Source organism: Euprymna scolopes, chromosome 24 (assembly GCF_053919585.1).
Source record: "Euprymna scolopes isolate OS-2025 chromosome 24, ASM5391958v1, whole genome shotgun sequence".
Classification (NCBI taxonomy): Eukaryota; Metazoa; Mollusca; class Cephalopoda; order Sepiida; family Sepiolidae; genus Euprymna; species Euprymna scolopes.
Window position 1 is genome coordinate 49,810,152 of NC_136505.1, and position 144,179 is coordinate 49,954,330.

At 34.2% G+C, this 144,179-nt stretch overlaps 1 protein-coding gene across 6 annotated transcripts; it reads left to right on the forward strand.

The window, feature by feature from the left end:
* Positions 1 to 52,078: 52,078 nt before the first annotated feature.
* Positions 52,079 to 116,446, forward strand: LOC145246700 (uncharacterized). Of its 6 annotated transcripts, none has more exons than XM_080108425.1 (4): positions 52,079 to 52,223; positions 86,883 to 86,908; positions 108,585 to 109,067; positions 115,305 to 116,446. In XM_080108425.1, exons 1-4 carry the CDS (start codon positions 52,111 to 52,113, stop codon positions 115,913 to 115,915), a joined length of 1,233 nt encoding a protein of 410 aa, XP_079964551.1. In that variant the 5' UTR covers positions 52,079 to 52,110; the 3' UTR covers positions 115,916 to 116,446. The 6 variants fall into 6 exon arrangements, with proteins under 6 accessions (XP_079964551.1, XP_079964554.1, XP_079964556.1 ...); XM_080108428.1 differs by lacking the exon at positions 52,079 to 52,223 and adding an exon at positions 66,050 to 66,506; XM_080108426.1 differs by lacking the exon at positions 52,079 to 52,223 and adding an exon at positions 81,453 to 82,643.
* The last annotated feature ends 27,733 nt before the right edge of the window (positions 116,447 to 144,179 follow it).

Consider the following 144,179-nt stretch of genomic DNA (forward strand, 5'->3'; position numbering starts at 1 on the left):
AGTCTTTCGTACTGTTTTCTCATCACATTTCAATCTGCGGCCTATTTCTCGATTGGATAAACCGGAAAGGTGGAGATTAATGAGCTCCTGATGATCACTAAGAGAAAGTCGTGGCATATGGACTAAATGTTACGTTGTATACCCTGGAATAACAACAATTACGATTAGTGATGATTTGTTTCCTGTTGGTATATATTTTAAACTGATTTAGGGGCGATAATTTAAGCTGGTTTTAAGCGAATTTGTTGCCGCGGACTTTCTTTTTGCCTCCTCAATTTGAAGTTATTTTTTTTAATTGACGGTAACCCTAGAATATTTCAATTAAAAATCAAATATGAACAGGTAAAATTATAGAGGAATAAAAGGCGAATCAAATGAGGTATAGGTTGTTTAAACAGTTACATTAAATTTAGCTTTAATTTGCAATTTTTGAAAAGTTACAAGTGCGGACTTTCTTTTTGCCGACAATATAAATATATATATATATATATATATATATATATATATATATATATATAGTCTTTGAAGTTTTTAACCCTTAAAACTATACAAAAAATGTTTTTTATCATTCGTTAGAAAACCATCTAGTCAGTAAGTTATTTAATCACCTGCAATCACTGCATCAACTCGCTCTCGAATTCACTATAGTACCAATAATTTATTTTTCAAGGGATCATCAGTTGTTTACCATGAAACACTGTCTCGGGATTTTAAAAACAAAACAGCATATTACATCATGGCTCCCCAGCAGTGTTGATCAAACACCACCACCCTTAGTCTTAGGAAGAAGACATGTTACAAACATTTGATCCAATTTCCTATTCTCAATTGCAGTTACTAACCTTTTCATACTATAAAAATGAATTTCTTACCTGTGTGATTCATCAATTTCCACATTTAAAATGGATATATTTTTTAATTTATCAGTCTTGTATTTATAAGATTACGGATTAATCCATTTAACAACTTATCACCCCCACTATGATTAGTATTTAGTATATTTACATTCTTATTTTAAATTAGATATATAAAGGTTAAAAATATTTTTACATATATACATTTTTTTTTAATATATATATATATATATATATATATATATATATATATACATACATACATACATATATATATACATATGATGATTGCAACGTCTTGTCAGACGAGTGCCACTCCCTCAGACATTTAAAATCCATGAGCCCAAATACCTGAGGGAGTATCTATACAAAGATGATGTTACAGAGTCTTAGCTTTGTACGACAGCTAAGTTTCTCTCGGTTCAAAATGTTGAGATCCAGCAACAAGCAAGAGCAAGATAGCCAGCAACAAATTAAACTGCAGACCAGCTTAATGCAGGTACTGGTCTTCCGCTTTATGATTTTTTAAATCAGAGATTTGCTTCTCCTAGAAAGGTTGCCTTCACCACGGCTTACGGGAGCCCTCTCCACCCCAAATACACACACACACACACACACACACACACACACACACACACACACACACACACACACACACACACACACACACACACACACATATATATATACTGCAAACATAAAGTCCAAATAAAGATGAGTATCAATATTTATAAGATCTGAAGCAGATAAAGAAAGCTCAATATCGAGATAGAGCAATAAAATAAATGAAAATTCTGAGTTAAATCATGTAGAATTACAACAGAATTTATTGTTTGACAAAGGAGTAAAGATAATTATTAAAGCTTTTTCCTTAATCCATAGATTTTTAATGAATGATTCATCTACTCAGAGGAAATTTTTCTAGCAAAATAGACGTGGGTAATTGTAAATTTTGCTTATTGAAAATTAAAATTGAAATGATGGTGTAAAATAGAATAGATTTTTTTTTTCTAGTAATAGAATTGTATGTTTTTTTTTTGTTTTGTTTTTTTAAATTTTATCCTTTTAACTAAGTTTAACATCGATTTTTCAAATTTACCAAGATGTCGATTCTGTTTAGAGTGAGAAGTAGTTTTTAGTCCATAGAAGTTAACTGCTGCCCTTTCAATCTTCTTCAGCTCTCTATTGGAATTGATTAGAAGACCTTTAGCTAGGGGTTCAGGATGGAGCCGTTGATCAGTATGAGTTACTATATTTACGTTGTTATTGATTGAGTTCAATTCATAATGGTAGGCTATCCATCATATATTTTAAAGGTTGGTTGGTTGTTTTTGTTTTACGGAATATCAAACCTTTTCCGGTTATTTAATGCCGAATCCAAAGATTTTGAAGAATTTTTTTTTTAATAGAATATATTTGTTGTTTTCACGTCAGTTTCTATTTAACCCATAGTTGGGACCCTAACAGGTACTAGCACTCCGGGTCAGAGTGGACCTGGGAGCAATGATAATTAAAGGGTGGCTCCACACTCCCCAAAGCCCACAAGCTGGGGCCTCACCACTGGATATAGTTTAAGGTCATATCCAGGACCCCCATTGAGGGACTTTTACTCTTTGCAGGGGGGCAGTCGGCGTATTTTAATGCCCCACCGACAGAGACATATTTTTAAGGAATTTATTCAAAGATTGTATAAATTTATGGATATATGCCTGTTTGAAAGGTATAGGGATATATATATATATATATATAGTACATTATGAAAATATATATGGCAATTAAGTTACACAGAATATTCCGCGTTTCATTCCTGTGAGAATTCGTCAGGCTTATGGCTAACGAATTCTCACGCATAAGCCTGACGTCAGCGCATAAGCCTGACGATTTCTCACGAGGATGAAACGCGGAATATTCTGTGTAGTTTAATTGCCAAATATATTTTTATAACTTACTACTTAGCTCTACGCATGTATCGAGCACTGTTGAAGGAAATACTGAAAATTTACGCACAAAATTATATCTTTGTATATTATTTTATGTGATTAAATAAAATATATATATATATATATATATATATATATATATATATATAAAGTCGTGCTTCTGTTTTTTGTTTGCTTGTTTTTATTTCCTTTCATTAATATGTACTTGTTATTTAACAAGACTGTTTCTCAAAATAATTTTAACACTAAAAACGGACGTTCACATACTTTCATTTTAGCAAAATTTCTATATATACTGTTTATTTGTATATATATATATATATATATATATATATATATATATATATATATATATATGTATATATATATATATGTATATATATATATATATATATATATATATATATATATATATATATATATATATATATATATATACAGTGATGATCATATTTATTGGCACGGTAAAATAAAAGTTAAATTTTGTCTAATAAATTCTAAAAAAGGGATTAAATTAAAGAAAATAACAAAGTATATTATGTATTTTTAACTGGCCTTTCCGATGCAGCAATCGGATTTTAGAAAAAATAAATAACAAAGGAACAACAAACATAATTGCAAAAAACCCTTGTTCAAAATTATTGGCACGATTTATTTAATAATCAATTGTATAGCCTTTGGCCTTGATTACCTTCCTCAGTCGCTTTTCATAGTTTACAACCAAGTTGTTGCACTCTTCAGTAGTAATTTTAGCCCACTCTTCCTGACAATAATCCTCCAATTGAATAAGATTCTTAGGCCTCCTTTGCATTACCCTCAATTTTAATGTTCTCCATAAATTTTCAATTGGATTAAGGTCTGGGCTTTGTGATGGCCACTCCAAAACATTAATATGATTGTCCTCAAGCCATTTCTTAGTCAGTTTAGCCGAATGCTTTGGGTCATTATCTTGCATGAACCACCAACGACGATCAAGTGAGAGCTCTTTAGCAGAGTCTTTCAGGTTTTCATCCAATATTTTAACATAATCTTCCTTTTTTATGCTACCTGTGACCTTAACAAGTCGCCCTGGTCCAGAGGCAGCAAAGGACCCCCAAAACATCAAACTGCCTCCACCGTGCTTCACTGTGGGTATGGTGTTCTTAGGCAGGAAAGCTTCGCCAGATTTTCTGTAAATATAAGACACTTTATTATGGCCAAATAACTCTATTTTCGTTTCGTCAGTCCATAGAACACGTTTCCAGAATGCAATATCTTTATCAATATGACGTTTTGCAAAGGCTAGCCTTGCTTTCAGGTGCATAGGCTTCAATAAGGGAGTCTTTCTCGGACGACATGCTTTTAAACCAGCTCTCTTCAAAACTCTACCAACTGTATGTCGAGATACATTCACTCCAGAGGTGCTCTGTTCATCAACAATCTCCCCAACAGAGATCCTTGGGTTTTGTTTTACTTGTCGAACAATTTTCCGTTCATCTCTTGGGGAAAGAATCCTTTTTCTCCCTCTTCCCTCTAAACTCATAACGTGACCTTGCGATTTGAACTTGTTTATTATGGCTCTAACAGTGGATTTGGGAAGGTTTAGCTTCTTTGAAATCTTATCATAGCCCTCCCCATTGGTATGGCATGCTACAACAAGCTTCCTGACGTCTTCGCTGTGTTCCTTAGTTTTAACCATGGCGATTGAAAATTATAATTTAGTCACTTATAATAGTTTAAATAAATCGCTATCTAAAAATTATCTGAAAAAAATTATTCACTGAATTAGCGTTAAACAAGCATAATATGGCTATAAAAAAGTTCAGAAAGCACGTAAACCGGAAATTGATTGATATTATACTGATACTAAAAGAAAAACAAAGCCGTGCCAATAATTTTGAACAAGGGTTTTTTGCAATTATGTTTGTTGTTCCTTTGTTATTTATTTTTTCTAAAATCCGATTGCTGCATCGGAAAGGCCAGTTAAAAATACATAATATACTTTGTTATTTTCTTTAATTTAATCCCTTTTTTAGAATTTATTAGACAAAATTTAACTTTTATTTTACCGTGCCAATAAATATGATCATCACTCTATATATGTATAAACTATTTATTCATATATATATACTATGTATTTATACATAATATTTATTTATCTATATATACTATTTATTTATCTATATATACTATTTATTTATATATATACTAATATACTATTTATTTATATATATACTATTTATTCATATATATACTATTTAGTTGTCTACATATACTATTTATTTGTATATATGTACTATTTATTCGTATATATATACTATTTATTTATATACTATTTATTTATATATAAACTATTTATTTACATATATACGATTTATTTATATATATACTATTTATTTATCTATATATACTATTTATTTATATGCATATATACTTTTTATTTGTATATATACTATTAATTTATATATATATATATATATATATATACTACTTATACTATTTATTTATCTATATATATACTATTTATTTATCTCTATATACTATTTATTTATCTATATACACTATTTATTTATATATACCATTTATTTATATATATATACTACTTATTTATATATACTAGAAGAAACATCGTTACCGGGCTAGTAATTCCAAGAAGGAACAGTTTTGCACTATTTTCATGTCTTCCTACGAAAATTAATGTGTGGGGGGATCAAAAATCATTAAATTATTTTTATTCTAAAACGAGAATATTTTAGTAGATTTGATGGCTGTAGTTAACGTCACGGACTGAAAACCTGGGTGTGCCAAGTTCGAATCCAATTCGTTCCACAAAAACACTTACATCAAAATAACACCTGACCTCGTGTATAACCCGTTAGACAGAAGCTAAATAAATGCCCAGCAAGAAAGTAACAACTGAAAAATATCAAAATAAAATATGCCAAATTAAAAACATCAACATTTCTATGTTTCTTATACCGCCTATAGCTCTAAACACACACACACACACACACACACACACACACACACACACACACACACACACAAAGGACTTTCTAAAAATAATTCCTCCTGTTTTTATTATAGCTCAATGGATCAGAGAGAACTGCAAATTGCACTGTTATGATGACTGAACTTATGCATTCATGAACTGAAAGTTTCATCTCTCTATTACATATATTGACGGTGTAAGACTAAAAAAAATAACCCCTTTATCATTGACACGCGTCAGAAGCAGAGTTGCGTCATTAAATTCCTCCACGGAGAAAAACTGAACCGATCAACATTTTCCGGTGCCTGGTGGAGGTTTACGAAGCTGATGCAGTTGGTGTCAGCACAGTTAAGAGATGGGTTCATTGATTGCAGAGTGGCAACAGAGATGTGAGTGACTAAGAGCGCCTCGGACATTTGCGATCGAGGCATAAAAAAGGCGGCCAAAACTGCACGCAGAATGGTGGTGACTATGTAGAAAAATAAATTCTCTAACACTGCTTTTGACGCGTGTCAATAATCTAACAAAACTCTCATAGTTTCTTTCCTAGGACTGCTAGACTTTGGAATTCCCTTCCCGGTTTTTGTTTCCCTGACTGTACTGACATGCAGAAGTTCAAGTGTAATGTAATCAGACATCTTGCTACTCATCTCCCTATATTGTATCCCTACAAATTATGTCCCAGACAGTAGCCCCCTATATCAAAGTGGCACTGTGCCTTGCTTGGGGTAAAAATGCAATAAGAAAGGTATACATAGTTATCAATTTGCATCTAAATTAATTTATTAATCATTATGAATTTTGAAATACAGATGTAAGACGTAAGGGTTACAATCGTGGACTTATATTTCGTTTAATGCAGTTCAGTGAAAATTACGTAAAGGGAAGGTTAAATCTAAGTTTATAGCTCCAATTTTTGTGGAGTCTTTACAATGGGTATTATACGTCAAACAATACATATCCCACAGCATTCCGTTTCTTTGAAGTAAATTATATTTGATACAAACGGCTATATGTCTGCCGGTTTTCTCCATGTTTTCAAACTCTATCGCCTCCGAAACTAAAAGTCGCAGAGCGGCGCTAAGAGCTTCAAATGATTGGATTTTTTTTTTTACGGGCCGTTCTTTTAAGGGTCTTTAGCCGGTTAAAATTGTTTTTAAGAGATCAAAAATGGGTCAAAATTGAAAAAAAAAAAAAAAGTTAAATATTTTGTACATTCATCTTAATTTATTTAAAAATTTTAATAAGTTTATATGCGTATCACGTTGGTACAGTGGTAACGTCACCAGCTTTGAATGCTTCGGTTTCGATTCTAGCTGATAGCACCTATTTTTTTTTACTTTTGAAATAACGACTCTATGATAATATATACGAACTCTGGACAAATTAAAATATCATATTTAAGCGTATTTTACGCCCGGGTAAAGCCGCCTTCCCCGCTAGTACATGAAAAATATTTTAGGGAGTAGAATAGGGACACAATTTCCCATTTGAAAATTAAAGCATTTCAGAATTGTATTGAATTTGTTCCGTAGTCATTTGGTGCCTATTAGGTAAGGTTCTCTGAATTTATATTTCGTTTTGAAACTCCTTAATCTTAAGATATTTTTTTAGAATAAAAATAATGCAATGAATTTTGATCCACACACAAAGTTTTCAATCATTGTGTCCTGATTTGAATCTTCCTAGGAAGGCATAAAAACGGTGCAAAACAGTTCCATTCGGGAATTACACGCCCGGGAACGATGTTTCTTTTAGTATACAGAATGCAATATTTGTTTTAAAAAAGAAAAGATTTATGAAATTAATTAAAGAAAATTATAAAAGAAATAAAAAAGCAAATATGCATTCTGGGATAAAATTAAAAGTTATTTTACTTATATCGCACTTTGTATATAACATGTTTTAAAATCTATCTATATATCTATAAAGTTGATTTTTTTCTCGCTTTGACATTAATACTAAAAACCTACTTTTTCTATTTAAAATCATTAAAACAAACTTCATAATATACTCAGTCGTGGATATGCGAGCGACTACATTTAATTTAGGTTTACTAATTTTAATATTCCTCCTAAAAACGATCATTAATTTATTCATTATTCATTTTTTATGGTTTCTCATTAGATGGTTGCTTTGATTTTACTATTACGTTGAATTCTATATATGCATAGTTTCTATATTCTGCATAATTGCGTAGAAGTTAGGATGAAAACGTCCTAGTACACTAGTACACGGAAATATATTCTCTCTTTCTCTCTCTCTCTCTCTCTCTCTCTCTCTCTCTCTCTCTATATATATATATATATATATATATATATATATATATATATATATATATATATATATATATATATATATATCCAAGAACCCAAGTTTGCCCAGCTTGGCAAACTTGGGTTCTTGTACCGGAAAAATATCCAGTAAATAAAACGTTGCTTAGTAAATCGTTATTTTTTTTGTATTTCCATACACCAAGCATGGATATAAATATCACTAAAACATCCGCTGGGTCATAAGCTTCATTTCGGTACCTAACTTGCCTGGGTGGATTGCCTGCAGACTGAGACAAACCGCGTCTCTCTCTCACACACACACACACACACACACACACACACACACACACACACACACACACACACACACACACACACACGCACACACGCACACACGCGCACACACACACACACACACACACACACACACACACACACACACACACACACACACACACACACAGTACAGAAATTTATTATAGGATATACTATTTATTTATATATATACTATTTAGCTGTATATATATATATATTATTTATTTGTATATATGTACTATTTATTTATATATATATTAATTTATATATATACTATTTATTTTTAAATATACTATTTATTTACATATATACTATTTATTTATATATATATATATACTATTTATATATATATACTATTTATATATATATACTATTTATCTATATATATACTATTTATATATATATACTATTTATTTATATATGTATACCATTAAGTTATCTATGTATACTATTTATTTATATATACTATTTATTTATCTATATATACTATTTATTTATCTATATACACTATTTATTTATATATATATACTATTTATTTATATATATACTATTTATTTATATATATATACCATTAAGTTATCTATATATACTATTTATTTATATATACTATTTATTTATCTATATATACTATTTATTTATCTATATACACTATTTATTTATATATATACTATTTATTTATTTATATATATACTATTTATTTATATATATATATACCATTAAGTTATCTATATATACTATTTATTTATATATACTATTTATTTATCTATATATACTATTTATTTATCTATATACACTATTTATTTATATATATACTATTTATTTATATATATATATACTATTTATTTATCTATATATACTATTTCTTTATATACACTATTTCTTTATATATATACTATTTATTTATCTATACATACTATTTCTTTATATATACTATTTATTTATATATATACTATTTATTTATCTATACATACTATTTCTTTATATACACTTGTGCCCGATATTATTCATACCCCCCCTTGAAAATTGAGTTTATTAGGTGTACATTTGTAAGAATTTATTGTTTACGTCCATATTGATACATATTCTTAATAAACCTCTTCTGATCATTTTCGTCATTTTAAAATCTCGGGATACTTGTAATAAAAGAAATATACAGCTATTTATAAAATCTGCAATGTTCAAAAATAATCATACCCCCTTATTTTTTCAGTATTAATCGAGTTTCTGACTGTTTGTTTCCTGTTTGATTCTTATTTTGAATGCTTTTATACAACCTTTGATTAATTTCATTGCGTTTTTTTGCATTTTTTCAGAAAGTAAAATGATATCAACTGAAAACCAATAAAAGAATAAAAATTATTAGAATGGGGAAGAAAAAAGAGCTTAGTAATGATCTTAGGACTAAAATTGTGAATTCACATAAGGATGGTTTAGGTTACAAGTCAATTTCCAAGAAATTTGAGGTCCTTACAGCAACAGTACAGAGCATCATCAAAAAATTCCAGAGCCACCACACAACAAACAACTTGATTGGTAGAGGAAGGAAAAGGAAACTGTCTGCTAGAGCCACCCGGAATATTGTAAGAAGTGTTAATGCAAATCCAACCACCACTACTAAGGACATTTTAGAAAATCTGGAGTCTTCTGGCATAAAAATATCAAGGCAAACATTGCAAAGAACTCTGCATGAAAATGGTCTGAAAGGAAGAAGACCAAGAAGGACTCCATTGCACACCGGAAAACACCTTGCAGCACGTCTAAAGTTTGCTAGGACCCATGTGAATTCTCCAGAGTCCGTTTTCTCAAGTATTTTGTGGACTGACGAAACAAAAATTGAATTGTTTGGCCATATGGATGCTTCTTACGTTTGGAGGAAGAAAGGAGAAGCTTACAACCCAAAGTACACCATACCCACGGTGAAACATGGTGGTGGTAGCCTAATGTTTTGGGGCTCTTTTTCGGCTAGTGGTCCAGGTAGTTTTGTCAAGATAGATGGAACCATGAAGAAGGAGCAATATTTGGAGATACTCCAGAAAAACATTAGACAGGATGCGGAGAAGCTCCATTTAGGACCAAACTGGGTCCTTCAACAGGATAATAATCCAAAACATACTGCCAAAATAGTCAAGAAATGGTTTGAGGATAATCAAATTAATGTTTTGGAATGGCCTAGCCAGAGTCCCGACCTGAACCCTATCGAAAACCTCTGGCACATATTTAAAACTGAGGTTAAAAAGCGGAAACCTAGAAAATTGAGGGATTTAGAGAACTACTGCATTGAAGAATGGTCAAAAATCAGTGTTGATGCTTGTAAAAACCTTGTTGATAAATATCCAAAACGGTTACAGGCAGTTATTAAGAATAAAGGGCATGCTATTGACTATTAGTAAGAGAGGTATGAATAATTTTGAACTTGTGCCATTATTGTTTTTCTTTGTATAATGTTTCAAACTTGCATAATTTATTTATTTGTTGAGTTTAAATTAAATGCTTATGCTTGATTTATTGTTTGAAATCCCTTTAATATTGTCTACCTTCTGGTTTGAGCAATATTCTTATAGAAATCTCAAAGATCCGAGGGGTATGAATAATATCGGGCACAAGTGTATATATTTACTATTTATTTATATATATACTATTTATTTATTTATACATTATTTATTTATATATAATATTTATTTATCTATATATACTATTTATTTATCTATATATACTATTTATTCATATATATACTATTTATATATATATATACTATTTATATATATATACTGTTTATTTATATATATATATATATATATATATATATATATATATATACTATTTATTTGTATACATTATTTATTTATCTATATATACTATTTATTTAAAGGAAATCTACATTCAAGAAGTAACTGCATGTGCATATTGCATTAAAGAAAATCTATTTTTAATAATTAGCATGTTATTAATTGATTGTTGTCATAGAATTATTGTAATTGTTCTATTTAGAAATGTTGATTTATTTAATTTAATTTTGATTTAATTTATATTTAATTTATTTTTTTTTTCAATTATCAATAGCTGACACAAATTGCATTTAAAAACAGAAGAAATAACTCTCATAGCTTATTTAATCTATGAGAGTTATTTTCCGTTTAATTTTCATAGACGAAAATAGATATGTTTTATGCTTCCATAAATCCAACATGTTCTTCACTTTTAGGGAAATCATAAGAAGTAAGGATATTCGATGTATCTTAAATAGTATATGACTAAACACTCCCGCCCACCAATATCTTTCAACCTGGCAACACTGGGTATAAGCAGAAATATGTTGCTACGCAGTCATGAGCAGGTTTCAGCCAACTAGTTACAAGTAACTAAAGACCTTTGCAGGCGATACAGCTTATACGAAAGCAAGGTTTGCTTTTGTATAAGTTGTATCGCCTACAGAGGTCTCTAGTTACTGGTAACTAGCTGGTCGAAACATGCTCATGACTGCGTAGCAACATATTTCTGCTGATGTAAAATCAAATATAAAGTATACCTTGCCCTATTGAATACTCTTTTTGAACTTCATTGGTTATTTTGCCCCCGGAAAATATTAACTTCAGATTATATATCGTTGAGCACTTTCAGTTGAATTAAAAGTCGGTCAATTTAGCTCTTATGCGTAGATCATCGTATAACGATTAGATCACTGTCTGACTGACGTAAATGAACATTTAAAATTAAGATGTTTAAAATTCAACATTATTTCAAGCGGTTAATAGTAGCCGAATAGATTAGGTCTCCGCTAATCGAGCCAGAGATGTCTCGTGATACGGGGTTCGAATCGTTCGACTGGTATTAATCGTGACACCCTGCACTGAAGATTCCCGAAAGGATGAAACACTAGTGTCTGTAGGTATTTAATTATTATAGTAGAAAATAATTATATATATGTATATATATATATATATATATATATATATATATATATATATATATATATATATATATATATATATATATATAAAGGAAATGACGACGTAAAACTATATACTAATGTATCTATATAGATTTATTCATTTATTCGATAAGGGTGATACATCAGTTAGAAGTGTAGGGTAAATGAGAACTCTTTATACCATAGTATTTCGAAGCCTAATGCTTCTCGTCAGAAGAGGAGAGAAGATGCTAGGTTACATAATAGGGATGCGACGTCTAGCGATAGTTACATGACGAGCGAAATACTTGTTCTTATTTACAATGCCTCCCCACAGGACAGAGTTAGACACCAGGGTCGTTTTTTAATGCGGAGAAAAGGAACAAAAATAAAAATTGTCTCAGCCGTGAAGGATTTCTCCTCTACTGACAGAGAACAAGAAATTAAAGTGCAGCATCTGAAGCACAGATCCTACACTTTGATCTCATCCCGAAGGACAAGTAGTAGCGAAATAATTGTGCAATGAAAGATAAAATGTTGAGATTATTTAGGGGTGGTAGTTTAATATATGTGTACAATATGTGCGATTAAACTCTCAGGGGAATATAGGATACGTGAATTGAAAGAAGATACTTATTTAATCATATGTATTAATGAATAAAAGAATAAAATGAATAATTAAAAATACGAAAGTACGACTGAAGAGAAAATAAATAAATAAATAAATAAATAAATAAATAAGTGGATACCTGACCAACAACGAGAATTACGCCCTAAACAGAGGTATGAATTTGACTGTTTGTGACATGTAAAGATGAGAAAATAAAAGAAAACGTGTTTAAAAAAATGCTGAATTAAACTTTAATATATATATATATATATATATATATATATATATATATATATATATATATATATATATAAGTGAAAGTGTCTGTGTGTGTGTGTGTCTGTGTATCTGTTTGTCTGTGTGTGTACATTTCCCTACGCAATAATTCTGTCAATTTTTAGTCTACAGGCTCGAAATTTGATATATAGGGTACTGAGATTCGGGAAAATCGATTTGAACGGTTTTCGGCCAGAAATTTGGCGATTAAGGGGTCAAAGTTCAACGATTTGTCCTTGGAGAACTCTACCAAACTCCTCCGACAATTTTCGGTCTAAACACGTGAAATCTTTGATATAGGTTCCTTGGACATGGATCTAATTTAATAACTTGATTTAAGCCCACAACAATAAATACTAAGGGGTCATAATAGGGGTCAAAGTTAAAAAAAGTTGACCACTTTTTTTTTTGCTCAACATACACCTCCAAATACCAGGGCAACGCCGGGCACACATGCTAGTATATATATATAATGGTTGTATCGATTAGTTTCCTAGATGTAAATCCAATGAAACTTGCATGATTATTAAAGAGTGCTCAATACAGGACAGAGATGTTAAATAGTTTGTTTATCATACAAATGACACACGTACACAACCACACACACACATATAGTTTGTTTATTATACAAACATTATTAGTTGTAGGTCAGCTAATGGTCTACTTGTGTTGCATGTCTGATACCCTGCATAACCTCTTGTTCACCCCCCCTTACCCAACTGAAACTCTTTAAAAAGATGATGACAGTACAATAAAAAAAATAAGCTTAAACCAGGCCTAGGGACAAACAAATCCAACTTGCCTCCTACCTCGAGGCTTGCATTCACTAACATCCGTGGGCTTAGAACTAATTTAGCTGATGTTGAAGCATTTCTCCTAACAAATACCCCGGATATCTTAGCACTAAGCGAGACTAACCTACACTCCTCAATCCCTCTAACTACTTTAACATGACTGGCTATCTCCCACTCTGCCGTAAGGACTCTGACAGACATATGCACGGACTTGGAGTCTACATTCGTAACACCCTCCTCCTGACTAAAGAAACAAACCTAGAAACGAACGATCAAGCCTTTACGTGCTTTAGACTAAACATAAAACATAACATTAGCTACTTTTATTTTCTCTACCGCTCTCCCTCGACCCAGGACTGTATCATAATAAACAAATCTCTGACAGCATAGACACAGCACTCTCCCTCGACACTAGCGCACAAGTACATGTATTTGGTGGCTTTAATGTTCACCACAAAAACTGGCTTGGATTCTCTACTCACACAGATGCAGCGGGCAGCACAACACATAGCTTCGCTATATTTCACTCCCTATGGTTACGTTTCCAACCCGTTTCCCTGACGCATCACTTCTAGATCTGTTTCTGACCACAGTTCCCGAAGATTGTATAACAAATGCTGACAGCCCACTCGGAAACGCTGATCATGCAGTGATAATGGTCGAAATCGCCCTAAACTCTAGACCCAAAACAACGCTCAAAACAATGAGATATTATAAAAAGGCTGACTGGGAAGCCATCAGAGATCTTATCAGAGATGCCCATGGGGAAATATTTTTTCTCTTCCTGCTGAACAGTGCGCAAATGAGACCCCTGAATGGTTCAAAACAGCAATTGAAGCACATGTTCCCATGCGGAAATTTTATAGCAAGCCCCACTCTCCCCAATGGTTTACTTTTACTTGCGCAACTGCCATTGCTCAAAGGTAGCATGCATACCGCAGATTTAACCGACATAAGTCCAGTTCAAACAGACATAAGTATATAGAAGCTAGAAGTAACGTTAAGAAAGAAATAGCGACAGCTAAGAGAGAATTTACTGAAACCACTAAAAAATTCATCGAAGCACAAAAATTAGGAAATCGTGACTTCTGGAAAATCTACAACAGTGTAGTAAATAATAGGCAATCAACAATTCCTCCACTAATCAACAATCACGAGGTTGTTTGCTCAGCAACCGACAAGGCTAATATGCTTGCCAGCCGATTTGCTTCAAACTCCACACTAGACCCTCCCAACCACCCCCTGCCTGACTTTCCTTTGCGGACAGACGCCACGGTAGACGATCTAAAAATCACCCCTGCTCAGATACATGCTATCATAAAAAACCTTGACACTTCAAAAGCATGTGGACCGGATCTCATCCCAGCTGTGATATTAAAAAAGTGCCCAGCCGAAGTAGCCCCAGTTCTCTCCAAACTCTACAACAAATGCCTTAATGAATCTTGCTTTCCGGGCTGTTGGAAAAGTGCTTCTGTGGTACCAATATTCAAGAATTCTGGCGAAAGAACTGACCCATTAAATTATCGCCCCATTAGCCTCCTCCCACTTTTTGCCAAAATATTTGAGACCATAATTAACCATATACTAGTCCGGCACCTTACAGATGCTAAACTTTTGACTGACAAACAATATGGATTTAGACAAGCCCGTTCCACAGCAGACATCCTCACTGTAATCTCTGAACGCATATACCATTCACTGGACACACCGGGGGAGGGCAAAGCGGTAGCTCTAGATATATCTAAGGCTTTTGACAGGGTATGGCATGAGGGTCTCCTCAGGAAAATTAAATCATACGGTATCACTGGTAGAATACTTAACATAATTAAATCCTTCTTAGATAAGAGAAAAATCCAGGTTGTCCTTGACGGTCGTACATCTAAACAGTGTGATATAAATGCAAGAGTGCCTCAGGGGTCTATCCTTGGACCTCTATTGTTCCTAATATTTATTAATGACCTCCCAGACAAAACTGCCTCTGAGATGGGTATATATGCTGATGACACTACACTCTATAACAGTCATGACAGGAAAACAAATGAACACATATCTAAAGAAATGGCAAAAACATTAGAGGATGACCTCCAATCTGTAGTGGAATGGGGACATAAATGGATGGTCGCATTCAATGCTGCCAAGACTAAACTGGTTTCCTTCAATAATTACAAGAAACCTTCTCTGCCACCAATAGCAATGGCCAGTGACTCCCTGTCTGAGAGTACATCTTTCAAACTGCTTGGCCTAACGTTCACAGGAAACATGAGTTGGAACAATTATATTGAAAACATTGCCAGGGCCGCTGCGAAGAAGGTAGGCTCTCTCTACCGTGCTAGAAAACTACTGACACCTGAAAGTATCCTGTACCTCTATAAGGCAACCATTCGCCCATGTATGGAGTATTGCTGTCACATTTGGGCTGGTGCATCTGCCACTCGTCTCTCGCTCCTAGACAAGGTTCAAAAGAGAGTCACCAATCTGATAGGCCCTGAACTGTCATCTAAGCTTCAGCCTCTGTCCCATCGACGAAACGGTGCATCCCTCTGCCTGCTCTGCAAGTATTTTAATGGTGAATGCTCTGACGAACTGCAGACACTTGTGCCCCCACGACGTAGACACCCTCGACAAACCCGACAGGCAGCTAAATCCCCCCCCCCACAGTAGAGATCCCTAGATGTAGAAGATCTTTCTACTCCAGTAGTTTCTTCCCCAGAACCGCTAGACTCTGGAATTCCATTCCAGGTCCCTGCTTCCCCAACTGTACTGAGATGCAGAAGTTCAAGTGTAACGTGATCGACATCTTGCTGCCCAAATCCCAACATAGTGCCCCAGTAGTTGCTGCCCCTGATAGTAGTCCCCTACACTACAGTGGCAATGTGCCTTGTTTGGGGTGAAAATATAATAAAAAAATAAAAAATAAAAAAATATATGTGCATACATGTGTCAGTGGAATCTCAATTCAAGGATAACACCCCATCAGACTAAAAAAAATCGATATTGAAACTGGAGTTAAAATACATTTTTTTTTAATATTCGGGCGTAGTTTATGTTCTGGAAGAAAATGGGGTGTTTACTTTGTGAATGTGAGCAGTGAGGGGTTTTGGAGGGAGGTGTGATGAAGGTAGGGAGTAGGAGTGAGAGAGGAGAGGAAGTACGATTACGTGTGGTTAAGCTATCGCACGATATGTTAACATGGGGATGTGTTAATAATCTTTTAACTTGGTGGTTGTTTGTTGGCCTAAGCTTTCGCTTTCATCTTAAGTAATGTTATACTCTTATCATCGCTACTTCTTCATCTTAGGTTTTTATGGTTGTTTTTTTTTTCTGGTGGCGACTTCACCCTCACTCCAACTCCCTTTCTTCATCATACCTCCCGCAAAACCCCTACTGCTAATATCACAAAGTATACACCCCAATTTCTTCCAGAACGTAAACCCCACCCGAATATCTGATGAAAGCAAATGCAATTTTGACTCCCGTCTCAATATCAATTCTTTTTTGATCTGATGAAGTTTTATCCTTGAATTGTGATTTCACTGAAACATGTATGCACATATGTAACTAATAATGTTTGTATGATAAACAAACATATATATATATATATATATATATATATATATATATATATATATATATATATATATATATATATATATATATGGATACGGCCTCCGCTAAGCGAGCCAGAGATGTCTCGTGTCGCGGGGTTCGAATCGTTCGACTGGTAGTAATCGTGACACCCTGCACTGAAGAATCCCGAAAGGATGAAACACTAGTGTCTGTAGGTATTTAATTATTATAGTAAAAAAATAATTATGACAGACCCTTTAAGAAATTCGTTTCTTATCGTTGAGCACTTTCAGTTGAATTAAAAGTCGGTCAATTTAGCTCTTATGCGTAGATCATCGTATAACGATTTGATCACTGTCTGTCTGACGTAATGAACATTTAAATTAAAATGTTTAAAATTCAACGCTATTTTACACGGTTAATGGTAGCCGAATGGATACGGCCTCCGCTAATCGAGCCAGAGATGTCTCGTGTCGCGGGGTTCGAATCGTTCGACTGGTAGTAATCGTGACACCCTGCACTGAATAATCCCGAAAGGATGAAACACTAGTGTCTGTAGGTATTTAATTATTATAGTAAAAAAATAATTATATATATATATATATATATATATATATATATATATGTGTGTCTGTGTGTGCCTGGTTTTTACAGCAATGTGTGTTTTATTGTTAAAATTAAAAAAAATATTTTAACTTTGCTTAGCTTCCGAAAATATTATTCCTTGTCAAAGTAAAAAAAAAAATTCTCACATTGTCCAAGATGGAGCAACGACATGTCTGTAGACGAAAAAAAATCATTTATGTCTATTGGCGCGATTCACGCTTGTTAAAATAAGAGTATGTGTAAACATTTTAAAACATTGTTGTCGTCGGAAAATATGAAAGTTTAAAAAATCTTAAACAATGTCCATCTTGAATAATATGAGACAAAAAACAAAACAAAACGAAAAAAAACAAAAAAACAAAACAAAACAAAAACAAACACTTTGCTTTGACAAAGTTTATTTAAACTTTAGCAAAGTTTAAGTAGATTATTTATTAAAAATTGACATTATTTAAGATGTTGCAAATTATTGCTGGGTGGCCTTCTTAAATAATCTAATTCTGTTCAAGTTTCACCATTACTGATCATATCTAACCACATACCTAACATTTATCCCTTATCCTAGCGACCTCCGGGCCTTGGTAAGCAGTGACCCCCCCCCCAAGTAAAAAAAAATCTTTTCTTACCGCAACAGTTTACATATACATCTCTCTCTCTCTCTCTCTCTCTCTCTCTCTCTCTCTCTCTCTCTCTCTATATATATATATATATATATATATATATATATATATATATATATATATATATATATATATATATACTAGCAGAAGTACCCGTCGTTGACTGGGTTCAAAAACAGCCTACAGCAAATGGACTGTGATTGATGAAAGTATGATAGGTTATGAAAAGGAGGGGTTTGTAAAGAGATAGGTTTTGATACTCAAAAATTTTACCCTAAGCAAAATATGATGAAAGTAAAGATAATTTTCGCGAAAATATATTTTTTATATCAACTTTGTTTCCATTCGTAGCCAAGAGTGACCAACAAAATGATGTTTCCTTACAAAGAGAAAATGTTATATATATAATAATATAAATATACAAGAAATAAATGTTACCATATTCAATAAAAGTTACTTTTATGGTAGAAAAGTTCATTGGTTTGTATTTTTAAGTAGTTTGTAAATAAAATATTTTTTTTTAAATTGACGAATCGGTTAAAAAAAAAGCAAAATGGCAGCGACTTTGAAATGGCGAGCCCCGTTTTTAATTTGAAAGAGGGGCACCTGAGCATTCTGTGTTAACAGTTTAAGAGAGTTCCGTCAACGTAAGGAATATTTATAAACATATTTTAATGTTTTCCGTTATTTTGTGCTTGAGGAATGTTCGATTATGGCATGTGCAGTTTATATAAAAATTCATTTAAGTAGTTATCGCCTCAAATTTCGTTTTAATTTCGGTTCGCTGAAATTATTTAAAGTAAAGATCATTACAAACTATTTCAAAACTAAAAAAAGCATGAACTGAACTTTTATTGACTATGGTAACATTTATTTCTTGTATATTTATTTTTTCGGCTAGTCGTTTGTTGGCTTTTCTGCTAAACACTCTTACTAAATAATATCGATGAAATATCGAAAAACAAAGAAACAAAAACAGTTTTGAAAAATAATGAAGCTTTACTTACTTTAGTAAAATAATCTGAAACAGCAAAATGGAATATTAAAAAAGTAAAGAATCGATGTAAATATGAATAAGAAGAAAATGGCGCCCTTTTCAAGCAGAACAGCTTCGTTTCAGTTTTACAGTATTGAACGGTGTAGTATTGCGCCGTCGGATTCAGGGTTGTACTATTGTAATGTAAAGAACACGCAGAAAGAGTTGTAATCAACTGAATTCCTTCTAGTACACTGACAAAAAGAGCTTAAACAGATATATAAATAAAAATAAAAAGGTTATGTAAATGTTTTTTAAAAAGACACGTAATCACGTGAGCAGGATGTTTTCCGTCTTTTGACACGATAAACAAGTAACGTTCTTATTTTTTTATTATTATTTATCTATTTGTCTATTTTCGAAAGAGTGCCACGTGCAAGTGGAGATGGAAGAAACAGAGTTATGCAAAATTTGTGTCGAGAATTGTTTAAAGTTCCGACTTTTTTTTATACAGTGATCACCACTTATCAAGGCCCGGAAGCCACTCAGGGATAAGGGTTATTGCAAGTTCATTATGTTAGTGTGGAGATTTGATGAAGTGTTTACTTAAGGGGGCGGTTCATTAGGAATTTGTTAACGTTGGACTTGAAGACATTCAAGTTGTAGTCCGGTGGGAAGCAGGCAGACGGAACAGAGTTCCACAGGCGTGCAGTTCTAAGAAAGAAGCTTTGTTCATGGAATCCGCGTTTTGATTTAGGCACAGATATAGAGCGGGGAAAATTTTTCACAGTGGATTCAGCTAGACGGGTGTTTTTCGTGAAAGATTGGCGAGGGGGGACCAGAGATTGGAGTTCAGATGAGCACCTGCCATGGAAATAACGATAAAACAAGGATAGGCTCGCAACGTCTCTTCTGTGGGAGAGAGGTTGCAGGGTAGAGAAAAGGGCATCCCCACTAAGCCACGAAGTCTATTTTGTACTCTGTCAAGGCAGGATAGGTTGTTTTTAGCAGCTCCTGCCCAGATATGGCAACAGTATTCCATAAGAACGTGAATTTATGAGGTGAATTTATTCGGCACAAAAAATAAATAAAAGCTAACGTAAATTAAGATTGAAGTTAAGGTGCTATTGTGGACCCTCACCCCTTTTAAAAAACCTTGTTAAACTTTATGACATATTTACATTCTATGGAGGTTAGGCGCGAACGAACACCCCATAATTTTATTATACCATATTTCTTCAAACTGAAACATAATTATGAAAGTATACTTACGCAAATAGATATGAAAAGTCTTTGTTAAAGTTTGTGCCATATTTCCATGGAGTACAGGCGCGAACGCTGACCCCACAATTTTATTATACCATCCCTATTTAAGTAGAAGCATATTTATCAAAGTATTCTTATGTACATCTATATCAAAAACACTTGTAAACGTTTTTTTTTTATTTCATTTTTTATTTCCATATTTTGGGGGCCAGGCGCGAAAGCAGACCCCACAATTTTAATGAACCACCATTCTGTCAGATCAAACATACCCATTCCTGATCCTCGATACATCTTCTATCATTATATGTAATCAGTTTTTTAAAATAGTCAACCATATAGGAACCTATTCGTGACCACACACACACACACACACACACACACACACACACACACACACACACACACAAATATATATATATATATATATATATATATTAATATATTTTGTGTACAGAAAGTTGTTAGATGAGACAAGTCATTGGTACCGTCGGTTTCAAGCCCGATAATAAGGACCGTTTAAGATATCCTTATCAAGCTCTCTTCAGCCAATATTCGTCTATTTTATAACCGGAAGTGTGAAATATATATACCTCGCTAGTTCACGTTTGTTAATATTTTATTTATTTATCGGATGATGATTTCATTAACTTTAAACTTTGAATTATTTAAATTTAAATCTAATTTCGATTGAAAATTTATTTTATATATAAAAAATATTTTTCCTTTATATAAATCGATTTTAATTTGAAACCAATTTAATTTAAAAATCTAATTTTTCTTATGTATAAAAAAAAACTTAAAATTTATTTTGGTATCTGTTAAAAACTTAAAATTTCGTTTAATTATATCGAATTACGTTTAAAAATTTCTAAAATATGTTAAATTTTTTTTTTTTTTTTTAAATTTCGGATCTTTCGTTTAATTATATCGAATAACGTTTAAAAATTTCGAAATACATTTGAAAATTTCTTTAAAAAATTCCAAATCTTTCAAGGTTTGGGGAAGTGAGTATTTATCTGGCCAAAGTGATTTTTTCCTAGTATATTAACACTATTACATTTTTTCTATAGTTTTAAATTCGAAATAGATTGTAAATGAAATTTATAAAGTATAATTTTTTAAAATTTATATATAATACATTGAACATATATATATATATATATATATATATATATATATATATATATATATATATATCAGTGGCGGCTCGTGCCTAAGATTAGTGGTGGTGCTGTTTTAAAAAAATACCTATTGTTTTAATATTGTGTAAAAATAAAACAAAGGTTAGAAATATACACACTTTATACGTATGCACACGTATAAAAATACAATAACTTAAAGGAATCCTAAATAGATGTAAATATTTTAAATATTTTACTGATGACATTCATTTGAAAGTAAACTTCATTTTTCTATTTTTAATTCGTGAGAAAAGAGTAATAATTTTTTCCTTAACTTCTGAATGACTGCTGAAGAACTTTTTTTTTCAATTGAAAGCACTGCAAATGCATTTAGTCTTTCGCAATCCATGGTGCTCCTTAGAAAAGTTTTTATTCTTTTCAGAGTTGGAAAACAACGTTCTGCCTCTGATGTAGTCATGGGAATTGTCAAGATAATTTTATGAGTTTTGTGATTTCACTAAGAACATCGTTTAAATTGTTCTCCAAAATAAATTTCAGGAGATCAATTACTTTGCAATATTCATGGATATCTGACCCACTATAAAATATTTCTAGCTCAGTTTCAAGCTTTTTTTTGCCAATCATGGGATATGCTTCAGTTCTCAAGGATATCTCTTCTGTAGGTAGTTTTTTTCTTAAAACTAGCAAAGCTTTTCTTGTTAAACAATTTAGCAAGTATTAAATGTTTACTAGAAGAATATCGGTCCGTTATATTAACAGATATATAGTCACAAAGTTCTTTAGCTTCGGCCTTGAGTGTTTGGGAAGGATTTTCACAGTATTTGGAGTTTCTTATCTCTAAAATAGCAGTTTTGAAATTTGTTATGTATTCATTGACTTTATATATGCTAATTCCCCGAGATTGCATTTGATTATAAATAATTTCAACATGAGACATAATTTGGTGATATAGCTCTAACCCCAAAATGACATTTTCATCGTTCAAATATTTCAGAATTCCTGTCACTTCTGCAACGGTCTCATCTACATATGATGTTGACTGAGTTTCAGCGAGACAGTTTTTTAATGCTTGAACATTTTCATGAACTCTATTTATGATCCGAATGTTAAAGTTCCATCTTGTGGCGGATGGACGTGGAATGCTTACATCCAGATGCTTCTTGGTGGATGGACAGACGCTGTGGTAATCTAGAAACGAAAGTCAGAATAGCCAAAATGTTAAAGATTCTAGCATTTCGTGTAATGCTTACTGCATTCCTCATTATTAAATTAAGTTGATGCGCATAACAGTGAAATGTGCATTACTATAAACTGCTTTTATTTTCGACTGAACACCAGCTTTTTTGCCTTTCACCATCAAATGTCTGAGTTATCAGTTTTTGTCTATCCCCTTGAAGGATTATATCTAATTGTTGTAGAATACATTTTGCTATCCCATCAGCGGTTTGGTTTTCTGGAATAAAGAATCCCCAAAAGCGTTCAAATATTTTTTCATAGAAAACGTACCGTAAAACAATAATCATTTGTGTATGTTTAGACACATCTGTTGTATCGCCAGCCATGACAGCTACAAAGGAAGCTTTGCTAATTTCTGCCCTTATTTCATCACGGTATATTTGTAAAAGACAGTCAAGTATGTCATTTTGAATGGTCTTGAAAACACCTTTGAAGACATTACTGGTTTCTTAGTGATTCTTTTAATGTGGATCTAATTTAGATGCAAAATTTAATAATCCTCTAAATACACGTCGATTTACTGAATCATCTTTCTCATCATGTCCTCGTAACGGAGTTTCAAAGTTCCCACAAAAGAAAATACAATCTATTATTTTAGATAAAATTTCACAGTTCTTCTTAACATTCATGTTATGATGATTGATTGAAAGTCTGCAGGCCTCACTAAGTTTTTCTTTAATATTCACGGTCCCCAAAATTGATAGGGAAACTACATTGTCAACGCGCTTCTTTGACTTCTCATGCTTTTCAGTTCTATCTTTCATTTTACTAATAGTTCTGAAACCATCTTTTGCCCACGTTACATCATCCCCAAACAACAAACAAGGAAAGCAGAAAGCAGAATGCCTTATTTTAGTTCACAGCCGCAAAGCCAACTTTTCTGTTGGTACCATTCAGAATTAAAGCTACGAATATACACTTTGTTGTTGCTAATGCCTGGCTGAGATATTTGAATATCAGGCGTTGAACGGACTCTTTTCTTAATTTCAACTTTATCAGGGAGAGACAGCTGTGAAAACTCAATCTGTTGAAGATCACTTACCGTCACAGAAGTTATTTCTTGCGGATGCAAGGAGGCCATAGTTAAATTCTTTTTATATCAATTGTGTTGGAAAAGGTAAGTAATAGGTAGTATATTAGTAGAATATCAATTAGAGTAGAAGGATTACAATGTTTACATGATCCTCTGTTTGTGATTCAACTGAACCGGAAGTTCTAACTGAGTTGAATCGTACTTTTATAACTTTTAGATAACAGATTTTTATTAACGAAAAAAGTTTTACAATTTAAAAACGGTTTTATTTATAAAAAGCTTTTTGATAATTAAAAATAGGCGTATAACAAAATAAGCTTGCCGTTAAAATTTTTTTTTTTTAATACAAATATTTTTAACTTTGCCATTATAAACCGTCCAAAAAGGGATAATATGCAAAAACATCTTAATTAAAAATACTTTTTTAAATTGTGTACACTTTACAGAGTGATAAAAAAATATACAAATATATTTCTTTTAAACCTTACAGATAAAATAAAATTTTGCGAGCTTTTTCCGCAGGCAAACAAACGAAAAACATTTTTTTAAATACATTTTATTTACAATTTTTTAATAATTTATTTTTTCATAAAAACAAAAACTGGGAAATTTACTTGCCTGTACATGATGGTAAAGTTAGGAGTTTACAATTTAAAAATGGTTTTATTGGATAACAGTTTTATTCAAAATTTAAAAATGTGTTTATAACAAAACTTACTTTGTAAATAAAATATAGAATAAGAACGTTTACATGTTTGTACTATGAGCAAACAAAAAACATTGAAAGATACATAATTTTATTTACAAATCTTTTTACAACTTTTTATATAAAAACAAAAACAAACTATGCTATTAATTTATTTTTATTTCGGGCTACTAGTCTCATCTTTATTAGTTGTTTTTTTTTAATTAATATATATAATGCTCATCTCAAAAATGAATTCCAATTAAGGAATAATATATATATACCAATCGGTACGGACCTGACTATGAAAGATCAGATAATAAATAAACGTGGATTTATAAGATCAAGATTCCAACCTTGATCGCCTTTCGGGGCCCGTGGCGCAGTTGAGAGAGACATTGAATCTCTACAGTTCCAGATGAGCATTGTCTGAAGATAGCGGTTTCAATCCCACCCAAAGCGTGCCAGAGGTTAATTGGCCAAAAATATGGTGAGACGACAACAACTACGGATGTCACTGATGGCTGAGAATGCAGTTAGGAGATTCGAAGTTCCTATCCGTCGCAGTTACCACCTGACGCAGGCCAGATGAATTAGTTGGCCGAAACGTTGTGAATAAACAATCTAATAAAAGATGAAAAAAAAACTAATAAAGATGAGACTAGTAGTCCGAAATAAAAATAAATTAATATATATAATGCTCATCTCAAAAATGAATTCCAATTAAGGAATAATATATATACAAACTTTGCTATTTTCTATTGGCTTATTATAAAAACGGTTTTACTTACACGTTTTGTTATTCCACATTTTAATTAAAAAAATAATTGTTCAACTTTAAAACTTCTTACATTGTTCTCGTGGGAGGTAAATAAATGCTAAAGCTTATATATATATATATATATATATATATATATATATATATATATATATATATATAAAGTTAAAAACATTTCTAACTAAAATGTATTTAAAAAATTTTTCTTATTCTGCAAAGTTTAACGATTACACTATGAATAGATTCCAAACTACTTAAAAACACAAACAAAATAAGCCATATAGGTGAAAAAAAAAAACATTAGTCGCGTAGGTAGCTTTATAGCTAAAAGTCCGAACACTTTTAATAAAAAAAAAAGGTTTGGAATATTGTATACTTTTGTCTGCTTAAATCGCATTTAAAAGTGTTAAGATTTTTTTTTTAATGTGACGATTTTATTTACAACAACACATTACACTTTTTAATAATAATAAAAACAAAACATTTGTAAACAAGCCTCTTAAAAAATAATAATAATATCAGCTAAAAGACGCAAACACCGCATTTCACGAGCGTTTGGAACTGCAAATCGACAGCTGCAAATTAGCTTTTATCGGCCGTCTAGAGCGGGCATGCGCACAAGCGAACGTCATTAAGAATGTGTAACTGTGAATATCGCAGCTCCAAGCAAAATTTTACTTTTATGCTTGTATGAATATTGGGGCAGTTATCGAGTTTAGAAATGACTTGGGGTGCTGCAGTTCTACAGTTCCAGGCACGAGCCGCCACTGATTAATATATATATATATATATATATATATATATATATATATATATATATATATATATATATATATATATATATATCAATATACATATATATATTAATATATATATATTAATATATATATATCAATATATATATATATGGAAATATATATTAATATATATATAAATACATATATATATATATTAATATATATTAATATATATATTAATATACATATATATATTAATATATATTAATATATATATTAATATATATATAAATATATATATTAATATATATATATGACAAAATATATATTATTATATATATATATATATTAGTATATATATTAATATATATATTAATATATATATATATATATATTAATATATACATTAATATTGATATATATATATATCAATATATAATTATTTTTTTACTATAATAATTAAATATCTACAGACACTAGTGTTTCATCCTTTCAGGAATGTTCAGTGCAGGGTGTTAAGATTAACACCAGTCAAACGATTAAAACACGGTAACAAGGGACATCTCTGGTTCGATTAGCAAAGACCGTATCCATTCGGCTACCATTAACCGCGAGAAATAGCGTTGAATTTAAACATTTTAATTTCAAATGTTCTTTACGTCAGTCAGACAGTGATCTAATCGTTATAGGATGATCTATGCATAAGAGCTACATTGACTGACTTTAATTCAACTGAAAGTGCTCAACGATATATAATCTGAAGTTAATACGATAAGAAACGAATTTCTTTAAGGGGCTGTCATAATTATATATATATATATATATATATATATATATATATATATATATATATATATATATATATATATATACTAACATATACATATATATTAATATATATATTAATATACATATATATATTAATATACATATATATTAATATATATATATATATTAACATATATATATTAACATATATATATTAAAATGTATATATATTAATATATATATTGATATATATATTTATATATATTGATACATATATATATTAATATATATATATTAAAATATATATTAATATATAAATATATTAAAATATATATATTTATATATATATTAATATATATATTAATATATACATATATTAATATATATATATATTGATATATATATATTAATATATATATATATTAAAATATATATTAATATATATATATTAAAATATACATATTTATATATATATTAATATATATATTAATATATACATATATTAATATATATATTGATGTATATATTAATATATATATTAATATGTATATTAATATATATATTAATATATATATATATATTAATATATATATACATTAATATATATATTAATATATACATATATATTAATATATATATTAGAAATATATATATTAATATATATATATAAATATATATTAATATATATATATATATTAATATATATATTAATGTACATATATTTATATATATTAATATATATATATGAATATACATATATATTAAAATATATATTAATATATATATTAATATATATATTAAAATATATATAAATATATATATTAATATATATATATATATATATATTAATATATATATATATATTAATATATATATATCAATATATATATATTAATATATACATATATATACATTAATATATATATCAATATATATTTATTAATATATATATTAATATATATATATTAATATATATTAATATATATTAATATATATTAATATATATGTATTTATTAATATATATATATTAATATATATATTAATATATATATATTAATATATATATATTAATATATATATTAAGATATATACATATATTAATATATATATATTTATATATATATTAATATATATATTAATACATATATATATATTAATATGTATATTCATATATATATTCATATATATATTAATATATATATTATATATTTATATATATATAATATCTAATTCAATATATATATATTAATATATATTAATATATATATATTAATATAATTAATTCTTAATTTATATGTATATATATATATTAATTTATATATATATATTAATATATATATATTAATATATATATATATTAATATATATATATTAATATATATATATATTTTATATATATTAATATTTATATATTAATATATATATTAATATTTATATATATATTAATATATATATTAATATATATATATATATATATATATATATATATATATATATATATATATATATATATATATATATATATAATAGAAAAGTATCCGTCGTTGACTGGGTTCAAAAACAGCCTACAGACATGTGACTCTGATTTATGAAAGTACGATAGATTATGAAAAGGAAGGGTTGTAAAGAGATAGCTTCAAATTTCGGGGTATCGAAACCAAAGCAAAATATGATGAAAGTAAAAATAAAATAGATAAACCCTATAATTTATTTTACCATACCTGTTCACACTGAAACACTTATCACAATATTCTGTGGATCTATATTAAAAAACCTTGTTAAACTTTGTGACATATTTCCATTCTATGGAGGTCAGGCGCGAACGACCCCCCCCCATAATTTTATTATACCATATTCATTCAAATTGAAACATAATTATCAAAGTATACTTACGCAGATAGATATGAAAAGTCATTATTAAAGCTTGTGCCTATTTCCATTCTATGGAGGCCAGACGCGAACGCAGACCCCACAATTTTATTACACCATCCCTATTTAAGTTAAAACATACTCATCAAAGTATTATTATGCACATCTATATCAAAAACACTTGTACACGTTTTTTTTTATTTTTAAATTGTTTATTTCCATACTTTGTGGACTAGGCGCGTACGCAGACCCCACAATTTTAATGAATCATCATTATACCAGACCAAACATACCCATTGCTGTGTCTCGATACATCTCATATGATCAGTTTTCTATAATAGTCAACAATATAGGAGCCTATTCGTGACCAGTCACACACACACAATTAAATCGTCACACTTGATTTCTGCATTTATAACTTTAATTCAAGCCATTATATATAAAAAATAATTTTATAAAATCAACGGTAAGTTCTCTACAGTGCAATCTTAACTACAATGTATTGTGGACTAAGTCATAGCAGGGGGGTATGTGAAAATTCCAACCGGTCTAGAGTAAGCAATTAATTGATTTGATTTAAAAATGACGATTTCACTAATTTCGATGACAATAAAAATATGGAAGGATTAAACATTCGTTGATCCTCATTCAACCCTGATCAACAACGGGTCTCCCTGCCAGTATATATATATATATATATATATATATATATATATATATATATATATATATATATATATATATACTGGAAATGGTAATTAATAAAAACTGAAGAAAGCGCACAATACTGTTGTAGAGCAAATATGCGTTTTATTTTTTATTACCGTATCTTTCTGTTAAGTTACATTATTGTTTTCAGCTACCCGGCCGTTTTTTCGGCCGTCTGTAGCTTCCTCAGACTTTTACAGAAATGTTTGTTATTATAGGATCCCGTCCATCGCTTTATTGCAGATCACTTAAAATGCCCAAAATCAGGCGATTAAAAATTATCGAATTACAAAGTATAGTTGCTGGACTCGTAGAAGGATTGTCCATCAAAGATTTAGCCACGGGGCTGGAAAGGGATCCAAGAACCTTGGCCTCATTTTTGAATAACCCGAACACCAAACCCAGAAAAATAAGGGAACCAGGAGAAACCTTTCAGATCGTGATATTCGGAAAATTCGTAGGAAAGTCAACCAAAACACAAACAGCAGCATGGCCTCCGTTTTTGAAAAAGCTGTAGTCGCCCCAAGATCCATGCAGGCCAGGTACAATGTGTTGAATGAGACTGCAAGGAACATCAAACCTCTTCCAAAAACAACACACCTGTTCCATTGAGCCCGGATAGATGGACCAAAGTTTGAAACCCGAACGGAACTTCGACCCGTAACAGAGTTCATCGCTAACCAGGAGGTGGAGGCATTATGGCATTATTACCATACATCAACATGGGTACTAATTAGAGGTCACCATTTCGGTAGGCTCCCACTTCGGGGCGCCTCCGATAACAGGGAGAACTGGAGCGCTGAAATAGAAAGAAATACTGGTAAAAGAAGACATTGTCTTCTTATAAAAATGAGGACGTGTAACGCGACTTTGTTATGAATTCATTAGGTTTTATATATCCAATATGTGTTTTCCCGAAACTCGGGTTACAAAGAAAGACAGTGCATTTTGTAAACTCTGTATTAATGTTCAATGCTCCTATTGGCTACCTAATGGGAGCTGAGGAGTGAGTCGTGTGTTCTGTCTCTAGTCGCCGTGGAAGTAAGGACGTTTCCTTCACTCGAATGTCCCACGTAAACCGTTCTCGCTTTTCATTGGCTGGAACCTTTGATGACGTATAAGAAGAAAGGAAGGAAAAGAGAAAAGAGTAGGGAGAAAGAGAGAACTAAGGTGAGAATACAGCCTAGTCTCGTAGCAGTAGCAGCTCGCTACAGCATCATGTTTTGGGCGTGAATCATTGGGGATAAGTTGGTTGGACCATACCGAGTGCCAGAGAGTGTAAAGCTTGCCAGCAATGCGTACACGACCGTTTTGGATAATAATTTTTCGACATGACTAGATGACCTACCATTGTCACGTCGCTGTCAGATGATTCTTATACATGACAATGTAACATACCATTCTGCTTGAGCGACTGCAGCCTTCCTTGAACCTATGGAATTCGTTGCGAAACTCTCATGACTTGACCATCGTGTTCTCCATACTTTAACCCCATTGAATATCTCTGGTCGATATTAAAACGAAGAGTTTATGAGGGAGGAGAGCAATTTACTTCAAAAGATGCCTTGCGGGGGACAAGGGGTTATTTTAAGTTATTTAAAAAATGGTGAATGTGTCGAAAAATAATTAATTCATATGAGGCTAATACCTAGGATATGCTTTTGTTCATTATTATTTGACAGAAAAATATAGTAAAAATATAATAAAAAGTAAATTTCACAACATTTTAAGAGACCTGCAATGAAGCGATGGACAGTGGAAATTCCACGATAAAGAATAAAATATCATAACTTCGTGAATATCGCATGAATTGGAATAAAAGTTTTGGAAATAACTAACCTTAAAGCAGTCGTTTGATGATATAATTTTCATTTTGTGACGTATATTTAGTAAAATATTGATATTTTACTAATCTGCAACAAAGCTATTGACAAATATATATATATATATATATATTTGTATATTTATATGTATATATATATATATATTTATATGTATATATATACATATATATATATATATATATATATATTTATATATATACCTATATAAATATATGCACATCTATATATACAGGGTGACCCCCCAAAAAACAGAGGACATTCAATTGTTTTTCTGAGTATTTTACAGTCTACGGAGAAAAAAAGGCCAAAGACCCTAGTGTTTTGATGTGATGTTTGGAATATAATAAACTACTTATGACCAAAGTTTCATTTCATTCGGACAAAACACTAAGAAACGGGGCCTAATTAGAGTTGGGGCCCGTTTTTTGGGTCACCCTGTATATATATATATATATATATATATATATATATATATATATATATATATATATGTCAGGTCATGTCATATGCTACTGATACCATGTAACCCAGTACTACCTGCCTCATGGTCGGGTCACCGGCGACTAAACTGGCACCGCCACCAGACTTGTTTGGTGAGGAGGGTGGCTAGTCTCCCTGAAGAATTAAAAACAAGACCTTTTAAAGGGCGAATGAACTCTTTTTCGGGTCAACGGCAAACTAGCGCCGTGTTTGTTTGTGTGTGTGTGATGAGTGGAGAGGACTCCTGTAAGCCGTGGTGAAGGCAACCTCTCTAGGTGAAGCAAATCTCTGATTTAAAAAACCATAAAGCGGGAGACCAGTACCCGCATTAAGCTGGTCTGTAGTTTAACTTGTTGCTGGCTATCTTGCTCTTGCTTGTTGCTGAATCTCAACATTTTGAACAGAGAGAGAGACTTAGCTGTCGTATAAAGCTAAGATTCTATAACATCATCTGTGTATAGATACTCCCTCAGGCATTTGTCTATAAAAGTGGTCCTGTGGCGATGGAAAAATTGTGACGCGTGGAGGCTTGAAATGCTGGAAGCATGTAATAATTGATCTCAATGACCATCTTTAGTGTCATGCCTGCTTGAGCGTGTGAATTCACCGGTAGGACTAAAAAAAAAAGTCATTTTTGGGCTCATGGACTTTAAGTGTCTGAGGGAGTGGCAGTCGTCTGACAAGACGTTGCAATCATCATATATATGCATATGTATCTATCTATTTATATATATATATATATATATATCTTTCTCTCTCTCTCTCTGTATATATATATATATATATATATATATATATATATATATGTATCATGTAATAATTAGGGGAAGTTTACTAGGTAAATGAAAAAGTAAGCTTCATTTCAATAAAAGCATTAATGTTTTTATTATCCCAAATACATTTAAAAACAAAAAAAGCTCGGAACGTGGAAAGTAGGGCTTAATACCATAAATATAATTAAAAACTGTAAATCAGAAATTTACATGTACAAATTTTTTTTTTACAGTTTTTATACTTATGGCGTTTTTTTTTACAGTTTATATATATATATATATATATATATATATATATATATATATATATATATATATATATATATAAACTGAAGAAGTTTATATATATATATATATATATATATATATATATATATATATATATATATATATATATATAAACTTCTTTCTAGTTAAAAAAATAAAAACATTAAGAAAATTTGCGTGAGGGTTTTGAACCTACAGACCAGTTCATGCAAAAAAAAAAAAAAAAAAAAAAAAAAAACGAAAAAAAATACACGTAAATTAACAAGTCTTATAAAATTCTTTTCAGTTAATGAAAAATATTAAGAAAGTATTGCTTAGCGATGACATGGAATAAAATAGTTTTACCAATGATAGATAAATTGAAATAGCGGTTTCGATTATCTATTATCGGTGATTATCGAAAGTTGCTACACTCAATAGATGTCAGTTCTACTACATAATCACGTTACCTGAATAGATTTTTCAATAAAAACTTTAAAATAAATCTGCAGTGTTGTTTCCTTTAATGCGACACTTTTATCGTTCGCCCCTGTAAAAAAGTTGAACTATGAAACATCATATACACATCACCGAAACAAGTTGTTTCAACTCCGGGATATTATACAGATTGTTTGATGGACATTATATTTGATATTAGCACAGACATAAAAATATCCATTAAGGATCACTGATGAGACGTTCGCCAAAGTGGTAAAATAAAAACTGTTGGACATTCATGATTGAAACTCGGTGGGGAAGTCATGCATAGATTAGGGTTTATTCATATCGAATTCGGTTGGATTGCAGAAAAAAGTGTTAATTTTATCAACGATTCAATCCATGAATCGCATTTTGTTAAGTTGCTTGTGTGTTCTTTCTTTCTTTTTTTTTTTTTTTTTATTGCTATCGTATTCCGATTATTAGTCATCATTAGAAACCTGAATAATTCTTATTTTAATGAATAAAAAATATTTTTTATCTTCGATATAAAGTTAAAAAAACAATAACATTTGAACTAACTTTTTTTTTACTTACGAGTTGTCGATTATGAGTTTGGGGAGGAGAATCACTCTACCCCAGCTCGGGAATTGTCTGTGATTTGTTTTTATAGACATTATGTCTGAGATAACATCAAAGACAAAAATATTTGAGGGTTAAAGTGCGAAGCCCATTCCGGATCACTGATGAGACGTTCGCCTAAGTGTTTCCTCATATCACTGAAAAGCGATAATAAAAACTGTTGCACATTCATGATTGAAACTTGATGGGTAAATCACGCATAGATTACAGTTTATCCGGATCAAATATTGTTGGATTGCAGAAAGGATTCTGAATTTTATTAACGACCCATTCCGTGTGTACCATTACACACGTTTACATACGTGACCCACACGTTGTATGCAGTCCACTTCGCAAAGAACATAGGGCAAGTAGTAACTTTACTCCTTTTTTTGTAAAAAACGACAATTATTTCCTCATTCTCCCGTCACGCATGATTTCTCGTTACGGCCGTGACGTCACGCACGTTTCTAACGTGATCGTCTTTTTTCCTTTCCCTCCTCCTCACTGTGACGTCATTTCGCACACGGCCTGGTATTTGCATATAGCCGCCATACGCACTCTGTTTGACATGGATGACATTTTTTGGGCAGTGTTGTATTGTTGTTTCCCACACGTGGTTGGAAACTACGTTGATATAAAGTTTGTTTTTGCATTTGGGAGTGCTATATGATGAAATCATCCGTTCTTACTGTTCAGGCCTGTGTTTCATGTAATTATGAGAGTAGAGATCCTGTTATCTTTTACGAAGGGTATAAAGAAAAAGATAAACATTGGAGTGAGATTATTCATACATTTTATCAAGGGAAAGCTCTTACCGGAAGTCCTCGGACAAACCGGAAGTCCCAAATCGTAAGTCCACAGTAAAATGCATTTCGTATGTATATAACAGGCAGGGGGGCACTCTTTACTGAACATAGTTAAAAAAAAAAGAAAAAGAAATGGACTTTTGGAAGCTGAACAATATTTTAATTATAGACAATTATGAAAGTGTTTGTATTTGTGTAGAAGCCAAGCTTTAAGGACATGCAATAAAGAATGCCACATTACTTGAATATTTGTCGTTTTTATCTTTTTAATTGGCTTTTCCTATAAATAGATTACCATTAGAAAAATTCCCCAAATAACGAAGCAATTATCGCCATAATTAACTACAATGCTTCTTAAATGTCATTCATATAACTGGTATCAATCTCTTATCTCTTTTTAAAATAGAAATAGCTTCGGACAAGGCAGGAAACCACTTGATGTAATATGCTAAAATACTAGTTCAAGATTAAAAAAAACAAAAACAAAAAAAACAAACTAATCATTTTCCACCTCACCCCTAATTTGTCATAAATATCGCTCATTGAATGTGAAAACTTAAGGGTAGAATAAGTGAAAGGAGATTTACGAAGCTAACAAAAATGAAATCCAAGGTTCACTCTCCTCGAATAATATAAATCAAAGTTGTGTGCATGTTTCGCAGTATCACAGTTAAGCGATTGATTTAAGAGTCAAACTGATTGCAGATTTAGAGTCAGATGGTCTTATCGATATCAGAAGTTCTTGAATATTAAAAAAAAGACTCATTATAACTGAAGAGTACCGAAAAATAAGATTAGAAACAAATGTTCGACATTTTAGCGTTTCCTTTATAGTTTAATGTTTTCTATAATTAGCTGACCGAACAACATGCTTATAAATGCTGAAACTTTTCAGAACTAATAAGAAAAATAAATATATAATTAAGCATACAAAAATAAGACAAGATTGTTTTAAACTTTTAGTGTAAAGTCATTTTTAAAATAGAAAAAAATATAGTTCCAAAATAAATAACAAATAATAGCTTTTCATGGTAAAGAATTAATCCAGTCACGATCAGCAGAAACGTAGTAGTCTAAATGTTGCCATAGTTAATATACTGACTTTGTGCCATGTGCTAATTCATTGAAATTTGAGTTCAAGAGAAAGGTGCCATAGTTAATCTTTAATGTAAAGTCATTCCGTATAATTTATAAAGCTGTTCCAGTATCTGATTGGTTCGTTCCTATCACACATGATTATAAATAGAATCGTTCAAATCGTTCCAATGCAGTTGGTCATACCTTCTTATTATAGACGATAAGTCCCCATTGCTGCTTCAGTTGCTTGGGGACTTGGGTAGAAAGAACCAGTCAAGAATCCGTTCTTGAAAATCAGCCCGACAGGTGTGGGGCCAAGAACTGACCCAGTACCTGTCAGACTGAGGTACGTCGTCTGAGCATCACCCAAGAGGGCCACCCTTCCAGGTCTTGCCACTCGGCTTTCGGGTGGAATTAGTTCATTGCTTACTGCCTGAGGCACCTTAACCGGAGAATGCCGACAGGGATGCTCAAGCAATTTTTGCTAGGAAAGAGTGCCCCTCCTTTAAAGGAGATTGCTTGACACCCCATTTTCCCGACCTTGTGTCTCACAATGCTGTAGTGGGCAGCATTCAAATATCTACCTTCTTATCATAGAGGATGAGTCTCTTTGTTGCTTTGGTTGCCTGGAAACTGGAAAATACCAGTCAAGAATCCGTTTTTTGACAACCAGCCCGACAGGTGTTGGGTCAGGAACTGGCTCGGTGCCTGTTGGACTGAAGTACCTCGTCTGGGTATCAACCAGGAGGTACACCCTCCTAGGTCTTGTCTGACATCAAACTGTGCATTTATTGTCTCTATAGACACTAGACTGTCCTTATCCACGAAATTCTTTATTTGGCCAATCAGCTCTAAGGTTCTGACTTTCTTACTTTTCCCACACCTCTCATCATCTTCCTTAAATCTTTTATGCCGCTCAAAAACCGATGCTCGATTCATGCAAGGTGGTCTAAAAGCAGCCTGAAGCATCCCATATGTCTCTGTAGTATTTTCTCCAAGTTTAAAGCAGGATTTTATTGCAAATCGTTCTTCTAAATTGTCCTCACGTCCATATTACAATTTTGAAATTCACCAACTGTGACAGTCAGGCTTTAGTAAGGGGTATTCCAATTCCTGCTGTATCTGTTCATTTGAACCTAAAATCATAAAAAATTGCCCAGTCATCTAACAAGATGGACAGCAATAGCATACTGAATTTTTAAGAGTTTACGACTATTTAAAATACCTGAACCAAAAAAGTCTGGAAACCTATTCAAGGCACCTCGTATAGGTAATAGGGATAGGTGAGCGTGTCAATATACCGTTCATCTTCAGTTCCAATATTTAAGGCATCTTTCAAGGTTGGATTTTCATATTAGACGTTCTTTTGTTTGTTTAATTGCTTGCTCGTTTTTTTTTGTGTGCGTTATCTTTTTTGTTATCGTATTCCAGTTATGGGGGATCCTTAGAAACCTGAATAATTCTTATTTTATTGATTAAAAAATATTTGTAAATCATCTTATTGCGATATAAAATTAAAAAAAAAATCATTTGAACTGACTTTTTATTTACTTACGAGTCGTCCATTATCAAGGATCAAATGTGACTCAAGAATCAATATATTAGTACGTTTAACGTTCGTGTGTAACGGTTTCCAGATTATAAATTATTCGATCGGGAGATCCTATTTATTAAAAAGGAGGATAGACGGTGATAACATACTACAAACATTAAATTAGCGTAGCTATATACTCATGTAATATTCGTAACATGTTATCACTAGGGCTATGACAACAGCATATTCTTTTCACTGTTTTGACTCTCGAGTATATATCCGACACAGTTAGAAACAATTGATCTACCGAAAACCACAGCACTCTACATAAAAAAACATGTAAGTTATCAATGGACATATATCTGAAAATCAAAACAAGGAGAAGAATATGCTGTTGTCATAGCCCTAGTTATCACCTTCTATCCTCTTTTTTTGATAAATAGGATCTCCCGATCACCGAAGACGCAATGCAATAAATAAATAAATAAATAAATAAATAGACATAAATAAATAAATAAATAAACATAAATAAATAAACATAAATAAATAAAATGGTCGCTTTTGGGTCATAGGTGAAACTGAAATACACCTTCTTGGTCTTCTGGCTAGGACCCAGTATCTGTTTGGTCTAAAGATGTTTTAATGATAATGTGGGGGTTCCGTCCATACAATGAAAAATGTCACAGATTCCTGTCAGGATATTGGAGATAAACCATAATAACCAGATATATCAACACTATATTAACCAGATTACTTAGATAATTACTTTTTAGTTTAAACAAATAATATCGCAGGGCGGGGGTCCATTCGCACTGGACGTTCACAGAATGCACAACAGCAATTTATTACATATGAAAGATGCCGCTGTGGAATTTCCACAGGTCCTGCTAGTAACGGTTATTAAGTTTGCTAGGTGGACGATGTGACAACACTTTTAAGATTGGAAATAAAGGTTGAAACTGTTCAGAAATTGATTATTTAAGACGACAACTTAACAAGAATTTAACCTCAGAATTGAAAATGATCATGTTATAGTCAGCTGGGAAGCAGTCGCGTGGTATTGTGTTCCGCAGATGTTTAGTTCTTCGAAAGAAACTTTGCTCATGGAATTTTTGTTTATCTCTAGGTACACAGAAGAGTAAATGAAAATGATTCACAGCGGTTGTAGTCAGACAAAGTTTTACTGTGGATGATCTACAGAGGGCGACTAGAGATTGGAGCTCAGTCGAACATTTGCCATGAAACTAATGACAGATAAGAGTAAGACTAGCAACGCCTTTTCCGTAAAAAATAATGTAGGTAAAAGAAAAGGATATCTTCAAACAGATATCGAAGTTGATACTTTGTCAAGGCAGAAAAATGCTCTGCGTTACAGCATCTCACTAGTTAGCACAATAACCCTCATCTTAGGACACAGAAGAGGCAGGCCTGAGAAAGCCAGTGTTGTCCTCGACTCCGACATTAAAATGAGACAACAAACGACCGATTTACATGTATACAAACAATATATTTATTATGAACAATGGCAAAATGGAGAAAAACGTAAGAGTACGTGTGTGCGGGTCTACACGTGTGATAAGGGGTAATTCTGAAATCTTCATTAATATTGTTGGTGAAATTAATTCAATTAGTTCATTGCAGTCCTTACCTCGAATATTTGCACATATGTACAGGCGAAAAATTGTTCTGCGTGCGTGTATTTTTGGAGCGACGAAATATCGCGTGTGTTCATCGTCGTGTCTAGGTGAAAAGAGAAGGAGAGAGAGAAAGAGAGAGAGAGAGAGAGAGAGAGAGAGAGAGAGAGAGAGAGAGAGAGAGACAGGAAAAAGGTAAAAACGGAAGCAAAAGGTCAAAAGGAAGTGACCTTAATGTCGTGTCAAAATGTTAGATGTCAGATCGACATTGTTTTTGTGTGCTACATGTGCGTGGCTTTTTTTGTATGTGTCTGTGTGTTAGCGCCACCCGCAAACCTAATGTAGCAGTCATAATAGTTGCTATAAACATTAGGATTAGAATTAGGGTCTAGGTTTCCGCATTAAGAGTTATAAGTCTCTCATTACTCAGTATATAAAATGCAGAATAAACGCCACTGTGGAGTGCATGAATGGCTAGTGGCTAGCAAACTCTATGGAATTATAGCCCATTGACTTAGAATGAGGTTTCGGTTTCAATTTTCGATCATGACATCCGTTTTATTTTTATTCATTTTTTTCAGTTAATTATTTTCATTAATGTAATATTCCGCATTTTTAAAAGCAGCTAAGTTCTCTGATATTTCGAAATGAGACAAATTGCGCAATACATTTATTACATACTAGCAGGACCCGTTAACTGGCGTTGCCCGGTGGAAGCATGCCCCCTCCTCGTAAAAAATAAAATACGGTTGTTGTTGGTGGCCAATCCCCAACGTTCTAATGTTAAGAACAGATTTCAGAATAGACATCCCTAACGTCCTCATGTTAAGAACGTCGTATGGAATAGACACGACCAAGTGGGGTGGGTGGTAGAGTCGTGCGGAGAGAAGTACATTTTTTATTGCACGTGTGTAGAACAGTGAATTACAGTGCATAATGCATGTCATATATCTCGAAAACTGCTTGTCTCCGCCCAAGTTAAAAAAGATTGTCTTATTTAGTAGAATCTAAAACCTATAGAAGTCGTCAGTTTAAAGGAAATAATGTAGTTGGTACAAAGGTAAAAAAGTACCTAAGAAAACCGTTAGTGTCTGAGTAAAGTCGAAAATGATTCCTGGAAAGAGAACTAAACCAAAAACAACTATATTAAAAAAAAAACAACAACAATATATAACAAATAAGTATATCCGTAGGCAATGTATAAAGAGGAAATTTGTACTTTAGCGGCGTAAATTATTTGATAGACAAAGAAAGTAAAAAAAAACAAAAAAAACTGGCGTAAATGTAGTCAAATATAAACTGAATGAAAAGTAATGAAAATGATAATTTATCTGCAAGTAATTCAGGATTAGAGTGTAAAAATATGTGTTTTATATTTAAAAAAATAGTTTTCATAATTTCGAAAGTGAAAAATATTTTTTGTTTTTTGCCTAAGCACCCCAATGTAGCCTCGATGCCACTCTGATGTAGTGGGCTACTACAACTCTCTTTTATTAAGAGAATCGGCGGACGTTTATGAAATTGCCCCCTCTAAATTTCACAATTTACATTTTTTTCTATATCTTCACATTAATATCATTGAGTACAAACTTAACTTTCAGATTAATCAAATAAATGTGTAAACAAAAATTATGATTTATCGTCGGAAATCATTTTTCAATTGTGCAATATTTTTCTCCGTAATGGTCACAAAGTACGTGTTCAATTTAGTAGAATGTTATAATTGAAAACTGATCACCGATGATAAAAGTCATAAGAATTTTTTAAATCTGAAAGGTAAGTTTGTAATTGATGAGATTAACACGAATAAAGTGTAAAGAGATTCGTTCATATCATCTCATAAGTTTTAACGCTCAATCGATCGATATTTTTTATTAAATCAAATCATTAAAGGAAGAAAGCTAGGACGATGGTTTTTTTTAATGTAGAAGACAAATGTTTTACAAACGTTACCATACCATGTAGTGGTATGAAGAAACAAAATGAAATAGTTGTCGTAGCTTATTTTGTAAATATTTTCAGCGGCTGGCAATATTGTTGGTTCGTTGTTTCGAAAAAACCGTACCGTATCACTTACTGCTTAATCAAAGGAAAAGTTGCCGCCGCTTTTTGGTCAAATGTTTTCGTGTAATGTAAGTATCAGTGGTGTATTGCGTTTTTGTTAATACTTGGTTACAAAGAATAGTTTTTAATCGTTTACTAAGAGATCCTTTCATTTTAGCATCGCATAATTTAGGACGCTGAACACGTACGAGATAAAAAGAAAGCTGCGATGTATTTGTTTTAATGTAACAATATGGCTATAATGTTAATCCAAACAATGCAAAATGGCATAATTTACGACTCTGAAGCAACAGTATTTGCAGTAGATGTAAGCATTACCTGAGGTAGCTGCGCTAACTTACTTATACGAAAGTTACGACTATTTTGTTTGTGTAACTTTAAGGTAAATGGTATGGTTAATTTTTATAATCAGTAGTCTTTAAAGTAGAGGAAGAACGACGACAGGAAAGTATAAATGATTTAAAGTAATGCATGGCGATTAAGCGGCCATATTGATTAAGGGCTGACGTGTTTTTTTTTCTTTGTATGATTGTGTATAATCCAGCATAATAAAATTTCATGGTCGCAACGAATGAGAATAGGCAGAATGTTAGTGGGGAGAAATCATTATTTTTTTAATAGTGAAGTGTAATGGTCGTTGTATGTGTATGAGTGTTTAATCCAGTTAATAAGGGTGTCTGGTCAATATAGTTACAATGGTTTTGTTTACTCGGTCTTGACTGGGAGAGTGGGAGGACTTTTCAGGTAGAAGGGAAAATACGAACTACTTCGTCTATAGTGATGCCGCTCGTAGGAAGTGAAATAGGATTTTATTATAACGAATAAATGTGTCTGTAACGGTGTTGAAATGTTACATAAGATAGTGGGTAGACATAATAAAATTGTATGTGGCATCTGTTATTGCAAACCTACCGTAGTTTGATCCAGAGGGGAATTTCTGCAATCAAAATATTATATACAGGATAAAATAAGTGTTACTGGCAGACAGACAAAATCTTTATTTATATAAGATACTCAATGACATAAATGAATCTATGATGTGGTGCCTCGCTTTAGGCGAGACTATCTTGGAGTATCTTGTATATATCCAAGAAACACATCGGCATTTAATAAATATTGGGGTATACATGTTATTGCTTAAACGAAATAAAAAAATAAAAAGATGCGCCAATGCCGCCGTTTAGTCTCAGAAGACAATGGATACCCCCTGTAAGGATAGCTGCGCGTGTAATTGTGAGGCAAGGGTTGCGTAATCCTCAACCACACTTCTACCGAATCGGCGTTGTTTGAGTTCAGTGTCAAGGAAAAGTCTATGACAACTGGAAAAATGTCGAGATAATGGGAGAGAACATACAGCACCTGGAATTCCTAACTGGCCACCCATTTTAATATTGAGCAGGTTCAATGTTGCTTAACTTCGGTGATCTAATGGGAACCGATGTGCCGACGTGATTATGCATGCCTAATAAAATGAAAATACAATAAAACATTAAAATAATAGATGGATCACCGGATAGCAACGGCTGCCTAAAACGTAAACAGCGTTTATAGATGAAAAAAAAAAAGAAATACGAAATTTTATCGATTTTTTAATATAAGAAATAAGAATATAAAGATTACTTTCATGTTAAAAATGTTCATAGTATAAACATGTGTTTATGTAAAGAATTCGAGGTAATAGTAATCGTAATTAATATACGTAAGTATTTGGCAGCGTGGCATTGTGTGTGTGTGTTTGTTTAACTTGCAATGTGTGCGTTAACGAAGCTGCACTGTGAGTCATGAAGTTCCTTTTTCCTTTCGCCGCTCCCGGTCCTAGAGGGGCGCGTGAAGTTTGCAGAGAATATGTTCTTGGGTTCCTTTCGTTTAGCTTGTTGCTGGAGTCTCTCCTTAACTGATTTTCTTGACCAGGTCTTATACCAATTTCTAAATTCGTACTGGCTTACTACATTCACGTATAAGTGTTATTTTTTGTGTCTGAAAAGATTTTCATTGGTTGAAAATAAGTTTAAGTTCGCACGTCAATGCCAAAATTTCCTTGCTTTGGAGAGTGAAAATGAAAAGCGAAATGGAGAAGAAAAAGTGTCAGCAATTATAGCCATTTGCTTTTTAGCGTTCGTGCGAATCACTTCACGATTAAGTCACCACAAAGGATATCGTCTTAAGTAATTAATAAACCTTTTTTTTTAAATTATAATCCGCATTTTTTTCTTGGAGCAGAGAGAAAGAATGTGTTAGTAGAAAAGCTCCAAGATCAACGAAAAAACTTTTTTTTTCAAACTGAAACGTGACAGACAGACGAACCGATCGACGAACGCACTTTAAAACAAATAGCCATCATATTTTAGTGGATAAATCCTGCTTGAAATAATAACATAGTCAGAATTCCTCTCTGTTATATTTCATAAGGAAGGTCACTCGTACGTTAATGAGTATTTTTTGTTTTGTTTTTCGTTTTTATAAGTCAGCCATTTTTTATTAGTAAATACGCCCCACTCTAAACATAATTACTAAAAAGAAAAAAAAAATCATTTATTATCTCCCGAGGTATTTATTTATCAGACAGTTTTTAATCTTGGCTAGAAGATCCCCACCTCTCAAAGCAAAATGCCATCCCTTACATAAACAAAGAAACAAACAAAAACCTAAAAAAGAAAAAAAAAAAAAAAAAAAAAAAGAACACAATAAACAAACAAACAAAACCCCCAAACAAAGCAAAGAATAGAATACGGTCTAAGGTTTCCGATTTTTTAAAAGATGAGAATTGATAATTCGTGTTACTTTAGTTATTTAAACACCTGTTCTCATCTGAGTGTTATTTTCACAACGTTTCGGCCGATGTAATCTCCAACCTTCTCCAGGTGTATATTGTCGAAGTCTCGAATCTACATGGAATTTCGTACAGAATCCTTTATTTAATCAACGGGGACAGCCATGACCGGTTAGAAGTCCTAAATATTTCGCAATTTTATACTGAGTATCGCTCGAACTGAGGATTGAACCTTCAACGGATAAAGGGCCCGTAGCACAGTGGTTGGAAATACTTGGAAAAATCAGTTGTAAAAGTGATATTCTCCTGAAGGTTGAATTTTTTTTTTACACTAGCAAACCCCTTTAATACTTTACACTTTGACAGTATAGGAGCTTCAGAAGCCTCAGATATGAACGCAATTTATGATTTAGATTAATTCTATTTAGATATGTGATAAATCTTGTTAAATCCCTAGATTCAGACCGAAACTTTTTTTCCCCTTGGTTGAATTTCGATTTGACATATTTTTCTTGATTGTTCGATGATCCCGATTTAAATTCTTTAGAAATTATAAACGAAGAATTTTCCTTAGTCAATTTCTTAGATTACATAGTTAGTTCTTTTTTACGATCCATAATACTAAATTGTAGTTTTTGCAAATAATCCCTTGACACTATAAATTACTATCCATCCATCCAGCGCGGCCGTAGCCGAGATTGAACTCACTATACGAGTTTGTAGTGTAATTCGAATCTTGTCGGTAGCTGAATACTTGATGCTTCTCCAGGACTATCAAGGGTATTTTTTTTATTATCGTGACGCCATCACTAGACGGGGTGCCTACCACGGCTTAAGAGAGTCCTATCTACCATCGAGAGAAGGATAGACCGTACCAGTTTCTCAACCAGGTATTTTACCTCGCGATACATGCAGCGTCTCACCTTCCCAAATGGTTACCCATCTAGTACTGGCCAAGATAGTATTTAGCGCTTGGCCCCGGGCCTGGCATTATCTACTGCCAGGCCCTCATTTGGGGTCCAAAACACTTAGGCATAGAACCGGTAGGGAGAGTGGGGGTCGAGGGTCATTCTTATCTAGGTCTTTGAAAGACTTTATTAGCTTCCCTACACTAAGACACTATCACCATAATACTTCATTCTTACCATGGGGTTTATCTACTTAAATTCTCCCCAGCGTATGAGTCGGCTTTATCTACATTCTGGAAAAAATAAATATTTACATATAAACAAAACAAAATCTAGTACTGGCCAGGATCAACGTTGCTTAACTTTGGTGATCTGGTGAGAACCGGTGTGTCAACGTGATTGTGCCGTATAAATTACTATAATTACTGTAAAAATACTAAATATTAATCTGTAATTGAAATTATTTTCATGCTTACTCGCTATACATACTCGTAGAAATTATTTCATTGGATAACACACATGAATTTTACATAAAATATTTGATGATACTTCTTTTGCATCTCTAGACGCAGTCTATTTTTCTAGTTCAAGATATTTACTGACAGACTATGTTTTGAGCCTTCTCAAAACAGATCACTTAATCTGACCAATTACATGTTCTAAATTAAATGTAAACGATAAAGATAATATGAAATTACCAAACAAATAAACACACAATTAGCAATAAATCATTAGGAACAGAGTCATACGATGGGGGAATGTCGATTTCAGTGCCAATAAAACTTTGTGGATGTTCATATTTTGGGCGACAGAAAAATACAACTGCAAATGATTTAGGAGGTCTATCCAGTCATGGCTAACGGAACAAGAACATGCTACTCCCGTGAAGTAAATAAAGGGTTCCGTTCGAAATTCCATCCAGATTTCCGAGCTCGATAGAATCATTCGCACGTTCGACAAGATACACGTGAAGAAGGTCGGAGTTTACATCGGCCCAAACGTTGTGAAAATGACACTCAAGATGAGAACTGTACTCCGGACTATCCAAATAATACGAACATTGAATTTTTAACACTCTTCTGGGAATTGAAGGTTCAATCCTCAGTGCGGGCGATTAACTAGTATTAGGTTTATGTAAGAGGAAACAGTTTGGTTCGTATCGTCTGAATTGTTTGGTAAAATTCATTAGCGCCACTTTTACTTAACACTAATCACGAGCATTTTCTATGATGGGCGTCGATTCTTTTTGTGAAGAGGCCGCGACTTTCATAATCGCCCCCCCCACTCCAAAATCTAAAAAAATCAAAAATATTTTTAAATGAACAGATGCTTGAACCTCATTCCTCTTTTCGTGGGGTGGATGCACTTTTAAATGAAGATATAATTTCTATTTTAATTAGACAAACTTCTAAATGCTTTTCCTATATGTGTTATCTATTTGTCTATAAAAGTGAATATGTGTGTGTGTGTATGTGTGTGTGTGTGTGTCTGTGTGTCTGTATACATTTCCCTAACACATAACTCTGTCAATTTTAAGTCTACAGACTCGAGATTTGACATAAGGGGTATTGAGATTTGGGAAAATCTTCTTAATCAGTTTTCGGCCCGAAATTTGTGTGTCAAGGGGTCAAAGTTTAACGATTTGACCTTTGAAAACTCTACCAAACTCCTCAGCCAATTTTGGGTCTAAACATTTGAAATTTTAATTGTAAGTTACTTAAACATGGATCAAACTTTTTAATTCGATTTGAGACCCCCCCCCAAATAAATGTTAAAATTGGGTCAAAGTTAAAAAAAATTAACTTCTGCGGTCTCTACCAAATTACTCAGCCATTTTCTGGTCTAAACATTTGAAATTTTACATAAAGGGTATTCAGAGATAGGGCAAGCTTTTTAATCGATTTGGGTTGAAAATTTGAGCTGCCAAGGGGTCAAAGTTCAAAAGATTTGACCTTTGCGGTGTCTAGCAAACTACTCAGCCAATTTTGGGTCTATACATTTAAAATTTATACATAAAAAGTATTTAGACATGCGGCAAGCATTTTAATAAGTTTGGCTACCAAAAGGTCAAAGTTGACAGAGTTAACCTTTGCAGATTCTACCAAATTCTTCCGCCAATTTTGGGTCTAAACACTTAAAATTTTAGATGGCGGTAACTTGGATATTGATAAAACTTTTTATTTTGATTTTAGACCAAAATAATAAATGTTAAGGGGTCAAAATTGGGGTCCATTTATAAAAGAAATTACCTCTGCGGTCTCTACGAAATTACCCAGACAATTTTTGGTTTAACATTTGAAATCTTACATAAATGTATTCACACGTAAGGCAAGTTTTGAACAGTGCTTAGGGCCCGAGCAAAGCCGGGCTGAACTGCTAGTATCCAATAGTTTGATAAGCTCATTGTGAGATTTTCATCTATACGAGGTATGCTCAATAATTAATAAGAAAATGTCAGGAGAAACATAAAGTTGGTTGGTTGTTTTTGTTTTACGGCATATCAACCCTTTTCAGGTTATTTAATGCCGAATCCGGTGATTTTGAAGAAATTTTTTTAATAGAATATGTTTTTTGCAAGTCAGTTTCTATTTAACCCATAGTTGGGACCCTAACAAGTACTACCACTCCGGGTCAGAGTGGACCTGGGAGCAATGATAATTAAAGGGTGGCTCCACACTCCCCAGAGCCCGCAAGCTGGGGCCTCACCATCGGATAAAGTTTAAGGTCATATCCAGGACCCCCATTGAAGGACTTTTACCCTCTGCAGGGGGGGGGGCAGTCGGCGTATTCTAATGCCCCACCAACAGGGCCGGAAACATAAAGTATGATTTGATCAAACTGCTACTTTATAGCGAAGTACAAATACATATAGTCTACAAAATGATTTACTGATAACTTCCTCTCATTGTTGGTTTGAGCGCAGCGGTGTTCGTTTTGGGACTAGTCTGATCAGGTTTGCCGATCTGTGAACTCTTGACAAGATGCAGCGAAACAAGAAACAACGTTATGCCATCAATTTTTGTGTTCACCTTAAGAAAACCAAACAAGAAGCTTATGGAATGTTGAAGAAGGCCTCTGGGGATGAACAGATGAGTTAAACAAGTTTCTGTCAATGGTTTAAAATGGTTTAAAAGTTTTTCTGGAGGAAATGAACAGGTTGAGAATGAACTCAAATCTGGAGCCCCGCACAGTGCACGCGAGGAGGAAAAAACATTGAGGAAGTACGAAGATTAGTGATGCAAGACCATAAGATAATTGTGAGGATGATATCTGAAGCTGTTGGTATTAGTATTGGCTCAGTGCAGACAGTTCTGATCGATGATCTGGATCTCCACAAAGTCTGTGCCAAGTTTGTGCCAAAAATCCTCTCCGATGACCAGAAGTAGTTTCGTCTGGAATGTCACAATGACATTCTTGAAATGATAGAGGCTGATTCAAGTTTCCAGATTAAGGTCGTGACTTGCGACGAGAGTTGGGTCTTCATCTACGACACTGAGAGCAAACGTCAGAGTGCCCATTGGAAGCACCCATCCTCTCCCAGGGCCAAGAAGGCAAAGATGAGCAGGTCATAAGAGAAGGCAATGGTAATTTCTTTGATTTCCACGACCTTATTGAATGGGTTCCTCAGGGTCAAACTGTCAATAAGAAATATTACCTTACTGTTCTGAAATGGTTCAGGGAGAAAATGAGGAAGAAGAGGCAACAACAGTGGAGGAGTGGTCAGTGGTGGTTCCCCCAGGACAATGTCCCATGCCACAAGTCAACGCTGGTGACCACCTGGATGGCCGACAGGGGAATGAAAATGATACAAAACCTACCCTTCAGCCCTGACCTAGCCTCATACGACTTCTTCCTGTTCCCACGCATGAAAGACAGGCTCAGGGTAATCAGATTTCAGTCACCAGAAGAGCTGAAAGAGGCATCGGAAAATTACCTGAACGGGCTACTGAAGAAGGACTTTGAGGAGGTCTTCCAGGATTTGGAAGAGACGCATGAAGAAGTGGGTGGATGTGGGTGGCCATTATTTTGAAAGTGACACACTTTTGTAAGCTTATGAAAATAAATATTATCTCATTACTTATGGAACGTGCCTCGTAGTTTTAACTTGTGTCCGGAGCCAAAAAATACAAACATTAATAATTTTAGAAAAAGTCGATGAACAAGCAACCATATGCCTGCGCAACAGAAATTGAAAACAAATTTGTCTAGAGCATTTTAGATCTTTTAATAATTAACTGTGAACCACCTGAGACACAGCATGTAGATATTTATCAAATAGGCGCGAGAAGATTTACTATGAAATAAACAAGTGAACTACAGAATATTTACTTTGTTTTCCATAATTAACCAATAAAAATAAATTAAATTCAGAGAATGGGATTTATAACCTGCGATTCTGTGGCCCTTAATCTTACGTTGTAAATGAACAACTTCTAATAAATAAATAAATAAATACATCAGTATTTGCTTCATTTTTCATTGTTAAGAATTAAAAAAGAATCGTTTTTGATATCGGAAATTAGATTCAAATCTTTCCTATTTCGATACCGATTCTCTCAAAAGTTCCGAATTTTCCGATTCCCGATTCCGAGTAATCGTCCCTATATATATATATATATATATATATATATATATATATATATATATATATATATACTAGCAAGGGTGTCCGGCGTTGCCCGGGTGTCTGGAGATGTGTGTTGAGCAAAAAAAAAAAAAAAAATGGTAGTAGGAAGTTAGGCTCGAACCCGTACCGCGCATGAGGAAAAGAACGGGAAAAACCTGACGTCTTTGCTGTGACGACCACCGTCAAACCGGAAGTGGCGTAGGTTTAAATTAAGGCTAAACAATCGGAAAGAGGGGTATGGCTTTTGACAATATCGGCGAAAAAAAGCGACCCTCCCTTGTAGAAAAGTGTCCAGTTGAGCGTGAAGAAATTAATGTTATTTGTTTATTTAGCCAATTTTTCGGTATTTGTCGTCTGAAGGGTCGAGCGTCAAAACGATACTAATCTTGTGAAAATCCGTCGCCTCTGTGGAAAGTTTTAGGCAGACATGCAAACATACAGACATGCATTTATATATTGGTAGCTCAAATTTTTTACCTAAACCGATTAAAAAGCTTGCCCTATCTCTGAATGCCCTTTATGTAAAATTTCAAATGTTTAGACCAGAAATTGTCTGAGTAACTTGGTAGAGACCGCCGCGGTCAATATTTTTTAACTTTGACCTTTATTATGACCCCTTATCATTTATTGTTTTGAGCTGAAATAAGTTATTACGTTAGATCCATGTCCGAGGAACCTATATCTAAAATTTCAAGTGTTTAGACCGAAAATTGGCGGAGGAGTTTGGTTGAGTTCTCAAAGTTCAAATGGTTGAACTTTGACCCCTTAACAACCACATTTCTGGCCGAAAACGAATTAAAAGATTTTCCGAAATTTCAGTACCCTGTATATCAAATTTCGAGTCTGTAGACTTAAAATCGACAGAGTTATTGTGTCGGGAAATGTACACAACCAGACAAACAGACCGACACTAACTTTTATAGATATACTAGCATTTCAGCCCGGTTTTGCTCGGACCCTATGCGCATATGTATATATATATTAAAAAATGTCCAGATAACCTACATCTAAAATTTCAAGTGTTTAGACTATAAATTGGCAGAGGAGTTTGGTAGGGTCTGAAAAGGTCAACTCTTTATACTTTGACTTTTTGGCAGCCAAATATTCGGCCAAAAGCTTGCCCGATGTCTGAATACACTTTATGCAAAATTTCAAATGTTTAGACCAAAAATTGGCTGAGTAATTTGATAGCGAATGCAGAGGTCATTTTTTTTTTTTACTGTGACCCCAATTTTGACCACTAAAAATTTATTGTTTTGGGCTCAAATTAAATTAAAAAGTTTTATCCATGTACAAGTAACCTACATCTAAAATTTCAAGTGTTTAGAGCGAAAATGGCGGAGGAGTTTGGTAGAGTTTTCAAAGGTCAAATCGTTTAACTTTGACCCTTTAACAACCAAATTTCTGGGCCGAAGACCGATTAGAAAGATTTTCCCAAATCTCAATATCCTCCAAAATTAAATTTGTCATACTTTGGGGTTTCTTTTGTTTATGAAAGTAGGTGAAAGTACAGATGGTTTCATAAAAATGTAACCCCCTCCCCCCACCAAATTAATGAAATTATCTTTATTTTATGTTTCTGATGTAATTCTCTTTCTCAGCCCCCCCCCCGCAAAAAAATTGAATTTGTGATATTTTGCCACACCTCCTCTCAATCACTAAACTTGAAAAAATGTTAAGGGTGACCAAAAAGTGGGTGCTCATTTCACGTTAAATTCATATAGGAAAGTGATTCCCCTTCTAAAATGTTAAATTTTATGTTTTTTTTTCTTCAAAATTTCTTCTTTCAAATTATTTATAAAGACCGTTTAAATGAATTAGGAAAAAAAAAATAAAATAAATAAATAAAAATAAAATAAAATAAAATAGATAAATAAATAAATAGATCTTCATTCTTTTTTAGGGGATAAACGACGCTGGGTCACGTCGTAAAAATTTACCAAATATTCCCCATTAGTCATCTCTACACGAGACTGATATTAAACCAAATATAGGCCACATTACCCGCCATAGAACTTAGCAGCTGTGTTTCAAAACTCACAACGATCGGTTACTTTGTTTAGGAGTGGATCCTGCACATATAAATATATAAATATATAAACATTTCTAACTTTATAAATAAAAATACGTCATCATCCGCGGACACCTGTCAAATGGGGTAAGACACACACACACGCATATATATATATATATATATATAGAGAGAGAGAGAGAGAGAGAGAGAGAAAGAGAGAGAGAGAGAGAGAGAGGGCGAGGAAGAAAGAGAAAGGGGGAAGAGAGAGATGCCAAACACAAATATGTTTCTATTTATATGAAGATACCTGTGCGTAGAATATCAGTTTATACTTTAAATGCTGCGTCATTTACCAACACCGGTCCTACTACAGGAAGATGTAACACAAGGTCAGAAGACGGAGGAGAATAATCAAGTCAGAGTTCCCAAAAGAAGGTCCGAATTAGTGAGGTGATAACTTGTTCTATTGAAATTATAAACAACGCATATTTATGTTTAGATTCAAATTTGTTTTTAATGCAAATGTGCCCTGCCATTTTCTGATTAACCTATTCGCGTAAAATTGAAATCAAATATGGTCCACATTACTCACCGTAACCCCTAGCAGCTTTGTTTGTATTCAAAATCAGTTGTGCTCTACAAATTCAACGCAAAATTCTATTTTTCTAATATTGTTACTTTGGTCTCTCTTTCTTTCTCTCTCTCTCTCTCTCTCTCTCTCTCTCTCTCCCTGTCTCGCTCTCCTCCTCTCTCTATATCTGTCATTACACACACACATACACATACACATACACATATATACAGAGAGAGAGAGAGAGAGAGGAAGAGAGAGAGAAAGAGAGAGAGAAATAAATAATAACTCGACATGATGAAGAGATGAAAAAGGAACCAACCAAACTAAATGACTATGAACGTTTCGTTTTTATTTAAAGACTTCCTAATCCCGAGGAAATCTTAAAATAAAAACGAAACGTTTATAATCATATAATTTGGTTTGTTCCTTTTTCATCATTTCATTTATTTATTTGCTCAACATACGCCGGGCTCCCAGGCTATATATATATATATATATATATATATATATATATATATATATATATATATATATACTAGCCTGGGAGCCCGGCGTTGCCCGGGTGTTTGGAGGTGTATGCTGAGAAAATAAATAAATAAATAAATAAAAAGCGGTCAATTTTTTTAACTTTGACCCCTATTATGACCCCTTAACCTTTATTGTTTTGGGCTTAAATAAAGTTATTAAGTAAGATCCATGTCCAATGAACCTATATCTAAAATTTCAAGTGTTTAGACCGAAAATTGTCGGAGGAGTTTGGTAGAGTTCTCAAAGAGCAAATCGTTTAGCTGTGACCCCTTAACAGCCAAGTTTCTGGCCAAAAACCGATCACAAAGGTTTTCCCAAATCTCAGTACCCTGTATATCAAATTTCGAGTCTATAGACTTAAAATTGACAAAGTTATTGCGTAGGGAAATGTACACAGACACACGCACACAGACACACACAGGCACGTTCACTTTTATAGATAGATAGATATGTGTTTGTGTGTGTGTGTGTGTGTGTGTAATACCAAAAATCACTACCCACGTTGATATGATATTCACAGACTGAAATTTAAGTAAATTTTTACCATTTAAAATTCAATTTCTATTGTTCGCTGAGAGTAAGTAAAACATCTCACCTACAACACATTTTCTCGATTGATTTAGACAGTCGTTTACTCTAAAATGGAACTATCAAAACGATAGAACTACGGCGTATAGAAAACTAACTCCTTTTCTGTTTCATGCGAAATTATCTTCACTTTTTTACTGCTGTTATGTAATAGCCCACGAAATGACGCGAGAACAGAACGAGACAGACGCGAGAAGACACTAACGAATGAATGACTTTAAATCTAGATAAATGAAGTGGAGATATATTACTTTTGTCACACAACCTTAAGTCAGACTTAATATCGGACTAAGACCGATAGACGTAATTTGTATTGGCTTATGTTTACGTCAACTGTGAGTATCTTCATTCTTTCCATTATTTTTTGCTAATCATTGGATGCATAATTTTCTAAAAGGTATTAATAGTTATGATATGCTAACACTCCACTTCGAAAGAGGGATATTAACGTGTTTGCTAAAGAAGTGCTGTCATTCGGGTCTTCAGAACGTGCAAAAAAACATGAATTAGTTGTCCGTTAATGTCTAATTTTAATATTTTTTAAAACTTTTTTTTTACTTTTTTTACTTAATGGTGTAGATTTTGCAGGGAAGATTGAAATTTAGTCGTTCTCATACACAGCACCTGTTATTCCCAGGTGATCAGGCGTAGTGTTGCTTAACTTCGGTGATCTACAGGAATTTTATGGACAAGTGACACACTATTATACTTTTCTAGACCTCAACTCCCTCTATATGTATATTATACACACATATGTATATACATATAGATATACATATATACACATGCATATATATACACATATATATGTCCATATAGGTACATATATATGTATGTACATATACATGTGTATATATGCATATATATATAAACATATACTCTGTATATATACATACATATACATACATATACATATGTATATAGACACATATACATATGTATACATATGTATATAGACACATATACATTAGGGCAGGTCGATTTGCAACTTTTTTTCAGAAAATCATCATGGCACTGGTGATGATAGTTGGGGTTTGATGTGATAAGAACATATACCAAAAATTAGATTCCCATCTTGAACAGAAAATTGAGCATTTAATTTTTAAAATCGTGTAGAAAAATGCTGAAAAATCCTTCATTTTCATATCATTTTTCACAACACTGAAATTTCACTATTTTTATAAAATATTCAATTAAAATTTATATATTTATATGAAATGCATTGAAAGAAAAATAAATACATGAATTATAATTTTAATTATGAATCACAACTAGCAAAATATCTCAACTTTTACTGCATTTACAAAAATTGTAAAAACAAGCTAATTAGCAACTAAGTCTTTTAAATTTCACAATTCAAAAAAATATGTATAGATGTGTTACACAATATAACAACTTGATACAAGTTACAGAACCATGTATTTTAATTTTTTTATTAAATGCAATAATATAAACTTATAATAGAACTAAATTGTTCTGTATAATTTCCTTTTGAAGAAAATTAAGGTGTAATTGCTAGCACGATGACTTTGTAATAATGTGTCTATGTCTTGCTTCTTGTCCATATACAACTTTTTGAGAAAAATCAATCAAATTTGACCAGTGTGTAGCTGCAAAATTGACAGCAATAATCTTTTTCATTTTTTTTTTTTTTGAGTTGTTCAATATTTCTGGAAAAAACAACAAAACAAAATTATTTGAAAACACTTATTTTTTAAAATATTTTTGCAATGTAATATGAATAAAACTAACTATTGTTTGGGTAAATTAAGAAAACTAATAAAATGACACACAGATACACAGACACACACACACACAGACAGACAGACACTTTCACTTTATATATATACTAGTATGGGTGCCCGGCGTTGCCCGGGTATTTGGAGGTGTATGTTGAGCAAAAAAAAAAAAAAGCGGTAAATTTTTTTAACTTTGACCCCTATTATGGCCCCTTAAAATTTATTGTTTTGGACTCAAACTAAGTTATTAAGTTAGATCCATGTCCAAGAACCCTATATCTAAAATTTCAAGCGTTTAGTCGCAAAATTTTCGGAGGAGTTTGGTAGAGTTCTCAAAGGTCAAATCGTTGAACTTTGACCCGTTAATCGCTAAATTTCTGGTCGAAAACCAATCACATCGATTTTCCCAAATTTCAGTACCCTGTATATCAAATTTCGAGTCTGTAGACTAAAAATTGACAGAGTTATTGTGTAGGGAAATGTACACAGACAGACAGACAGACAGACAGATACTTTCACTTATATATATATATATATATAAATGTGCACATAAATATATATATATATATATATACATACTTCTACATATATACTTATAAATTATAAATAATTATCTTTACATACCTATAAACACTAGTGTTTCATGCTTATGCAATCATCAGTGCAAGAGATTACAATCAACGCTGGTCGAAGGATTGAAACTCTCTAACGAAGCCACCTTTGGCTTTATTACATTAATAAAGATTAGCGTTTAATACAGACAGTCAGAGTGATTAAGAAACAGGAAGTTACGATCTCGCACACAAAGCTAGCTGACTGACTTTTTTCAATTTCACCAGACAGTGTTCAACTTCCAAATTTAATTTATTTTTGAAAGGGGCGACAATAATTATAAATTATATATAATTATTTTTATATAGATACAGTGTATCTTCCTTTTTTCCTCGACTTCTTGCTACTGGACGCAAGCAGTATCGATTGGGGAGAGGTTTGGTTGAGGAACCCTTGTTTTACAATTACACGCGCATCAACACTTTCAGGTGTGATTTATTGTCTCTCAAAGTTGAACGGATATCATGATGCCAACTTTTCCAGATACTTATTTTTATTACTGGAATCCTTTTTAGATAAGAATTTATTTATTTATTTATCTTCTGGTTGTTTCACAACGTTTCGGACAACTATTACTCTGGCCTTCGTCAGGCAGTAACAGCGACAGTATAGGAATACTGAGTCTCTTAACCGTATTCTTAGTAATTACTGCCTTCCATAGTTGTTTGTCGTCTCACCACGTTTTTGCCAACTAAGCCTCTGGCCGGCTTTGGGTAGGATTGAAACCGCCATCTTCGGACAATGTTCGCCTGGAACCGTAGAGATTCAACGTCTCTATTTACTACACCACTGATGGAGGCCAGAGGAAAAGTTAGCCGAAACGTTTTGAAGCAACAAATAGAATGTGGGTATAATAGTCCGTAAATAACTACATCTATAATATAAATCTAACCTGTCTGTTTAACTGTATGTATGTATGTATGTATGTATGTTTGTATGTATGTGTGTATGTATGCATGTGTGTATGTATGTATGTGTATGTATGTGTGTATGTATGTATGTATGTATGTATGTATGTGTGTATGTATGTATGTATGTATGAATGTGTGTATTGTGTATGTATGTATGTATGTATATCTGCCTAAAACTTCCGATAGAAGCGATGGATTTTCACGAAATCGGCATTATTTTGACGCTTCGCCCTTCGGACGACAAATATGGAAAAATTGGCCAAAAACATTAATCACTTCACCCTCAATTGAGCAGTTTTCTACAGGGAGGGTCTGTTTTTTCGCTGGCATTATTTGCAAGTCATTCAACCCTCGCGTCCACGACGTCGCATAAAACGCATTATTTCGACTACCCATGACGTCACAACTGCGGTAGGCACATCGATGACCGTTTTTTTTTTTTTTTTTCACCTCTTTTTCCTCTGGCGCGTTACGGGTTCGAGTGTACTTACTACTACTATTTTTTATTTTATTTATTTTTTTTTTTTTTGCGCTCGCAATTTTCCCTCCTTTTTTTTTTTTTTTTTTGGCTCAACCAACACCTCCACTTTCTTTTCCGCTTTCGCGTCACGGGTTCAAGCCTACCTGCATGCCTACTACAACTTTTTTTTCTCAACACATACCTCAAAAACGCCGGGCATCCAAGCTAGTAAATAAAAAGAAAATATTTTCCAGGTACGTTTATTCTGCAGACTTGTTTTAATCAATCCTAGAAACGTGTCAGATTATGCCTTTATATTTGGTTTATTTACTGCCATCGATCCCTTTGTTCGGCTCCTGTCTCATCTGATAGATTGATTATTCATCGTAGCCAAATCAAAGAAAATCAAAACAAAATAATTAACCAATTTAATGGAATGTACACTGTTTCGAAAGATAATCAATTTCGGTTAGAATAACACATGTCCATAGTCATAAGCAGAAAAAAACCGTTACTATTGCGAAACCTTTTTTTCTATAAACGATTGTCATTCCAGAGTCTATTTAATCTTTCTATTTCAGCCATAGTGGAATTCTTATAACTTATAAAACTTCTAAGTTTACAAAAGTTTATAATCAAACCTTTTATAGTATCTATGTATTTAGTTAAACAATTCTCAGTGTCCAAATATTTTGGAGATGCTATGAAAACAAAATAGCATCAACAAAAGAATAAATAATCCTAATAATGTAACGTTACCCGACACGTTGTAGCCTCAGTCGCAAATTACACAAAGATTAGGAAAAAAACTTGAAGTCGTTTTTTTTTTCTCGTTGTAACAACGATATTTATTTCCTCATTCTCCCGCCACATGTGATTTCTCGTTACGGCTGTGATGTCACTCACGTCTCAAGCGTGCTATCGAACGCCATCCATGCCTCTAAAATGATCCTGAACGTCACCCACATCTCTAACGCGATCATATTTCTAAAGTGCTTTTTCTCTCTTTTTTTTTTAATAATCTTTTTCTTTACCGCTGACGTCATTTTGCATGCATTTTCATACGACCATTCATCGTCACATAAATACACTGCAGACTGTTATATGTATTTGTATGATCAACTAAAGATAAAAAAAACAGTTTAACGAAAAATAATTAAATCAGGGAAGATGCAAAAGAAAATTTAGTTTAGAGTGTTGCTGTAAAGTATTAATTTCAAACTTATAGGAATTAATATTTATTTGCTACATTTAAATATATATGGGAACAATATAAAATATTAAGAGAAAAATGCGTAAACCTCGCTGCTCTAAAAATAGCTACACACATGAAAGGTTTTGATAAGAAATAAACAAACAAAAAAAAAAAGACAGAATATCACCGATAGAATTGGAAATGACAGTTTAATTTGCGCAAATCTTGCTAGTACATACAGAAACATTATACAAAGCTAATGTATATGCTTTTTTGTTTTCCTACACTATCGGAGACAGTTTCGTAATGGATATTTAAATTCATATGCCAGGTTTGTCCTATCACACAACGACATTTTCGAGGAGATTAACAATGCATCATGTTGAAGACAGTGCTATTGCTAAACATCTGATTAATCGACAACCTGTTGCCGACTCCAATTTAGAAAAAAAAATTAGGAGACATGTTTATTCTTGAACACAATATAAATGACCATAAATTTGAAATAGAAACATTTTTTTTTTTTTTACACAGTGATCACCACTTATCAAGGCCCGGAAGCCACTCAGGGATAAGGGTTATTGCAAGTACATTAAGTTAGTGAGGAGATTATTATACATGTTAATAATCAAAACTAACAGAACGTTTAATTAATAATTAATTAATAAATATTAAATAATAAATAAAATATATTTTAATAATAATAATAATAATAATAATAATAATAATAATAATAATAATAATAATATCCTAAAATGCTTCCAAAATGACATGAATAACAACGTCGTATTTTATTAACCAATAAGAATATATATATGTGTGTGTGTGTATATATATATATATATATATATATATATATATATATATATATATATATATATATATATATATATATATATATATATATGACAAAACAACTCGCCTATAAATTTTTCAGAATCAGTTAGTTTAATTATCCCTAGATGATATATCCAAAGGAATTTACAAATACATGCATCAAATATATATATACACACACATGTATACATAAAGACGAGGGTAACTGAAAAGTTTGCCATGATAAAAGGAGAGCATATACAGCAGCTGTTATTGTTAAAGTGTCACTCATTTCTTACAGACCAGGCTCAATGTCCTTTAGCTACGTTTATCTTACGAGAAACGACGTTCCAATATGATTATATTGTATATTAGAGGTTTGTAAGTAATAGATGCACCGTAAGATGTTTGATGACAGATGAGAACGGTTTTTAACATGCGTTTATTACCATTGGATTGAAGATGAACCTGTTATTGGAAAACAATACTGTGGCAAAAAGATATTAAAACATGTTTTACATATTTCAGCATCACTGAAATTAAATGTTAACTTTTTGCATTAACACCCTTTGTATATTTTACATAATAATTATAATTAAATTATTTAAAAAATAGATGAATAAGGTTTTACTAAATATGTTGCACTGAAAATAATGTATGATCATTATATCACTAATTGCCACTGGTGCTGATTGAAGCAACTTCGACGCAGGCGATCGACTAGGTCCGTAAGCGTAAAATATCGTAAAACAATCTTGTAATACAAAATAAACAAATTTACTCAAATTTTTTTAGACGCTGTTAGGAACCAACACTGTGGCAATGTGTTCCAAAGATATGAGTTCTTTGGAAAGAACCTATTTTTGTCAAATCAGCATTAGGAGAAAAAACAAAAACAAAACAAAACAAAATGTCTTTGCAATTGTAATAGAAGACACGGTTTTTCTATGACTGTTTCGCAAAGATTTTTCAAAAACCATCATCATAGAAAAAAAAAACAAGAACAAATCTATCTGTATATTTATTTTCTATAAACACAGAAATAATGGACGCTATTCACACAACGTTTCGGCTTCGAAATTCTTCAGGTTATTTATAATTAATGGTTCCTACATTGTATTAAATACTACACTAGGTTTATTCAGGTGATATTGCTGTCCGACATATGTGCTGCTTTTCTGGATAGTCTTAAACTCCATCGTTTAAGACCTACGGTATTTCTATTCATAATAAATAAGAATTCTGCATTATTATAAAATATAATGCCTAGAGAGAGAGAGAGAGAGAGAGAGAGAGAGAGAGAGAGAGAGAGAGAGAGAGAGAGAGAAAGAAAAAAAGAATGAGAAAGAGGGGTACAGGCTTAGCAAATGAAGTCAAAGGTCGCTTCCTGGCTCGGTTCGAATCTCCCAACCGGTAGGAATTGTCATCCTACACTGATGATTGCGTAAACACAAAACACTAGTGCCAGTAGATATAAAAGAATGATAATTATTTAATTATATATATATATATATATATATATATATATATATATATATATATATATATATGTATGTATGTATGTATTAATTCTCAACATCACCCATAATCTCAAAGTTGTGTATACACCAGGGGATCACCACACTCTTCAGCATATCTAGGTACACTTTGGTGTTGACTTTAAAGCCGACTTGGAAGATGTGAGGTGGCATGATATGACCCTCACTTGAAACCAAACCGAAGACCATAACCGTGGCCGGAAACTTCGTTGAGCTGTACCCTCAAGCGTTGAACCGTCCAAATTTGCATTTTGAGGGTGCTGACAATGACCCTGTTGTTATAACTTGGATCGGTAGAGAGCATGAGTTGTATAGTGGCGCATCTCCGATCTCGCTTGTTGAACATTGTATCACTTTCAGATATGATAGAAGGCTTCTATCGCTCTTTGGATTTGTACACAACTAATCAACTAGTAGAGGGTCTGAAACAAAAAACGAAAATAGGGTTTCATTAAACGGTAATGGACTCACGTTGTCTTTTCTAGGGCGACAATTTTATCGTTTCGTCCTGTACTCTGTCTGCAAAATAGAGAATAACTCACCCTTATACCTGTCAGTGCAGACTTGGCACGGCAATAAATGTTCACCAGTGGTCGACTTTTGGGCTTGTGAATACCTGGATTTGATCATTTTCTGTGCCTGCATACAGTAGGGAGGATTTGTTGAGAAATTCTTACATCCAAGTGCTGGATGGTACGCCCCACCTTATCAACCTCGCACTAACTATAAAAGCGATAAACATTCATATTGTATTGAGTAGAAGCGACTCCATCTTTCCAAGAGCAGGGAAAGCGTTTCTAGTCCTAAATAACATTGGATCTTAAGCGGCAAAGAAACGACGCGAAACTGGTGAAGAATATTTTTGTGTGAAAACTCCTGACTTTTATCACTAATCCATATAAGCTTTACATAAACAGGGTATTTCTGAGGACCTGAAAGCGTTTCACTATTAAAAGCAACGATTTTATCCTTGTCATATTATTCAATTATGGTGTAAAGAATAACCATTAGTCGAAAGGATTTAAGTTTTGCTTTGAAGTTCAGCATGTAGTTTAATACTAGAGCAAATCAACAAAGCCTGGTGTACTAAGATTTTGATAATATTTTTCTGGTTTCGAGGGAGAATGAATCCCAACTAATTTAATGACCTACAAATATAGGTTTTCTCTATACGCAGGTGACAAAACTCGGTGCTTGTACAAAGAGAGCTGACAGATCGATTTTTTAAAATATGTACTTTTAAGCAAAAACATTACTTACTTATCGAAAATAATATTATATCCAAAAATTATGAAAATCCATCCAGTAAAAAGTTATGTAGAGTTAAAAAATAATTTTTATGGAAAGTTGGGGAAAACTGAATTTTTCGTAGATGTTTGAGAGTAGAACCGTGAATAGTGCAGAAACAGGGGACATAACTCAGAAAATATATTTTAGATTACACCGTAATGGCGGTTAACATGTTTAGGCGATAGCGATAAACTTTATCTTTTATTAAAAACACAACAGCAGTTGATCTACTCGATGAATTTTCGTAATTTTTGGATACATTACTATTTTCGACATGACTATTAAGTGATATTGTTTTTACTTAAAAGGACATATTTAAAAAAAATCGATACGTTGTCTCTCTCTTTGTACAAGCATCCAAAACTCTTACTTGATCATTCGACGAGAATACCCAAGAACGGTTATAAGCAATTAATTCCACTCTCCAAAGTAAATCTCAATGAAGGTGAAGTAAATTTAAATGTCGTACCCCCCCCCCTAAGCCTCCGTACAGGATGCGCATATGACAAAAATATCACCCACATAATGACGACCTATAAAACAACAGCTGCTCTTTAAATGCACCATCTTGGTATTTTGTATTTGTTCCCATCAAAGCTGAACTCAACAGACAGTAGCATAACCCAAAGCTCAAGAAATATATGCTCAGGAAATGGGAGTTTAACTAGGAGACTATGATAAAGACTATTGTCGCAAATCCCGATGAACAAACTAGATATATAATAAAACATAAGGTACTGAGTATTCAACGAAAACATAACTTCACAAATAAAATATGTTAACTGAAACGAGTCAGGAATGCAGAATGCAAAACATATCTCTTGCACTTTGCCTCATTCATGCTTGACGGAACTTACCACCGATTAGCTGTACAAAATACAGAATAAATGCCACTGTTGAGCGCATCACGGATTAATGGACGGCTTTCCGTGTGAGTTTATGTGCGAGCAAAATTATAAATGAAACGATATTTTTATACAAATACTTGGTAACATGAATGAGTTCTATCCTCTCAAGAAGTAATACAAAAATCAAAGTGGTCTCTTATGAGAGATATGATATAAATGTGAAAAAGTAAATTGGATGAAAACGATTCTGTATAGATCAACAATAATAATTATATATTGCATATATATATAATTGTAAAGTGTTTGGAAATATGGACGTATTTCGTTGTCTGTCTCTGAACGAATGTCTATTCCATATTATTGTTTTTCGAAATGTCGGCTGATGAATATAACGGAAGATGACTGGTTTCCAAAACGCCATTTTTATCAACGATGATAACAAAGGGCAAAGAGTTACTCCACTATAAACATCATTTTTTTCTAGATGGAATCTGTTCCATCTAGTAATAAGTAAGTAATAAAAAGCCATTTTTTTTTTACAGCAACCCACATTTTCTGTGTTTTGGATAGCAGTAGTATTTTGGACGGAGTGTTTTTACAAAAGATGCAGAAATTGTAACACTATCTTGAAATATAATTTCCCAGAATCTCTGAATAAAATATCCCAAATAACTATAGCGTGGCTTCATTACTAAATAGGTTTAACTCTTTCTCTCGACTTTTTGCCAGGTTTAAAAACAGGAAGCAAAGCGATTTTTTTTATGTAATGAAAATGAATACAACACACAGAAAATGATTGGCTGGTATAAGCCATAAATACGTACGGCATTGTAGTCTGAGAAAGACGTTGAAATATATGCCGAAAGCATATTACCAGCTCCGACTATGACAAACCGTTTCTTAAGGCGACTTAGTAGATTGAATGAATGGCTTAAGTAGCCAAGACCACTCAGCTCCTTCAGACAACATTATAATTTTCCGGGACATATTACTTTTTCGCCAGTTGTCAAAAAGTTTGCATTATTTCAAGAAAGTACTTTAAAAACCCAACAACCTTTTCCAAAAAGCACAAAACCTTTACAATTGGCAGAAAGCAGAGGCCCACAGTATTAATGCTGGAGTCCCCCAGGGGTCCATCCTGGACCCAACTCTCTTCCTGATCTACATCAATGATCTTCCAAAACACATACTTAAATCATTCGTTGACATCTATGCCGATGACACGACTATCTATGGCAACACATCAAAGGCTGTAAATGACAAAGTTCTTTCTAATTCTCTTTCCTCTGATCTTGAGCGCGTGGTACAATGGGGGAGAAGGTGGCTGGTCACTTTTAATGCATCCAAAATCAAGCTTCTATCTTTATATCATCAACACTCTGATCCCCATCTGGCATCAATTGAAATGGATGGCTCTCGTCTTGGGGAGGCTCCATATTTTGACAAGCTTCTGGGTTTGACGTTTACTCCTGATCTGAAATGGAACACGTACATCAAATCTGTTGTTAGGGACGCTGGGAAAATGGTGGGATCCTTCTACCGCTCCAGAGATATCTCACTATTAATGCAATTTTCTATCTGTATAAAAGTCAAGTACGTCCAAGGATGAAGTACTGCTGCCACATCTGGGCAGGAGCTTCTAAAAACAGACTATCCTGCCTTGACAGAGTACAAAATAGACTTCGTGGTTTAGTGGGGGATGCCCTTTTCTCTTCCCTGCAACCTCTCTTCCACAGAAGAGACGTTGCGAGCCTGTCTTTGTTTTATCGTTATTTCCATGGTAGGTGCTCGTCTGAGCACCAATCCCTCGTCCCCCCCCCCCTCGCCAATCTTTCACGAGAAACACCAGTCTGGCTGAAATAATTTTCCCCACTCTTTATCTGTGCCTAAATCCAAACGTAAATTCCATGAGCAAAGCTTCTTTCTTAGAACTGCACGCCAGTGGAACTCTCTGCCGCTTGCCTGTTTCCCACCTGACTACAACTTGGACGTCTTCAAGTCCAACATAAACAAACTCTTGACAAACCGCCCCCTGAAGTAAGACACTCTATCAAAACCCCCAATTACTACAATACTATCTCATTGATTACTGTACACGCAATAACCCTTATCCCTGAGTGGCCTTCGGGCCTTGATAAGTGGTGACCCCCATGTAAAAAAAAAAAAATTGTGCGTGATGGGTGGTGGCCATCACCTTTTATCTACTCTTAACAAGATGCTTTTTTTCATATTCGTCAAAGCGCTTCTCATTCTTCTACCATTTCTTCATCACTTTCATACATTCACAAGACCACATTTGCTTCCTGAACTACCTTACTTAAATTGTCTCGCATTAATTTTATTTTCAAAACATTTACAATTTCAATTAAAAAAATTACCAAGGACGTGAGGGGCTGGCAATAAAATATACCAAAAAAAAAAAAAAAGACAAGAGCAGTTTAGTCAGACTCTTTAACACTTTCTAAAATAGACTGCCTACTGTTTTCCGGTTTGTTTAGGACCGAAAACAAGCAGGTCGATCTCTAAATCGAAGTGGGACCTAAGTGGTAAAAAATACAATAGGGGTAAAATTAAGGAGTGGGTAGTGTCCTTTCAATATTAACACAGTTTTAGAAACTGCATCTAGCTTTGATGCATGATTTGGATAAACACGATTTATTTATGGCCTTCACATGGCGACATGATGTGACACAAGGGTCGGAACGTAGGATTGAAAATCCAGTGCCTCAAAGGAAGAGCACTCTGGCCGGCAAAACATGCCTGGGCAGCTTTGTCGGCATTCCGGGTAGGAGCGCCTCAGGCGACTTGCAACAACCTGACTCTTTCTCAAAGGGAAAAGATAAAGCCGGCGAGGGTGGACTCCTAAAACTGGATAGGACCAGCAGCATACCTCAGTCAACATGGAAAAAGCAATTTCATATAATGGCCCATATTCTGTTGACTTTGATGCCGAAGGCCCCAATATCATTGTAATTAATCCCTAAAGTATTCTAAATAGATCGTGGCCAAGTCAGGCGGGGGGTATGATAACATTTAAGTTATCTTCTTTTCAGTTCTATGTCCTCACCAGGTGCGCGGCGCGGGGCGTTAGAGACTGCGAAATTGAGGAAAAAAATGAAGAGACAAAAGAAGAAGGCAAAAAAAAAAAAAAAAAAGAGAAAAGTACGGACATCTCCTAAGCAAAACTACGTAACATAGGGCAGCATGAAAATGACAACAAGTGTAGTAGAGGAGGAAGACAGAAGGGAAACGTACACGACTCTTAGTATTTGACGATGTCGTTGAGGACGTCGGAGATAATGAAGTGGTCACAAGCTCGTGGTTAGAATGGCTGTCAGAAAATTACACACTTTTTTTTTTTTTCTCCAACCAAACGATTCGTTGATTGTTGTTGTTGTCGTGTTAAGTCCTGTCCAGTCGTATAAAATCCCCGGTTATTCATATATGCCCGGCACGGAAACAACCGACCTGCATCCTTGTTAGTCATTGTAGTTCACTAGCATAATTGATCGTCGGCATTTTGCGGCAGAAACGGAGTAAAAAAAATAAAATAAAATACTGTGCCGCTTCTATTGTTCCACAAAAACAAAGCACATGGCGGTATATAAACAGACCATCATTACAGGCGAATAAGGCAAGATTATTTACCGTTTGTAAACTTTTTTTTCTCTTCGTAATAGCTGTATCTACTCGGCGTTACTGCAGAACCTTTTTACGTTCATGTTTCTCTTTTTTTTCTTTTTTTTTCAAACCAAATTGTTTCCTTTTTAAAATAACGAATTTTAAAGGTATTCAGGTATGCTGAAAACGAATATATTTAAATTAGGGGCAGACGAATAGTTTTCTGCATATGAATACCTTTATTATCCAATGTAATCTATTACGTTTTTACTGGTGGTTATGTTTTTCCCCAACTTAAAAGTATTAATGCGCATACGTGTAACAAAACACCCCCTCCTCCACATGTTAAGAATGGCGAACGCCACTTACATTTATTAAGGAATACATAAGAAAAAATTAACATCCCTCAATTACTTGTCTGCGCAAATGTTAAATATGATATTCGTTTTCAGCACACTCGAAAATCCTCAAAAGTCGTCATTTTAAATATGAGTGTTGAGGTGGAAAGAAAGTAAAAATTAACCAAACTTTTAATAGGATTTTTGACTTAAATTTTTTTTTATATATATACTTGTCCAAATAAAAACTGGCCGAACAAAATACACATACAACAAATAAATGTTACCAAGGGCAAGATAGATTACTCTTTTTACCTGGACCTTTTTTTTTTTTAATTAAACTTATTTTAAAGCATTTATTTATTTGGAAACAGAAGCCGTTCCAAGTCTGAGTAAGAACGAAAAGAAAATGGCGGTTTTGTTATAGCCGTTTGGAATCTCAATAATCGCAAAAATTAGACAAAATGTTGGTAGAAACCCACTCAATAAATGTCAACAATCGTGCCACAGTGTAACGTTCCACTAGCATTTTATTTGATTTTTGAGCATTTATCGAGGATTCAAATAGCTATAACAAAACCACCATTTCTTTTTCATTTTAACTCCACAAACTCTGCTGTTGTTTTACATTAAATAAACCTTTTAAAATAAGGCAAAACCCAAATTATCCAGGTTGGTAACTTGTCGTGTATTTGGCAACATGTTGTTAGAAATGCAGACTTTTTGAAAGTTAAATGTAATTATTACAGTATCGTTTGGTACATTTTCATATATTCGACATAATTTTGGCACTCGTACAATTTAACGTCCAAGTATTTTTTTTTCCATTTTAGAGTTCTCTCCGAAATGTAAGAGTTAACTCCTCCCCATGTTAACAATGGCTTTCTAAACATTCTTAGAAATGTTAAAGTAAAAATGTATTTATTTTAAAAGAAATACAGTTTGGAAAACAATTGATTTTTTTGGGGTTTGTATTACTGTACACATAGATTCGAAAAAGTCGTAAAAAAAACAAACAAATATATAACAAATAAATGTTATCAAAGGCAAGATAAGTTACTTTTCTACCTAACTGGTTATATTTTTCGTGTTTTTATTCAATGTAACATGTTTATTCAGCTCGAAAAGCATACAGTGTTTACCGATGTATTGGAAAATTCAAAATGGCGCCCGACACTTTCTTTAACACGGTAAGTTCAGGAAAAGATGTTATAAATAATAAACTAGACAAAATACTGTTAGAAATTTGCTCATTATATGTTACCGTGACATAAGTTGACATATATTCGGTGTTTTTTAAATAGTATTTTATCTAGTTTATCATTTATAACACCTTTTCCCAAACTTACCATGTTAAAGAGAGTGTCGGGCGCCATTTTGAATTTTCCAATACATATCGGTAAACACTGCATGTTTTTCGAGCTGAATAAACATGTTACATTGAAAAAAAACAAAAAAATGTATCCAGTTTGGTAGAAAAGTAACTTATCTTGCCTTTGATAATATTTATTTGTTATATATTTGTTTTTTGACAACTTTTTCGAATCCGTGTAGTAATACAAACCCCATTCTGCATAAGTACCAACCTTTTTTCTATTTCTTTTTTTTTTCCTCAAATACGTCAGTTTTTGACTAATTTCGTAACTGTATTTCAAAATAATTAATCAATGAAGTTTAAAAATTTAGTAATTGAACGAAATTGTTTTAAAATTAAATAATTGCTATGTTTTAATCTCTATTGAATGTAAATAACTTCCAAAACTGCAATCTTTTAATAGACGAGGATGCTAACATTTTACTTTTAAATAGAATGCGACTTTATGAAAAAGCAAAAACATTTTTTATGATGCAGTTTCTATCTTCAGATTTTTTTTTCTTGAGTATTTTAAGAGTAAATTATATTTTATTAGATTGATTTGATCGCGACAGGTCGGATAGAGTTGTATTCCCCTTATATATAAACAATGGCGGATCAAAAAATAGCGCCTCGCTTCGTAAACTTTATTTTTTAGTTAAAAAAAAAAACAAAAAAAAAACGTAATTTTTAGAATATGACCTTTTCGTTCCGTGACAGGTACTTACAGCATAACAAAAATATCTCATTTTATTTATTTATTTTTTTTGTGTGTGTGTAATTAAGTCGAATTCTAAGAAGAAAAATAACTTTGCTTTCAAATTTCGAAGGATTTTAGTTCTTTGGTCAACAAAAGATTAAATTGGTTCATTGGTTCAGTGGTTCTGGTTCACTTGTTTGCAAAGTAAGGGAAACACATTCTGGTAGACTTATTTTATATTTATTAATATATTTCTAATATTTTTAAAGTTCGTTTACAATATTATTGTTATATAAAATCTTTGTATTGAATCTTAGCTCCCAAAACAAATTTTTATCAACGTTGCCTGTTTTTTAAGCAGTGATAGGGCAAGTTTATTCACCGTATTAATTTCATTTTTTCTTTTCATATTTCTTATTTTGCCAATATTTCTTCTGGTATATGAAAGACTAGGTCATCGGTAATATTCTACATAAAATACGTCATATCTAAATTTTAATAAATTTCAGTTAATTTATATTAATTTTTTTTTTTTTTTTTTTTTTGTACAAAACAAAAGAATCCTACCACTAAAATTTATATACGGGTGTCAAAATATTGCGAAATAACCCAGAAAAAACATTAAGATAAACTACTCTTCTTGTCACTGTTTGGAAAATTAGATAAAACTAATCGATAAAATTTTAAAGTAAACCGCTTCAATATGACATAAAAGTGGATTAATAGTAATGATCTTTATATATGAATTTAGGAAGATTTGTCTTTTTTTTTTTTTTTTTTTTTTTGCTGGGTAGAAAAATTAGGCCATTATTGAATAAATATCGAGTAAAAAGGACATCTCATGACTGTTCTTGAAGATATTATGGTACTTGTACAGTTTAGTCAAGACATTAAAAAAATGAAAATATCGAAAAAAGTTTTAATTGTATGTATCCGTTATAGAACGAAGTTCTCCGAAAAAAATTTCACTTAATTTCATCAAGTAGTTTTTTTTTTTACAGCGGAAAAACATATTTTTATGAGAGCGCGTTGAAGGCGGCCAACTTGGATTTAAAAAAAAATTGTTTGAATTTTAGAAATGCCAAAGGGAGATAACTACAGTTAAAACGCTGACACCCTCCATCTTTAATACTAGCTTTTCTTCTTAAAAATCGAACATTTTGCTCGGTATTATAACAAATTGTTTTTTCGCTGTAAAAAAAAAAAAAAAAAAAAAAAAAAAAAAAAACTATTTGATGAAATTAAGTGATTTTTTTTTTTTTCAGAGAACTTCGTTCCATAACGGATACATACAATTTAAACTTTTTTCGATATTTTCATTTTTTAATGTCTTGACTAAACTGTACAAGTATCGATATTATTTTTAAGATATTGTACCCCTATGATATTAGTACATTACTTATTTACTGTTTAAAAGAAAAGATAAAATCGATTTTTCCACGTTTTTTCTACCTAGTTGGATAAGTTTTTAGTGATTTAACTTATTTTAAAGCGTTCATTCAGTTAAAAAAACCGTCGAGTATCATGTAAGTCCGACATGAGCGAATTACATGCTTTAGAAAAAGAAAATACTGAAGATATCTTTTTTTTTTTTTTTTTTTTTTTAAGAGCCTCCTTTCCCCTAAAAGAACATTTTAATATTTTAAAAATATAAGGGGGGGGGTGCTTTTAAAAACTATATCTCCTTCAGAAACAAAACAACATAAAAAAAACGAAATTAAAGATTCTTGAATAACGGGAGTCATCATCATCATCATGACGGGCTCCTTGCCCGGACCAATGTGACTCTTCCTCTCCAGAGGTTCCTGTCTTCCATCGGTTGCCTCAGATCTTTAGGTTCACAGCTGGCGTCGTGTACTATTTGTTGGATAACGGGAGTAGTTTTTGATAAAATTGACAAATAAATGTCTTTATCGATTACTTTTTCTTTTCTTAAGAATATAAAAATTTTAAAGTAAAAATTGAAATAAAATGACCCTACGAAGGATTTTCAACACGAATCCTCTCTTCTGTCAAAAAATGTTTCGTTTTTTAGTTTTATTTCTAGTGCTTATTACATTTTCTTATAACGATATTTTGCGTATTAAAAAAACTTAACAAAAAAACAGGGGAAGGGTTTGATTTTTCTCTGGAATTGTCTAATAGTTTAGTTTTCCTTTTTTCTTTCTTTTTACCTTTTTTCTTTTTCTTTTTCTTTTTCTTTTCTTTTTCTTTTTCTTTTTTCTTTCTTTTTCTTTCTTTTTCTTTCTTTTTCTTCTTTCTTTTTCTTTCTTCTTTCTTTTTCTTTCTTTCTTTTTCTTTCTTCTTTCTTTTTCTTTCTTTCTTTTTCTTTCTTCTTTCTTTTTCTTTCTTTCTTTTTCTTTCTTTTTCTTTCTTTCTTTTTCTTTCTTTCTTTTTCTTTCTTTTTCTTTCTTTCTTTTTCTTTCTTTTTCTTCTTTCTTTTTCTTTCTTTTTCTTCTTTCTTTTTCTTTCTTTTTCTTCTTTCTTTTTCTTTCTTTTTCTTTCTTTTTCTTCTTTCTTTTTCTTCTTTTTCTTCTTTCTTTTTCTTCTTTTTCTTTCTTTTTCTTCTTTTTCTTTCTTTTTTCTTTTTCTTTCTTTTTTCTTTTTCTTCTTTTTCTTCTTTTTCTTTCTTTTTCTTTCTTTTTCTTTCTTTTTCTTCTTTTTCTTTCTTTTTCTTTTTCTTTCTTTTTCTTCTTTTTCTTTTTTCTTTTCTTTTTCTTCTTTTTCTTTTTTCTTTTCTTTTTCTTCTTTTTCTTTTTTCTTTCTTTTCTCTTTTACTCGTACAAAATGCACCCACTCGTTGTTTAAAATTATTTTATACACGATCAACATGTTTTGTAAAATTATGTAAAATTGAAAATTCCGAAGTATAACAACAACGATTATTTCAAATAAATACTATCATTACCCAGAAACCATTTAATAATTCTAAGTATAATTTACAATAATCAGTTGAACTATTTAAATTTAATACGGTCCGTGAGTAAAGATTTGTTTCATATGAACCGTAAACATTTTTATACATTGTCCACAACGTGGAATATTCAAAACTTAAAAGGGGAAAGATATGCTTGCTTTTGAAGGACATTTACACAAAAAATAGCACAAAGAATAATACAATATGGAGATGTAGAGGAATACTTCTTAGAAGTACTGAACTGGAAACCCAATTTTTAAATTGACCACAATCCCGATGCTTCCGATGTTGTTATTTAAAAAAAAAAAGGCCATAATGTACCTATTTACAATGCCTCCCCATGGGACAGTTAGACACCGGGGTCGTTTTTTTAACGTGGAGAAAAGGTACAAAAATAAAAAAATTCTCAGTCGTGAAGGACTGCTCCTCCACCGAAAGAAAACAAGAAATGGGAGTGCAGCATCGGAAGAATAGATACTACACTTTGATCTTGGCCAAAAGACCAAGTGTAGAGGAAAATGAAATGTGCAGGTTCACAGGAATTACCCTCACAAAGTTACAATAATAATTTAATTGATTGATCACATTAAGCCATGAATTTGCTCCCAAACGAAGACGCAATTAAAAGAACATTGCGAAATAGGATAAAAACTATCCATCAATGCAAACAACATTGGACGAATTCGTAATTGAAGGCGAATGGGGAAGAACTTTCGGACCTAAACCGAAACTTTTTTTTTTTTTTAAACTTTTACAATGCACGATTAATCGGATAGTTGCTTTTGGTTCCGAAGAATCCCTCAGACTACTGATCTCAAACACATGGATGGCAATTTTTCAAGTGTACAATCAGGCTTCAAACAATTGGGTACTAGTGCACTTATTAATTCGTGCTGAAATAATAATGTTATTATTTAGAAAGCTATTCTTAACATAGGGAGAGAAGGGTGTTTTGTAGCTATTCTGGACTTTAACTTCATAATTTAATTAACACAGACATCATAAAACTTTAATTAAACTTGAAAATACTATTTAAAAAATAGCGCAGATCAATATGTGCATTAGCACCAACAATTGTATATAATACGTGAACCGCTAGAAAGTACTGCAATTTCCACTAAAAAAAAAAGAAGTTTTTTTGCGTTACTACAGAACAATTTTCAAAAAGCATATGAAATTTTGCTGCAGGCAGTTGTTGATCATTGCCATGAAATTGGACTGTGCCCAGACCCAACAAGAATAATTGATTTTGAACAGTTAGTAAGCCAAGCCATCAATTGCGTTTTTGAACCATCCATAATTACGCAGGGTTGCTTTTACCACCTGGCACAAAGCACCAGGAGAAAAATTCAGCATTTAGGATTAACAAATCTCTACAAATAATGATTTTAGAATTCTGTGGCGAGATAGATTGTCTTGCATTCTTTCCAGTAGATTTTCCAGCTGGAATGCAACTGCTCAGAGATGAATGTCCCGAAGAGGCAGCTCCACTAGTGGATTACTTTGACCAGACATGTTTCCAGTACATATGTCCAAAGAAGATTCGACCCCCAAGCAAGAACAGCATGTCTAACCCTGGGGTGGATTCCACCAAGATTCCCACTACAGATTTTGAATATGCACCAGGCAAGATTAAATAATGACCCCCCCCCCAAAAAAAAACCCAACCCGTTTGAATTATCTGGATTCATCGAATTACTGTTCTCATCTTCAGTGTGATTCTCACAACGTTTCGGTCGATGTAACCTCCGACCTTCTTGAGGTGTGTCTTCTCGAACTCGAGAATTTGGACGGAATTTTAAACGGAACCCTTTATATACTTCACAGGGGTAGCATGCTCTTGTTCCGTCAGCCATGATTGGATAGAGGTCCTAAGTAATTTGCAATTGTATTTTTAGGTCGCACACACTGAGAATTGAACATTCAACCTTCAGAAGAATATCACTTTTACAATTGCTTTTTCCAAGTACTCTAACCATTGCCACTGTAAACAAATGTTCATTTTTTCCATGTTTTTTGTTAATAAATATATTTTTAAAATATCTAAATAGTTTGCCGAAAATCAATAAATAAAAATTGATAAAATTTTACGAATTCTAAACAATGTTTCATTGTTTTGTTTTTAATTTGTTTGTAAATATATATTTTAAAACCTAAATATATTAACACAAAATATCTTAATATTTTGCCCAGATAAAAGTAAGCAGTTTTGGAGAAAACAGAGGTATTGTTTCCATTTTGTACTTCCATACCTCAATTGAGCTACGCGAGCGCCCTCTAGCAACGTGTTTGAAAGTTAAGCATGTTCAGTTACCACATCATAAAATAATCGATAGAGAATTGAATCCATAATGATGTATACGAAATCTGGATAAACTAAAATATCGTATTTAAACGTATTTTACGACCGGGCAACGCTGGGTCTCCCCGCTGGTTTATCATAATTTCAGATCCTGTATTATAAAAAACTTCACACACACAGAGGGGATTGAATGATAATCGACGAATATTTCACACTCCCATATTTTATTATCTAAATCGGTGAAATCTTTTATTTTTTTCAAAATAATCAAATGGATTTATTACCTGCTCTAGTTGGGGACCCATCGTGGTGCACCGGGAGGAAACTCCACATGCCTTTCGCAGTGACTTGCTCCAAAATTCGTTGTAGTCTACATTGCCCTGTAATGAACATACTCTTGATTCTATAAAATTAATTGTAGATATAACTGCTTGAATTAAAGTTTAAAAAGGCAAAAGTCGAATATCATGGTTTAATCGTGCTTCAAAGAGAAACATTCATATCGAATGTGACTTTGTCATATCAAATAACTCCTTGTTGAGTTTATATGCCGGCCATTTCTGCTTATATTATTTTTCTTTTTGTATGTTTGCCCATGCTTAGTTTATACCTGTTAACTTGTTTTTATGACATTACATTTTTGAAATACCACATGTTGTATATTGTTTTACTATTTTGTTCACTTTCCCAACGCATCTCGCCATTTTATTCATATTTGTTCTCTTATTTCATACTAGCAGTTCAGCCCAGCTTGCTCTGGCTCTATGTACTGTTCATAACTTTATGTTCATTATATATATATAAGTGAAAGTGTCTGTGTGTGTGTGTGTGTGTGTGTACATTTCCCTACGCAATAATTCTGTCAATTTTAAGTCTACAGCCTCGAAATTTGATATACAGGGTACTGAGATTTGGGAAAATCATGTGATCGGTTTTCGGCCAGAAATTTGGCGATTAAGGGGTCAAAGTTCAACGATTTGACCTTTGAGAACTCTACCAAACTCCTCCGACAATTTGGGGTCTAAACACTTGAAATTTTAGATATAGGGTCCTTGGACATGGAACTAACTTAATAACTTAGTTTGAGCCCAAAACAATAAATTTTAAGGGGTAATAAAAGGTGTAAAAGTTTTAAAAAATTGACCGCTTTTTTTTTTTTTTTTTTTTGCTCAACACACACCACCAAATAACCGGGCACCCATGCTAGTGTGTGTATATATATATATATATATATATATATATATATATATATATATATATATGTGTGTGTGTGTGTGTTTTACTCGTGTCCAGGAAACCTACATCTAAAATTTAAAGTATTTAGACTCAAAATTGGCGGAGGAGTTTGGTAGTCTGCCAAGGTCAACTCTTTAAACTTTCACCTCTTGGCTGTCAAATTTTCGCCTCCAAACTGATTAAAAAGCTTGCTGCATGTCTGAATACCTTTTATGTAAAATTTCGAATGTTTAGAGCCAAAATCTATTGAATAGCATAAGTAAAATCTTTTGAACTTTGACCCCTTGGTAGCCAAATTTTCGGCCAAAACCGACTAAAACGCTTGCCCTATCTCTGAATACACTTCATGTAAAAGTTCAAATGTTTCAGCAAAAAATTGGCTGATAGGTCAAATGTTTTAAAACTTTGACTCCAAATTTGATCCCTTAACATTTATTGTTTTTTTTTTTTTTTTTTTTTTGGCGCAAATCAAGTTTAAAAGTTAAATTCCCAAGGAACCTACATTTAAAATTTCAAGTGTTTGGACCCAAAATTGGCGGAGGAGTTTGGTTGCGTTTTCAAAGGTCAAATCGTTGAACTTTGACCCCCCTTAACAGCCAAATTTTAGGTCGAAAACCGTTTACAAAAATGTTCTAAAATCTCAATACCCTGTATATCAAATTTTGAATCTGTAGACTGAAAATTGACAGTTATTGTGTAGAGAAATGTGTGTACACACACACTTTCACTTTTATAGATGTATAGATGACATTTTCTTTAATAGTTATTACTAAATATATTTATGTAAAATCATTGGAAAAATATATAAAAATTAAAAATAAAGGCAATAAAACGTTTCAGATCTAAACTGCTTCAAGAAGTTATAATATTGCTTTCACATAAATATTTCATAAAATAGTGAAGGAAAAACAAAAGTCCTATAAATATTGAAGACCAAATTTAAATTAATTATAAAATTTTATTTAATAATTACAATCAAATATTTTCGTAAAATAATCAGAAAAAAATCCCAAAATTGAAGCCAAATTTTGAAAAACTAAATACAATTTTTGAAGGCTAAACTACTTTTAAAAAAAGGCAAAATTCACGACATTTTGCCTTCAAAAGGCCAATCTGGCAACCCTGACCAATTCTGTCAACTTTTGTGTCGTTGCTTAATTCACGCATGCGTAAAGAGCAAAACACTAAGGTGTAACTGTTTATCTGGCAGCTCTATCGTGGCTTTCGGCTCTACACAACATTTATTTTAAATCTGTTTTTACATGGATTTGTTGATGTCTACCGACGTTAAACTTAAAGATTTTAAATTATAGCCATAAAAAAAATAAATAAAAATAATAAAACGACGGAGGTATTTTTATTTTATCGATAATTAGCTGGAAGACCCGATGTCGTCTGGAATTAAATAGCAATCAAATGTTCCACCTTCCCATACTTTTGTCATAAAAATCTGTTAAATCGCCCTTTTTAATTTTTTTTTTTTTTAATTATCAAATCGATTGATTAGCTGCTCTGATTATGGATCACCCAAAGTGCACGTGGAGGAAGCTTCACATGCCTCCCCGTAGTGACTTAGCTCACAATACATTGTAGTTTACATTGCACTGTATAGCACCTATAGTTTATGTCTATAAAATTATCTGTAAATAATGGCTTCACTTAAAGTCAAGTATCATAGCTCAATTGTGCTCTAAACAGATACATTTAATTTCGAACGCGCCTGTCATATTAAAGCACCAACTATTGATTTTATGAAATGATTTTTACATAATTACTTGAATTTAAGTTAAGCATCATAAAATTCAAATACCATGGTACAATTGTGCTCTAAACAGAAACATTCAGTTCGAACGCGCCCCTGTTTTATAAAAGAATCTGCAGTTGATTTTATAGGCTGTGCTTTTCTCCTTGTGCAGTTATAAAACTTGTCAAATGCACTTGTGATATTAGGTTGTATGAAAGTGTTTACTTTGGTCATAATCGGTCTTCTTTTTTAATCGTTTTTTTTTTTTTTTCGATTATCGATTTTTCCGACGCATTCAAATACAAAACCTACGTAAGAACATGCAAAATACCTTTTCGCTCTCGATAATGTAAAATCGCACAGGAAGCTCTTATTGAATGATAGCCAATATTATTGTTATTGAATATTAAAATCTGAATCCTTTAGAAAATTTAATCTTTACCTCTACTATTCTATAAAAGTCACTTTGTATGCGTGAGTTCCTTTCTTATAGCTTCAAAATGGCTGGGCTTATCTTTTGCAAATTTCACACAAAATTAATTTATGTCTGGCAGTGTTCTTAGATATGTATTGTGCAGAAATTCACCCGATAAGTATCGAAATTTTGAAAAAAAAATCCAATCTTAAAAATAGATTTCTCTTATAAAGACTCATTTTTACAGGGGAATATTTTACGTTACACCGGCCAAAGGATAATAGTTTCAGGAAATCATTTCTATAAAAAATAAACACATTAGTCTGGAGATATAGCTTAGTCGTAGAGCATTCGATTACACATCGAATGATTCCCTGTTATAGCCCGGGTGTCCCTCGCCATTTTATTTTAACTTTTTCTTAATGTGTTCAATTTACGAAAAAAGAGGTACCATTTAAAATCGCCACAAATCATTTCTTCGTTTGCATATTTTGAAATTAAATATTAATCAGAAGTGACTTTTCCAGCCCATTTATCGTGAAGCCCAAATCAGCTGAAGGGGTATTATAAACAAACACAGACAGAATTTGATAAATGACATTATCATTATTTTATTAATTTATTTTTTTGTTTGCGATTTAGCCCACCGGGCAAATTATTCCTCGTAACATAATAAAGAGTAGAGAATTGATTCTATATAATACATACGCAATCTGCATGAATTAAAATGTTTAACCATATTGTATGACCGGGTAACGCCGGGTTGCCAGCAAGTATTAAATAATATACAGTTAATTTGAAAAATATTAGAAAACCAAATATAAAATTTATAAAATTAAGTTTTTTTTTTTTTTTTTTTTTTTTTTTGAGACTATTGGTGTAAGACACCCATTTCAAGAAATACTTTTTTTCTGTAGTTTTTTTTCCTCTACATTTTTCTGGTGGTATTAACCTTGAAGGGTCGGCTCTCCGTGAAGAGATGTCCGGTGTTGTTGATGGTTTTTGTAAGTCTAAAGTCGATGTGTATGTGCGTGTTTTGGCGCGAATTTAATTTAAAGGCATAGAGTACTAGAAAAATTAAGAGAAACAAAATATAAAATTAACTCTACGAAATATTTCAAAAAGATGTGACAAAACTAAAAAAAAAAAATTAGTATTATTCAAACACTACCATGTTTGAATATATGGTTAAGTGTCAGTTTTAGCTATTTAGAACTGCTTTAAAACTTCATCGCTCACTCGTTTTTCGATCAAATTTGAAACAATTATTACAATTTATAGATCACCTTCTCAGCTATATTGTTAAAAAAAAATCCATTTTCATTCAGTAAAACAAAAGTTATGAATTTACTGGTGTTCAAAATCGTAAAAAAAAAGTAAGGTGAGCGACTACTCCGAAATATATTTCTTAAAAAATAAACACTCGTTTATTTTATAAAACATTTCGCGTTGCAGTTTTGGCTTCAAATGTATTTAATACGTATTTTATTCTTCAAATTTCATTCAGCGCTTCTAACAGATATAAGTAAAAAAAAAAAAAAAAACTACCCAGATTTTTAAACCGCGCGACCACGCGTCACCTATCCGGCTTCATAAAAACCCCGCAGTTAACATCACGTGGACTCTTCATCGAACGAAAAGATTGACAAAGGAGTTTTACTCCGAAATATATTTCTTAAAAAATAAACACTCGCTTATTTTATAAAAAAAAATGTCGCGTCGCAGTTTTGGCTTCAAACGTGTTCAATACGTATTTTATTCTTCAAATTTCACTCAGCGCTTCTAACGGATATAAACAAACAAAAAAAACAGATACATATTTTTGGTTTTGTGGATATATAGATAAATGGGAGGTGGAGAATTGATAATGAATATTTGTCCATATGTCCTTCGAAAAAAGGTAACAGGAGACTTCATAATTGCATAATTTTTGAAGAGGAAATTGTCTTGTGTGTGTGTTCATTAAAAAATCTTTTGTCGGAAATCTTTCTCGACTACAGACAATTCAATGAAATGTGTTATCCTTACGGAAATCTTGCGTAAATGAAGACAAATTACTAGAAAACTTAATTGAAAGGGTTACTTGGAATCCTGGTCAATCTCGGCTTCATACGTTTCTTCCCTTTGCTTGTTTCTTTGGGGTTTTTTTTTCAAGTAATGAAAAAAATATTACTTGAGATTCTGAAAATGAAAAATTACACCCTAACCTAATTCTACTATTTTCTTAAAATAATTTCTCCTTTCCTTCTTTTTTAATTAAAGAAATAAGAATTTTTAGGCTGGCAACGTTAAATTAAATATACGAAGATCTATATAGTTTAAATTCATGTCGTTTGCATAAACAAATGTTCATTTCTGACGCTTTGCAAATAATCGATCATTCTGCCTAAAATACATCCAATTTAATTATTCTCCGATTTTTTTCAGTAAATATAGGATACATTTAGATTCCATTTTCTCCAAATATAACATTCGTTAAATATTTACATTTCTCAAAATCGTTTTCCTATGAATAAATTGGTTATTTGAAAATTTCCCCAAATATAACTTTAATAATAAGTTTGGTCACAAATCTTTCTAATTCTGTGATTCTTTCCAAGAAAATAACTTTGAAATGTTTTCACTTTACAAAATTAAAATTCGACTCTGTAACCATATCTTTTGCTAAGTATCGATCTTTTCCAAGAAAAAATAAATTCAATTGTCTTCCTCACACAACATTATCTATCCATATAAGAGCCAGGTACGTCCAAGGATGGAATACTGTTGCAACATCTGGGCAGGAGCTGCTAGAAAGGACTTATCATGCCTTGATAGAGTTCAAAATAGACTTCGTAGCCTCCTATATGTCCTTTTCTCTTCCCTGCAACCTCTATCTCACAGGAGAGATGTTGCGAGTTTGTCTTTGCTTTATCGTTATTTTCATGGAAAGTGTTCGACTGAGCTTCAATCTATGGTCCCCCCTCGCCAAACTTTCACAAGAAACACTCGTCTATCTGAAAACACTATCAATAATTTTCCCCACTCTTTATCTGTGCCTAAACCTAAACGTAGATTCCATGAACAAAGCTTCTTTCTTAGAACTGCACGCCTGTGTAATTGTCTTCCATTTTCCTGCTTTCCGGCTGACTACAATATGGTTGTCTTCAAGTCTAACGTAAACAAGTTCTTGATGAGCCGTTTCATATAAGTTAACAAATTTACCGAATTGATTACTATATTGTCCAATTTCTACTGTACACTCTTTAACCCTTATCCTCGAATGGCCTCTTGGTCTTGATAATGTGGTGATGCCTGTGTAAAAAAACAAAACAAAAAAAAACCATCCCAAAATAATAGCTTTAAAAGTTGTGATAACTAAGATATCATTTGTCTCATATACGGCATAATCACGTTGACACACCGGTTCCCGTCAGATCCATGAAGTTTAGCAACGTTGAGCCTGATCATTATTAAAATGGGTGACAAATTTGGAAATTCCAGGTTCTATATGTAGGAGACACCTCCCTTAATGGGCACCGCTTGTGAATTTCATACTTCCATGGAACTTCTTCATTCAGAAGAAGCCGGTTAAACCCAAATAGGGTTAGTGCCGTTTCATTCCTTCTCTCTCTCTCACACACACCCCTCCACTTCTCTGTATTTGAAAAGTATAATTAAAGTGGCTTCGGTATCGTTTCGACATTTTTATATAGATTTATCATGAAAACAGGATAATTTTGCGTAAATAAAATTTTCATGAGTGAAGAGAACTGTATCCACGGAGAAGAAAAATGTTGAGTCAAAGTCAATTTCCCATTAAAAAAAAAATAAACTTTTTACATTGTGGTCTGGCAGTGTTTACAATTTTAAACTGTCACGTGACTCAAATCAACCAATGAAATGATGACACAAAGGCACTCATTCAAATGTGAACAAAACCTCGTTTGTGCATTATTTTCAAACGAAGTTCAATAAAATGTTGAATCCGTTTAAATGCAATAGATCTTATGGACTTTCATTTTATACAGATTTTTGTTTTAATTGATACAAGGACATTTAAAATAGATTCTGAAAATTAAGACAAATTCTCTTACTAGAAAACTTTTCTGCCAAAAATCTATTTTCAATTTCATTTACTCACCATAAGGAAAATGAATTTTACAAAACGGGAGCCTCCCCATTTTATGAGCCGTGTCATTTTTTGAAGCCTGTCTAAACCTGCGTTAAATAAGGTCCAAGCCCCCACACATTTTTATTGCGGATTGCCTGAAGCGCATTTACCAGGGAATGCCGATGGAGAGGGTTACCCAGGCACTTTCTTTTTTTTTTTTAGGTTAGAGTGCCCCTCCTCTGGTGCGCTGGCTTCACAATTTCACTTTCCGACCCTGATGCCAGTTCTTGCAGTAGAAGAGAACTAAATACCCCCCTTCCACGTTGAGGGACGAATAAACTCCTCTCTCGCGGAACAATAATATAAGGGCAACTTTATTTTTGTGCAAAATCTCCATGACATGAACGGATTCCACGTTTCAAGTATGAAATAAAACTTTTCCTACACGCGATCTATTGTAGTTAAGCATTTTTTTTTTTTTCAGTTAAAACGCCTTTTCACGTTCATTTGAAACTGGTGATCCTTAAATTTAGTAACTTAGAGTTAGAAGACACTTGACGAATCCTTTATAACGTCACAAAAAAAAGGAAGAAAAATGGCACGAAGAGATGACGTCATACACTAAAGCAACTTCAAGACAGAAGAAGACTTCTTTTATGCTGAATCTGTTTATCTCCCTTCACGGCGGATGAAGTACCTATTTACAATGCCTCCTCACGGGACAGAGTTAGACACCAGGGTCGGTTTTTAACATGTACAAAAATAACAAAAATTGTCTCAGTCGTGAAGGACTGCTCCTCCACTGAAAGAGAACAAGTAACACGCCTCGAAAAGTGGGATTTACAGTTAGGTTTTTCACGCCAGAGCTATCTGGGCAGCTCCGTTGGCATTCCCGGGTAGGGATGCCTAATCGAATGAATTCCTCAATTAGAACAGAATATGTGGTCAGGGGCGTTAATCAAAGATAATAGGTCCGGTTTTCGAATCTTGCGACCAGCCTTGCAAGTTAGATCTAATCCAACTGATCACTCATGGCAAAGATGGAAAATATGTGAGTATTAAAATATCAGGAGTATTATATTTATACACAGTGTAACCCGAATATAAGGTTTCTTCTCAGGTCCTCGCAACTCTCTTATATCCGAGTTACACTTATATCCAGTTTACACTGTACATCAACGCAGGTTCTAATTTAGGATCAGGGAGAAATCTCTCTTATATCAATTTTCTTATATCCGGGTCTCTTATATCCGGGTTACACTGTATTATACTTTTGTATTATATTTCTAGTGTTACTGCACTTACTGATCCGCGCTATTTTTTCTAAATCGTATTTCCAAGTTTCATTAAAGTTTTTATTTTTATTTTTTTATTCAATTGTAGGGTAAAAGTACAGAATAGGTACAAAACACCTTCCCCACCCGTGTTAAGAATGGCTTTTGAAAATGATAACGCTATTATTTCAGCTCGGATCAATAAGTGCATAAGTACCATATTTTTATATTATATTTATGTATCATCATTAAAACAGTGTTTTAATATATGGTTAAGTGTTAACTTTACTCCTTTTGAACTTTGAACTGCTTTTAAAGCTTCACCGCTCCCTTATTTTGCGACCAAATTGCAAGCAATTTTTACTCTTCATAGGTCACCCTCTGAGCTATATTTTGAAAAAAAAAAATCAATTTTCGTTCAGTAAAATATAGGTACGGGCAAAATGAATGCCGATGCCGAAATGTATAAACATTTTGACCCCTTCCTTTACTTAAAAAATGACCAAAAATCAGGAAATTAACCAATTTTAATGAAATTTTCAGTATTTATCAAATAATGATCAGGGAATATAATGAACTAATTATTTTTATTTACATCTTGGTGGAAATGTATTTTGTTTAAACAAACAAAAAAAACCTTTACTGAAGTTATGGTTTTCAGTAGTAAATGAAAACGCAAGAATTTATTTTTGTTTTTTTTTATATAAATAAAGCATCGTAATTTGTAACAATAAAATAAAATAATTTTTGCAGGAACATTACGAAAAAAGCCCCAAAAATAATCAGTATTAATGAATTCGATATAACTATGAAAAATGAATTTCACGAACTACCGATATTACCATTGAATTAAGCATTGTTTATTTAATATTTAAAAAAAAAAAAAAAAATTGCAAAAAATATTTCCATTTTTTTTTTTTTTTTTTTTTTTTTTTTTTTTCTAAATTACAGGTTTCGCAGAATTTTTATATGCAAAATTTTAATAATTTCCTTGCTCGCAAAAATGAAACTTTCGGTGTAACATTTTTAATATAATATTGAACAATAATTAAAAAATTGATTTAAAAACAGGAACATAGAAAAATAATTAAATTAAAAAATGGAAAAATTTATACGAACATTCAGAATAGGAATGTACGGATGCATATTTGGAAAAAAAAGGAACTATCACACCCCTTCCTCTCTTTTAATTGCATGACATAATTTTCAGTCTTTCAACTGCCTGAAATTTTGGGTCTTGGTATATTCCGTGTTTACAAAATTTTAGTTTGTTGCGTTTTGCGAACGACAGAATCATTCGGTTTTAGGCTAATTAATTTATGTTTTGCACAAACAAGATTTTAAAAAAAAAATTTAATTCAATATCTTAGGACTTTACTAATTATCTTTCAAATAGACACAGAAAACTAATATTTATCTTTTAAAGGATTTTTACAATGAATTTATTTAACTTCAAAATTTAGCTGAATTGGGTAGCTCGCCGTGAAAATATTTTTCATAACTTTTTTTCAAATAAATTTAGTCCTTAATCTTTCAAATACAATCAAAAGGTAGTCGGAAACCTACAAAAACATATGATAAATCGGCTTTCAAAACTAGGTCCCCCAATTTTTGCCCGTACCTTAATTACTGTTAAAAATTCTCAGAATCTGTAAGGAACAGACTTTTTTTTTTTTTTTTTTTTTTTTGCTGTTGGTTACCACATCAACCAAATCTGTTACCCTACTTCAAATCGGCTTGGAACGGTGGAGATAACGTAACGGGATATATATATATATATATATATATATATATATATATATATATATATAAGATCTGTCTCTCAGCTGTACTGTCGCTAATAATTCACAAGTAACAAGTGAAACAGAATTTTATTTTAAAGCAAAGCCTAAAAAGACATGCATTACATAGAAAAATGCGAGCATGAAAAGTAATATGGTTAAGATTTAAACATGGAAAAGTAAAAGGACTAGTTGTTAAAACTGGGGGAAAAAAGACAAGATATTCTAGTAAAAATGATAAATTTATAACTTTAAATATTGCAGCATTAAGACTTTTTGAAATTCAATTTAACATATAATCAATTCTTAATCGTGCAATATTTTAAGTTATAAATTTATAATTTTTGCTAGAATATCTTGTCTTTTCCCCCCCCGGTTTTAACAACTAGTCCTTTTACTTTTCTATGTTAAAATCTTAACCATATTACTTTTCATGATCGCATTTTTCTATGCAATATATAATATGTATATATTGTAAATTTTATCTATACTGTATATGTATACATCGAAAAATCGCTAATACAACTTTTGGTACTTCTGCATTTACCGACCTGCGGTTTCCATGAAGTTTCTCGGGTGTGCTCGGTTACTGACGAGAATTATCGGAAGCGGCCAATCGCGAAATGTTAAATCGCTACGAGAAAAGTACGATATCATAAACAGGAAAAACATGGAAATACAATAAATAAAATTACAAACATGTATCTTACCCAATCCTAACCTGCGCGATTGAAATTAGTTGTTTTTATTTTTTCGAATTAATTAAAACAAAAAAGTAGCAAAAAACAAACAGCGCATTTGTAAAAATAAATCTTTACTCCTATAAATTCGTTTTTCTTTTGTGTGTATTGATATTCATATTAAAAACCCTCGTTTCTATTTATTTAAAAAGAAAATACAATTTTCTTATATGGGTTATGGAATTGCATTCACTAGTAAAAGATCTAGCTAATTTGCATATACCTTTTTAAACATTCATTTTAATTAATTCCCGATTAGTTTTTTCGGTTTTCTTATGGGATGATCATCTTTAGTTAACTATTACGTGTAATTATATTCATGCAGATATTCTATATGATTTATACTTGCATAATATTTTCGTAAAAAGTTTATAGTAAACACAAAATTGTTTCCATATATATTTATGTATACGTATATTTTTGTTCTATCTATCTAAAAAAGTGAACGCGTCTGTGTGTCTGTGTACATTTCCCTACGCAATAACTCTTTCAATTTTTAGTCTACAGACTCGAAATCTGATATACAAGGTACTGAGATTTAGGAAAATCTTTGTGATCGGTTTTCGGCCAGAAATTTGGCTGTTGAAATTTTACATAAAAAGTATTCAGAGGTAGGACAAGCTTTTTCATCGGTTGGGTCGAAAATTTTCAGTTACCAATATATAAATGTATATATGTATGTATGTTTGCATGTGTTCCTAAAACTTTCGACAAAGGCGACGGATTTTACCAAGATCAGTATCGTTTCAAGGGTCGACCTTTCATACGACAAATATCGAAAAATTGGCTAAAAACATAAATATCTCACCTTCAACTAGGCACTTTTCTATAGGGGGGGGGGCGTCGCTTTTTTTTCGCCGATATTTTTTAAAGTTATCCTCTTCTTTCGATTGGCTAGCCTTAATTTAAGCATGAGTAACTTCAGGTTTGGCGGTGGTCGTTACCGCAAAGACGTCAGGTTTTTTCCCGTTCTTTTCCTCCTTCGCGGTACGGGTTCGAGCCTTCCTTCCTACTATCACTTTTTTTTTTTTTTTGCTCAATATACACATCCAAACGCCCGGGCAACGCCGGGCCGAAATACTAGTCTATCGATATATCTATAAAACAGGACATCCAATTGTTTTCCTGAGCATTTTACAGTCAATGGAGAGAAAAAAAGGTCGAAGACCCTAGTGTTTTGATGTGATATTTTGAATATAATAAACAAGTTATAACGGAAGTTTCATTTCATTCAGACAAAACACTAAGAAACAGGGCCTAATTAGAGTTGGGGCTCGGTTTTTCTTTCTTTTTTTTTTGGGGGGGGGGTTACCCTGTATATTCAAAGAAAATCTACATTCAAGAAGTAACCTCATTTATATATTATATTAAAGGAAATCTATTTGAATAATTCTGTTATTGTCTATTGTAATAAAATTTGTAATTGTTCTATTTAGGAATATTGTTTAAAGTTGAATTATAAATAATTTAATTTATTTCCAATTATTATTCGCAGACACCAGTTGCCTTTTAAAAACAGAAGTAAGTATTTATTTAAACTGTGAATTATTTCCTCTTTACGCTATGAACGTTATTTCTTGTTTAATTTTCATGGATTAAGATGGATGTTTTTATGCTTCCATTAATCCACCCTTTAGGATAATCCTAAGTTAGGATATTCGGTATATCTTAAATAGTATGTGATTAAATCCTCCACCCGCTAATATGTTTCAACCTGGCAACGCCGGGTACACACAGCTAGTAAAGATATATATTTGTTTCATTTGTTTAGAACACGTTTAGCTGACAATGTTTACGGAAGAAAGCCACTTTTGTGATGGTATTAACCGTGACAAACGTTTTCTTTTTCTAAATATTTATTACTAGCGAGGATACTCGGCGTTGCCCGTGTGTGTGTGTGTGGGGGGGCAAATCAAAACGAAATGGAAAATAAAGAATCAGCGAACGTAATAACGCTGTTTTAAATATTTTTTTAAAATCTGAAAAACAAAAACAAAAAAAAACAGCGAACGTGATGCAAAATAAAGAATAAGCGAACAAAAAGAAATGGCATTAATAACCCTGTTTAAATGTTCAAACTTAAAACAAAATAGCGAACGTGATGGAAAAATAAAAAAAAAAAAAACGTGATCGAAAAATAATAAAAAAAACGAACGTAAAAATGGCATAAATAACCCTGTTTCAATATATAAAACTTTATAAATTAGAAAAAATAAATTCAAGAAAGAACGTTTTTTGCGCATGCGTGTTTGCCTAAATTGTCATGAAGGAACAACTTTTTTTGCTAACCCTCCCTATAGAAAAGTGCCAAGTTGAGGGTGAAAGAATTAATGTTTTTAGCCATTTTTTCGATATTTGTCGTTCGAAGGGTAGATCTTCAAAACGATACAGATTTCGTGAAAATCTGACTCTGTCAAACATACATACATACATACATACATTTAACCAGATTTTTGCCCTTTATATTATAGATTACTAGCTGATGTACCCGACGTTGCCAGGAATTAAGTGTAACGTTAAATTCCTTAAAAAATAAATTAAAAAAAAACGGAAAGAAACTGAAACCTGTAAATGCGAGTATTGTTTTTTTTCTTAACAGTTCACCTTTTGTAAGTAAGTAAAAAAAAAAAAAAAAAAAAGTGGCCGAGGTCGAAATCAAAACCGGAAGACGGCGAGTCAAGTGCGATAGCCATTAGGCCAGCTTGACACTTTCCGTCTGCAGTCTTGAAACGGTTGATAAACATAAAAATCTGATGACCCAAGCACCAATTTTACAATTTTCACCCTTAGCAGCCCCTTTGCCGGATGAAAACCGATTAAAGCTTTCCATGTGCCTGAATACTCTATGTACCAAATTTCAAGTCTGTAGATCAAAAATTCGTTGAGTATATAAGTTGAGAGTTGTTCTCGCATACATACACACACATTCTCCCTTTTATAGATATGTATAGATTTACAGTAAATTATACAAATTGAGATTGAAAGCACTGTGACCTTTCCACGGAGTCTCGTTATTTTCTTATAATAATCTGGTCTCACTAAGTTGATTGCTATCTTAATGTTTTTCACTTCGGTCAATCCATTCGATGACTTAATTCTCTTATCGTTTATTATTGTTGGATAACAAAGACCGACGTTTGAATGGAAAATTTTAAGTGACGCCATAACAGAAGTCGACAAAACCACAGGATTTTAGGGCGGACATTTTTTTTTTTTTTTTTTTTTTTTTTGTCTCTTTTTGTTAAAGCAGAGGAGACCTGTCAAAGACACCATCCCAATTGGGGAGCATACGCGTACAATATGGCTAGACGGATATTTCTTCTCGCTACACCTATCATATAAAATCCTCTTGGCCTCTGGGCTGGGATCAAAGTGTAGTATCTGTTCCGGCAGATACTGCAAGCTATGACTAGCTATGACTAGCAAAGACCAGATGTGGGGGCAACCCCACATGCCTGACCTTTAACCAGCTCCCATTTCCCACCTCTCGGGAGCTGGTCCCCTTTTTCCCTTCCCCCTCCCTTCACTCCTCACATTAAAAATCGGCCTTGTGCCTAATTTGCTCTGTGGGGGAGCAAATAAATACCATCTGTTCCGGCAGATACTGCAAGCAAAGACCATATGTGGGGGCGACCCCACAGATAAGACCTTGGTCAATGTAGGGGCAACCCTTCATACTAATTGTCACTATCCAGCTCCCCTACTCCCCGGGGAGTTGGTCCCCATTTCCCCTTCACTCCTCACTTTAAAAATCGGCCTTGTGCCTAATTTGCTCAGTGGGGGAGCAAATAAATACCTCAAAGTGTAGTATCTGTTCCGGCAGATACTGCAAGCTATGACTAGCAAAGACCAGATGTGGGGGCAACCCCACATGCCTGACCTTTAACCAGCTCCCATTTCCCACCTCTCGGGAGCTGGTCCCCTTTTACCCTTCCCCCTCCCTTCACTCCTCACATTAAAAATCGGCCTTGTGCCTAATTTGCTCGGTGGGGGAGCAAATAAATGCCATCTGTTCCGGCAGATACTGCAAGCTTAGACTAGCTATGACTAGCAAAGACCAGATGTGGGGGCAACCCCACATGCCTGACCTTTAACCAGCTCCCATTTCCCACCTCTCGGGAGCTGGTCCCCTTTTTCCCTTCCCCCTCTATTCACTCCTCGCATTAAAAATTGGCCTTGTGCCTAATTTGCTCGGTGGGGGAGCAAATAAATACCATCTGTTCCGGCAGATACTGCAAGCAAAGACCAGATGTGGGGGCAACCCCACATACCTGACCTTTAACCAGCTCCCATTTCCCACATCTCGGGAGCTGGTCCCCTTTTTCCCTTTCCCCTCCCTTCACTCCTCACATTAAAAATTGGCCTTGTGCCTAATTTGCTCGGTGGGGGAGCAAATAAATACCATCTGTTCCGGCAGATACTGCAAGCAAAGACCATATGTGTGGGCAACCTCACATATAAGACCTTGGTCAATGTAGGGGCAACCCTTCATACCAATTGTCACTATCCAACTCCCCTACTCCCCGGGGAGTTGGTCCCCATTTCCCCTTCACTCCTCACATTAAAAATCGGCCTTGTGCCTAATTTGCTCGGTGGGGGAGCAAATAAATACCATCTGTTCCGACAGATATTGCAAGCTATAACTAGCTATGACTAGCAAAGACCAGATGTGGGGGCAGCCCCACATGCCTGACCATTTACCAGCTCCCATTTCCCACCTCTCAGGAGCTGGTCCCCTTTTTCCCTTCCCCCTCCCTTCACTCCTCACATTAAAAATCGGCCTTGTGCCTAATTTGCTCGGTGGGGGAGCAAATAAATACCATCTGTTCCGACAGATACTGCAAGCAAAGACCATATGTGGGGGCGACCCCACATATAAGACCTTGGTCAATGTAGGGGCAACCCTTCATACCAATTGTCACTATCCAGCTCCCCTACTCCCCGGGGAGTTGGTCCCCATTTCCCCTTCACTCCTCACATTAAAAATTGGCCTTGTGCCTAATTTGCTCGGTGGGGGAGCAAATAAATACCATCTGTTCTTCAGATGCTGCACTTCATTTTCTTGTTCTCTTTCGGTGGAAGAGAAATCCTTCACGACTGAGACAATTTTTATTTTTGTACCTTTTCTCCACGTTAAAAAACAACCTTGGTGTCTAACTCTGTCCCGTGGGGAGGCATAGTAAATAGGTACACCTATCATATATACATACAGTCGTACCCTTGGATACGGTGGTCCCGAGATACGGTGTTTTCAGGTTACGATGTGGAAATACGATGTTTTTCCTGTCCCGGATTACGGTATTTGTCCCGCTTACGGTGTTATTTATGTTATTTGATTATATACATGTGTATTCTATATTGTACTGAATTTTGTAACTAATTTTTAATATATACCATATAAAAATTTGTGTATGCCCCGCCATACGGCGATTTCACCAACCGCTTAGCGTATTAATGCCGTATCCCGGGGTTCCATTGCATTTTGTCTCCATCAAACTCATCAGTGTTGCTAGGTAAGCCTATACCTCTGATCGGTGCCCGAAAGCTGGACTAAAGTCACCTTTGTCTACCATTCAACATCTCTCAAATTAATTGGAAAAAATGACTAAAGTGCCGGGACGTAGGTCTTGCAAGAGCTAATATTATTTTTTTAAATTCTATACACTAGCGTCTACTAGGATACCTGGTTTCGTTAACCTAGTCATCCTGGTACTAAGAAAATACCACCAGTTTGAAAGCTAACTTTTGAGTTTAGACCTTTTTCTTTCACTGTGACCAAGGCCTCTTTTGAGTAAGAACACAAAGGAATGTTTTCTTAATCCCAGGATGACCAGATTTATTTAAATAAAATTTCATAATTTATGATTCGTGGATGTGTTTCATGTTCACTAATCATCAGCTTGTATAACTGTATCCCCGGTTGAACAATTTAAACATTTGATGAAATGAGAGAACACAATGGAGTTTCATTCTATATTAATAAACAACTTTATTTGCCATTTTCGTTAGTAGCGTTTGTAGATGAGAGAAACGGGTGAGTAGGTTGAAGTGTGCTTGTGTAGAGATAGAATTAATATATTGCCGGCTTGTTGAGGAGAGACAGTTCAGTCCACACGTGTTTATAGCTAGTAGTCGTCGGGGCAAAGGAAGCCGATTACAGAAGAAAGGGCAAAGTCTTCAGTGTGTTTGCATGTTGTGAGTGAGTGCGAGTTGTATCGACGAGTAGTTCTGTAGAACATCATAGCTAGCTTGCTGTACACACGTTCTGCCTGGGGCTTCGGCCCTAGGCAGGATCAGGATAAAAAAGGGTTGAGTTTCAGATTTCGCTTTTTATATACTCTGTCATGTGATAGAGAGCTGGCTTGTGATTGGACAAGCCAGAGAGAAAATGGATTTCAAATTTCAAGTCGTGAGAATTACTTCTGCCTGTTTGTAGCGAGTGTCGGTTGCTACAAATTCCATTCCAACGTTCTTAACCATTCACTGTGATAGTCATATTACTTATGAGAGAAATAAACCCTATATTTTATGACATGTAAGTCACAAGAAGTGTTCAAACTGCTATGTTTATGAGAGGCTTATATCCAACACCACATTTAACAAAGAGGAATAACCTGTTTTATTTATATCTTGCGAGGTGTTTAAAGTTGGATCTAAATTGTCTTCAAGTTTAAATATCAAATTTTGATCCTATTTTCAATAGTAAAGTGCTTGTCTATGTAAAAGCATTGGATCAGTTATCCTTAAACACGTAACAGCGTGGTCCACACACACTTAAGACCTTTAATAACCACCTCCATTTCACACCAGGAGAGATCGGTTATCATTGGCATTCATTTATATGGCCCGACAATAAGAAAAACCTCTCTAGAATCCACCGAGGAAGGTCAGATTCGCCCGAAATATAATTTCTATTTAATTTATTTATTATTGTTTTGCATAATGTTATTTCTACTATATGGCTACTGTTTATATAAAGATAATATTCAACTGGTAAAAATGGGGAAAAATTAAATATATTTGACATCACGCTCTATAATGACCACGAGGGGAAAACAAATGGACACATATCCAAGGTAATAGCGGAAACACCAGAGAAAGACCTCCTGTCTGTAGTGAGATGGGGAACATAAATGGATGGTAATATTCAATGCTGCCAAAGCTAAGCTCATTTCTTTTAATTACAAGAAACCTTTCTAACTATTAATAGCTATGACTAATGATACATTACCTGAAAGTACTTCGTTCAAACTCCTCAGTTTAACGTTCACAGGATCGGGGGCATTGCCGGAGATGCTGCGAGGATAGGGAGCTCTCTCTGTCGTACTAGAAAGTTACTTACGCCTGAAGGTATCTTGTGTCTCTACAGGGCCACTATTCGCCTATGTATGGAGTATTGTCACATTTGGCCTGGTGCATCTGCTAATAGTCGCTCACTCCTGGACAGGGTTAAAGAGTCGCTAGTTATTTTCGGTTACAGGTCCCGAACTGTCAGCTAGACTTCTACCTCTGTCCTATCGATGAATGTTGCATCCCTCTGCATGTTTTACGAGTAGGCCTTGTTTGGGGTTAAATTGAAAAAAAAATCTAAGGGGAATAAAAATACCGGTATAAAGAGTGGCAGCCTATAAAATAATTATTTTTATTCATGTTTCTGCATAAGTTTTAAATAATGTGTAAACTAATAAAAATTAAAATATAAAACAATTTCATTGCATCTGGGACAACACCGGATAGATACAGCTTGTACATCCAGAGATATTTCTTTCGCCTGTTTGTGGTCTCGATAAGGGTTACAGCAAAACGTTCTAATATAATCTGTTGTCCGATAAAATAATTAGTTTTTTTCCTCTTTTTCTTTAATTATTTTTCTTTTGCTTTTCCTTTTCTTTTTTCCCTTTTCCTTTTTTCTTTTCTCCTTTTTTTTCTTTCCCCCTTTTTCTATTTCCTTTTCCGTTTGCTCTTTCCTTTTCATTTTTCTTTTTTCCTTTTCCTTTCCTTTTCCCTTTTCCTCTTTCTCTGCCCTTTTCCTCTTTCTCTGCCCTTTTCCTCTTTCTCTGCCCTTTTCATTTTCCTCTTTCTCTTTCCTCTTTCTCTTTTCTCTTTCCTCTTTCTCTTTTCTCTTTCCTCTTTCTCTTTCTCTTTCCTCTTTCTCTTTCCTCTTTCTCTTTCTCTTTCCCTTTCCTCTTTCTCTTTCCTCTTACTTTTCTCTTTCTTTTTTCTCTTTCCTTTTTCTCTTTCCTTTTCCTCTCCCTCTTTCCTTTTCCGTTTCGTCTTTCCTTTTCTGTTTTCTCCTTTTCCCTTTTCCCTTTCCTTTGCTTTTACCGTTTTCTTTCCTTTTTTTTTCCAGAGAAATATTTCACTTTTTTTCTAATCTTAATTTTTCTCTCTTTCCCCACTCTTTTTTCCCCTTCCTAAAAACTGGTAGTAAAAATAATTTGCAGACAATTGAGTCATATGGAAGTCGAGGATTGTGACTTCTTTTTCTCCAGATTAATTACTTGTTCAGACTGTAATCAACTGTCGACGTCTGTTCTCGTCTATCGCAGTTGAATCGTTCGCTCTTTGTCTCTGGTATTTTTTTAAAAATTATTTTCTTTGTTTCTCGTACATCGGAATTCCATTTGTCAGTTTTTATTTATTTTTTGTCATTTATAATTTGACCGACTTATAAAAAATATCTTTATGACTACAATTGTGGTTGAGGGCAAGAAAGCTTGCCTCAGCTCGCGTGGCCTATTTCTAAAAGGGTACTTATTCAGTTTAGCACTTATAGCAGCAATTAAACAAAGTACAGAAAAGTTTGTATAATGTACGTATCAGCCACGGGAGATTAAATATTCGACCAATTAGCGAAGACCTAATCAATTCGGCTACCATTAACCGTGTGAAATAACGTTGAATTTAAACATTTTAATTTTAAATGTTCATTTACATCAGTCAGACAGTGACCTAATCGTTATACGATGATATATATATATATACGTTTTATTTTTTATTACCGTATCTTTCTGTTAAGTTACATTATTGTTTCAGCTACCCGGCCGTTTTTTTTTTTGCCGTCCGTAGCTTCCTCAGACTTTTACAGAACCCAACGCATATTTGCTCTACAACAGTATTGAGCACTTTCTTCAGTTTTTATTAATTACCATTTCTACTATGTATATATATATATATATATATATAAAATGTCTGCGTGTCTAGCGTGTACTTTATAATGTTCATCCTTTTGTTGTATAAGATGTAATGTATAGACATTTAAATAGTAGTTATCAGGAAACATTCATTGTATCTTGCGAACACAGTTCTTTACAAGAACGAATGACATTCTTCTGTGGAGTTACACCAAACTAAAAGGGAAACGTACCTTCTCCATCGGTTGGTTTTCACTGACAGGTCTGTAAAAGCTGCAATGAAGATTTCTTCATTCCGAAAGGAACGATAGTCAACACTGGTTGTGTTTTTTACATATACAATTTATTTCCAGACGTTCTCCGTCTCGGAGTTTTACGCATTTTCTTATTTCTACATGCCCACCACCCACCACTAGTGCTTCCGTGGACTCCAAGATACTAAAATCTCTTCCGCTCTAATTCCCATTCGCTTTAACTCTGGGGATATCTTCTCTCCATGACTTACTACGTGTATAGATCAAACTCTGTCTTTGTTTGGTTCTCTAACGTCACCAACCAGGTCATCCATTGTTCTTATACAAATTGTTATTGTTTATCTATATATTAATACGATAGCGTTTGTTCTTTTGTGTGTCACGTTTACATTTTTCTCCTTCCGAGTGATTGTCATTTCATTGTTATAACCTTCAATTTCTTGTAAGAAATAATTTTACCAAGAATTCTTTATAAGTTTTTGTTTCAATTATAGTTAATGGCCCTCAAGTCATCTATTTTATTTATTTATATTTTTTTATAATTTTACTAAGAATTTTTCATAAGTTTTGGTTTCGGTTTCAATTCAATCTGATGCACCCAAGTTATATCAATATATTTTTTATTTTTGAAATCACACCTTTATAAGAATCGAATTGACTATACCAATATATATACAAGCGTATTTAAGCGTATTTTACCACCGGGCGTCCCTGCTAGCTTAGATAAATACCTTTTTGAAATTTTAACAACAAAAAAAAAGCTATAATAATATCAGGGCGTCTTCATTTAGGCTGACCATCCACAGAATGCCAACATCAACATATGAAAGAGTCCGCTGTGGAATTTCCACAGGTCCCGCTAGTGAAAATTAAAATTCCAAACTCTTATAAAATTCTTACTGTAAACATTTTGGTTTTGCTAAGTTATTTATCTAGCTTAAGCATTTAACCCGTGAATGTTCTATTGCGACTTTTAAAATCTGCTGTTAAACATATAATTTCGATAAAAAATTCAACAATTGCAGCGCCACTGTCGGCAAGCTATTTAAAAGGACTGTTAGATGTGTAAGTCTATATGCTGCCTGAATGTTTTTCCTAGACTATTTTCCTGACAGCCTGTTCCACTTAACAGAAATACGATTGCTGAATTCCGCTTTGCGCTTGCGTGAAAAACTCTTTGAAAATTTATTTTAATTCTGGTTAACGTTTTACTCTAGAATCACTTTTCTTCACACCCTCCCCTACCCACAACATATTTCTTCGTTTATCTATAGAACTGCGACCGAATCACGATGTCCCATCTTCGAACATTGAATATCCAGGATGTGGTTGTCACAGGTTAATTCCTTTTCCGTTCGTATTGTTCAGTTCTCGACCTTAGATCTATTGTTAAGCATGCCGAGGGGAGGAAAATATAAATATGTGCCCCCTCCCCCGATGTATATACATGTTTCCCTATCTTTGTAGAGAAAGTAGACATAGATCCGAATATAGTTGTAGCTCTTTGCCATTCCGTGTCCATCTCTATCTCCCTCCATCTAGTGGATGATATGTTTTTGACGCATCACTAAATCAACGCAAAAATTCGTCGAGTGTCAAAGATGGGAATAGACTGACAAAATGGGTAAAGCTTGTTTTACTGCAAGGACATTTTGAAATACTTAAGGGAATGTGGCACAAAGATTACGAAAGTTTTTTTTTATTTTTATTTTTTACATGGTAGTCACCACTTATCAAGGCCCTCGGGGATAAGGGTTATTGCGTGTACAGTAATCAATGGGATAGTATTGTAGTAATCGTTAGTATTGGAGATTTGATAGTGTCTTACTTAAGAGGGCGGTTTATCACGAATTTGTTTGTTGGACTTGAAGACGTCCAAGTTGTAGTCAGGTGGGAAACAGCCAAGCAGAAGAGTTCCACAGGCGAGCACTTCTAAGGAAGAAACTTTGTTCATGGAATCTACGTCTTGATTTTGGCACAGATTAAGAGTGGGAAAAATTATTGACAGTGATTTCAGCTAGACGGGTGTTGATCGTGAAAGATTGGCGAGTGGGGACCAGAGATTGGAGCTCAGACGAGCACTTGCCATGGAAGTAACGATAGAACAAAGACAGGCTCGCAACGTTTCTTCTGTGGGAAAGAGGCATCAGGGAAGAAAAGAGCATCACCCACTAAGCCACACGAAGTCTATTTTGTACTTTGTCAAGGCAGGATAGGCTGTTTTTAGCAGCTACTGTCCATATGTGGCAGCAGTACTCCATCTTTGGACGTACTTGGCTTTTATATAGATAGAGAATTGCATCAGCAGTGAGATATCTTCTGGGGCGGTAGAAGGATCCCACCATTTTTCCAGCGACCTTGGCAACAGACTTGATGCACGTGTTCCATTTCAGATCAGGTGTAAAGGTCAAACCCAGAAGCTTGTCAAAACATGGAGCCTCCCCAAGACGAGAGCCATCCATGTTTCATTACCAAAGAGTAATTGCAATAGAAGAACAAGTAACACAGGAAAAAATACACACACACACACACACACACACACACACACACACGTCCAGGATTCAGTTTTATTCAGTTTAAAAACAATATAAAACACGAACAAATAATACAGTAATAGTAAAAACAACTTGTGGATTTCTTCACACCGACGCACTTCGAGAATATGACCTCATCACTTTCGTGACACAAAAAGATACGACCCCGACGCGTGTGATATTAACGAAATTCTCTTTTAGCGTTACTTTATTACTACTATCTGTTTAGTTGGAGTAATGTTTCATGACCGCCCAGTTCACTGTTTGATTATATGGATCGTACAGTAAGTAGGCGAACGTATGTATCATTGTACACCCTTTGTCTGTTAAAAAGTTAATGTAGGAAAACCGTTTTAAGGACGCCAGGTCTCTTTGATGTTTATGACGAATGTGATGATGAACAAATAAATAAATTAAAACATAAACAATACATGTCCGACAGAAACAATACGTGTAATGGGCAGACCATGGTCGCGATTTTCTGTTGAAAAGTTCATATATATTTTGTTTAATAGTGTCGTTACAATTTAAAAGAACCAACACGCTGTAGAATGCGTTGCAAGGAAACAGAAGGGGGGGGGGTGAGAGCTCTATGCACTTTTCCAAATTTTCTTTATATCTGGTATTTTCAACAACGCTTTTTTTTTTTTTTTTTTTTTTTTTTTTTACAATATTTAAACCGTTCATTTCTCCTTCCGGCAGCGTGTGACTTCTCACCTGGCTGTGACGTCATTAACACCACTCTTTCGAACACGTCTCCAATCCTCTACGTCTCTAACAATTACTTCTATTAACACCGGCCACGCCTCGAACACTGCTTCTTCGAACATGCATGTATTTTTTATCTCGGCTGTGACGTCACATCGCACACTGACTCGATCATTTGCATATAACTGTTGGTATCCTAACGTCAGCGGCTCTGTTACTCGTATACTTACATTTTATAAACAACGAGGAGCCGTATGTCCAACATAAGTCAAGCTTTGATCCTTTGCTGTATAATTAAATATTAACACATGTGAAACAAAATGTTTCGACTTGTTATTTTTACATGAACTTGTTATTTTTTTTTTTGTTTGAAACTAGTTTTATTGGTTGGAAAATACTTTGAGTTAACACGTTCCTGATAAAACTAACTTGCTTTTTTCAGTGATAAGACTAAGTACCAAACGAAGAGGAAAAAGAAGGTAGCAATCCAAGCCATTTGTTAACACTCGTTCGAATCCTCTATGTAAAAAATCCGATGCCAACCTGCCATGGAAGAAGTAAAGAAGACAAAGGAGTAAACCGAACGAGCACAAAGAAAAGGGGTAGATATTTATGCTCGATAGTCTTGCGTGTTAATTACTAATCTACCAATCATTTACTAGCTATGACTCAAAATGATTAAAAAATTACAGATAAAACCTTTTTAATATCAGATGATTTACAGAAAACAACGTATGTCGGCAGGAGAGTTCACCAACTTGGGCATGTATTAGTTAAGTTGCCCATTAAACAAAACTCAGACTAAGTAATTTCTTTACCATATACACTAATAATACGAAACTGTTCGACTGAAGGTCAAGATCTTAACAGCTGGTGTGACTTGTAAAATAGAATGTTTGGCCTCAAACCAAAGCTGGCAAATGAACAACTGGCTGTAAAAATATTCAATTAACCTTTTGCTTGATTTCGGATAACCTCTTTTTATATTGTCGCCTGGCTTGATGGGATGCGGGTCAAGATTGAGTGTTGATACGCGCGAAAACGACAACGTGTACAGAATATGTTAGTTGCACCTTTTTGACGAAGAAATTCTATAAATACAGGACATAAAAACAATCGGTGTTAGATGCGTCCAACCCCCTGTCGATCTGTCACGTTTAAATTTGAAATATACTAGTCATCGTGTACATTATAAGAATACCTGTTTTGGAAAAGTATTTTATTTAAAAAGTATGCATCGGTAGACAAATTGAACGGCGCTGAAGAGTCGCCCTACCACTATGTACGGCTTCTACCCAAAATCCGGCATCTCAAGATGAATGAAACCCTCGTTTATTGTACCTATTTACTATGCCTCCCCACGGGACAGTTAGACACCAGGGTCGTTTTTTAACGTGGAGAAAAGGTACAAAAATAAAAATTGTCTCAATCGTGAAGGATTTCTCCTCCACCGAAAGAGAACACGAAATGGAAGTACAGCATCTGAAGAACAGATGGTATTTATTTGCTCCCCCACCGAGCAAATTAGGCACAAGGCCAATTTTTAATGTGAGGAGTGAAGGGAGGGGGAAGGGAAAAAGGGGGGGGGACCAGCTCCCGAGAGGTGGGAAATGGGAGCTGGTCAATGGTCAGGCATGTGGGGTTGCCCCCACATCTGGTCTTTGCTAGTCATAGCTAGTCATAGCTTGCAGTATCTGCCGGAACAGATGGTGTTTATTTGCTCCCCCACCGAGCAAATTAGGCACAAGGCCGATTTTTAATGTGAGGAGTGAAGGAAGGGGGAAGGGAGAAAGGGGACCAGCTCCCGAGAGGTGGGAAATGGGAGCTGGTTAATGGTCAGGCATGTGGGGTTGCCCCCACATCTGGTCTTTGCTAGTCATAGCTTGCAGTATCTGCCGGAACAGATACTACACTTTGATCTTGGCCAAAAGGCCAAGAAATGCATAGTTTTATTTTAACTAGTTGGAGGGGGTATAAAATATGCTTAAATATATTTTAATTCATACAGAATTCGTATTTATTACTAACTAGCCTGGGTGCCCGGATGTGTGGAGGTGTGTGTTGGGCAAATGAAAAGTGATAGTAAGCAGGTAGGCTCGAAGGCGGAAAATAAAGTGCAATAAAATCTAACGTCTTAGCCGATGTCTCCATGACGCGACCGGAAGTCAAAAGCGTTAAAATTAATGGTCAATCCAACGGTGACGATGACTTGCTAAAATGTTGGCGAAAAAATCGACCCCTCCTTGTACAAAACGGCCGAGTTTAGGGTGGAGAAATTAATGTTCTTGGCCAATTCTTCGATATTTGTCGTCCGAGATGTCGAGCTTCAAAATGATACCGATCTTGTCGGGCTCCGTTGCCTCTGTCAGAAGTTTTTGCGAGACATATGAACATAAATACATACATACATACATACATACATTTAAACAGACAGGTGAAATTTATATTATAGAATGCACCTAATATATATTAGTGATTTCAAAAGTAAAAAAAAAAATCACTTGGGTTCCATAAGCTAGAATCGAAACCAAAACATTTAGCGCTGCAGCCGCGTCTCCTACCGACGTAGCTATCAAGAAATAGGTAAGAAAGATTTATTATTAATCAACTTGAAGAAATGCAGTTAATTTGAGCATGCACGGAAAGTAATAAAATGTCGATCTGAAATAAACAGGTTGCATTTCAACTTGCTGATATGTCTTTAGGCTTTATTCATTCATCCAATACATAGATTTTTACTCATTATAAACATGCTTTTTGTATGAGTACTGCTTCCTGTTAATTTCAGTGATATGTAACCAGTAATTTAAGAGTTTATCGGTTAAATATTTACAGACATATATAAACGTACATGTGTTGCTGTACTGATATGGATTAAAATATTTATAGCAGCCCTTGTAGAACCTGTAATCGGACACTTTTATTTATTTATTTATTTATTTATTTATTTTTTTTTTTTAAATTATGGTACAATTATATTCCTTTTTGGTCAAGATCAAAGTGTGATTAGTTTTTCCCCACTCCACGAACAATCTTTCTCTTGATTCAAAAACTTTTTATTTTCTAATGAAATTGAATTTTATTTTTTCACACATACGCGCGCGCGCACACACACACACACACACACACACACAATTAAAAAAAAAAATGCATACACAAACACACAGACAACTGTTTATAAATTGTAAATGTTTTTGACTCTTAAACGCTGGGGATTTATTAGTTAGATTAAGATCCATAGAGTGAATGAGGTATTTTGGTAAATGTTGCCAGTCAAGAGTAAGACTCCAAAGTCTACATTTATTACTTTTAATCACTTTAGTCACAAAGACCCTGAACCCTTCCCCTCCCCAATCTCTTATAGGGCCTTGTGCCTAATTTTGTTGTGTAAAAATCTTTTGTTTTTTACTTAATTGTATTCTCAAAATTTTTAAAAGCAATAAAATATATAAACAAGATCAAAGTGTAGTATCTGTTCTTCAGATACTGCAATCTATGACTAGCTATGACTAGCAAAGACCAGATGTGGGGGCAACCCCACATGCCTGACCATTAACCAGCTCCCATTTCCCACCTCTCGGGAGCTGGTCCCCTTTTTCCCTTCCCCCTCCCTTCACTCATCACATTAAAAATCGGCCTTGTGCCTAATTTGCTCGGTGGGGGAGCAAATAAATACCATCTGTTCTTCAGATGTTGCACTTCCATTTCTTGTTCTCTTTCGGTGGAGGATCAGTCCTCCATGACTGAGAATTTTTTTTTTATTTTTGTACCTTTTCTCCACGTTAATAAATTTAAATTTATGTCTAAACTGCTAAATAGACATACACAGAAAATTTTGGACAAATATGGTAAAATAGTCCTTAAAATGGAGTGTTTTTTATTAGCCCTAAAAGAGCCCCTAGGGCGCACCTAAGAGTTATCGCAAAGTATAGACAAACAAAATTATCTTCTTTATATAAATAAAATGAACTCATTTTTTCCAGTCTGATTTTGACCTTAATAGGATTAAAAATCAAGATATTTCATGCAAATATAATATGCACAAACGGCAGAACAATATCTGAGGTGTGTTATAGGCTCATTATTTCTCAAATTCCTCGATAATCTTAGATTTCTATACTTTTTCTGCTGAGAAGTCACGGCCAAAATCGGTTAAGATCAATGGAAGTGGTAAAATATTTTCTCTCTCATAAATTCCTCCTCCCCCTGCCACCACTTAACACCGTTTGGGGATCGTTCACAAGGAACAGTTGAGAAGAGAACACCGGTTTGGCTTCGTAGTTCTTTCATGTGAAGTTATTTAAAATCACTAAACTAAGCTGCAGTGCTCTGTGGCATAGTGGTTAGCGTGCTGGATAATTCGCATTATATTTTCACGTTCGCGTCGACCTACCATAGTCGTTTTTTTTTTTCCTAAACAACTGGAATGGACTTTTCTTGGTGGCCGAACTGTTAACGTTGCAGATGTTTTTTTTGTTTTTTTTTTCACACTTTATTTTCCTACTTTTACTCATGACTCCGGGTTTGATCTTTCCTACTTACCTACCATAACATTTTTTAAAACTACCCCCCACGTCCCGGAAACAAACACTCGGGCAACGCCGGGTACCCCCGCTAGTATAGAAATAAGTTAGTTACAACTTTTCAGAAAGTTTTATAAAAATCCAAGGCATCAATTTTTTTTATTTTATTTTTTTTTTTTAATAAGCACAAAAGTGTCAATTTTATCCATTTGAACATGAAAAGCACCTCTGTGGGAGCAACAGGAGTTTTCCTGGAAAATCTGTTCTGTTGCTTTTTTTTTTTACTCATATCCTATTTAATGTTTGTGCAAAATTTCAAAAATTTCCAAGGCATCGTTATTGAAAAAAAATGCGAACAGACAAGGATGACTTTACAGGTTCACCCTTCTTTTGTCGGGGGACCAACAAATGATATCTAGTTGGCGAATGAAAAAGATAAAAATATTAATGTTATGAATAGATCATAGGTTAAGAAGTGCTAACTCAATAGCGGAAATTTTAAAATGAAAACGATAAAACATGAATTAAAGAACATGTATTTATATCAAAAATTTGTAAAATATTCTTTGAAATACCAAAATTTGTTGAAGTTTTAGTTATTGAATAAGTACATAAAATCATCGTGCTCTGATGAACGCGTTGCACATGTGTCCCTTCCGCATACATATCCCCGACAAACCCGCTTAGCAACAAAATCCCATCCCTTCACTGTTGATGCCCCTAAATGCCAGAAAGATTTCTAAACAAATAGTTTCTTCCCTCGAACATCTAGACTTTGGAATACCCTTCCTGCTACCTTCTTACCTGGCTGTACTGACATGCGGGAGTTTACATGTAATGTAAACAAACATCTTGTTAATCTCTCCTAGGCATGGTCCCAAATAGTAGCCCCTTACGTCCAAGTTGCGATATGCCTTGTTAGGGATGACCGTGAGTTAAAAAAAAAAAAAAAGTCAGAAAGTTAGTTTCAAAGTTTTATGTTCCATTCCTCAGGAGTACTTTCGATTAATACGTTTAATCGTCGTCAGGCGTGTTATTAGTCTTTCTCCGTATCTGCCGAGTTTGTCGGACTGAGCGGCAATGTTTGGCTTTTTAAATGTACGTATGGATGACGAGACTGCGTATGCAAGACAGAATCACATGCTGGGTAGCTCTGTTCAGTGGAGACATAACAGTAGGTTTAAAGAAATTTCAGTATGTATAATCCATAGGTTTTATCTCCCATTCTTCAAGAGTACTGTCGATTGGTTCATTGAAATGTTTTTCAGGTTGTATATTAGTCTGATTTATTGATGTCTGCAGGGTTGGTTGAATTGCATGGAAAAGTATGGGTGTTAAAATGTACATATGTAGATGAGATGCTGTGATTACGTCCTGCATACGCCGTCTCATAAGGAGCTCGACTGATATCCAATCCCTGATCCCCACCTGTAAATCGGAACAAGCACTGGTTTAGCTACATCGACAATTTCCTTTACTCTCTATCCGAGCCTAAACTAAACGTAAATTGTTGGTGCAGTATATTCGGAGTCGTCTCCCCTGAATTTACAAAGTGAATAGTATCAGTAAGTAAAGAATTGCCTTTTAGAAAGGTTTTATTAACTGTAAAATACACGTACGCTCTTGAAAGGATCGAGCGGGAAGATGAAACAGAGGACGCTTTTATTATGAATGTCAATCCCAAGGGGGATAACTCTTAACAACAAATTAAATCATAACATTTTCCCCGTCCTAAAGTATTCAAGTAAGGGGTAATTAATTATAGACAAATTTTTTTTTTTTTTTTTTTTTTTTTTTTTTTTTTTACAATCACATAAGAATCATTTTATTTACAAATAACATATGAACCCAAACTGCAGTTTTTTCAGTATTTAGTCACAAAATCCTTATATTTACTAGGGAATTGTCGAACTCGGGACGACCTCCGCACAGATTGGCAGGAATGCTGATTTTCAGTATTATTTTTTAGTGAAATCTGATTTTCTTCAAGATCAGACGATTGATTTTTGTCTTCCTCATGACCAATGTTTTCATTAGTAGAAGGTTCAAATAAAGTCTCTGAAGTAGTAGGATTATTATTAGAGTTTTCTTCATTTGATGAGTTTGGAGCTAAGTCTCGAACGTTGACAGTGGTTTCAGTACCAGAAGGTAGTTGAACATAAGCGTAGTGGGGGTTGACATCTATTAGGGTGGCAGGCGTTACAGGAGGGTCATGTTTACTTGTTTTAGTGTGGTTTCTAATATATATTGGGCCTGGTTTAACCCAAGAAGGAATTGAAATTCCGGAAGCAGATTTACGACTATATTTAAATAGTCTATCATGGGGAGTCATATTAGTGGCAGTACAAAGTAATGATCTAATTGAATGAAGTGCGTCAGGTAGTATGTCTTCCCAATAAGGTAGTTTCATTTGATTAGAATGTAATGTTGTTTGAATGGCCTTCCATAAGGTACCGTTGAGTTTTTCAATCTGTCCATTACCTTCAGGATGATACCTACTTGTTTTAGAAGTAGCAATTCCTTTTTTGTGTAAAAAATCCTTTATTTCTCTTGCTAAGAAATCAGAAGCACGGTCAGTATGTATCATGTCAGGCAAACCAAAAATTGAAAAGAGTTTGTTTAGACAGTGAATAATGGTTTTGCTTGTCATATCTCTGCAAGGAAAAGCGAAAGGAAAACGGGAATACTCATCAATTAGAGTAAGTAGATATTTGTTGCCATGTATAGAAGTAGGTAGAGGGCCTTTAAAATCAAGATTTAATCGTTGAAAAGGTAATATGGCTTGAATGAGAGTCCCTCCATTGGTATTGGCGAATTTGGGTTTCAGTAATTGACAGGATGAGCAAGAGTCAGTAATATTCTTAATTTGATCCAAAGTAAAAGGGAGGTTCCTCTTTCTTATAAAATGGCTTAGTCTTGAAACACCAGGATGACATAATTGTTTATGTAAATCACGAAGATCTTGTAGATTGTAAGTAAGAGCAGAGATGCGAGAGAATGTGTCAGCAGCAATATTTTCAGGTCCAGGTCGATAAACTATAGTGAAATTGTATTGGGATAATTCTATACGCCAACGACATATTTTGTCATTCTTAATTTTTGATTTTCTTTTATTGTCGAATATGAAGCTGATGCTCTTCTGATCTGTGATGACTTTAAAGTGCCTGCCGAGTAGAAAATGTCGCCACTTACGGAGAGCTTCTACAATAGCGGCTGCCTCTTTTTCTACTGCATGGTGCTTAATTTCGTTAGTATTGAGAGTTCTTGAAAAAAATGCAATAGGACGACCTTCTTGATTTAGTGTTGCAGCAATGCAATAGTTACTAGCGTCCGTTTCTACTTCAAATTCTTTATTTGGATCTACCGTTATTAAAGTGGCGTCTTTTAGATCATTTTTCAATGTTTGAAAAGATTTTAATACAGATGGAGGTAGTGGAAATTCTTTGTTTTGATTTAGTAATAAAATTTTATCAGAAAATTTTTTAATGAATTTGCAGTAATAGGAAAACATTCCAACTATTCTTTTTTGAGATTTAAGATTCAGCGGAGGTGGCATTTCGAGTAATGGTTTTAGTCTTTGATAATCGGGAGCTATTTGATTATTTTCTATGGTGTAGCCGAGTAGAGTAATAGAACTAGAAGAAATTATGCTTTTATTTTCATTCAAAGTGATGTTATATTGTTTAGCAATTTTGTAGAATTTTTGAAGATTGTAATCGTGTTCTTCTTGATTTTTTCCGCATATAGTTACGTTATCAACATACACAAAGGTATCGGTTAGATTTTCTTTTTCTATAATATAGTCTATGCTCCTCTGGAAAGCACTTACTCCATTGGTGACGCCAAAAGGAAGACGAGTAAATTGAAAAAGTTTGCCACTTACTTCAAACGCAGTGAATTTACGATCAGCATGATTTATAGGTATTTGGTGATAAGCAGATTTTAGGTCGAGAGTAGAGAAGATGTTATATTGAGCGATGTCGTCTACCATCTTATTGATATTAGGCATTGGGTAAGCGTCTAGTTCCGTGAATCTATTAATGGTATCGCTGTAGTCGACTACCATTCTTTTCTTATGATTCTCATTCGAAGTTACAAGAACTTGCGCTCGCCACGGAGATATCGAAGATTCAATTATGCCTTCTTTCAACATTCTAGCAGTCTCTTCTTTTATGAATTTGTTGGCGGCAAAAGTGTAACGTCGGGATTTTGTCGCAATAGGAGTAGTATGAGGAGAAAGATTAGAAAAGAGAGGAGGGGGTGGAACGTTTATGGTAGGAAAAAAATTATTCGTGTTTATAGCTCCAATTATAAGTTTGTCTCTAGGACCGTCGAATTTAAGTGTTAATTTTTTTATATCTTTTAAAATATCTTTTCCGATTATTAAATCAATGAAAAGGTTTTCAATGATTTCAATTGTTATTCCAGAATGGGTTTTATCTTTCAGTATTAAATCCACGACAGCTTCGCCAGTTATTTTAGCATGTTGATCGGAAGCAGCCAGAGCTATAGTTTTGTTTTTAGGTATTGTGAAGAGTTTAAGTTTTTTAGCAGTATTTTCATTAATGAATGTTTTTACACTGCCGGAGTCCACCATAGCGTTCACGAAGTGCCCGTTAATTTGGCATTGAGTGAATGTGACATCTTTGGAGTTAGTTCCTAGTCAGGATAGAGAAGGTGAGGGGTAGTCAGAGTCGTCATAAAGAACAGCAGTATGAGTGTTAGAAATAGAAGATTTACACACTTTAGCCCAATGACCATTTTTTTTGCATTTTTTACATTCGGCGTTTCGTGCAGGACATAAATATCGAGGATGACGTGATTTTCCACAGAAAAAACAAACCCCTTTTGGATGCATATTTTCTTTAGTCACAGTTATACGATTGTAGCCCGAAGGATTATTTGTAGCTGCTACAGTAAAGTTATTTGCGTAGCTTATCGAATTCTTTTCTGCTTGTTCAAGAGATCTGGCCGTGGCATATGTGTCTTGTAAAGTCAGGATGGGTTTTTCTAACAGTCGTTGTCGGATGGACGAAGAAGAAATTCCACCGATGAAAGCTTCCCGAATGTATTGATTTTTGTTTTCTTCAGCAGAAACCGCTTCGAAGTTACATGTTTTGGCAAGCATTTCCAATTGTAGTATGAAGGCATCTATATTTTGTGTTGTTTGTTGCTTCGTCGTCATCAATCGATATCTATTATAAACAATATTTTCAGGTTTTAAATAAGCGGCGTCCAATGTTCTTAATGCACTATCGTAGTCGGTTTTATCGCTTATTAAATCGAAAACAGAGGCTGAAATACAATTGATCAAGGCAAAGAAATTATCTGAAGTGTTTTCGATTAATCCGTTATTATGTGAGCGGATATAATTCTGGAGGGTTAATTTCCAATGCCTATAGGATTTTTCGGAATTAGGGCATGTAGGTTCCACCTCGAATCTGTCGGGACGTAAGATTCGATCCATTATTTTTTATTTATTTTTTTTATTTTTTTTTTTTTACAGTTAATAAAATTGAAGTGAATAGTATCAGTAAGTAAAGAATTGCCTTTTAGAAAGGTTTTATTAACTGTAAAATAAACGTACGCTTTTGAAAGGATCGAGCGGGAAGATGAAACAGAGGGCGCTTTTATTATGAATGTCAATCCCAAGGGGGATAACTCTTAACAACAAATTAAATCATAACAGACAAGTAAGAGATCTCTAAAATTATGAAGTACAAAAAGACTCGTACATTCTTGGTGCTCGAGTTAAATCGAGATTATCCTCTTTCTGGCGTTGGGCTCCATGCGAAACGTAGAAGCGATCCACATTTTGACAATATTTTCATGGAGCTGTCGCGTTTACACTCAGACGCCCTGTTTACTATTTGCAGCTCCTAAACATAAATATTTAACCTTTGATCTTTATTCATCTCCACTTGGACATTTCCTTTATTTGATTTCTTTGAATTATCTTGTTACATCTGTTCGTGCCGTACCTGTCTTGCCTGTCTATTTGTTTTATTTCTATATTGTCCTTTTCTTTTTTTTTTTTCATAAAGGAATGAAGCTGCCGGTAAAGCTGACTCACGATCCTTACGAAGCTAGGATGACGTCCTCGGTGAGTAAGCCCACACGCCGAAAGGAGTTATTATTTGTCATCCTCCTCTTGATTTTGGTCAGCATCTTCTACCAGTGCTATGCAAATATGTCTTTCTGGGACGTCGACAGCAAATTGCTTGCCAACTTACGAAGTTCAGGCTGTCCGGTTCCGTCGAGAATAGAACCGGTCCGAGATATCCTGATATTCCCGGCCTTGAGGAACTTCCGAGTTAAGGAAAATGTTAGTCCGGATTTCGGGAGATTTCCTCTGGAAGCCAAAGATCTTGTTAAAATCCACAACTTTACCGATCGTCTCTTATTTCCTTTTATGCCATCTATGACGCGACAAGAAAAACTGGTCTCTTTGTTTGTCTTCCAAAAGTTCATCAACATCTGTTCACACTACAATATCACTTTCTTCATCCAAGGAGGGAGTCTGTTAGGTAAGATATATCTTCCATTACTTCAAACATACTCTAACCAGAATTGTAAGTGATAATTAGGGCCATGACAACAGAATATTCTTTTCATTGTTTTGACTCCCGAGTGTGTATCCGTTGATATCTTATACGCTTTTATATATAGTGATGTGGTTCTCTGTTGATTAACTGTGTCGGATATATACGCGAGTTAAAACAACGAAAAAGACTATGCAGTTGTCATAGCCCTAGTGATAATACAAAGTGTTAGGAAGTGATAAAGGTGATAAAGAGAACAAAAGCATAGACAGTAAGCTTAGTAGAAGGACAATGGGTGTGCACTAATACACACAACGGTTATCGAAATAGGATAATTAATCAAGATATGAAGGTGACTTGGAAAAATGACTGAGCATAGAGGTCAACATATTTAGTTTACGGACAGTTTAGGAGTGTGAGTTTTGCGACAATTGACGACAGTTTAGTATTTATGGACAGCCTTGGGTTGACGGCAGATTGTGGCTCTGATACAATTGTGGGAAAACGACCCTCTAAACGCTAATATCCACATCTTAGTGGTCTGTAGAGGCCTCTTCGTCGTCGGTTGACGTTAGCTCGGCGACAGTTTTGGGTTGACTGCAGATTGTGGCTCTGAGCCACGATCTAGCATCAACCCGATTCACAATCTGCAGTCAACCCAAGACGTGTGCCTGGTCGTAAGGGGCTGCTATTTTTGGCCGTGCATAGGAAAGATTAAATGTAACGTAAATGAACATCTTGTTCAATTTATGCATATCAGTATAGCCAGGGAAGCAGGTTGCAGGACCAAAGTGTATTTTAGTTAGTGTTTTACGACAACAGCAACTTCAAATGAATTATTAAAAATTTTGATTCAATCTTCAAATATTGAGCCGTTTTAAAAAGAGATAGAGGTGATAACGTACGCACGAACATAAAATTGCCTTAGATTACAACGACTAATTTTAATGAGTTTAATATTTTAGATAGGACATCAAAAAAATGTATTTATTTGGTGCAATCGCACTTGTGCGTGCGTGTTTGAAGAACGTGGGATGTTCTTTATGACTTCAAATTAGAGATGTTCATTTCAATTGTTAAGCATTTGTGCATGACGAAAAGTAGAACTGGTAAAAGTTAAATAAAAATGCTCATCAAATAAAACAAAACAGAATAAAAGAATAGTTAATCTGAATTCGTTTTCTAACGCGATATGCAAATTAGTTGACCATTTTAACCATCGAATATATGTAGTTGTTTATGTTCCAGCATAACATTTTTCTGTTATAGCTATCTGAGGAATTGTTCTGCAAGTCTGTGGCAGTATATTCTCCCAAGTTTTGCCTTCTCTGAGGTTAGTTTGTTAATACCGGAGAATGCTAACTCACTTATTTATTTATTTTTTTTTAAAATAAAATGAAATACGTATTAGATACGTTTGAAGCCGAAAACAACGCATTATTACAAAATAAACAGATATTTTTTTTTGTTTAAAATTTATATTGGAATTTATAAATATATTTCGAAGCTACACTTAATTTTCGGTATGTCTTCTTTTTTTGCCATGTTGTTGGAGTATAGAATCAGCAAGTAGAAATCTGTTTTTTTTGTTTTTTTTTTAAATTTTTTAGGTCAGTTATTTTATTTATTCTAGTGCGTTGTCTTGTAAAAGCACATTTGACTTTGTGTCTGACCTAACAAGGAGGTAAGATAAATAATACGAAAAAACAAAAAAAAAAATCTTTTTCATTTCGTTAAACGATGCATCAATCAATAATAAAATTCTGGATCTTGGGTGCTCTTACCCGTGCGCAAATAAATAAATAAATAAAAAAAAACAAAAAACAAAAAACACCGTTATAGTTTTGTGCCGTCATTCATTAAAACAGGTAGAGGTGATTGGGTGCATTAGATGTCATCTATCAAATTTGATGTGTCTTGAAGTCATTTTTATGACATTTTACCAAGATGACTAGAATAAAAAGAACTATTATTCGAAGTGATCTATAGAAAAGCATTAAAGACCTCTTCATTCGCCTGCAAAGTCGGTGCTTTATGTTATGGGTATTATTTATTAATTGCATGTGAACCAGATGATTATTTTTGGTGGTATGGAACAATATATGGTATAATCACGTTGACACACCGGTCTCCGTTAGTTCACAGAAGTTAAGCGCCATTCAACCTGGTCAGTACTAAATGGGTGACCATTTTAAACTATCAGGTGCTGCATGGGCTCTCTGATTATCTCGGCATTTTCCAGTCGTCTAGGACTTCGCCTTGCCAATGAAATCGGGTACTACCGACTTGAGTGAGGTTTAGGATTACGCAACCTTTGCTTTACGATTGCACGGACAGGCACTGTTACAAAGGGTATCTGTTCTTTCCCGAGATAGAACAGAGGCCATAAGCATAAGTATTGGTTTAATTTTCCTCCTTATTTTTTGTTAAGGAAAAAGAACGTATGTCACTCGGCTTCGGGGGAGAGGGGACACTGAATAAAAGGAAAATACTAACACATTACACACATTTATGAACACATTGACAAATGTAACCAAAACAAATAACACAACATAACCGAACATACAATAAAATCGTTTACTAATTCTCATACCATACGGAGTAGATAATTGCCCTAAGTAACTCACCGGTGTTCTCGGTAACCGGTATTGTTTTCCCTTATTTCTCTACGCTGGCATTCGTTAGCTCTATCTTTCTAGTCGGTTCTTTCTAAAAAGACATCGTGTACTTGGAGGAAGACAACGTGAAGATTGGCAACATCCCCGAATGAAAGTTTCTGTAGAACAAACTGGGTTCAAGTTAGGCAAGTCCAGAGTGTCAGTTCATGTTATTAGCCACTGCCACCTCGCCAAAGTCTTTGCATAAATAATAAAGTTGTCATATATTGATCGTGTGCCAGACACGACATAAAAGGCGGTTAATATAAGATGTTTTAAATGAAAAGCCAACATCACAGTCGCTTCGTTTGGATTTAGTTTTATCTACGCAATGCTACATTCACTTACTGATAGGTGTATAATAGTATATACACCCGTGTCGTCGTCATTAACAGTTTATTTCATTTTTGAAGATACAGAATCACTCGGACACCGATGTTATGTAAAAAAAGGTTTACTTTAGGAGACGGTCAGATAAAACATAAGAGAGATGGGTTACTTGTACGCGTCAGATTATTGGATAGTGCATCTTCCTACATATAATTACATGGTGTGTGTCCTCCCATTGGACACAGCAACCTTCCCGGCACGTCTTTCCTCCTTAAAATGTCGCTAGCCAAGAGACAGAAAAAAAATCTTTATCCGAAAATCACGTGGTTTTCTGACTTCCGTTCTGGGTCATCTCTGACCCTTAAATGCCACAAACATTTTCAATTCAGACAGGGCTCTTATGTCACACCAAGGAATTATGAAATCAGATGATGAATTAGTTTTTTTTGGAGGTTGAATATTCAATCTTTGGTACGGGCGGCATTTAGAATCCATGTTTCTGACAGATACTGTTTTGTTGTTTAATCATTAGAATACATTTCTCATTAGTCCTTGGTGGAATTCGCACAAGTTTCTGTCCAAGATACATTTTGCATTCCAGCAACGAATGTTAAATCTGACTCTGTTGCATATAGATTATGATTTACTTTATTATGACTATCATGTATTATACAAGGTTAAGTTGGTTGGATCTCCAAAGTTAGACCTAAATAGCATTGCATCTTAAAAATTGGTATTCAGTATTAGCTAGCAGGGTTATCTAGCATTGCCTGGGACAAACGTGTAACGTAACTTCCATTTATCTTTCTTTCCCAGTCCCCACCCTCACTTCTTTGCTCAGCCTATTCCTGTCTCTGGAGACGCACACACAACTAAAGTCGGCGAAAGCGAAATAACTCTCAAAAAGAAAATCCTTTACTTCCGTTTGGTTAGTGATTTCGGAACACACTTCATGATGATATTAAAAGATGCGTACGTCTTCATAGCAAAAATATATTAAGTAATATATATGGACATTTGCCCCCCTCTTCAAATAATGAATTTTTATTTTAGATGAAATACCAACTTTGTGGATGTTTTTGTTTTTCAAGTTCTAGCTGGACATATAAACTGCCATCGTCCTCATATGTCCGGTTCGACATTGCGGGAGATTCGCCGTTTCTTACAAATGTTACATTCAAAATAACTCTCAAAAAGAAAATCCTTTACTTCCGTTTGGTTAGTGATTTCGGAACATTCTTCATGATGATATTAAAAGATGTGTACGTCTTTATAGCAATTTTTTTTCTCCGTTTTTTTTTTTTCCTCCGGTATTTTGCTTTTTGTTTTTGTGTGTTTTTTTTTGCGTTGGTACATGCTTTTTCACATACGGCATAATCGCGTTGACACTCCGGTTCTTGTCAGATCACCGAGGTTAAGCAAAGTTGAGCATGGTTAGTACCAGATGGGTGACCATTTGGGAATTCTAGGCGCTGTATGTGCTCTCCGCTTATCTCGACATTTGTTTCCAGTCGTCTTGTACCTGAACTTGCCACTGGTATTTATCAATGTCGACTAAAGAGAGGTGTGGTTGGAGATTGCGCACCTCCTGTCACAATAATTTAACTCGCACGCACCTCTTCGTGGGTATCCATAGTCTATCAAAGACTGAAGGAGTCCCATACATGCTTATTTATATTTGTACTATTTCTTACATTGAAAGAAATTGCATTAAAAAAACCAAAAAAAAAACCGTATATATTGAGTTTTCCACAAGTCTGCTTGACAGTCGAGTGGGAAGTGCGAAGTCAGAAGCAATGTAAGTACTTAATGATAATTCATTCTTGATAATACATGTACATTTTTATACTACTATTTGAAATGGGAACTCTCTGCTGATAACTTCTCTTTGTAAGAATGGAGCTATTCTTAACCAGTTAATTGTTTATCAGATATTTATCTGCCTAAAACTGTGGGATGTTGTAACACGAGGGTCAGAGCGTGGGACTTGAAGAGCTAGCATCATAGAGGAAGATTAATCTGCCCTGCAAAAAATGCCTGTCGGACACCAAATAATTTCTCTTTAAAATCTATATGCTAATATATAACAGGACTACTTACTGTATAATTAATCTAAAGAAAGGATAAAGTTCATTAACTTAGTCGTTAGAACCCTTTTAACAATCCTTATGAAATTGTTAAAAGTCTGTTTGCTCGAATTATATATAGACCTATAGATAAGTCTTGCAATAAAAACGAACTTATTGCCAAAAGTGCAATGTAACTCTTTGTGTTAACAGTCTTGCTTCTCGAATGTAGAAATTATCTTGAAGTTATAACTTCTTGAGTTCTAAAATATATTGAAATGTGTCCAGTGTCCGATTTATAGGAGTCAAATATCTACACGTTTAATGTGTTTCTACGGTAATCGGAGGAAAATTAACAACTTTATATTTAGAGATTTTATAAACAATCGGAATCGGTCATTGTATTGGAATCTGGAAAAATATTGGAATCGTCACATCACTTGTAGGAAGTTGGGTAGTGAGATATCTGTTCACATTACACTCAAACTTCTGCATGTCAGTACAGTCAGGGAAGCAGAGGTCTGGGAGGGAATTCCAAAGTCTAGCAGTTCGAGGGAAGAAGCTATTTGAGTAGAATGCTTTACAGCATATAGGGATAATATAATGTAGATATAATGTAATATAATGTAGATATAATGCAGATATAATGTAGATATAATGTAATATAATGTAGATATAATGTAATATAATGTAGATATAATGTAATATAATGTAGATATAATGTAAATATAATGTAGATATAATGTAAATATAATGTAGATATAATGTAAATATAATGTAGATATAATGTAATATAATGTAGATATAGGGATATCTACATTATAGGCGGAGAATTTTGTAGCTTATCTTGTTTGTTGGGGGCATTTACACCGAGGGGTACTAGTGCTTTGAGTTCGTCTGAGCACTTACCCTTAAAGTATTTGTAAAACGGGCACAGTGATGCCACATTTCAGTGATGTGACAGAGGTTGCTGTTTGACCGACAATGCAGGACCTATAAGGTTGCCGACTCTTAACCTTATCCAAGAGCGAGAGACTAGTGGTAAATGCACAATACCAGATGTGGTGCGAGAGAAACCCCTAGCTGTTTGGGGATTTATTACAATTTAAATACAAACGTTAACTATAATATGTAAGAATAAATACAAAATTCGTATTTTCTCTTTTCAGGCTCTTACCGACACCATGGGTTTGTCCCTTGGGATGATGACATCGATGTGTACGTAGATGTGAAGGACAAAGCGAAACTTTTCTGCAGTTTAAAAATGGCCACGCCGACGTTTGATGTAATCAAGTATCCGCGTTTTCAATGGAAATTCTATTATACGAATACACCAACATTAAGAGCCTACAAATATCGCTGGCCGTTCGTAGACATCTTCTTCTACACTGTCAACGGCGATGATATATACGATGTTACCCGCGGTGGAAAAACTCGAGCCTTCAAATCCCACAATGTTTTCCCTCTTGGGACTTCGATGTTTGAAGGTGCCGCACTGCCGGCCCCATGTAACGTAAAGATGAGCTTGAATGCTGCGCTTTATAAAAGCGAAAAGATGTGCCACACGGGCAGTTATAATCATAAGCAAGAAAGGATTAAAAATAATATGATCGTAAGAAGATTACCATGTGAAAAGCTATACGCGATTTATCCGTTTGTGTTCAGAAGAAAAATGAACGTTTCTGAAGATAAAGTCGAAGAAGTATTAAAGATTGGTCATAAAGTTTTAAACACTGTAATAGTTACAAATAATTGTGCAGCGACTAACAAAATATCCTGAGTATAGGTAATCGTTGACATTTTTTCGTTTTGTTTCGTTTTTTTTTTTTTTTTTGTAATTTCATTTTTTCGTTTTTTATCTTTTTTTTCGTTTTTTTCCTTTGTTTCTTTTATTTGTTTCTTTTCGTTTCCTTTTTTTTTTCTTTCTTTATTTGATTTCTTTATTATTACTATTTTTTTTTAGTTTTTGTTCCGTCTTTTTTCGTTTTTTTTTTTTTTTCATTTTTCTTTCTCCGGTATTTTTCTTTTTTTTTGTTTCCGTTTTATTTATTTATTTCTCATTGTTTTTTATAAGTATCTTTTCTAATACTGTCGGAGATCTGGCTTATGAAACAAGAATGAACTCTAATTTAAAATCGTTAATTTATGATGTATTTTTAATTTCCACTTTTTTGTTGTTGGAATTTGTTCGTTTTTACTCATTTTATCGCTTTTGTTCGTTTTTTTTTTTTTTTTAATTATTTGGGGCTAAATTTTAAATACTGTCAGAAGGCAGACATACAGTGGAATAAAGCACCATGTCTACATCCAATTAAGAGTATTTCTTTTTTTTATATATATAAAAGTCTGTTATAAATACATTCTTCATTTTATTTAATGTTTTCGATTGAGGATTTTGTGAGGATTTTTGTATAGACAGAAAACTGACACGAATCTATATTCTGAACCCTAATGTAGAAAACTGTTTTGCTTTTTAGTCTACTTTCTGCCATCACTTTCTCACAGCGGAGACATAACGAGTCTCTCTGCTGTATCGTTATTTTCATAGCAGGTGCTCGGATGAGTTTCAATCTATGCCCCCCCTCCCTGAAAAAGCTTCATTTATCTATCTACAACTACTGTCAACAATGTCCCCTACTATATATCTGTACCTTTTATAACTAAACAAAAATTCCATCAGCAACACAATAGCATGGGGTTGCTTACCGGCTGACTATAACATGGTCATTTTCAAGTCCAACATTAATAAGTTCACGTTGAGTGGTCCTCGTAAATAATTAATGTCTACCCAATTTATCACTATGTTCATTTATAAACCTTTATTCTCAAATGACCTATGGGCCTAAATAAGCCGGACTCCCTTGTAACAAACAAATAAAATTTCATGTTACAAATAGGTAATAGATATAACAAGACTGGACATTCATAAGATATTTCAGCTCATTCTTTCAATCGTCAGCGTGACTGAAAACCAAACCTAAAACATTCTATGGAAGAGTGTCTGGTCGTATTCTAAAATAACTTTCTCTCGCTCTTTTAAACGTCTATGCATACATATAATATAAAAGGAACTTTGTATGTGCGAGTTCGTTCCGTATGGACACGAAAATGGCTTGGCCAATTTTTTTTTATGGGATTTAGCACAAATGTACTTTATGTATCTGCCAGAGTTCTTAGATAGGTTTTGAATTGGAATGTATTTGTATGTTAAGGCCTTAAACTGCACAGCTTATTCATTTTTACCAGGATTTGACGTCCCTTGGGAACTTTTGGGCCTAAAGTGAGGGGGGTACTGAACTTAATCATTTTATTTATGCCTTGTTCACTGTGCATGCTTCAGTAAGTATCGATAATCAAACATTCTGATTAAAGGAACGCGCGATTTTGGCCAAGGTTAACACTTTTATACAACCTAACATCACAAGTGCATTTCAGTAGTTTTATCACTACACAAGTAAAACAAAAACAGACTATAAAATCAACTGTAAAATATTTAAGACAGGGGCGCGTTCGAAATGAATGTTTCTGTTTAGAGCGCAATTAAATCATGATACTTGACTTTTGCATTTTTAAACTTTAAGTGAAGCCATTATTTGCCAATAATTTTATAAAATCAACAGTAGATTCTCTACAGTGCCATGTAGATTATAATGTATTGTGGACTAAATCTTTGCGGGGAAGCATATGAAGCTCCCTCTTGGGATATTGCGGGTGGGGTCCCAAACTAGACCAGGTAACCGATCGATTTGATTGAAAAAAATTGGCGATTTCACAGATATCGATGATAATGAAAGTATGGAACATTTGTTGATAATCATTCAATCCAGGACAACGTCGAGTCTCCCCGCTGGTATATATATATATATACGCATATATGAATGGGTTTAATTATTTAATGAGCTTATCGTTCGAAGCATAGTATTTTAGGTCATTTTGATTCATCATATCGTATGAATCCAAAGATTTTGTATTTAATGGATTCGAACTTAGAACACTAGGGTATCAGTTCTCGTCGTTAACCACTAGACCACTGCCACCCCTCGTTTTAATTAATGCTAGCGGGACTTGTGGAAATTCCACAGGAGACTCATTCATATGTAATATATTGATGTTGGCATTATGTAGATGTTCAGTGTAAATGGAGACGCTCTGATATTATTGTAGCGTTTTTGTTAAAACTGCGAAAGTATTTATCTAAGTTAGCACGAACGCGCGGTAAGGCTTGGTTGTAAAGTCCCTTAAATATATTTTAATTCTTGCAGATTGCGTATATATTATTATAGAGTTAATGTTCTATCGATTTTTATGTTATAAAGTGGCGATTTCAAAAATAAAAAAATACATCCATATGATTTAGCTTGAATCGAAACCGAACTAAAAACTCCTGAAGAATTCTCGATAAAATTATTTATAAATAAAAAAATAGATGACTTAAGTGCCATCAGCTGTAATCGAAACCGAAACCGAAACCAAAACTTATGAAGAATTCTTGGTAAAATTATTTATGACAAGAAATGGAATTTCATAACAATTAAACGACCCGGATGTAAGCGTAACACACAAAACACGCACGATATTGTATTAATATATAGATGAAAGTTCTATATTGCATACTATGACGCATCTTTTGTGGTATGAAATATTCGCTGCAGATTGGAAGTTAAAGCGTACTTTGTAATCTTGTAAATCATAAATACGTCACTTCCGCTTAGGATGAAAGTTAAAGCGTACTTTGAATCTTGTAAATCATAAATACGTCACCTCCGCTTAGGATGCTGACCAGCTTCTCTTGTTTCCTCCTGTAAGTGCCAGACGTTTTTCTAGAAAGAATTTTAGCGAGAAAAAATACCGATATGACAGAATTTTTGGATTCATACGATATGATGATGAATTAAAATGGCCTAAAATACTATGCTTCGTACGACAAGCTCATCAAATAATTCTGTTAATAATTCAAATCGTTTGATAAGATTCAAATTACGCTTTAACCTCCAACGTGCAGCGAATATCTCGAACCACAAAAGACGCGTCATAATATGCAATATAGAACTTTAATATTAATTCAAACAGGAGATGGCAGTAGTTATCAAGTACAATCATAAAACGGCTTTGTTGTGTTGGATGGTGTCATCTTATTCTCGTCGCCTATGAATAACATATGAATATTTATTATATAAATATTTAGTTTTGCTTGCGTAACCTTCAGTCGCCTATCAGCGGTTACGTTTTATCTGAGCTTCAAATTACGAAAAAAAAAAAAAAAAACCCAACTTGCACAATGGAGAGATAAGAAAAACACGAACCGGAAATCCGAAACAAAATTGTATACGCGACAAATAGCCAATGTTTCGCTGTATCACAGATCTTCAGTGTGGCTAGATAAGCAAGCACTTCGCCCAATGATTGATATTTTTTTTTTTTTACAGTCGGCGCCTTTAAAAAACAGATTATTGACAACTGGTTTGGGAATAAGTAAAATGGTAATATTTATATAAACAGTCATCAGTTTTTTTAAAGCGATTCCATAACAAAACCGCATTCTTGTTTGTTTACATACGTAATATATTACGTCATAGCAGACAGTATATGCGCAGTACATGTCATGTATGGCGTCATATGCGATGGCGTCAAATATGAGGGCTTAGCAAAAATTTCAAGAGGGGAATGAATTTTTTTATTTCCATACTTTGTGGAGCAGGCGCGTACGTAGACCCCACAATTTTAATGAATCACCATTATGCCAGATCAAACATACCCATTCCTGTGTCTCGATACATCTTCTATCGTTATGTGATCAGTTTTCTATAATAATGGTCAACCATATAGGAGCCTATTCGTGACCAGACACACACACACACACACACACACACACACAGACGTTCAGCTTTATATTATAGATTAATTTTAGTTTGTGAATTCAATTTTACTACTTATATATATATATATATATACAGCTACATAGTGGACAGCTGAGGATCCCTGTTTTAACAATTTTAGTTGAGTTGTTTTTTTTTTCATCCTTATATAGTTGAATTCTGTTTTGTAATTGTAGATTCTTTTAGAAGTTTTCTTATGCAAGTGCTATGTCTGCGATAGGTTAAATTTAGTTTTTTTTCAACTGCATTCTTTATTTTAACTTTTTTTTTTTTTTTTACTCCAAGCTTGCCTAGACTTATATATCTCATTAAAATGTTGCAGACGGTCGGAAAATCATCGATGCCGTCGGTTCCAAATCTGATATAAGGGGATGTTTATGCTGTAAAAATATGGAATTCTCTTCAGATTATTTTTATTTTCTCAACGGAAATGGCGACCGCATATTGAGTTTTTTTTATGCAAATCACAATCATTATTTATTTTTATTTATTTATTTATTTTTAATGTACCTATCTATTGTTTATCTTAACCGAAAAATTAATCGGCTTTGTTACCCCACTGTGTGTGGCTGGTTTGCTAGATATGTGAACGGCTATATGTATGCATGTATGTATGGAAAATCGATAGCATAACATCGAGATTATGCTCTATAAGTATATAACAAAAAGTTTTATCATTATAGACCCGGAAATGCGTACTTTCCACCTCAGAGGCTATTGTAAATCAATCAATAGATACTGGTCAGCATTCTTTATTATAAACAGCTGACTTGTCTAATATTTCAATTATTTCTACCTGTAACAGAAACACGATTCCGCTGACAGGATTACAGTTAGAATAAGTCTGTGCATGTTCTTGCTACATACACCAACAAGAAAATGACACCAAACAAATATAAAAGATCAGAAGAAAGATCTGAGCCACATGATAGACAGCGCACCTTTTAATAGCCAACGCGGTGCACCCGGCCAGCATCATACTTAAAGTAACAGAATACTACAAACGGGGAGATAAGTTTTAAAAGAAAGACGTCGAGTGTTCCTGCTAGTTTCTTCTCTCCATATAAAATAGCCTCGTTGCCGGGTGTTTGGAGGTGTGTGTTGAGCAAAAAAAAAGAAGTAGTAGGCAGGCAGGCTTTAACTCGTACCGCAAAGGAAGAAAAGAAAGTGACGTGTTTGCATTACCAAACCGGAAGTGACGAGGGTTTAAGTTAAGTCTAGTCAATCGAAAAGAGGGAGATGACTTTCAAAAATATCGGCGAAAAAAAGCGACCCCCTCCCTGTAAAAAAGTGCCCAGTTGAGGGTGAAGGAATTAACATTTTTGGCCAATTTTCCGATATTTGTCGTCCGAAGGGCTGAGCATCAAAATGATACTGATCTCGTGAAAATCCGTTGCCTCTGTCAAAAGTTTTAGGCAGACATACATATATACATACATACATTAAAACAGACACGCGATATTTACATTATAGACTAGCCTGAGGGCGTTGCCCGGGTGTTTGGAGATATGTGTTGAGCAAAAAAAAAAAAAAAAAAAAAGTTGTAGAAGACAGGCAGACTCGAACCCGTGACGCGTAGGCGGAAAAGAAAGTGGAGGTGCGTGCAAGTGTGTTGGTTTAGCAAAAATAAATAAATAAAATAAATAAATAAAAAAGAAAAAAATATAGCAAGCAGGCTCGAACCTATAACGCGCCAGAGGAAAAGGAGCTGAAAAAAATTCTTATCGATGTGTCTACCGTGGTTGTGACGCCACGGCGGTCGAAATAACGCCTTTCATGTGACGTCATGGACGCTAGGGTTGAATGCCTTGTAAAAAATCTCAGCGAAAAAAAAAACGCCCCCCCCCTTTAGAAAACAGTTGAGGGTGAAAGAATTAATATTTTTGGCTAATTTTCCGATATTTGTCGACCGAAGACCGACCTTACAAAACGATACTGATCTTGGGAAAATCTGCCTAAAACTTTTGACTGAGGTGACAGACATACAAACATGCGTACATACATTCATAAATACATTTAAACAGACAGGTGAGAATTATATTATAGACTAGCCTGGCTTCCTGGCGTTGCTCGGGTGTTTGGAGGTGTGTTGAACAACAACAAAAAAAAAATGTGGTAGTAGGCAGGCTTAAACTCATACCAGAAAGGAGGAAAAGAACGTGAAAAAAAAAACGGAGAAAAATGGAAGAAAATCGAAATATCACAAGACTACTTGCGCAAGAATTGGAAGTTTCAAAAAGTAAAAGTTCGTGACCATTTTCATTGAGGTTCAAAGTTTGCTAAGAAAGAAATGTTACTTCTATTTTCTTTCTGTGCCTAAAGAAAAAAAAAAACCCTGAACTTTCCGGACAATTACACGTGAGAGAAACAAAAGCCATTTACACTTAATATATGTTTATCTAAAATAATGTTTCTCGGAGTCACTTTCAGTGTAAGGTGTTTTATTTGAAAAATAGAACAAAACCGTCGATAAACATTTTATTAGTCGTGTGTATATTCTCAATTAAATGTCTCGTGTAGAGACGACAAAAAGTTTGTTCAAATATCGTCTTGATTCAAATCGAATTCAAAGTACACATAACAGCCGTGGTTTTGAAAACATTAAAAACAAAACAAACAAACGAGGAACACGTCGTGACTTTGTAAACTGTGTAAACGGAAAACGAACCTTAATTAATCGATGTGTATTTCTTCTTTTCGTGTGTCATGACCTATCGATCAATATTCATTAGGTGAAAACTGTGTGTCGTCTTGTTAATGAAACCTTGAAATGTTATTCACGTTTCTATTTCATTCTGTTTCATTACGAACCTCAATTGCTGGTATTCACACTTGATATCTCCACCTCTCCCCAGCCATCATTATTGTGACGTGCCACAAGGTTGATTTAATGGAGGGGAGATGGTTCAAGTGCTTTAGATGTCAGTCATGCCAAAATGCCGTTCTCCTATTTTAAACGGCGCCAGAAGAGAAGGAACCAAATATAGCACCACAGAGTAGACTTTGAGAATGGCAAAGAGGTAATTTTTTCGCTTAAATTTGTCACCATCTTTGTGTATAAGCTAACATTCACATCGCTTGACACATCATCACTTAATTAGAGCAAAATATCGAGGATGGTCTAATTAAGAAATGATTTAATTTTAGGGATATCAAGGTTAATGGGCAAGATCAAGGATAGGGAAAACTAAGGAGGATACATTCTGTTCTGTTCCTCGTAGAGATTCGCTATTTATTTGGCCCATATTGTAGCCACTGAAGTCCTACATCTTATCTCACCTTAATATGGATCATGTAAAAGGAACACTGACACTTTGGAGGATAACTGCTGTTAATCATAGAGATTCACTACGTTGTCCATATTGTAGCCAATGAGGTCTCGCATCTTACATTACCTGAAAATAACATTGAGAGATTCGATCAAATTGATAGATACGTTCTCAGACTGAAGCTCTTTTGTTTTACTAAAGAGTCGCCACTTATCAAGGCCGAAAGGTCACTCCATGATTAGGTGCGTGTTAGGTCGCTAGTGAGACAACACCTTAATAAACGGCAATGGTGGAAATTTATTTAAAAGAATGGCTCAAGAACAAGAACTTGTTTACGTTAGACTTGAATGTGACATGACCGATCCAAAGGGCGGTTGGGCTCCCCAAAGGAGGGAGTGAAAACTTAAAATTCACTATAAAAAACGGGCAAACGTAACTCTTTATTAAATATGGTGCGCCCGGGCGGCAGCAAACACCCCGTTGAGAGAAATAACAATAATAAATGACTGTGTTGTATTCATCTTGTTTTATCCGTCAACAACAATGTCACTTTAAAGGTTTAGCGAAAACATATGCTGTGAGTTGGTGAGTTGGTGCAAATAATGCGAATTCATATATTGGAGAGTGGATTTTTACACCTCGAGGACAGTTCATCTGAACTTAGGATCATGAGTGTGGCCCCGGAGATCTGGTAAACATTTGCAAGTGCGATTGTGTGGAAATTCTAAAAAGAGAAGACCAATCTAGACATGGCGGAAGTGACACTGTCGTGGTTGATTAGTTGGAGGGAACACTCCCATGTTACCCCGCCCCGCACTATATAATCATGTGCAGAGCCGAAAAAATCAGTGAGAGTCAGCCAGTAAGAGTCATTTGGTTGAGAGTTCGATTTCGAAGTTAGAAATTGAGAGTGATCGCGTACCCCCTCTCCACGACGCCCCGCATTACTAATGCCGCACTACTAAAAAAGAAAGAATAGCCTAAAGACTAATTGTCGACTAATATGAACTCAATACTTGTTAACTGTAATATATATATATATATATATATATATATATATATATATATATGTTTGAAAATTAATCCGTAGATTAGAAAACGCCGAGTTTGTTTTCTTCTCTTTGTGCATTGAATTACTTTCCTGCCGGAAGGCGAATTTGTTACTTGCTGTTCTTTTTCTTTAGCGGGCGACCAACCAGCGAGACGACGGCATATCAACCCTGACGCGAGAGGAACTAACAAGCACCAGCCGTGAATGGAAGACTGACCAGCGTAACCAACGGGTCCTACTGCGTTGAAAAGGTCTCATCTGATCATTGTCGATCAGAACAGTGACTCGGACGAGATCAGAGGTCGCATGGGAACGGCGATATTATAGTCAGCTTGGAAGCTGCTCCGCGGTATTGTGTTCAACAGATTAGAACTTCTAGGAAAGAAACTTTGCTCATGGAATTTTCGTTTGGTTTTAGGCACAGATAAAGAGTAGGGGACGTTTTGACAGTGGTAAAGGGGTGTTTGCTGTGAATGTTTTACACGGGGATATGCAGTCCCATGGCGTATGCCCTTATTATTGAGGTTGTTTTATTTTCTCTCTGGATCAACATTCATGGTTATACACTAGTTTTCGGCTGATACGCCTCCCGATCTTCTTCACCTTTATAAGGAAGAAGTTGACAAGGAGTTTTGATGAGAAAGTAAGTGAAGTGTCTATGGGCGTCACATTTAGGGAAAGAAAGATACTCTTTTGCCCGTATCCAAAATCATCAGACGTTTGGAGAGGTTTCTTTAAAACAATAACCTTATGTCCCGTTTCTCCTCAATGACGAATAAGATAGAGATATAAAAATGTCAGAGTGCGCCCACATCAATCCACGATGAGGGACAATAAGCTGAAAGGTAATACATAATAAACACGTGAAATCCTCAGTGCTCTCTCCCTATTGTGTTGCGATTTACAAATATTTTGTATTCTCGCCTTTATGATAATCTGTTATTATACAGGGTGTTCTAAAAGTCTTGAACACATTTTTACATTGAATATCTCAAGAGCTATCAACTAGCCTCACAAAAAAATCTTACTTCATTTAGCTTTAAAATGGCACCACTTTCATCTTACTACCATTTATAGTTAACGGTACAACGAAAATATGTGCTGCTTGAAAAATATCTTCCCGGTGAACGTGGCTGGTCTCATCAGATTACTCTGATTTTCTGTATGGATAACTGCCTTAGAATGACATGTCGATCTGGATAAAATGTAAAAATTATTAAAGGCGAACGAAAGAAACGCACCAAGAATTCACATAAAACACAAATCAGATTTGTACATGCTGCTTTTAAATAGAAAACTATACTGCCCAAATGAACTAGGGGGGAAATCACTGTATTTTATATATAAAAATATTAAATAACCCATGCATCGTGATAGAAGCAATTCCTGGGAGTGCGACACGAATGTTTTATAAACCGTTACGCTTTGATATGTTTATCCTTTATGTAATTTGCTAACCACCAATTCTATCATGCAATTCTATGTGCCGCACTCACCCCAAGCGTGTTAAACCGGCTCCCCCAAAAGAGGATGTTTCTAGAGAATATAAAATTCACAAGCGGCCCCTAGTCACTTATATATCCCCGTCAGCAGAGATGACATCGTTAGGTTTTTGAAATAATGCAGAGAGGTGTCAGCGTCCTCTTATTCCCAAACGGTCATCCACCTGGTATTGGTAAGGCTCAAGGTTGCTTAATGTCGGAGAACTGAGAAGAATCGGTCTGTCAACGTAATTATATCGTATTGAATTAATATCGACACTTGATTGATTGATAATGCCAGAAAAACATCGCGCATGGATAGACTCTTTCAAATGCTTTGCTCTCCAGTGTGGCTCTAGTAATTATTGATGTTTGGCACTACGTCCCGCTACGCGTACTAAAACATTAAGTGGTACCTGATCTCTGTCTCTATCTCTACTATTATATAAGTCACTGTGTGTGCGTGTGTTTGAGAGAGTTTCTTTCTTATATGTCCTGAAACGGCTGAGCCTATATTATGAAAATTTCACACAAAGCTAATTTAATTGTCTGGCAGTGTTCTTAGATATGTTTTGTAGAGAAATTCATCCGACAAGTATCGAAAATCAGAAAAAAAAATCTGATCTTAAAAATAGCTCTTCTCTTATAGATAAAAAGAATCATTTTTACAGGGGAATATTTTACGTGACACCGTCAAGGACGATAAAATTTTAGCAAATCATTTCTTCTTAAAAACAGATTTATTATAATCTGGAGATGTAGCTTAGTGGTAGAGCATTCGACTACGGATCGAATGATCGCCTGTTCAAGCCCGGGCATACTTCACCGTTTTATTTCATTTTTTTTTTCTTACTAATCGGTACAATTTACGATAAAAAAAGATGTACCATTTAAAATTGCTGTAAATTATTTCTTAGTTTGCATATTTTAAAACATAACATTAATCAGAAGTGACTTTTCCAGGGCATTCATCCTCAAGCCGAAATATCAGCTGATGTGAAGATGTAAACAAACACAGACGAAATTTGATAAACGACATTATCATTATTATTTTTTCTTTCTTAATTTTTTTTTGAATTAGTCCACAGGCAAATTATTCCTCATCTATAAATATAAAAGCGAAGATGTATGTATGTATGTATGTATGTATGTATGTATGTATGTGTGTGTGTGTTCGCTTTTTCTGTGTGTCTACAAAAGGCTTTTTTCAGAGAAGCGGTCGCTCGCTTCACAACTTTTTAAAACTTTTTATATCACATATAAATCGTAATATCTCACAGTTAACAACAAAGCTCGGCTGTCTATTTAATTTGCTCGATTTCGGGAAGATAAATATTCAACATTTGTCGCTCGCCGCATGTGGGTTAGTCTTTTTCCTATAACATCTTGGGGGGGGGCGTTCAGCAGTAAATGAACTCCCGCAGTAAAACTTGACCTCATTTACTCATTAAAACGGGCACCTGCTAAATCCAAGTAATTAAATAAATTCAAATTTGTTTCCATTAGCATATCGCGGTGGGGCAATGGTTAACGTCGCACTTTTTTTTTCACACTTTAATTTACAACTTTGCCTCAAGGGTTCGGGTTCAATCCTCATACTTACTTTTTTTTAACCCCACTCCCACCCCCGGAGTTTCCACACACACCTCCAAACACGCGGGCAACGCCGGGTACCCCTCGCTAGTCTACAATATAAATCTCATCTGTCTATTTAAATGTATGCATCTATGTATGCCTAAAACTTTCGAAAGATGCAACGAATTTTCACAAGATCAGTATCGTTTTGAAGCTCGATCCTTTGAACGACAAATATCGGAAAATTGGCTGAAAAAATTAATTCCTTCACCCTCAACTGGGCACTTTTCTACAAGAGGGGGCGTTTTTTTTTTCGACGATATTCTCGAGAGTCATACCCTCTTTTCGAATGACTAGTCTTAATTTAAACCTTCGAAACTTTTAGTTTGGTGATGGACGCAAAGGAAAAGACGTCACGTTATTTTTCCCCCGTTCTTTTCCTCCTTTGCGGTACGGGTTCGAGTCTGCGTGCATACTACCTCTTTTTTTTTTTTTTTTTTTTTTTGTTTGCTACAACATACCTCCAAACACCCGAGCAACGCCAGACACCCAGGCTAGTAATATATAATAACCAATAAAGGATTAATTCTATAATAATGCATGTGCGATCTGCATGTTTAAGCGTATTGTACAATCGGACAACGCCGGGTTGGCAACTAGTATCTCTATATTACCCCAATGAAGATTTGTATTTATCTTACAATCTTATTTTCAAACGTAGACCGTTTATTCTTTCTATGCATTTATACAATTTCTTTCAATCCTATATTTTTAAAAACCTTGACTGAAAATTATAACTAAAAAAAGATAACACATTTACCGAGATAAATCGACTCAAAAGAGAAAAAGACGAATAAGACCATGTTTACTGTTTGACATTATGACTGGATGCTAACACATTTATGCACACACACACACACACACACACACACACACACACACACACACACACACACACACACACGAGCCGGTCATAATTAACATAAAGGAATCTAAGCAGTTACGCAAACTAGTATGTATTTATTTGCTTCCCCACTGAGCAAATTAGGCACAAGGCCGTTTTTTAATGTGGAGAGTGAGGGAGGGGAAGGGAAAAAGGGGGCTAGCTCCCGAGAGGTGGGAAATGGGAGCTGGTTAAAGGTCAGGTATGTGGGGTTGCCCCACATCTGGTCTTTGCTTGCAGTATCTGTCGGAACAGATACTACACTTTGAGGTATTTATTTGCTCCCCCACTGAGCAAATTAGGCACAAGGCCGATTTTTAAAGTGAGGAGTGAAGGGGAAATGGGGACCAACTCCCCGGGGCGTAGGGGAGCTGGATAGTGACAATTGGTATGAAGGGTTGCCCCTACATTGACCAAGGTCTTATATGTGGTGTTGCCCCCACATATGGTCTTTGCTTGCAGTATCTGCCGGAACGGATACTACTACACTTTGATCTTGTCGCCCGAGCCGCACAGGGCGGGCGGGCAGTATGTTACGCAAAATTAGTAAGTCATCTATCAATCACAGCCAGAGCCTGTCAAAGTATCTTCTGCACACAGCAACATAGCTAGGGGACAAAAATGAACGAAATATGCAATCACTTCCTATTCGTTGCCACACACATACAAAATGAAAGCACATATATTATAGCAAATATGTTTATATGTAATTTAACTAATTGAGGCAGTAATTACATATGAAAAATACCATAAAGTTCTCATTTAGATAGCTCAATAGTGCAATACTAGAGCTATAAATATTTTTCTTTCAAGATACTATGTAGATACTAGGATATATATTTTCCGAAAATAATTAAGTAAATGCTTGTGTATGTATCCTTGTTAAAGTCGCGATACAGCGAAACAGTACTGTATGTGGATGCCTATAAATGCTCGTAATCTTGAGTTGGGTATACTGAGAAGCGAAATAACAAAATGTCGCCTGCGGGGGGAAAATGGATTTTGTGTGAAAAAAAATAGAGTTTAAGCGTTTGGACAATGTTTCAACATTGTAATTTCCCAGCAGCAACCAAATAGCGTAATGGTGAAAAGCCTGGGAGTTTCAATCCTAGATTGAGGTAGTTGTTGGCTTAGCCGCACTGATGAGCTGTGATACATCTTCCTTGTCCCGATGAAAAAACTTTTAGAACTTTTCCTTTTAACTTGTCCTTTAATTGTTGTAGTAGAGTTTTCTACCTTATAGCAAAAATTGTTTATCAGTTGGTTCCAGAGTTTAAATTGCTCTATCCAATCTGTTGCAAAGAGGTTTTTTCGGATGTCATGGGCACAGAGATTCTTACCTTTTTGGTGGTACCATTCAATGTCACAGGGAGTATCCGCTCTCTATTGAATTTTATCTTATCTCTTGTCATTGCACGAGCTGATTTGTTTGTTCTCCTCATGGTTGGTTTCTTCAATCTTTTCCATGTTTGTATGTCAATGATTAACAGGTCTGAATCGGAATTCAGCTGTAAATCCACTCCCCTGTTAAGAATGTTGACAGTTACATATTTTCATCTTTTCCTCTCCGATTCAATATCGGATTTCGTTTATCTGACCCTGTTATTTTTTATGTTCTTTCCGAAATATGTCGATTTCTGGCCTTTCCTGCCACACTCAATGAATGTTTTATTTTTTGTAAAAACAGTCTATAGATCAATGTTGTCCGCCGCAACGACTGCATGAACTTTTGGGTGATTTTGATTTGGAGATTGCTTGTGCTTGGGTTGCCTTGTTTCCTTGTTTTTTTTAGGGTTTTTTTTCGAGGGAGTACTCCTTTAGTCTGTCTGCTAAAAAAGACTTATCCTGCCTGGATAGGGTTCAAAATAGACTTAGTGGCCTGATGGGAGATGTCCTTTTCTCTTCGCTGCAACCTCTATATCACAGAAGAGATGTTGCGAGTTTGTCTCTGCTTTATCGTTATTTTCATGGAAAATGTTCGACTGAGCTTCAATCTATCGTCCCCCTCGGCAAACTTTCACAAGAAATACTCGTCTAGCTGAAAACACTATCAATAATTTCCCCCACTCTTTATCTGTGCCTAAACATAAACATGGATTACCTGATCAAAGCTTCTTTCTTAGAACTGCACGCCTGTGGAATTGTCTTCCGTTTTCCTGCTTTCGAGCTGTCTATAATATGGTTGTCTTCAAGTCCAACGTGAACAAGTTTCTGATGAGCCGTTCCACTTAAGTTAACAAATTTACCGAACTTCCATTACTACCGATTACTATATTGTCCTTTTGACTGCTGTACACTCTTTAACCTTTATCCTTGAGTAGCCTATCGGCCTTGATAAGTGGTGACGCCTATGTAAAAAAAAACAAAAAACTAGTCCTTGGTGTGTATGACATGCCTGACTCCTCGATATTACTTGAATCGTTCTTTACGCTTACTACGTTTTGGCAATCTTCCGCCAGCTTTTGTAGTGTAAGCCCTTGTTCGCTTTCGGGTCTTGAGAGAACTCGCTGTCCTATCTCTGCGTTTTTCGTCGAGACGAGACCCCGTAAAAAATCAAAGACTTGGAATCATCCGCTGAGAATTCAGCTAGACGAAAGTCGTCGCAGTGCTTGTTAACAACGGACGCAACGGCGAGATAATCTTCGTCGTCACGTTTAGCCAGGTGGAAATACTTCCATCTCTTGTGAAAAAGAGTCGTATTCGGACTGAAAAGTTCAAATAAGAGTGTGACCGCCTCGGAGAATTCTAGCTCGCTCGTCTTCCTGGGTAGTAAATAGTCAACGAACTCATTGTGTTATGTGGTCCCTAGTTTCCTTAAAAGTAAGCGGACCTGTTTTCGCATTGCTCCACTCGTGGCAATCAACAGTGAATAAGTTTTTGTATCGCCTATAAAAGTGACAAACGTCTTGTGCAGCTCCGGTATGTAGATGAACGTTTCAATCGAATTCCATATGGTGTTTTGGGAAAAAGCTGCGCTGTTATCACTGTGTTCGGTACTGTTCAACATTTTTAAGAAAAAGTCCTCTTGTTCCTTCTGTTGAAGTAACAATTACTCATCCAGCATTTGTTGCCACTGTTGCTGTTTATCTTGTTCCGACAGTGGCTTTTGTCGTATTTCTTCCTGCTCCTTGTGGAACTGCCGGAAAAGTTGTTGTCGAAACTGCTGTTGAAATTGCAACTGGAGCTGTCTATTTAGTCCTTTAAAAATTTCCTCTACTTTTTGCTGCACCTTGAGCAACTGCGTAATAATGGGCTTCCAGTTCTCCATCTCGGATATCTACTCCACGCGAACGACAAAAAACATATGAACACTGGAAAAAATCTCGGAGGGAACAGAAAAAAAGTAAAATGTCCTATCCTTTTTGTGTGTGTGTGTGTGGGGGGGTCAATGCTGTAATATATATACACACACACACATATATATATATATATATATATATATATATATATATATATATATATATATATATATATATATCACTTGGAGTTTTCAGGTGTAAAACATTGAAAGCCGAAATATAATTGGGGGAAACACTTTTTCCAAAAATGTAACAATAAACAACAGGCATATTTGCCTTCTAACCAAAAATTTTCTCTTTTTATAAACTAAAAAGCTAATTTCCAACGACAGCCAGGAAAAATATTTAAAAACTCGAGGAGAAAAAATATTTTGATAAAATTAAAAATGTTATGTTTCAGTTTTTCAGATCGCAATGAATTACATCATTGAGTTATGACTTACTTGTGGGAGTTTCGAGAAAATGCCTTTTTTTCTATTTTTTTTTTTTTAAATTAAATACCAATCGGGTTTTGCTTATGAATTGCTGCGCGTATTTTATTTATTTATTTTTTTAATTACCGTCAATTGTTCTTTTTGAATTTGAATTCTTTCGTCCCCACTTTGTTCTGGTTTAGATGTTGAAATAAGAACGAGAAACAGTGAAACGTGAAATATATATTAACAAAAAATACATAAATGTATATTGGTTGAGTGGGACTCCGCTCAACTGGAAGGAAAAAGCATGGTTACGACCCACTCTCTTTGAGTTTTAGGTCCAGTCTGCTGAATAGCATAAACTGGTTACCGGAAGTGACGTCAGGAATAATCCATCGTCAGAATCTGTAGGAGTGCCACCACAACAATATATATATATATATATATATATATATATATATATATATAAAATATATTTTAGTCATCGACATACAGTCCTGTTTCGTTGTATCACAACTCATCAGTGCCGCTAGACTAGCACCTATCCCAAGCCGAGAATCGAACCTAGAACCGTCGTGATGACAGTCGGCAGTTCTACCCCTTGACCACGGAAGCGGTGCCCGTAACTAATCTGTCCGAATGTCTATTTAAATAAACATCCGTCCGCCACTCGTAAAGTGCTCAAACGTTTGTTTGTAAACAAACCGCGAGCTTTGCATTTGTCAGCCAAATTAAGTAGCGAGTGAGATTATTTACGATAGTGCTCGACCCAAGGAGGGGGGGCTATATAAAATATATTTTAGTCATCGACATACAGTCCTGTTTCGTTGTATCACAACTAACGGCTAAATACAGACCAAAAAGCATAATGAATTTAAGAAATAAAAAATGAAAATAAAGGTTAGCTAACCAGGTTCCGTTCCTCACTTAGCAAAGCTAAATCGAGGAAAATACGATTTAAAACAAACAAAAAAGTCATTAATATGGCGGGGGTAGGAACCCCCCCCCCAGAAATAAACAGGGAAAAATTACATAAAGACTAAATTAAGTCCTAGAAGATTTTCTTTTTGCTCGCAAAGAGAAGGTCTCAAAGATTTAATAAAAAGAGCCTCTAAAATTTTCAAATGATAGGGAGAGTAGGACTTACTAAGGATCGTAAACATGTCAACACTGAAATTCGTGGCACACGCATGGTTATTTATAAGATGGTCGCAAATCGCAGAATCATACGTATTACTCAGAACATCCGAGGGTGAAAAATTTGCATAACGAATCTTTGAAGGCACATGTGTGTTTCAAACGAAAATGTAATCTTTGTGATGTTCACCCAACGTAGTGCGCACTGCAACTACATTTAAATAAATAATAGAATTATTATAGTGTGGAGAGGAGGAGAAGAAGAAGAAGAAGAAGAAGAAGAAGAAGAAGAAGAAGAACAACAACAACAACAACAACAACAACAACAACAAAGATCATCATCATCATCATCATAATCATCATCATACCACGCCAAAACAATTTGTATACTTTTTCCCAAGCAAAATTCTATAATGTGATTTCACGGCACAGGCGGAACTTGAGCGCATGCAGTCAAGTCCCCACCTTGAGTCATTCAAAATAATTTAAAAAAAAAAAAAAACAACAACAACAAAAACATGTTTTAAGTATTTTCGTTGTTTTTTCTTGCCAATAGTTCTGGTCCGTAACAGAATTCTAACTCTTGCCGCATATACACAACATCCACGTAACATTTAGCAAACAATGGACGAGAGGAAGAAGGAGTTCATTATCAATTCAGGTCATCGCTCTAAATTCCGAAATAAGACCGTTCGCTTTGAACTTGCCCTCATCTCAACTCCTTATATCAATTCCGCCATTCGAGGAATTAAAGGTTAGCGTGTCACTTAGCTACGCTTTAAGTCACAGGGATCATTTATTCATAATATTTTATATGTAACTATAGAAGAGAAATAAATATATAAATGCAATGTAATGACACCGATTTGCTGATGAATAATTAATAACGAAAAATGGAAGACGCGTGTGCAGATGTATATGGGCGCCATTTAATTTGTTTGTCTACTGTAATCACCCATGCGCACAGACATGCCATCACTCCTTATGGTATTAAGTATACGAACCCCAGGAAAATAAACACGACAAGCAGTTTTAGAAAACGTCACTTCCCTAATTTTTGTACCATAAAAATAAACGGTGAAACTCGCGGAGAATGTTCTGTTTTACAGTTGTTGTAAAAATGGAACGGAAATTTAAATTTCGTTCCGTTTTCAATTCGGTACACTGTTACATTACGTCCAACTCATCGTTCACATTCGACATGTCAACTTTTATAGGTTTTCGAGTATGCTGACTAGGTTGAGGATGTCTATTCCGAGCGTCGTTCTTAACATGGGGAGGTTGGGGGTGTCTATTTGGAAAGCCGTTCTTGACATGGGGAGGTTATGGTGTTTATTCGTTGTAAGCGTACCCAAAAACCTAGAAAAGTTGACATTTCCAAATGTGAACGGTGAGTTGGACTTATATAAAAAAAATACCAAAAATGTATACCAAATTGACTTTTTTCGTTTAAAAATTTATTTCGTTTTTGTTAACAAAATTTTTATTTTTTATAAAAGAATATTTCGTTTATATATATACTAGCAGGGCTACCCGGCGTTGCTCGGGACCGTATAAACAATGAAAAAACAAAAGCAGATATTGAACATATGTTTTATTCTTAGGGGAGAGGAATCTTTCATCTCAAGTTTTAGTCATTTGTCTTTTATATATAATGACAGGTTTTTTGGGGGCCCCTCTCGAAGATAACTGATCAGTTGACCAACTTCTAGTGGTCCGTTTGACGTGAAATTTCGATATTTGTCATCCGGGTGATGGGGCTTCGATATGATACCAAATTTGTCAAGTTTGGTTCCGTCTTTCAAAAGTTTTAGCGTTACAAACAAACATACATACATACACACAGACGTTTGGCTTTTATATATATATATATATATATATAATATATATATATATATATATATATATATATATATATATATATATATATAAAGTACGATTATTGAATGTTATTCTTTCTATTACTTTCGTTTTGGGGGGGGGGCACAATAGTAAAAAAAAAAAAAAAGATTAAAACTGAAGGAAATTTAAATCTCCGTTCCATTTTTATAACAACCGCAAATTTTACCAAATAAATCTATATATATAAGCGAAAATGTATGTATGTATGTATGTATGTATGTATGTATGTATGTATGTATGTGGGTATGTATATGTGTTTGTATGTTCACCAAAAACTTTCGACAGACAGAACAAAAATTCACAAATTAAAATATTAAAACCCGACCCTCTGGATGGCAAATATCGATTTTTTGGCTCGAAAGGTTCACTCTAATTAGTCAGCTGACTGTTTTTCTAAAGGGGGGGGCCAAAAGTGACATTTTAACGATATTTATACATAATTTAATAAACGTTGAGTCATATCACGTGACCTGGACGTCAGCAAGCTGTAATGGCGGTCTGTATATAAAAACATTGTATATAATAAGAGATGTTATCGATAAAAAGGCGACTATTATACAAATTAAAGTATTAACTTACACGTTATGAAAACGTTACCAAAGTTATTAGCAGGTTAAAAATAGTTAGATACGATAGTTAAACGAAAAATAACAAGCCAAAAATGTGAAGTAAAAAAAAAAAAATGCTTAAAAAATATTAACGATCGATGTTTTTACAAAAAAACTAAGCCAAACGTCATTTTCTTTTTTAGTAACACTATTTCTCTTTAGAGTAAGGAAGACGAAGAGAGAGAGAGAGGGGGAGAGGCACACACAAACACACAAACAGAGAGAGAGAGAGAGAGAGAGAGAGAGAGAGAGAGAGAGAGAGAGAGATGTCTAGACAGGAAACGAGATTCGTTTTACTATGTTTTAAAATGTAAACAATGCATCTAAATCTAAAACATTACATATACGAAATGTGAGTGAATGAATTTGATCACATCCCAGGCATAAATCCTCCTTATTTTCGAGTAACGTTTGTTTCTCTACAGCTTGAGATCCCAGGTATAACCTCCCCCTTATTTTCTTAGTGGGAGGGGAGTGAAAGATGAAACCGCTTGAATTCTAAGAATAGATACTACACTTTGATCTTAGCCAAAAGACCAAGTAAGAAAAAGATGCGCATTATATATTTATCGTATATTAAATTAAGACATTTCATATTCCAAACATCACATATCGCTAAACTGCTGATTCAAAATTCTTAAATAAAAACATTATTATTCAGAAAGCCATTCTTAGTATTGGTAGGTAATGTTTTGTATATAATCTTCAGTTAAGGAGGAAGGGCTTTAAGGAATTCATATAAAAGTATTATGTACTAGCAGATTACCCGACGTAGGTGGAAATACATTGAATGTTTCCTAGCAGAATACCCAGAGTTGCCTGGGATCGGATAAGATTGGTTGATATATGTACTACCTAATACCCGGCGTCGCCCAGGATTGTATTACATAGCTGTACTAGGAGAATACCCGGCGTAGCACAGGATTGGAAAAAAATTGGTGTATATGTACTAGCAGAATACCCAGCATTGCCCGGGGTTGTATGACATAGCACTAGCATGATATATGTACTAGCAGATTACCCGGCATGGACTGGGATTGGATAAAATTCTATGGAATTTTTCCTAGCAGAACACTCGGCATCGACTGGGATTGAAAAAAAAATTGGTTGATATATGTACTAGCCAATTACCCAGCATCGCCCGGGATTGGATTACATATGGGATTGAAAAAAATTGGTTGATATATGTACTAGCAAAATACCCGCCATAGCCCGGGATTGGATGAAGTAGGTGTATATGTACTAGCAGAACAGCCGGCGCCGCCCGGTATTGTATAACATAGGTGGATATGTACTAGCAGAATACCATGCGTTGGACGGGGATTGTATGACATAGGTGAAGTATATGTCTGATTTGACAATTTTGAAGGTGCTTATGCAGTATAGGTCTGATTTGACAATTTCGAAGGTTTTTTTTTTACATAGGCGTCACCACTTATCAAGGCCGATAGGCCACTCAAGGATAAGGGTTAAAGAGTGTACAGTAGTCAAAAGGACAATATAGTAATCGATAGTAATGGAAGTTTGGTAAATTTATTAACTTAAGTGGAACGGCTCATCAGAAACTTGTTCACGTTGGATTTGAAGACAACCATATTATAGACAGCTGGAAAGCAGGAATACGGAAGACAATTCCACAGGCGTGCAGTTCTAAGAAAGAAGCTTTGATCATGGAATCTACGTTTAGGTTTAGGCACAGATAAAGAGTGGGGAGAATTATTGATAGTGTTTTCAGCTAGTCGAGTGTTTCTTGTGAAAGTTTGGCGAGGGGGGGAACCATAGATTGAAGCTCAGTCGAACACTTTCCATGAAAATAACGATAAAGCAGAGACAAACTCGCATCATCTCTTCTGTGAGATAGGTGCTTGTGCAGTATAGGTCCGATTTGTCAATTTTAAAGGTGCTTGTGCAGTATAGGTCTGATTTGACAATTGTGAAGATGTTTGTGCTGTATTGGTCCGATTTGATAATTTGAAGGTGCTTGTGCAGTATAGGTCCAATTTTAAAAATTTTGAAGGGGCTTGTGCAGTATAGGTCCAATTTTAAAAATTTTGAAGGGGCTTGTGCAGTATTGATCCGATTTGACAATTGTGAAGGTGCTTGTGCAGTATCTGTCCGATTTGAAAAATTTTGAAGGTGCTTGTGCAGTATAGGTTCGATCTGATAATTTTGGAGGTGCTTCTGCAGTATAAGACCGATTTGAAAATTTTTGAAGGTTCTTGTGCAGTATAGGTCCGGTTTGAAACATTTTGAAGGTGCTAATGCAGTATAGGTTCGATTTGACAATTTTAAAAGTTGCTTGTGCAGTATAGGTCCGATTTTACAATTTTGAAGATACTTGTGCAGTATAGTCCCGATTTGAAAATTTTAAAGGTGGTTGTGCAGTATAGGTCCGATTTAACAATTTTGAAGGTGCTTGTGCAGTATAGGTCTGATTTTACAATTTTAAGGTAGTATAGGTCCTATTTGAAAAAATTTTAAGTGCTTGTGCAGTATAGGTCCAGTTTGAAAAATTTTAAGGTGTTTGTGCAGTATAGGTCCGATTTTAAAAAATTTAAGGTGCTTGTGCAGTATAGGCTTGATGTGAAAAATTTTAAGATGTTGTGCAGTATAGGTCCGATTTGACAATTGTAAGGTGCTTGTGCAGTATAGGTTCGATTTGACAATTGTGAAGGTGCTTGTGCAGTATAGGTCCGATTTGACAATATTGTAAGTGCTTGTGTAGTATAGGCCCGATTTTACAATTGTGTATGTGCTTGTGCAGTATAGGTCCGATTTAACAATTGTGAAGGTGCTTGTGCCGTATAGGTCTGATTTGATAATTTTGGAGGTGCTTGTGCAGTATAGGTCAGGGTTGGAAAATTTTGAAGGTGCTTGTGCAGTATAGGTCTGATTTTACAATTTTTATGGTTCTTGTGCTGTATATGTCCGATTTGAAAAAATTTAAGGTGCTTGTTGCAGTATAGGCCTGATGTGAAAAAAATTTAAGGTGCTTGTGCAGTATAGGTCCAATTTGAAAAATTTTGAGGTGCTTGTGCAGTATAAGTCCGATTTGAAAAAAATTGAAGGTGCTTGTGCAGTATAGGTCTGGTTTGAAAGATTTTGAAGGTGCTTGTACAGTATAGGTCCGTTTCGACAATTTTGAAGGTTCTTGTGCAGTATAGGTTCGATTCAACAAATTTGAAGGAGCTTGTGAAGTATAGCTCCGATTTGACAATTTTGGAGGTGCTTGTGCAGTATAGGTCAGATTTGACAATTTTGAAAGTGCATGCGCAGTATAGGTCAGATTTGACAATTTTGAAGGTGCCTGTGCAGTATAGGTACGATTTGAAAAATCTATAGGTGCTTGTGCAGTATAGGTCCGATTTTACAATTTTGAAGGTGCTTGTGCTGTATAGGTCTGATTCGACAATTTTGAAGGTGCTTGTTCATTATAGGTCTGATTTGACAATGTTGAATGTGCTTGTGCAGTGTAGGTCCAATTTGACAATTTTGAAGGTGCTTGGTCATTATAGGTCCGATTTTACAATTTGGTAGGTGCTTGTGCAGTATGTGTCCGATTGTGCAGTATAGGTCCGATTTGACAATTTTGAAGGTGCTTGTGCAATATATGCCCAATTTGAAAAAAAAATAAGTTGCTTATGCAGTATAGGTCCGATTTGCAAAAACTTTAAGGTTCTTGTGCAGTATAGGGCCGATTTGAAAAAAATTGAAGGTGCTACTTGAGAATACAAAATGCTTCATATAGGTCACTAAATTTAAGCAACATGGAGTCTGGTCATTATCAGATGGGTGACTACTTAGGAATACCAAATGCTTTACGAAGATCCTCAAAGTTAAGCATCATGGAGTCTGGTCATCGGTGACTACTTGAGGATAACAAATGGCTTATGCAGATCAGCAAAGTTAAGCAACATAGAGTCTGGTCATTATCAAATGGGTGATTATTTGGGAATACCAAATGTTTTTTGTAGATCACCAAAGTTAAACAAAATGTAGACTGGTCATTATCAGATTGGTAATTACTTGGAAATACCAAATGTAGATCAACAGAGTTAAGCAACATGGATTCTGATCATTATCAGATGGGTGACAACTTGGGAATACAAAATGCTTTATGTAGATCACCAAAGCTAAGCAACATTGGCTTGGTCATTATCAGATGGGTGACAACTTGGGAATACAAAATGCTTTATGTAGATCACCAAAGTTAAGCAATATGTTCTTGGCCATTATCAGATGGGGAACTACTTGGGAATATCAAATGCTTTATGTAGATCACCAAAGTTAAGCAATATGTTCTTGGCCATTATCAGATGGGTAACTACTTGGGAATATCAAATGCTTTATGTAGATCAACAAAGTTAAGCAACATTGTCTTGGTCATCATTAAATGGGTGACTACTTGGGAATTCCAAATGCTTTATGTAAATCACCAAAGCTAAGCAACATTGGCTTGGTCATTATCAGATGGGTGACAACTTGGGAATACAAAATGCTTTATGTAGATCACCAAAGTTAAGCAATATGTTCTTGGCCATTATCAGATGGGGAACTACTTGGGAATATCAAATGCTTTATGTAGATCAACAAAGTTAAGCAACATTGGCTTGGTCATTATCAGATGGGTGACAACTTGGGAATTCCAAATGCTTTGTATAGCTCACTAAAGTTAAGCAACATGGAGTCTGGCCATAATCAGATGGGTGACTACTTGAGAATACCAAATGCTTTATGTAAGTAAGCAAAGTTAAGCAACATTATCTGGGTCATTATCAGATGGGTGAATACTTGGGAATACCAAATGCTTTATGTAAATAACCAAAGTTAAGCAACATTGTCTGGGTCATTATTGGATGTGTAACTATGTGGGAATTCTAAATGCTTTATGTAGATCACCAAAGTTAAGCAACATTGTCATATGTCATATATATATAGTAGCAGAATACCCAGCGTTGCTTGGATTAAATGAGAGTGGTAGAATGTAAAGTTCGTCCTGGAAATGGCTTAAACAATTTTCAATCTCAAAATTACTTTATTTGTGAAGTTTATTCCAGATATAGCTGAAACAGTTTATGATCTCAAAATTAGATTAATTTATATACATTGTTGGTTTTTTATGAAAGTTTACTAGGCCAGATGGGGGACTACTTGGGAATATCAAATGCTTTATGTAGATCAACAAAGTTAAGCAACATTGTCTTGATCATATCAGAAGGGGTGATCCATATTTTTTGAAATTTTTTTCTATACTTACTTGGAAAACCTGCTCAGTTATGTTCCAGAAATGATATCATTTCACTTAAAAATATGGCATCGGTAGTCGGGAGGAATAGAACACAGTAATGTGGAATTTCGTAGTGAAGCAAGGATTGCCTAATCACTAAACTTAACACATTTGTGTATTTGTTTGTAAAACCTACTGAGTAATCTTCAGAAAATGAAGTATTTTTCAAAAAAAAAAAAATGGTGTCGGTAGTGAGGAATTAAAATGAAACACAGTAATGTGGAATTTGATAATGAAGCAAGGGTTGTCTAATCACTAACTGTGTCAATGTATTTATGCACAAGTTTGAAAATCCTACTGAGACATTGTTAAAAAAATGTCATAATTTTTCTTACAATTTTAGTGCCGATAGTGACGAAGGAAAAACCCAGTAATATTGAAATTTATGATGAAGCAATGGTTGCCTAATTCTTAACCAAGATGATGTATTTATGTACTAATTTGGAAAGTCTAATGATCTTTTTCTTCTTTTTTTTACAAGGTGGTCACCACTTATCAAGGCCCGGAAGCCACTCAGGAATAAGGGTTATTGCATGTACAGTACGTTAATGTGGAGATTTAATAAAAGTGTCTACTTAAGGGGGTGGTTCAGGAATTTGTTTATGTTGGACTTGAAGACATCCAGGTTGTAGTCAGGTGGGAAGCAGGCAGACGGAAAAGAGTTCCACAGGCGTGCAGTTCTAAGAAAGAAGCTTTGTCCAAGGAATCTACGTTTTGATTTAGGCACAGATAAAGAGTGGGGGAAATTTTTGACAGTGGTTTCAGCTAGACGGGTGTTTTTCGTAAAAGATTGGCGAGGGGGTACCAGAGATTGGAGCTCAGACGAGCACTTGCCATGGAAATAACGATAAAACAAAGATAGGCTCGCAACGTCTCTTCTGTGGGGGAGAGGCTTGAGGGAAGAGAAAAGGGCATCCCCACCAAGCCACGAAGTCTATTTTGTACTCTGTCAAGGCAGGATAGGCAGTTTTTAGCAGCTCCTGCCCGATATGGCAGCAGTACTCCATTCTTGGACATCTACTTTCTAAAAATTGTTTCAGTTTTCTTAAAATCATGGTAGCGTTGGTGTTAAGAGAAATTATTTAGCATGTTGTACAATACCTGCCGATAGTATGAGAAATTGTTTCATGTATTAATTTTAATTACCCGTTCGAGGGTAGGTAAAATTATTTTAAATATGTGTTGTATATTACCCATCCCTACAAAGGAAACATTATTTCATATATATGGTATAAATTACTTATCCTAGATGAGGTACAATTATTTGATACGTGTAATACCCGTCCTAGGGTAGGTAAAATATTCATTTACTCGAAAAAGCTAATGATACATAGACATTAAAAATTCCTCTATCCAAAGAATAACAAATATGTTCAAATTCAACTTAAATTTTTTCATTGTTTATACGGTCCCGAGCAACGCCGGGTAGCCCCGCTAGTTAAACATAAATCTTAGACAACGCTTATTTAGCTTGATAGCCACATTTTGGGAGTTTTTTTTTTTTTTTTTTTTGGCAACACAGCTTAATTACGATTTTTTTTTCAGCATAAAATAAATGAACAGAATTTGGAATCTTAAACTGTATAATAAAGACCAATACACAAACACACATCAGTAAAATATTTTTAAATATACCTGTTGTAAAAGGATGTCTTTGTTCTATTTCAGAATGAAAAATGTCGGCATTTAAAAATGTGTAGACACAGGTTAGCTCACTTACACCATAGAATATATTACCTATAATATATATATATATATATACATATATATATATATGTTTAGAGGTACAGAATTTAAATAGAGTTTTAAATATAATGGGTGGAAGTCTCTCGAGAGCTCTTTCAGCTATCATCTCATCAGGAGAAAATCGATAGCGTAAAATAATAATACTATGTCAAAAGTAAAGAGTTCTGATAGGGAACTATTGAATGTGCCAAAAATACGGGGACACTAAAATAAAGTTTATTAACGTTTAAAAAACGATTAAAATATTGCCACAACGATGTTTCTTTCTGCCAGCACAAAGAAGGTTTCCGCACCGCAATAGAGACAGACTCCAAATTCTTTAAATGGTTTCTGGAGTCCGCTCTATGTAGCACCTCGAACCATTCTATTTTATATCTATCAGCACAGCACGGGTTGTCAACCAAATGCTGGCCAATAGCAGAGTCCAAGGCTGCAGAAGGAGGGAGACTACCAGACCCCATCCTCCCTTGTCTGATCTTCGATGGAACATGCTGGTTTATACGAGTCAAAAGATGCAAGGATGTTCGCCCAACATAACCAGCATCGCACTGGCATTTGAATTGATATACAATATTGCTACTTTGGATGTAAGGCAAACTATCCTTGCGAAAAGAAGGAAATGCAGGTCTCGTAGTATATACCAAACGCAAGGACACAGAATAAAAGCAGTCATAAATACTTCTGCGAATCTGCTTGGAATATCTGTTACTCTTTTCCCCAATCCACGGTAATTTTAAATAAACCGGGCATTTCAAAGGTCCAAACTTTTCACGTACATAATCAACAAACTGAAAAGAATCAGGGATATAGTGCATGGTATATAACTCTTAATTCTAAATAATGATGTTACTATTTAGAAAACCATTTTTAACATGGAGGGGGCGTTGGGCTTCGTTAACTATTCAGTGCCTTCTCTCTATGAATAAAGTGAAAATTTTATTTTAATTATAAAAAAAAAATGGTGTGTTAATAAGATGATTTGCTTTGCTGTAAAAAACAAAACACCCCCCCCCCCCAAAAAAAAACAAATAGTAATAATAATAAAAAAACAACAAAAAAAAACAAATTGTAGATTAACACTCTTAGGTAAATCCCCATTCCAAAATAAAATATTACTTCTATAGGTGATTGCGTGTGAACCCTCTTAAAAATTTTGTTGGAAAGAAAAGCAATCATTTGAGTATTTGAAGTGGAAGATCAGTTTCTAATATAAATTTAACTTAAATTTTTGGGCCATTCAAATTCTTTATGGATGTTAACTAAATTGTTTCCACTGTAGGAGTGAAGCTAAGTGACCTCAGGCCACATACTACCACCATGAGGAAAAGACATTGTTTCTTTAATCCTCTCTTTCTCTAAAAGAACTCAACTAACCAAGATACCCAAAAATCTATTCTCTTTTCTCTTCTGCTGTTGCTGCTCGCTCACCCCCCCCACACACACTTTCTTTCTCT

What these genes read in the sequence shown, in the direction of transcription:
- LOC145246700 (XM_080108425.1), top strand. Translation starts at nt 52,111, where the DNA reads ATGCTGCGTCATTTACCAACACCGGTCCTACTACAGGAAGATGTAACA. An exon ending in AGAAGGTCCGAATTAGTGAG is followed by an intron (nt 52,224 to 86,882) that starts GTGATAACTTGT and finishes TATTATTCGCAG; the next exon opens with ACACCAGTTGCCTTTTAAAA. An exon ending in GTTGCCTTTTAAAAACAGAA is followed by an intron (nt 86,909 to 108,584) that starts GTAAGTATTTAT and finishes TTTTTCATAAAG; the next exon opens with GAATGAAGCTGCCGGTAAAG.